This window comes from Pararge aegeria, chromosome 14 (assembly GCF_905163445.1).
Source record: "Pararge aegeria chromosome 14, ilParAegt1.1, whole genome shotgun sequence".
In the NCBI taxonomy this organism is placed as follows: domain Eukaryota; kingdom Metazoa; phylum Arthropoda; class Insecta; order Lepidoptera; family Nymphalidae; genus Pararge; species Pararge aegeria.
The window spans coordinates 7071981-7216159 of NC_053193.1; the positions used below are offsets into that span (position 1 = coordinate 7071981).

A 144179-nucleotide genomic window follows, 5' to 3' on the forward strand; every position below is an offset into this window, starting at 1 on the left:
GAAAATCCATGCCGCTTAGTTTTTAAACTATTAATATCTTAATATATATAAATCTCCTGTCACGATGTTTGTCCGCGATGGACTCCTAAACTACTAAACCGATTTTAAATTAAATTGGCACACCGTTAGCAGTCTGGTCCAACTTAAGAGATAGGATAGCTTAGATCTTTAATTATAGTCGCAATTTTATTTTTAAAAGCAAAATCAAACGCAGACGAAGTCGCGGGCAACAGCTAGTATAATATATAGGTATGTATTTAAATACATATATTATGAAAAATACAACTTATTATAATAAAACTTATAAATAACTTACTCAATATATTTATATCTACCTAAGTGAATTTTATGCTGTATTTTATACAGATAAAATAAATCAAAATTAAATTCGATATAAAGAGACAACAAGGGGACAGTGGGATACCGTGGGCGTCCATGATGCGGCATTCTTATGCTAATCCGCACGAGATCCACATTCGAACGGGGTGGGCCAAATTGTTATTTATATTGTCACCTCCTCTTTTTGTTCGAATTTACCAAAACTCCGAAGCTAAATTACTATCTGACTTCGTTCCAATATTTCATAATCTTGATTTTATCACGACACTAGCTGTGAGAACCAAGCACCGGTATAAGGATATATACAATAATTGCTATAGACTGGCGCCGTGCAATAATTGTTGACATTATTATTCCACATGACTATAATCTGGTGAAAGCTGTAAAGGAAAAAGTATCTAAATACTTTGAACTTGCTCACGAGATTACCGCCATGTGGAATGTTGAGTCGACCGTTATTGTTCCGTTCGTCGTTTCAGTCAATGGTCTTCTCGCGAAAAGCTTTAACCAACATCTTAAGAAGCTTTCGCATGGTTGTTGGATCAACGGTCAAATATAGAAGGCAACGGCGCAACGGCGCGTATTGTGAGGAGGTTCCTCACTCTGGAGTCTGGATCCCTGACCGCCGGTTGCTTGGGCATTCAAAAGCCCCGCAAGCGGAGGGTGGATGTTTTATTATAAATTTTTAATATTGTTTTTTTTCCAAGCATTGTTAAGACTAAAAAAAAATTAAAATCAATACATGATAGATATATTATCTATACTATCTCTACGTTATCTACGTAGTATAATACAAAATCGCTTTCCGCGTCTGTCTATTAATCCGTTAATTCCTCCTTAACCACGCAAAGTATATTGTTGCGGGTTTGATAGGTGTATAATATAAAAAAGTCTTAAAGTTTTTTGTATGTAATATTTAATAATATTTTTTTAAATTAGCCAAAGGACTGAATGAACAATCTCGTCAGTCTCAAATATTGTTTACAAAGATTATTTAAAAAATACGTTCCTATGTTATGTTCGAGTATTTTCTGACTAAATCATTTCTGGACAGAAAACAATGTAAAGTTTTATTTTATATATTATAATAGTGCTTAACTCAGGTATTACAACATCTGATGCAAGCCCCTTTCCTAAACTGCCAACTAAGGTCTTAGCTCTAATAGCTCTGTATCCTATACAAAGGAAGCCTGCGCTGATCAGTGGACCATTAATAAGGCAAATATGACAGTGTTGACAGTCTTGTGTAGGTACGAATTTGCATCAGTATCTTTAAAATCTAAATTAGGATCTTCAAGGTCTTGATGAGATACCTAAACCATATACCTACCTACGTAGCGTATAGCACGATCCTTTTAAAGTAATAACTTAATTTCAAAGGCGGACGAGTGAATCAATAATTTATGGGACACTTTTGGGCATAATTAAGTGCTTCTTAAGATTCCTTTATGCAAATAACTAAAAACCCGGGTTTAATTAATCGAAGGTAACCCCACGTCTGACATTATGTGACGTATGGGACCTAATCAGACGGTCTAATTATTTTAAAACGGGTCCTAAATTAAATTGGAACCTTTTATCTGATAATCGCGACACCTTTATTTTTATAAGCCTTTAAATTTATTTAGTTTCTTTTATTTAACGCACGGGGTTTATTGGTTTACTTAATTTAAAAAAGAATGTCTTTGCCTAATAAAGTGTTTTTTATGCACTCAGAAGAAATGTCTTCATTTTTTGCAAAGGATTTACAAGCGCAAATATGAAAGTAAATACAAATACACTATGAAAGTTTGTTTGCGAACCAACCTCCTTTTTTTAAGTCGGTTGAAATTAAAACTAATTATTTTTATTTTATCACTTATTTGTTAGCTTAGAAAAAGTCAAAATGTTTTTGCAGTTACAGTTTTAATTATTAGTTTTAAATATAATATCTATCATCATCAGCCTTCAAGCCTCAAATGCTAAACATAGCTCTAAGTTACATATTGTAAATACACATGGTTCTATGACTTTCCAAACCGACCGCTTCAATCTACTTTTTTCAGGTCATTTGTCCTGCAGGGTGGTGTTCGTGCTACGCTGCGCTACCCAGACCTCTAGTCCAGTAGTATAAGATAATTTTGTTTACCCATTATCTCGTGTTATCTCGCAAGATGAGACCAAATAGGAATAGAATATGCTACTTATTTCTTGGACTAATAATTTATTGCTCCTGTTACTTAATTTTTTACGTTAGTATCCGCGTTTCAGTTCCATTCATAAACACTATTCCACCTTCGTCTCTAGGCTTTAGGCCAATTGAATACTCGATCCAGTTTTCGCAATAAAACACCTTAAAATTATTATAAAATTAAAAATGTATACATGTGAAAACTGTGGGATCAGAGTTGTTTCAAACAAAAAATTGTTTTTAATTTATCTAAAACCCAAAGAAAAGTATCAAAAGTCTGACTCACAGACAAAAAGCGATCAAATAAAACAATAAACGACTGTGCTCAGTGTTAATACGCATTTAAGATAATATATTTTACTCTACAAAAATAAATGTCCACCTTATAAATCGTACAAACCTTATCGTATTTCGAAGCGACGGTAAAAACGCCGATAAGAACTCCGATATAAGACTGGACAGGTTTTAGGCATCGCACAGACGAACGACTACTCATCATACAATTCGTCTGACTAAATATTCTGACAAACACTCGAGCAGACTCGAGTGTTGAAGAGTCCTCATATACCTGGAACTTCTGTAAGTTCTTCTTTTTTGATAGTAATTATATTTATGCTTATACTTATATTTGTGTGGTAGAACTTATAGTTTTTGTTAAACGGCTTCAATGTTTTAGCGTGTAACGTTTTATGTGATGTCTTTTTTTTTATTGCCTTGTCTTGCTCATACAGTTCAACAACCATAATTTTCACGCGCTTGACGAATTTTACTTTATAATCTTTAATCTTTGCATTTCTAGTATGAATTTTTAGTCTAAAGTTTTCCCGTTACACTGTCGGATGAAGAAATTTGAAGACGGACCAATATAAAACTAACCCATGTTTTTTTACATACATTGTAAATCTCTGCCAAATATTATCGGCGGTCTGCTGTGAATCTTAAAATAACTTTTTCATATAGGTTCTCTCAGATCCCTTTTTCAAGATTCGCTCGACCTGTTGTCGGGACTCAGCTGTGGACCTGCCTGTGCAAGGGGTAATCGGTGTCGGATATTAATTTAGTTGTCTTGTATTGTTAGGAAGGGTCAGTGTTATAGCGGATATTATGAACTACGTTTTGTATTTATTTTTGAAAACAGCACAATTATATATTATATTTATGTATTTGTGTAATGTTTATTTCTCATTTATATATTTTTACTATGGTTTTTTTCCTTTTGCGTCTTTGGTTGCCTGGAAGAAATCGCTATGTAAGGATAAGGCAACCAAATTGTTCTCTCTTGCTCCATGTGTATATCTCTGTAACTATTTTTTCTTTGGTGTATAATAAAAGTGTAGTCATTCATTCATTCATTCCTACTTGGTTAAAATATTGCCATAAAAGTAATATTCGTTGGGTACAAAAAATTTAAATTGATAAAACGTATTTAGTATTAGTTATAATGGTACTTACCAAATTAACAAATTCTTGAAAGGTAATAGCTGCACTCGTGGAACTTTGAGCTTTATCCAAAAGTATCTGTTGACAAAAAATAATTCTTTTAGATGAAGAATTTTTTAAACTTTAATTGTTATTATGTTTTTTTGGGTTCATATTTAGCAAATTACTTTAAATTTAGACCTAATACCGCTCCTTTTGTTATAAAATTTAATTATGATAAAAATAAAACAGTGGCTCAAAACAGTCGATATTGTAAACGTAGAGTCGAAAAAGTGCGTTGCCGGCGAGAAAAATATTTTTTGACATCATCACACTGAGTATATGAGTGTGTTCCACTGCTGGGCTCTGGCCTTCTCTATCAGAGAAAAGGAAGTGGAACATAATACCCACCATGCTGATGAAATAAGGGTTGGCGGGCTTTATTGATTATTATAACATGTTGGGGATAAAAACCGTAACCGAAGTCTTAGCGTACTCTTCAAAACACACCAGTGCCAAGACACAGGGCTGGACGCGCTGGGCTGGTATTGAATATTTCTTTGACACAAAAACTCAGTAACTAACAGTTATTGGCCCAACCATGGAATCGAACACAAGACCTTGTGATCCGTAGTCGAACACGCCAACCACCACCAACGCGGCAGTTTCTAAAAAGTTGTACAAAAAATATATCGCTTACCTAATATCAAAAATAGCATTGATGGCAAATTATATATTTACCTCACGCTTGTGGGGTGCCACCTGCGCTATAAAATCTGGATGCTGAAGGGTCTGTAGGAAGTCTGGCCACGGAATCTCGCCGAAGCCTTCCGGATCGAACTGCAGATAACGGATGTAAACAATCGTTAATATAATATTCACACCTATTGTATACGATTCGGTCACGTAGCTAACTTTAAGTTTGAAACACAGCATCCGAAATGTCATAATCACCACCCAGACCCATTCTAGTCTAGGAGCTGCTAAATAAACTATATTAAATAACCTCTATTCTTAACTGTACCTACGCTTAGTAAAATAAAATGGTTCGCCCCTGTCAAAACAAACGCACTGCAGGATAGAACAGGATGAACTAAGTCAAGGAGAGAACACGAGTAAAGAACTCCCAAGGTTCTTTACTTGTGTTCATATCATCTCATAAGTTCCAAACATACTTATCAAACTAACAAAATGGCTAATAAAGAAAGCAATTATACAATTGTATACTACTAAGTTTACTAACACCATTTAAAACTGATGTAAGAAATATAAGCATAAAAAGAGTTTTTTATTTAATTCTCATCGCTTTTTTGTAATATGTAGTATCACTTCTGGGCAGGTAAATAGCATAACTTTATGCCTTGAAATAGCCAACAGGCTTACGTTTAACGACTATCATGCTAGCATGAAAGCAGTGATGAAGAAGTTGGGCGCACTTGCTAGAACCTATTCACTCTTGCCTTAGTCACTTCAGTCTCGTCGGGTTGGTCGACGTCATCAGCGTCATTCGAGTGCATTAATTTCCTAGACCATTCGCTTTAACTTTATAGGGAAAAGGTTGCATTTCTAGTAAAGATACTAACGGAAGGCTTCGAGTCCTTTATTTGACCCGTGTGCAATTTCATCAGCGACTTCCTGCCTAATTAATCTTTTGATTTTGACTGTCTATGAAACCTCTAATCGTTTAATGCCTCGGACATGTGACCGAATAAATAGGAACACTTGTTATAATCTCTATGCTTACCTCTAAGAAGCTTTACGTGGTCATTATTGATTCCATTATATTATTTAACAGAGATGATCTCACCGTCTCTCATCCTATGTCTTATGTGTAGTATAATTGTAATAACTTTGCCCATTTCCAAAAATTTGAGGACAAAAAACGAAAAGCGCCCCTATCTACGCGGCAGTAAGTATTATCTCAATGTTCCCTACGTGACGAAACAACGTTTGATCCAAGGCGCTACCGCCACTTTTTATCTGTTTATAAACTTTTTGTACCCCGCTTCTGTACATTTTAATCAGTCGAAAACAAAAAATATTCTATGAAATTTGTTTCGACATCGTAAACGACACTTTTATGAAATATGCGGTGCTTCAACTCTCATGTTTATGCTGAAAGTGTCGTCGAGCTTGGAACGACCCGGTTTTTTTTGTTGACGGAATATTCACAAATTGCATGTTTAAAACATTGACATTCTGAGAGCCTGATTTTATTCTACAAACGCCAATTATTTTAATTACTTTTACCAGTAGGGATACTTAGGGGTAGTGTGAGTTATCAAATAAACATTTCACATTTTGTCATTTTCATCTTAATCATCATCGTTTCAACTTCGGGATGTCCATCAGTTGTGATGACTGCTGAAACTTTGTTAGGAATCCAGGCTACCACACGGCTGCTACTCATTTGATGACATCTGTCAATCTTGTGGGAGGTCTACGCTTTCGGATATGAGTTCGCTAATACAACAATTTCGGACCCTAGTCCCAAAGTAGGTACCGAGCTGTGTGCCAAGTCCAGCGCTTCCTAGCTAAACTAAGTCAGAAGATCTGTTTTTTTTCACATTTTCTTTAATTTAATTACACTCTCCCTCCCGCAGAGTGAATCTTAGCTTTCTAAAGAGACCTAAATTAACGACGATGTTCCTGAGCTATGAAGAAAGGTTCAAACTGATACGCGGAATACAATTATTTAAACCAATTCCCTCAAAGAGGAAGATACTATTGATACTCGTAGCAAAAAAAATTACAAGATGTAACCTAAGAAGCATCTTTCTTAGGTTACATCTTGTAATTTATGTCGTATTAAATCCCGCTCGAGGTGTTGCTTTAGTTTCGTTTAGATAAGCGACCATTCATGCCATTTTGAATAAGTACTTTCATACTTTATTGACACAGTTCCGCGTGGTATTCGTCTAAGTTTGAATAGAGCTTAATAAAAGCAGTAATTTTTATATGTACGTCCAATATTTACGACTTTTTATAAAAGCAGATGAACGTAATGCTGCTGTTCATTAATATAATATCTCATAGATATCAAAGAGACTAGATGTTAGCTAATAATTTGCTAATATGAGACCTTAAAATCTTAAACTATAATATTATCTAGACTTTATAATTGTGTTAAAGCAACATAATTTATAAAAATAATAATCTATTCCATTTCAGCCGTTAGGTGAAACTTCTGAGCATATGCCTCCATCTGATCGGAGTTATTTATTTTCTTGCGGGAATAGCCTAGATTTCCGGAAATAAGCTATCACCGCAATAAAAAAAGTAAGTGAGTTTTTTTTTTAACCAACGAGTTTACCTACCTACCTGTGAGTCATGGTATAATTTCATTGTCTATAAAACGTCAGATTATTATGCAATAAATATCGATGTTTTCATATTATTAGGCAATTGTGAATAAATTATATCGTAGTTCATATTTAGCCTATGATTCCATGTTTATTTTAGGAGAGTGACAGGTTATGGAAAGAATTAAATGAATGAATCTTTCATTTCATATGATGAGTAACATAGCCAAGTACTTAAATACCTGAATATATATAGTAGTTTTAAAGATTAGTCAAAGGAACTAACATAGGTTTTAGTTAATATGGTTATTAACAAACGTATGGATTTTATTAAAGGTTATTTTTATTATTATTATTATATTACAGTGTGTTGAAAAAAGTTCGTGAATTTAATTTAAAATGTTCGCTGTGAAAACTTTAATGAACTTACCCGATCGAATAGAAGGCGCCATTTCTGAAAGAAAAAATTCTAAAATCAGTATTTTTTTAATTCACTACAAGTTAGCCCTTGACTGCAATTTCATCTGCTGGTAACTAACGATGATAAGTCCAACCCCAAATCGGTTTCTACGCGACTTCGTACCGGAACGCTAAATAGCTCAGCGGCACGTCTTTGACGGTGGTGGTAACTAGCCATGGCAGAAGCCTCCCACCAGACCAGACCAGAGAAAATTCAGAAATCATATTTTAACTTAAAATTATTAAGTTTCACGCAACTTATCGCCCTTATTTGTAATGATTATTTATCTGTCGCCCACTTAGTTTAATGTAAAACAGGAATCTTTAAAAATTTGTAATCTTCGATTAAATATTTTTTATGCCACCTTCCTCCTCTACGACACAAGCATGGGTTTGTGAAGCTCTTCCGAGTTCTGTGTTTTCTGCTCCCAAAACCTGGGTATCTTTAAAGCAACGGTGAACAAAAAGGGCTAGAAGACGCCTGTCTAGAAGCCAACGCGCGTCCCATCTATGGCCATTAATATCCTAGGAAAACATAGGGTTCCCACTCGATTTGTAGAATACCGTAAAAGTGCGGACCAAGAACGTGGGCCAACAGCTAGTTTAGGTATAATAAGAAAAAGGAAAATGAATTAAATGTTCTGCTTACGTCGTGCATCAACTCTCGCCGAATTTCCGCCTCGTCCAGCTCTGAACCGAGATCTGTATGATCTGTATCGTAAAGGGGTTCCGCTGCCCTCGAGAGCGATCCCAGCGAATCCCTCGCCGAAGCAAGTGATCCCGTGACCGTCGGAAGCACTCCGGCCTCGATCCCGGACTCCATAGAGGTGTTAGCCGACAGGACAGTGACGGACGGCACGCGGAGATCTCCGCCGCCGCCACTGCCCACCCAAACCGACATCTAGCTGGCAACACTGGCACACACATATACACGGCACTTCGGTGTACTTCAAAAACTAATTTATCGATATCGAAATTGACATTATTTGGTACACTCACTCGTACTTAAATACCCATAATAAGTATATTGAAAATTTAATGAAAACTTTTAAAAATTAGTCAAAGATCGAATTTTGGACAGATTTGGACCGAAAATGTATTGAATGGGACAGTTTTTTTTTTGGACTTTTGATTTATCTTCGATGAATTAAAGACGGCTATTACTATAGACGAAAACTTATGATAAGGCACGTTGTTCTATTAAGCTCTATTCGGCAATTGTTGCGCCTGAAACAAAAATATACCTACATGAACACTTTTATTTTTGTTTTTTTTCCACTACAAGTTAGCCCTTGACTGCAATCTCACCTGATGGTAAGTGATGATGCAGCCTTAAAGATGTTAGAGGGCTAACCTGTTAAGGAGTATGGTACCCTTAATTCTACGCAACATCGCTCCGGAACACTAAATCGCTTAGCGGCACCTTTGTCGGTAGGATGGTAACTAGCCACGTCCAAAGCCTCCCACCAGACCAGTCCAGAGAAAATTCAGAACTTATAAATTCCCAAATTGCCCCTTCCGGGAATCCGTACCTCCTACTTAAATTCTCAGCGCTCACCGTTGCGCCAGAGAGGTGTCAAAAAAGTTAGACAGACAAATAGAATTAGGAGTAGCTTAAACCTAAGACCATGAGTATATATAAAAAGTTAAATTAAAGTTCAATTTTTTTATTTTAATTTTTTTATTTATTTATTAATTTATTACATAAAGTTTCCAAAAAAATAAAAAATACTTATAGCTAGCATCAGAAAACCACCCAGGTTTGTAATATATGTTAACAGAGAATTAAGTCTAGGTACGTTAACTACAGAACATTACTGCCAGTTTACCATGTTGTGTATAAAAATGATCATAAGTTACTTAAAAAGAAGGACTTCAGTTTTTTCTTAATATTACGAGGATTAATATTGTCTCGTATATCAGTGGGTAATTCATTAATAAGGCGAGGGTAATCATCAAAACGCACGCCGATGGTCTCCTGGATTACAAATCATAGAACAATGCGGTTATTTTTCCATTTTAGCAGTCGAAGTGACAAAGGAAGGCATTTAGAGACTTATTTATTTCCTGACACACCAAGCGTAAATACTGATTGATACATTATTGATACTTGCAGCCCAGCGAACCACAAAACGTTTAGTAAAAATTTTAAGAAAATTAACAACGCGACCTCTACACTCTAGCAGATACCTACATTGTGTGTTGTTCTTTTGTACTAATCTACATAAGTCGGTTCATAAGAAAACTTATCTGATTGGAAACTCAGATTTTTGCTCCGTTCGCTTATTTCAAATAGTTCCTATTATAATTGCGTTAAAATGGCTTGATTTCTTTATATACTTTCGTTTTAAAGTTATTTTAAATTATAAAGTATGTTTTTAAATATTTAAACATGCCACAAATGTACATATAAAACCTTCTTTAAGTATGCTCAGACTTTATTTCGTGTAAAAATAAGATAGATTCATATCAGACATAAATTTGTCTCTTTTTAACAGTTTGTTAACTCTGAGCAAGTAAAATCACATAATAGATCTCAGCTTAAAAAATACAGCTTTCTTTGGCAATAGTAACTTACCTGTTTCGATATTTATTTAACTTGGTACCTAAAGCCGTTTCAAGAAAAAAAACCTTATATAGCGCTCTCTCATTAGCACATGAAAAAAAATCACCCATTCCATTATTAAATGCAACATAAATGAAATAAAAATTGATCATAATATACCAAATACCTACTGCTTATTATTTAATAAGTAGTTATGTAGTGATTTTTTTATGCGCTTGACTACACAACAGGAAATCAGCCAATCCCTTACTAGCAAATTTATCGTTTAGGGGAAGATAGGAGGAAAGCACATTGGCCCTAAGGGCTGGAGCCCTCTTGACGTTACCATGGCAACGTGTCGTTTCATTCATCGAGCAACAGCACCCCTTGTTAAAACACGTGCAAAAGATAGCTCACGATCTACTCATCAAACTACTGCAAACTACAAAGTTTCCTCACTTCATTAATTGCCGAGCATAATTAAGTACCAAGAGGTGAGACAAAATTCATATTATAAGGCACCTACGTGAAATATGTAAGTATCTACTGGGGTAAACTATATTTAATAAATTGAAAAATAAAAAAGTTATAATTTTTTTATATAAAATTATAGATTTCTCCTTATATTTATTAAGTAATATGTCAGTATAGAGTTAAAACTACAGCTACTCCCTTTTGAAATGTATAAGTCCTAATTAACTTACTCGCTGAGAACGTTTCCGGTCTAGGTAATTCAAATTAGGCAAGTTAACCTCTACAAATTGAGTTTCTTATCTGTATCGTATAAAACTCGATGAAAGCGAAGGGAATATGTAGATACCGGTGGCAATAGAACTTAAAATTCTCAAATGTTGATAAAAATAAATATTATGAAAGATAACGCAAAGATTATATTTGTTTACATTTCAAAACACAACTATAACCTATTATTAAGGGAAATTGTAATAAATTTACCACTTACCGTTAACTACTCCTTCAATCACTATCATAAGGGTAAATTCACACTGTACTGCATTTCCAAAAAATTATAAAACGACATTTCGTGTCAAGACCTCATTAAGCTTAGGGTTGCGGCGAGCATTAAAGAATACGTCAAAACACGTCGTGTTGCATTGAAAGTGAGAATGGCGTCCAGATTCTGGCGCATGCGTGGCACAATTCCCCTAAGGGCCTCGTGAGTGCATTGAAATAATTAATGAGGTAGGATCCTTGCATACTGTTACCACACACGTACGTAACGCAGTTATTACGGTTCCATGAATATCTCTCTGTTAATGCCATGCTTCTCCGTAACAGCTCCTACAAAAAAATTAGAGCAATGCCACCAAACATTGAAATAAAGTTAATTTTAAAATAAGATTAGGAATTTAAATTAAGTGTATATGAGGTGATTTATAATAATAATTATATCATTTATAATTTATTTGAACACGTAGTCGAGTCATGGACATTTTCAATAATTAATACTATTTACATGCACAATATAATGTAGATGATTGTTCTACCTTCAATTTACATAAGCTTGCTTAACGTAAAAAAGCTTTAGGTATAGGTTCATACCTAATTTTAGGTTTATACCACCGTAATCCTAAACTAACCTTGGTCATTAATCAAGCCAAGATGTTTGAAGGACTGAAAAATGTACAAAATTGGTTTATAAAGTTCAGTTATCGATCAAGTTTACAATCTTGAGACAGAATAAAAGATTGTAATCTAACGATAATTATATTTTTACGGTGTCATTTTTACTTAGATATTGGCATTAAGCATAAACTGTGAGAAGGTACACTTGTAGTTCTACTTAACGAGTATTTAGGGCTGAAATCTATCAAGCAATGTTGAAATAAAAGAAAAGAAAAATAAAGACTTGCCGTTTAGTAAGAACTCGTTGCTTTCTTATTTAAAAAAAAGGTTTGAATGTTGATGTTTGGAGTGACAATCTGTGAATGTCACTGTCAAATTACATAAATATTTTCTTTTTTCGGGGATACCTCGACAACTTTCAAATTAAAGTGTGCAGGGCAAGGAAATTCATGTTTAAAGTGGCGTTAATTCATTTATTTTGCATCTGATTATTATGCCTACAGGCCGCGCTGTACTTTTGTTGCGACGTCTTTCGACGGGTGACAGTAGATTGAAAAATATAAATATTAATCAAAACACGGCTAAAGATTCTGCATTTTCCATCCCAGTCTGCGTACATCGAGATTTAGGAGGCAGTAAACGGTAAGTCTGGGTATTTAAAGTAGGTATTACTAGAAATGTAAAGTAATATCGTTTACTGGGTTATGCAAACTTAGTACATTAAATTCATGAAAGTGACAAAGATATTAATAGAGTATTAAATCGATACTTTGGACATTGTGACCTTGTTGTGATTAATTATACACATTTTCATATAGCAAGTAAACAATCTTAGTATGTAAGTATAGGTTTTTACTAGGGATATTCCGTTAGCCAACGTTGGCTTATCATATTTTGGCAAAACAAGATTGAAATTCATCAAAGTTTTGCTTAACTGGACTCTATCAAATATAACTAAGTTGACAACTCATCATTATTAAGTAACATACATGAAAAAATCCTAGATTTTTACATATTTAACTATAAGGGGCTATTAATAAATTACAACACTAAAATTTCTTAATTTTTGGACTAAGCCCAGGTCTGGGATTGAAGAGAGATATTTATATATACACTGTATTTGTACAGGACAGGAAAAGATGAAACTGAAAAAGTATGATACAAAAGGTGGCTATATCGCTTAGTTATCTCTATAATGTACATGTAAAAGATAAACTTTATTGCTTACAAATTCATTAAAAATAACATATTCGTATGATTGATAATGTCATATCTTATGCAATTTAAATAGGTTCAGAATATTTTAGCATAACTACTTCAATCATACTGGCTGACCTGCCTTGTTGTGTAACCTGCATATTAACTGGCAACATAGTCATTTTGGGAAGTTCATTTTGTAGGTTGTAATCTTCATTACTTTTTAATGTATGGTCTTTTACTTTTGTTTCCCATGATATAGAAAGCCTGTTTGATTTATCTAGAAAAAAAAATAGATCCGACCTAGATGATCAAGCACCCACATCCTCTACTCAATTTTATAGTGCTTTTGATAGATATCTTTAAAATATCCAGGTGCTGAAATATGAGTAATGTAATGAAAACTAAAATAAAACATCAAATGGCTTTATTTCATGGCTTGTTTGAAAATTAGTAAACCAGTAGGTAATATCAAAGACCTTTAGTCATCTGGTTTTGCAAGGGCTTTGAACATGCTCTCATATATTATTTATGACTGAAAAATTATAAAAATGACAGAAGATAGAGTACCTAATATTTTGGCTATGGTAGAAATAGGGTTTTATTACTTTTAATACATTATGTCACAAAACTTTTGACTTAACCTCTCTCTTTTCATGCTATGTGATACTTTCATTTTTGTTGGGCTATTCTAGGGCCTAATAAATATCAATTTGTGTTCTAGATTTTCTTCATATGATCTCAGTCCACCACCGCTTCTTACGAGAAGTTTCAGTGACAATATAATAAAGATGGCTACAGGCAACACGGAAACAAATCAAGTAGTTAAACCCAAACACACTAATAGATTGGCAAAAGAAAAGTCACCTTATTTACTACAACATGCCCATAATCCTGTAGACTGGTATCCATGGTGCCAAGAAGCAATTGACAAGGCTAAAAAAGAAAATAAGTTAATATTTTTATCAGTTGGATATTCAACATGCCATTGGTGCCACGTCATGGAAAAAGAGTCTTTTGAGAATGAAGATGTGGCTAAAATCATGAATGAACACTATGTTAACATAAAACTTGACAGAGAAGAGCGTCCTGACCTAGACCGAGTTTATATGCTTTTCGTCATGGCAACCACAGGCGGAGGCGGCTGGCCAATGTCTGTCTTCCTCACACCTGAGTTGCGCCCCGTTACTGGTGGGACATACTTCCCACCTGAAGATAAATGGGGGCGTCCCGGTTTTAAAAGCATCTTGCTTACTTTAGCAAGAAAGTGGCGGGAAAATCGTGCCCAGTTTATAGAAGCTAGTGGCAATATTCTGGACGCCTTACAAAACATATCAAGAATACAAGATGCCACAGCAACTTCGGTACCAGGAGAAGCAGCCTGGACAAAGTGCGTACGTCATTACGTGGCAACATTTGAACCACAGTTTGGCGGTTTCGGGAAAGCGCCAAAATTTCCACAGGCTTCTATATTCAACTTTCTCTTCCACTTCTATGCACGGGACAAACATGATCCCGAAGGGAAAAAGTGTTTAGACATGTGCCTGCATACTCTAACCAAAATTGCGAAAGGTGGTATTCACGATCACGTGTCCAGTGGATTCGCTCGTTATTCAGTTGACAACGATTGGCACGTACCGCATTTCGAGAAAATGCTTTACGACCAAGCTCAGTTGATAGTTGCGTACACCGATGCCTATCTTGCAACGAAAGACGTATTTTTCGCTGATGTCGTAAGGGACATAGTTAAATACATAAACAGAGACCTGAGACACGAATTGGGGGGCTATTATAGTGCTGAGGATGCAGATTCTTATCCATTTCACGGTGCTGCTCACAAAAAAGAAGGGGCATTCTGCATTTGGGAGTATAATGAACTAAAATCGCTTTTGGGGGATAAAAAGCTTGGGTCGCTTTCCTCCTTCGAAATATTTTGCGATTATTTCAACGTCGCAGTTAGTGGCAATATCGCACCTGAAAGTGATCCTCACGGCGAACTGACTGATCAGAACGTTCTTATTATCTATGGGAGTAAAGAAGAAACCATGTCCAAGTTTGGTATTACCCTTGAGCAATTCAACCAAGTTATTGATGAATGTATTGATGTTTTATACGAGGCGCGATCGAAAAGGCCTCGTCCACATTTGGATAGCAAAATGCTATGTTCTTGGAATGGTCTTGCAATAGCTGGTTTAGCACAAGCTGGTCAGGGTTTAGGCGAAAAGAGTTTTGTAGAAGATGCTATCAAAACAGCTAAGTTTGTTAAAGATTACTTATTTGATCCCAATACGAAAACGCTCCTTCATTCTTGCTACAGAGATAAAGACGGAAATATTGCTCAAACGTAAGTATGAATGAATAAATACACATTTCTTTTGTATACCACAGAAAGTAAAAAAAAAGGACACTATATGCAATTTGGCAGCCGTATCCTTTATAGCGATCTGTTAGTGGCTACCAATAGCGTAAGAGACAGAGCTAGCGAAAATAGGAAGTTTTTGCATAGATACACATTCAAATAAATTTTGTCTAGTGGGAGGCTTCTTCCGTGGCTAGTTACCAACACTACCGACACTGACGTGCCGCTAAGCGATTTAGCGTTCCGGTACGATATAGTGTTGAAAGCGATTAGGGCTATGGGTTTAATATAACTGCCAGTCTCCCTGACAGGTTTACTCGCTTCCACCTAAGACTGCATCATCACTTATCACCAGATGATATTGATGGGCTAAAGTTAGAGCGAGATAGCAATATTAGAATGAACATATTTTATTAAGATACGCTTGCGCGATGTTCCTTATTAAAATCATAAAAGCCCCTAGGGACTCTAGTAGGTACAACATTGTTCTTACCCGCTAAGCCAATATAATGTATTGTCATACTTGACCCTTTAATACAAGGCTATGTAATAAGGCATTGTCGAGCGATTAGATGGTAGGTCGTATAGTGAACATGTCTTTTAAAAAGTTCAAAGTTTGTATTAAAAGTCCTATTATAGTATAAAGGACTACGTAATCGATAAAAAAGCTTAGGTGGGAATTGCTCTAACCAGGTTGCTCTTCTAATAATTTTAAATGACAGTGTAAGATGGTGGTAACAAAAAAAAACACCCGGCTTAGTTTGTTGTGGGCTTCTTAGGCCAGGACGCGTTTGGAACCCTCGTAGCTTTAGTTTTAAGTTTACGAATATGGTTATCGCCATCACCGTGTAATTATGTATGTTAATAAAGATATTTTTGACTTTGTCTTCGACTTTGATTGGTGTGAAAATACTTTTGTTTCAGTAACCAACCAATTGAAGGATTTCTAGATGACTATGCATTCTTGATAAAAGGTTTACTGGACTTATACGAAGCTTCACTTGATCTCACCTGGCTGAACTGGGCTCGGGAATTGCAAATGATACAAAATGAACTCTTCTGGGATGCAGACAAAGGAGGATATTATACCTGTTCTACTGACGACCGATCTGTTATTTTGAGGTTGAAAGAAGGTAAATACTGCTGTTTTTGGCCAAACTCTTTCTGTTCCATTCAATCTATGCTCTACTTGCCAAAGATTATTTGATAACGATTGCCGATTGATGAAGTGGGCGATGACCCTGCCGTCCGAGTCTAAAAGATAAGAGTCTAAGGCCGATTGGATTCAAATGGAAAATGTGTTATAAACATGAATGTTTTCAGTGGCTGGGTGTTTATTTATCTTTATATATATATTTCTTGTGAATTTCACTGAATTCCTCCTTGATGGCTGGACCGATTTGAATTAATTTTTTGGTATACGTTTGGGTGGCACCCTGGATGGTTTAGATTCACAAATTAGCCCGAAAGATGGCGCTGGTTTCCGCTAGTATATTATAAGTATTTACGTATATAGTGCTATATTTTTAATGTAGTGGCAAGGTCTTGAAATAAGATTTTAAATAACAGAATGTTAATCTTAATCGGCTCTGGTTGTTTTGTGATGGGTGCAAGGTTAAGCCAACAAACGATCTTTTAAAATCGTACAATCTTAGAGATAATACAAAGGTCCTCTCCCTTTTACTAGGAGAGAAAACAAAGCTGTCAATCCCAGTACTTACTTCTAATACATCTGAACCCCAACTTTATTATCTGCGTTCTTCACGTTAACTAGGCCTATGTCGATGATGTTGAATCGTAGAGGTGTTTCTCAATTAGCATCCTCTTTACCTTTAAAGATCAAGATGGTGCGGAGCCATCAGGCAACAGTGTATCATGCCACAATTTACAACGATTAGCGACATACGCCGACAAGAGCGCGGTGCCCGAAGGTGGGGACCAGGAGAGGGAAATGGCGAAGAAAATACTGATGGTCTTCGCCAAGAGACTGATGGACAACCCTACTGCGTTACCGGAAATGATGTCCGCGCTTATGTTCTACAATGATACTCCTACACAGGTAAGGATATCCATCTTACCAGCAAACTGCCAGGTGCTCCTGTATCTACGAATTTCCCCTGACCTACAAAGCTTTCAATTTACACGTCTTTCCGGAGACTTCCGGAGAACTGCGGATGTCCTTTGCCAAAAGACACTGGGTTACGAGAAATTATGTCCACCTTTAATTATATATTCGATTATACACAGGTTGATATTTCTTAGTTTTGGATTAAGTATTTCTTCTAGCTTAGAGATTCTGTAATTTACACACTCATAAAAAATTAAAATCAGCAAGCGGAATTTTCTCTTTAGCACCTGTTGAACTCTCAATATATATTTTTTCAAATCACGCAAGTGACAACTCTAAGATGTCAGCTATCATCATGTAAGATGTCATGCAACAGTTCCTAAGATCGGGTTTGCTATGATTATGCAATCTGCAAAGGCTCTTTTTAAATCCCCCGGGAACTTTATCCTTTCCTATTAAGGATCAAAAAAGAACATCATATCTCTAATATGCAAGCTATAATATCATCGAGATCGGTGAAGTGGTTGAGCCGAACATAGGTAACAAACAAACGGACATGGACATACAATTAGAATATATACTAATTGCCGGTCCAAAAAAGAAATAGATAATCAATGGTTCAGTTAATTTCAAGCTCTTTGTAAAAAATTGCGGTTGAACGGCGGACAGCGACGAATGTAAACTTTCGCTAAAATAAGTTACTTTTCTCTGTAGGACTTATGTAGGTAATTTCCATAAGTCATCCAGCAGGGCTAGCACGGGCGGGAGATAAAAATTATATCCCCCGATTATATCCCCTGACAAGGGATATAATTAACGCGTCCACCTGCTTAAGCACGGGAACATTAAATGGTTTATTGTACAAAAAAACGGTTTATTATACATATATTATTTGGATATTATTTCTAGTGCTCTGAGAGTTTATAAAGCTGTGGGAGAATATACCATTATTTTTGATATATTATTTCATAATATATCAAAAATTATGGTATATATTATTTCATAATATGTCATGGATTTCCGATATGTTCCGATATATTTATGCATCTATCCAATATTTTTTCATCGTTTCTCCGGGGAGAAAATTGTCTTCTGCCGATGCTAGCCATGTAGCTTTGCTATTTCTTACAGGTGTTGATCGCAGGTGGCTGCACGGACCCTCGCACATTAGAACTAGTGCGAGTCGTCCGCTCGCGTCTATTACCCGGTCGGGTACTGGCAGTGGCCGACCCAGCGGCAGATTCACCAGTTGGTATGTCTGACATACGTGAGTTCACTCTAGTTGATACCATAGTGTGCTTAGTGTGTTTTACTTAAACATTTTTAACTAGTTGTTCATTTGTTCTTGGCTTGCATCACAATAGCTGATCTGTAGACGTACGTACAAGATTTGGTCATTCATTCTTGATTTGATCACGTAGCAATACTCCAAGCGTAGCTCTCTCCATTGCCCTTGATGGACCGAATCTGAAAATAAAACGGACTGCAAAATATTCCAGATCGCCAGCACTTCCATCTTTATAAGTTAGATCGACAATGTTCGTTAAATCATTTGAGAAATCAACGCACCAATGCCCTCTTTAATTTTAGATTTTCATATAAGAACAAGAGAATCATACAGAATCATTAATTCATCATTCGCAACTTAATATAAAAGACTTGGGTTCATCGGTTGACGTGAGCACAAGCGAATAGAGTAGCATGACTCACCTATGGCACTCGGGCATGGGTCTAAGTGACCTGTGAGTTGGGACCGTCTTTACTCGATGGAGATCCCACAACACGACAAGATACGAGTCGCAGAGATTCAGAGGCGCAAGAAGAAAATGTAAAATCCCAACCATACACCAGCAGTAGATCCCGGTCATGTATTACGGGCTAAATTATTGAAACCGGCTGATATTTTTACCGCTACTGCAGCCACGTTTCAAAAACAAAAAAACCAGATTATGCACTAATCTAGAAATATATAGAACTAAGCTAGAAATTGTAACATTGAGAAACGTAATGGTGTAAACCCCTGGCATCACTGGCAAAACTGGCGTGCATCATCATCAATAGCCTATAACAGTCCACTGCTTGTCTAAAGGCATGATCAGAGCTGCAAAAAAGAATTTTAAAACTTATCCTTCACAATAACCATAGTGAATATTCCGAAGCTGAACTTTTTAAACAGTGTAAAGTTTAGCCTGTGCAGGTACAGTTTAAACATAACATTTTAAAAGAAAACTTTTTCAATAACATATACTGGAACAAAGTACAACGTCCAACGTACGCACTCTGTAGATAACGTACCTAGAATGAATTCTCGGTTAGCATATATTAACAAACCTGGGTGGTTTTCTTCCGATATGCCGTTACCACAATGCACAAGTTGTATGCTTATCTTAAAAATACAAGTTACTTTTATAAGTAACATCGAAAAAGTCTATCGGCCTAATATAAAAACGACTTGATAATATTTCTGCTACGATAGGCGCCTAAGTTTACCCAAAATACGTAATTATTCCAGTACTAAGCCGCATTCGTGGCACTGGAGACGTTCCCACGGCGTACGTGTGTCGTCGGTACGCGTGCTCACTACCCGTCACCGACGTCAAAGAGCTCGAGTCGCTGCTCGACGAACCCACGCCGTCTGCGCCACAGAATAATTAGTATAAAAAAAGTTACACAGAATAATTAGAATAAGGTAAGTGTATTTTGTATCTATGGGACATGACGTCATCGGACAAGATTCTCGTTTTGATCCATAGCGTTTCACTCGAACTCACGTTTCATGGTCATCATAGTGAAAAACGGAATTACCCAAATTATTCAATTAGAACAATTTTTGAAGTCATCACTTTGAAAATAAATTGTTAAAAAGCCTTGATATTATATTATTTTTTATCGGGGAAATGAAAATAGCATAATGTTCTATGAAATAGAAAATGCCTAATTTTGTCCGAAGACGTCATGTGCTACGGAAAAAAATATGAAACTACTAAAAGTAACTCCGGCTATAGTTCTGTTTATTTGAAATGTTATATTAGTGTCTTAAACCGCTCAACAACATAATGATATTAACGTGTCAATATAACTTTTTAAATATTAGCTCGTAAACGAAAAAAAATTATTACTATTATTTGTACACACTTATTTTGTTAATTAATGCCATACTAATACTCTATATTAGCTATTCTGTTTATATATAATAACGTGTTCTGAAATGTAAAAGAAAATGTCATAACTAAAAGAGGACAGGAGTTAGTGGTATGATCCAAATGAAGTATATTTTATGTTTTACTAAGAGTGTTTACTTATAACCACTTCTGAAATATAAAAGTAAATGTTAGCACTTAAAAGTGGAATAGAGTTAGTGGTTCTATCTAAATGTGACATATATATATATATATATATATATATATATATATCAAAGTAAATGTTAAAAGTGGAATAGAGTCAGTTTTCTAGCGTAAGAATCTCATGTCTTATTTTTATGTATACACTTCATTTGCTTATTAATTTCGTAATAATGCTATAACTCTATTATAAATCAAACAGATTGAGTGTTATTAACAGTTTTGAAATACCGAATATAATGTTATCACTGAAAATGGTAGTTATTTGTCCTATCTAAATGTGACCTATTATATGTATACACTTCTTATGAAATATCAAAGTAAATGTTAAAATTGGAATAGAGTCAGTTGTCTAGTCTAAGAATTTGATGTTGACTTTTCTATGTACACACTTTTGCTCATTAATTTCGTAGTAATGCTATATCTCTATTATAAATCTAACAGCTTGAGTGTTATAAACAGTTTCTGAAATATTGAATAAAATTTTATCACTAAAAGTGGAATAGAGATAGTTGTCTGATGTAAATGTGATAGTCGTTACGCGTAACTCGAATAGGAACTATACTCAAAATTATCTGAGCCGATATAAAAGGCCAAATGTTTGGAAGCAAAATTATTTAATTAAAATATACATTTATTTACACATTATTTTGTTCTATGGTACATTGTATTGTTGTACATTAGGTAATTAATAAGTATTTAGTTAAGTAGTTTTCGTTGCTGGAATGGATATTTATTCTAGTTGTGATCAATAAATTATTATTAAAAAAGATTTTTTTTTTAATTTCATTAAATCATTAACAAAGCCATAACCATATTTTCTTACCTGTATTATAATCTCTCAAAACTTTTTTGTTACGCTTTAGATAAAATATTGTTCAACAATATTAAAAAATAATTAAAAAATGCATACAAAAATATAAATTCTATAATAGGTTTTTATATATTTAGCCACACTTTTTTGACGTTTTTGTCTTTTTTTAAAACATACTTTATAATATAACGTAATGAAAGGACATGCCATATTACAAAAAGCAATGTGTAGGAATAAAGGACCGGTACATGTATATAAACATACCTACATGAATTAGCATTTTACAAGAGACGTGATCCATAGGGATCTCAGCGTCCCTGGGTCGCCATAAAATGTTAGGTATTCGGCTGTTTAGAAAATTCTCACATACTGAGTGCCTATTGAGAGATATTCTATCTATTCGATCGCGTGAAATTTAACTAAAGACGGAAAGAAAGAGCGCCATCTAGTGACAACACTGTTTCCCAGAATTATAACTAGATGGCGCTTTTGCGATTAAACAATAGAAATTGCATCACGCGATCGAATATAATGAAAAATCTCACACTCTGAATTAATTACTTAATAGTAAATTAGAGTTGTTCCACACGAACGTTAGTATTAGTGTCCTATTATTGTCACGTGTAAGAATAAAATGATTAACTATACATTAAATTACGGTTTGCCTCGAAAATATTCTAGTAAATCTACCTACCATTTCAAACTTTATACGGACGCAATCTCAATCTAAGGTGCGGCCTTCGTGCCATTGCCACGTGATCAGCAATTTCTTTGGCCACACTGTTTTTCCAAGGAAGCAATATATACATTTTATTTTTTATAAATTACGATTAAATGATAAATCATGCATGTCAGCGGCACATCTCATTTATCACCATACTAAAGTTAGTGTACTAAGTTTAGTGCCTTTTAAAATATTTAAAAATAATTATATTAGTCTGAAAAGGGAAGTAGCAAATAAAAGGAGGATACCATTTTAAATTATTATTGTTATATATTTCTATAGAATTCATAGACATTTATGTGACATGTATTACATTGAGATAAAATACATTATACAAGAACTATAGGAATTATGACGGTAAAATGTAGAATGCATTTAATATCTATAATGCATATTATATCATAGATTACACATTGAAAAAACTATGTGAATACATGGTCAAATGGCTTATTTCTCATATTTTTCTAGGAAATTTTATTTATTTCCTTTAGCATGTCAATCAAACAGTGCCAAAAGAAATTTATCTCGTTTGTTGAAAGAAATCCAATCTAAAAAATATACCAGTTGTTTTTACTCGTACCAAATACTTAGTCGAAATTAATAAAGGGCCCGCTTTTTCCATATACCTACCTAGTCCTAGTGCGAATATTTTCTAAATATTCTAATTCATATTTTAACATATTTTCCCAATACATAATTTGATTTTAAATACATTTGCTCGCAAAGAGGCTCTTATTTCACCAAGTATCGAACGAACTATTTGCTATGCAATTAAAATATTACCGTAGTTTATGTCTTACACACAAAAGTTATGCGGTATTATTGTGGTAAATTATTTGAAACATTGCCTTTAGTTTGTTTTTTTGCATTTTAACACTATTTTCAATAAATTTTTTTCATACTTTTAACATGCATAATGTGTTTTTTTTGCATTTATTCATTTTTAACACTGACGTCTATTAGTAGCACACTGCACCGGAGTGACTGTACCTTTTATGAAATTTCAGCGCCATAATGACGTCCATTAGAGACAAAAACTACGTGATAGCAATGCGTCCAGTTGAAATAATAGAGATCAATGATCAAAAGTATTTTAATTTAAGAACGCATCTATTCCAAATGTTGGCGACAACAACAATAATGCCAACATAGCGAGTCAAACTCAGTTTGAGTCAGTTCCAAAGTCACTGATCTATTTTTATCACTGAAAAGGCTGTTGTCTATATGTTTAATCTTCAATTGATTGCTGCCATTTTGGCTATGTAAGTTGAGAAGCATTGAATTTAGAACATACAGAATCCTCATTCTGCTATGCATTCTGTATGCTGTGCATTGTGTCAAAAAACCCGCGGAATTTTTCCATTTTATGGTGAACGCTTAGAACATTCGAGGTAAAATAATTACTGGCAACTGCTAAATGGTATGAAGCGACTAACCGTTTGTTCGAGAAACCAATCTTAAGTGGAGCGGTTTTTGATGCTTCAATATTAGTCGTGTACACGGTTTCTGTATGTTTTTAATTCTGTGTAGGAAAGCAACAATGAGAGTGTGTTTGAGATACTAAAATTGCATTCATTCATATTAAGAAACTCAACTACGACTTGAAATTAACACGCAATAAATTAGTACTATACATATAGATATATTTACCTTTTATTGATTATAAATTAACAAAAGATTATTATTTAACGATTTTTAAAGTAAATATGTAATATATATATCTATTACTAATTATGACGTAATATACATAAATATATACGTATATAATATAGGCTTGGAAATGAATGACTAAAATATTAATAAATGCAAAACAAAGAGGTGTCTTGAAACTAGCAAATTGTCCTAACGTTTAAAAAAGCAGTCTTAGAGTCTTGACATTAATTACAGTTGAACGTTATATTTTAAACACAAATATAATAAAAGTAGATACCTACGCAAAAAAGTAAAAAGGGTTCTTAACCATTTTTAAATCTATGTGAATGGATAAATAACTTTATTTGTAAATGTACACCACATCAATGCGCAAATTCATGTATTCTTACTAGAGACGATTTTTTTTTTACTTTACAGTTTACACATTAGCACATAAAATCTTTTTGTCATTACCCTATACAAGAAAATGATGCTTTATCCTTAATGCTTGCAGACATTACTTTAAAATACCTTTATATAATTTAATATTATTTATATCGTATTTTCTTACAATAGACATATTTTAAGCTATCTGAATGGTTTAATAAATTTAAAAAAATTCAGTATTTACTACCAGTGTGTTAAGTCGGAATATGTTAGACTAGTATCGCACAAAAATTTTGTCACATATTCGCTTCACGCCATTATGAAGCGTCAGGTTTACACTCCGCGTCAACAAATTTCTTCAGTTTTTTTCGCGGATGAGTCATAACTCCGGACCAGGTTGAATCTAGTTTAGCGTACAAAGACAATAACACACGCGAGTACAGCTGTATAATTTCTGAATTATATAAATAGACAATTAAATTATTTTTATATATTATATAAAAATAATTTAATTGTCTACAAATAGTATACAAATAGGTAGTAGGTACTTGAAAATTAATGTATTTAGAATCATGCTGGTGGTATTTTAAAGACTAAAAGTAGTCAAATATTAAAACTTAATAATATATAACAAATAAATTAAAATATTAACTTAGAACTGTAACCGAACTTATTAAAAACTTATAACAAAACTTATAAAAAAAGTAAAGTTAAAAGATTATCATATCAATAATAATATTATTAACAATATCCATCCAATATTGTTAATAAGGGTATTCCCTTATTTACATTATCTGTCAATAATATGTGTTTTATACATATTCTAAAGTTTCATAATTATGTTATAAGTTTGCTGTCAATTTTAATGTATTTCGTTAGATTTATTAGCGGCTACTTAATTGGTGTATGTGTTATTTTCTTTGTACTAATTTTAAGTATTAAGTATACTGTTTGGGCCTTAATAAATAAAATAAAATAAAACTTATAACAATTTGCTAGACAGTCAAGAGGGCCTAAATAAAAAAAATTAAAAGGATGCAAGTCAAACATAACTTATTTTCTTGAAAGAAAATCTTGTTAGTTGGTAAGACAACAGAACAAGGGGTGGCATACAGCATCTCTTCGATTTCTGTCTGCCTTCTTATACAAATATAGCATTTAAGTTTGTAAGTGACATTGAGGGTATGTTCACACTAGCCGAAAGGTGCCGCGCGTCAGTTCTGCGTACAATACGCACGCGTGACAGTATAGAGTTCATACAAAATTAGCCCAGTTGGTACGAGATTTTAGTTTTTGATGTGAAACGACTATTAGTGCGCTTGGTTGTAAAATCATGAAAAGAAACTTTTGAATGCGGTCTTACACCGTCATCCCATAGGTCTGTGACACTGCATATTTGCTTATTTTGTAATTATATTCTGAGTTATACCTATCAATTAATAAAATAATAAAAATATACTAGTACCTTTAAAACATATTTTCATTTTATGTTTATTTTTATTAATACAATTTTTTTTTTCAGATTCCCTTGTGACATACTAACAATCAATTTAATAAATCATAAAAGTCCCTCTGAGCGAACTCTTTTCATGTGACACTCGGTGGCTTATCTGAATACACCCTAATAACACCATACATCACATTAAGAGTTCAATATTCAAAATATAACTTGAAAAACTAGACCATTAAACAATAAAACTTATAACAATTTCTATACATATTATCATCAAGCGGGACTACATGTTTAGGTTCTATGAGGAATTAAGTCGTAAAAACTAACTACATTTAAATACGTTTCATAAATATTAAATATCACATTAAGCTAAAGTGAGTTCAGTCGGGTTTACAATCTACCTTAAATCAATAAAAGATATATACACGTTAACGAAAAAAAAATTACGTCTTCAAACTTAAAAAAAGTCATATTTTATCATGGCGGGTTGGCTGGGAGGATCGATGAAAATCTGTTTATATATATTTAAGAAAAAAACCGTTATTAGTTATTTGAATAAAACAGTAGCGGGTTTCAAAATAATACCCCTACCTTACGATTGAATTTTAGATTACAGGCAAGATTATTTTACATTAAGATTATTTTTTTATTTTTTTAAGCATTTTTTTTTGTTCCTGAAATATTTTGTAACGTTCTCGGAACGTCAAATAATCCAACTTTGAGACTTATAATACGATTATATTTATCGAAGTTTACATAGACCATTGAAATTCTTTAATTCATTTAACTGCAAAATCATTTGCTTATACTATAGAGACACATCGAATGATATTCTACAATCCATCAATGGTATATCTGTTATGCAAGAAAAGTAAGTAACTTTAATTTTAAGTGGGCGATTTTTGTAGATTTAAATACTTTTCAACAATTTTTTCACTGTTCCTTCTCAGTTATAGTTTTACAAACGCTTTCGTTTGAAAACTTATTTACTCTTTGGGGTCAACACTGACTGAGCGAGCATGCCTTCCCATACATAATAAATACTAGAAATAAAAACATTTTTAAACAGAAACATTTTAAACATTTATTTGAAAAAGCCCATCTTTTACACAATAAATAGACGTTAGCACGTCTATTTATTGTGTAGACGTGATAAAAAGTAAAAAAATTAGAAAATTGTAATAATCTTATTCAATTAAAATACACTCAAATCCTTGGAAATTACTTTTTTAATTGAAGATCAGAAGTCAGACGGTGATATTATTAAATCAAAACGTGATTCATTAAGGATAAATATTAAGAAAAATAAGAGTATATATGAGTTTGTTACACATTTTATTATTATTATTTTATTAAAGGCACGCATATTTAGCTTTAAGGTTAATTAGTACCTGTAAATTTAAGTTGGTTTGCAATTTCGATACAGTTACGCCAACGGCACCAAAACTATAACTTTGGAGCTGGCGTGCAGTTCTAATGAAAGTCTGTCTAGACGTGAAAACGTGGTCAAGCATGCTAACGTATGATGCCTCTCGGTCTGCGCTGACTCTCATTAGTCTAATGTGACTAGAACTCATTCAAGTCGAGTCTGGTCTAATAGGACGAGACAGTTAAAACTGCCACCGTCAACTCACAAATTATCTCTTAATCTATAATTAACTAAACCTATAGGAATACTTTTAACACGGAAAAATAAAATTACACATTAACTATAAATGAAGATTAAACCAAGTGAAGATCATCCAAAAGATCATAAATAGTAATTTCCATTGTAAAAAGGATTTTTTGTTCTGTGAAAACAAACTGTGTAGAAAGACAAAGCACAATGTATTTCCTCTGTTGATTCAGTTTAAGTTTTTTACAAGGCAAAATTGAAGTTTATCAATACATTAAAAACACTAAATACGGTATTTGATTTCTGCTCAATAAAGCGTTTGTTATAAAATTAATTTTGTTACTAGGAATAGTATCATTGCACACATAATTTGCTGGTTTAAATTTGGATATAATCTGACGCAAATTACACTGGATGATAACTCAACACAATCTGACAAAATATTTAAGTTGAAATAATATGATTAATTTATAATTCAATTAACATATATAATCATCAATCATAAAGAAGATATCCGAACGTCCGAGAGCTGCTATTTACCACAGACTTGTATGGTAACATATCAGTGAAACATGAATTCTTCAGTGAATGGGAACACATAGGTATATTAGTTAATATTAAATCATGATTTAACAGGCGGCAACTCAAAACGGAAACTACTTTCGTAGTATATTATTTTACCTAATGCCAATTCTTTTAAACACGAATCTCTAAATGGTACTAAATTGACAGATCTAAAACTAGTGTTATCCTTCTCTACAGGGAACATTGTGAAAAGAACAGCGCTATTTTGGGAATTGTCAATTTCATTTAGAGATGTATTTACAAAAAGAATTGGCACTTTCATCACCAGTTTTTTTACAGGTGAATAGGTAATCAGACAAAAGATTAATGTCAGAAATAATATTTAAACAATAATTCACAAACACGTTCAAACGCACACTCACACACACACACATTAAATTACAATTAGTAAGGGTTGTCAATTTTAGGTGATTTATAAGAATACTAAAATAAATATTTATTTATTAATTAATCAATATATTTCCTTCAAATTATAATCATTTCTGTTATGGTTTAATTTGCTCAGATAAATTATTCGATGATTATATAGGTTGTTGTCTCACGAACTTCCTTTCCAACTGGCCTTGTATGTCTTAGAAGTCCTATAAAAAAAATCGCGACGTTGCTTGCGATTTAGATATCATTTATGGCATTGTATGTTCGTAGCGGCAAAAACCTCGTACGCAAACTATAAGCTTTGCACGCACGCGCACGCGTACGCCATTTATGTAGAGTAGCGAGCAGTTTTGTTCGAACGAAATCAAAGGTACAGTAGCTTGCAACCGTTGGATCAAATTATATTATGACGCTACTAAACGTTATCGGATACGGCTCGGATAAATCCACACTTGAACTTAAAACTAAGAAATTCTTGAATGCAACAAACACGATCGATCCAAGATTCCAACCATTCATTCTGCTTCATTCTTCTAACTCTACGCCCTAATATCACTCCACGAAATATTCCATTTGATACTAAAATTAGTACAGGATCTTGCACTAAAACGAATAATTAATAACTATTCTAAAAAGAGAAATAGATTTCGTAACGCGCCACATTGAATGATAGAATACTCACGATGAGTACAATAATGAAGACCAAATAAAATTATATTTTCATTTTGATTCATCTCTTTAAGGGACATCACACTCGTATTCCAGAACGGTCTTGTGGTAGAAGAGCAAATACCTGAAAAATAATGTTATTATAAGTTTTTGTAAATTAAACACACAGCTTAACAAAATATAATGTATTTATTAATTATTATATTCTTTGATTAATATATTTCGATGTGCGTCAATCGACAATCAACACGGAGAAAAATATCTTCATTTAAAATTCATAAAGGTAATTTTCACTAAGTTTATAGTTTTTCGGGTAACCGGTATAAAGAGCAAATTGATCAGATTGAACTTTGGCTGGTATGACTCTTTTTATTTATTTGCGTCTCTGCTTTATAAAAATGTTAACCTACTTTAAACTTCTTTATTTATGAAATAAGCACCACATATATTATAACCATAGCGCCAAAAAGTATTTAAAATATATAATTTATACCTGAACACTGTTTCATTTGTTTTAATTATTTTATTTTCGATTCCATATTATTGTTAATTTGGTTACTATTTTTCTTTGGAAATTATTGAGTTCTAACAGTCGGATGGATAGAATTTTACCCGAAACTCTGAGAACTCGCTTAGCCCTGTAAAATATGTAGTGACGATGGAGAAGTCAACTTACCCCTCACTGTCCAAAACCTCCCTCAGCGAAGCACGTGTGATCATGTGATCATCGCATTTGAACCAGCTTCCTTTCATCTGACGCACGTAGGCGGTGTAGTGACCAGCATCCAAAGACCCCAGATGGTTGACAACCGCAAACAACGAGTAACGATTATCCTCAAACAATCCTTCGGGATCGTTATTATTATCCGCCGCATCTACGGCTCTGCGATGAGTGGACATGAATGGAGTCATGTCCAATTCCGCTGGGAACGATACGAAAGCGGATATCTTCCTGTCGATTTGCGAAGAATGCTCGAAGCGTTTGAGATGGAAACTCGCGACAATGGGCAAAGTTTCGAGAGTCAACTGCTTGGTTGATTCCCTGTAGGCTCTGCAATTGGAGCACTTGATTTTGGCTGCGGAGCCCAAATGCTCAGCCCGTGTGAATCTTTCCAAACAGGCTTGCAAAGACCCTGGGCCGGCAACGTCGAGGCTTATGTCCCAGAATGGATCAATGGTAGTGGAGACACCTGAACAAGAGGTGCATACGACGTCACTTTGCAGTCCTCCGGTGAAAATTTGGTCTATAATGCAGTTGCATCGGTCCTTCTCCTTCTTTTCAGTTTCTTCAACGCCGTTCATGCAATGCCTGTAAAGAGAAGTTAAGAATCATTTGAGTGAACCCTGTAAAGCCGTCTTAAATATTAACTTTGTTGTTGTAGATTATAAAAGAAATGCTGAAAGGCTTAAAATTATGTAAATGCAAAGAAAACGTCAAAAAAAACATGAGATTCCACTCTTTTAAATTACAGCACAAAGATTCAATAAGAATCAACCTTTCAAAATTGAGTAGCCGTTTGCATGTAGAAATTTTTAAAGTAGGACCATTTTTGAATTGGAAGTCGCAAATAAGTAACAAAATTACTAAGCGCTTTTTTGGTGCAGGAAAACAACGCAAGAAATTTATTCTGTTTGGCCGAGCAATGAGACATGAAGTCTACTCCTACACAGAACTTTATACTGAGAAGCCGCACCTCATAGTACAGAATTAATAGAGTACCAGTTCACGCAGATATATGTCACAAGTGCACAAAACTATGTAACACCACAAGCCGCAAAGCAAGAACGCAAAGCTTTTTTGTCCATCATTGGAATATTATAGCACAGCATATGTTTTTGTTGCGCACTATAGTACTGAGTTGGCAGTGCATATCCGTTCACGCAGATAAGTCTCAGTGACAGGAAATAATGTATCGCTTAAACCTTAAATTATTTCGGTTTTCATTTACACGTTGTATTTCGTCACGAGTGCTGAAATCTGTTTCAGCATCATAATGAGCTGCAAAGCGCGAAACTTAAAGATATATTTATTTTTTCTTGCCCATTGGAAAAACTAATGCCCGTTTTTTTTTAATTGAAAATTGATCATAAAATTGTATACGCAATAAAACTATGCAATACGCTTTGAAAAATTCACTTTTGCGCTACTATGTTTTTAAACTCTGCGGCATTGCAAAGCAAGTAATTTTTATAATATACATATAACATAATTGACGGACCAAAAAGATTCAAGCACTCCTGATGGTTTTTTTTAATTATTTGCAATGTACCTGCCTGTGTCCATGTAACCTGAGGTGTTAAGCCTCATGTGCCGGCAACCACGCCCTTCAGACCTCAGGCAGGGTGATTACGTATTTTGCAACCACTGCTGTCAAACGTCACTTTTCCATACAATAAATAAACCAAAGTGACGTTTAACAGCAGTGATTGCAAGATTTACGCCTGTCGCAAGCCTGTCACGAGATACGTAATACCCCTGCGTAATAACACAGCATTTAAAAAATGCTGCTTTACAGAAGAAATTTGCATACTTCTCCAAACGAGCTTTGTCACAAAAAGATCTAATACTATTACAAGTTTTTAATTGATAATTACATACCGATGCAGTACATCCAAAGTGGCAATGAAGAATTCATGGGCGTCCTGTTGTTCGTATCCGGCGAGGTGACGCGCGTGAGTCCAGATCAGATGAAGCAGCCGGTGCAATGTTAGAGGCGTCTTAGCGCCCGAGTAGAACTCCTGAAGGCAAAATGAATATTTGCTCAAATTATATCATTCGAACCGTTTCAAATATAGCAAGTTCCTAATTGGTTATTGTTTTTAATATAGAAAGGGGAACCGGGGAACGGTTCGGTAAATTTACTAAATATGTATCATATTTTATTGAATATTAATTTGAATATATAAAAATATGGTAGAGACACACATACACCCAAACACGCACACACTAACCCACACACATATACGCACACACGCATGCTCGCACACATATACACACACACACTTATACACATAATAAATTGTATTTTGATAATGTAAACTTCCAAATATGTATTCTCTCTGTTTTTTTTTCTCTAATCTCGATGCACATATGGGAAGACACTGACCCCCAAGACACGGGATATCCTAGTTTAGGGGTCCAGGGTAATTTTAGAAAAAACATTGTACTTTTAAGCAATTAAAAACTGTTGTTATTATAACGGGCAGCAATCACCAACCCATTTGCCCAGCGTGGTGATGAGCAAATCCTCCGATCGGGGGAGGCCCTTAGTCCAGCAGTGGACTGTTAAAGTCTATGGATGGTCTGCGACGAGATGGACCACGTTTGCCAGAAAGATGGCTATTCACTCTTGATTTGAAGTAACCCAAATTATATTCTCTTTTATTATATACCTACTTTTTGTCCCTTTGTAAGGACGTGAAGAAAGGACAATATTTGATATTTAAATACGAATGTTCCCGTAAACTACCCTTAGGAATTTGATGGTTATAAAGGACGAAATGTAGCATATGCTATTCAAAAATCAAGTCGATTGGTGGCTTACTTAGGGCGTGAAGGAAGGACAAACAAACACACTCACACATTCATAATATTAGTATGGATGTATGTACCAGAACTGTGGACACAAACACTTATACATGGGGCAAACAAAGGAAAGCTTTACTTTATATGAGATCTCTTCCAGCCGACCTAAGATGCAGGTAAGGTAACTCTTCCCGATACCTATAATATTATAAGTATCGGGGAAAATGAAAGCTGGAAGGCGTTCCCGGATCATTGTGGAGACTTCAACTACGTAACGCTTTATTCGGATTCCCTGTTAATAAGCACTGAAATGAGACTACAAGCAAATGGCAGCGAGTAAAGGTGGCATCAATAGGGTTACGTAGTGGATATCTTATCGACATGTAGAGAGTTATTTTCTTGATGGAAGATCATTGTGGTCCTGGTATCGCAATGATCTATGAATCTTACAATTAAATAACATAAATGTCCTTCCGGGTATATTATGGCTATTTCCTATGCTGCAACTCTCTAATGCACTTTTATTATCACAATTAAGTGATAACAATCGGATTACCATCTTACGTGCTTTCCTAGTCAAGGGAGGGAATGTGCAAAGCAAATTTCCTAACCGGCTGATACTGAAATGTTTGGCTACCTCACAGGCGACAGCTTTTCGGACGAGCCGAGAATCGATCCCATAACTTCGTAGTCCCAAGTCGAACATGCCTACCCTGAAAAGCCTCTACCATAAATAATATTTTTTTTTTTCAATTCGAGGTTTTTATAATACATGGGAATAAGATCACCAATCCGCACTGGGCCAGCGTGGTGAACCACGGCCTAAGCCCATTGTGGGAGGAGACTCGTGACCTGTAGAGGGCCGGTAATGGGATGGTATGATGAAGCGAATTAATTTTTACAGTGGTCGAATGAACATTATGTAATATAGCACGAATGTATTCAGAAATTTAAATTCTTTCAAATCAGTGGTGGTAAAGCATAAAAGATCTCTTAAATTAAAGTCTTTTAAGAGTGCATTTTATTACTTAAAGCTGCTTTTTTAATTATAAATATTCAGTTATAATTAAATACGTAGCTTAACCGATTCAATGCGGATGGCTCCGCAGAGGCGCCATGTGTATCTTTTGTGTATGGCGGGTGGCGCCCGAGAGGAGCCAAAATGTTTTCCTGTAAAACTCCGCTAAAAAAGCTTTATTCAGAGGCTAGCCCTAAATGAAAGTTTCCTTATTTGTCACGTAGATTACGATACTAGTATTAGTTTCAAGATATAGCGTGAAAAAAGACATTTCAGATGTTGTAAACCTTTTCAATAGAAACAATAATTATGAAAGGTAACTTTTGTGCATGGCGGGTGGCACCCCAGAGGAGCCAATATTTGAAACCAAAAAACTGACTAATTTAAATTTATCAATAGTACATATTTCAGTGTTCTAAAAATATTAGTGTCTTTATTTATCACGTAGATCCTTTCCAGAGAAATCGCTTTAAGGTGTAGCGTGATTTCACACTCTTCGGGGATGGTAAACCATTTTAAGCGTTATTTAAATGTTATTTAATATTAAGGGTTACAAACGAATAGCACTAATCATGACAGTTAAATATTTAAAAAATATCTGTTTTCACTTTTTTTGCTTTGTGGATATGCTCTTTTGCAAGTTTATGGTAATAACTAGGTAGTTTCTCGAAGTATGTCCAAATTTAACCGGACTAGTAATTGCATTCCTTAGGTATCAAGACAATGTACTTAGTTTATTTTTGGTGAGAAACAACAACAAAAACGATTCTCAGAAAAGCACTATCTTTTGTTGTTATGCTATGCAGTCATATCAAAGATGTTTTAAAGATTTTTAAGCTTTTTATTGCCCTACTGCTTATTGTTAATATGCCGTGCCGACCGACCCTTTTTATTGATGGGCTAGGGAAAGATGTTATTTAACTAAAAACAAAAGAAGTCGGTGCCATAAATCACTTAACAAGGTTTCTCACGCGCAAATTACTTAACTATCGATGATGTTTTTTCGTTTACTTCTGTTTTGCTATTTATGGTGATCAGACGTAAGCACGTTGTGACCGTTTAATGCTCGCTTCTGAAGTCTCTTAGTTTGCCTTTTAACAACTGTGGACTGTGTATCTGGACTTCGAGATTTTGCTTCAGTGACTACCCCGGCTAGTAATTTGGACTCTGTTTTGATTCTTGACTTTACAAGGTGAGTTTTTTTAACAATGTTCTTTTTTTCTTTTCTAGTCTTTTCAATCATTGAAATTTAACATGAGCTTTTTGAAATTTAACATGAGGGACAGAGTGATTCCATGTTAGAGGAAAACCTAGATAGGGCATGTAGCACAGGTCTCGTGCTACAACTTTTGTAGGAACACTCATATGCCAAAATAAATCAGTCTTGAGTTATTGAACATTTTATGGTTTTTGGAAAAAATCCCATTTCGTGACCAGTGTTCAGAACTAAAAAAAATACAAAATTTTCTAAATTGTTCGTTTATTATTCTGTCTTTAACTACACAATGTTAAGTAAGAGGTAAAACACTTAAAATTCTACGTTAAGCGGAAAGATAGGTACCCTATGTAAGGTGTTCTCTTGAAACAAATGAACAGACAAACACCCCCAGACTCATACATAGACACACAAACACCACATACACACACATAAGCGCTTAAATACATAACATTCGACGAAACAGATAAACACTTACACTCATACACACTCACATGTACAAACACTGTGTGAGTGTGTATGTGTGTGTGCTTGTGTATGACAGTGAATGTGAGAATGTATATCTGTGTGAGAGAGTGTGTGTGTGTTTGTGTGTGTGTTCGTCTGTGTTACAACACCTTTATAACGTATAAAATAAAGTGTGTTGACTGCTAGATAACTTATTCTACTATTTTTTTCAGTTGCTAACCAAAATGGCTACTCCTCCATCCCCTGAACCTGGCCCGTCAAATTGGGATCTCATATCTATGGAGTTATCCGGAATGATGTCTCCCAGCCATATAAACTTATCAGACATGCCATGCATTGATGCTATTATAAGTGATGCAGAATTGTATGGGATTTTGGCACAGGATGTGGATAACTTTCTGGAAGATTTGGTAAATGAAAACACAGAAGATGAAGAAGCCGTTTGTGCTGAAGATCAGTTAGAACAGGACGTTGAAAATACAACTGAGGAAGCCCCTACTACCGATTGGTTCAATGGAAACCCCTCGAATATGGCCGAGATTCCTTTTACGGGCACACCTGGTTTATTACCGCCTCATAACATGAGTGGAAAAACACCGATAGATTTTTTCTTTTTATTTTTCAATAGTCGTATCATTGATTTAATTTTAAACTGTACAAACAAGTGCGGCAATGAATTGAAGATTGCAGCACGCACCGCACAAGCTCGTTTTACAAAATGGAAGGAGATAAGTCTTGAGGAGTTCACGGTATTTATTGGCATAATTTTATTTATGGGTACCGTGAAAGTTAATAGAATGGCCGAATATTGGTCTCGACATTATTTAATGCGCCTAAGCCCACATTCATTTATGGCTAGGGACAGGTTTTATTTAATATTAAGAGCATTAAATGTCCAAGATGAAATGAGGCCGGAAAGTATTTTTAAAGTAAAGTCGTTAATAGATATGTTCAACGAAACAATGTCCACAACTTATTACCCATCCAATAATGTTGCAATAGATGAATCCTTGATTTTGTGGAAAGGACGTCTTTCTTTCCGCCAGTATTTAAAAGGGAAAGTCCATCGTTATGGAATTAAATTATATATGTTAGCTGACATGAATGGCCTAGTAATAAAAATTCATTTATATGCTGGTTCTGGGGATCAATTGGTAGGTGGAAAAAATCATGTAAAAAAAGTAGTAATGTTGTTAATAGAAAAATATTTAAATAAAGGCCATTCACTTTATATTGATAATTATTATAGCAGCGTTGGTTTAGCAGAGGAGCTTTTAGATAAAAACACGTACGTAACAGGTACACTACGAGCAAAGCGCGCTGGTAATCCCACTTTAATTAATATAAAATTAAACACCGGTGAATCTTGTATTGTTCACAATTCCAAAAAAATTGTTGTTACCAAATGGCAGGATAAACGCGAAGTGCTGCTTTTGAGCTCGCAGCATAAAAGCATTTACAAAGGGACTAATAGTCGCCGAATACGCACTATAAAGTATAAGCCTGATGTACTAATTCAGTACAATAAATACATGAGAGCAATTGATAGGCACGACCAGCTTTTAAGTTATTATTCCTGCAAACACAAAACCTTACGTTGGTATAAAAAAGTTATAATCCATTTAATCCAAATATGTTTGGTGAATAGCTTTCTTTTATATCGAGAAATAAGCAAATCGAATATAGAATTATATGATTTTAGAAAAAGTGTATTAGAAAATTTATTAAAGCCACCAACCGTGCCACAACGATCCCTTGTTGAAAGAAAAATACATTTACCTAGTACTTTTACTAAGAGTGGTGGAAGGACAATGAGAAAGCGATGCAGAGTATGCTATAGCAAAACTAAAAAAAGAAACTTGGTTATGTATGGTTGTTCTGATTGCCCAGAATTCCCAGGGTTATGTCTCACCCCATGCTTCCGAGAATATCATAAATATTAACAAATGTATTAGAAATTTTTAATATTTATGATATTTTTAGCTTGCAGGTATTTCATGATTTCAATTAATACACACACTATATGTTATAATTTGTTTAATTGAAGATTTTTAAATACTTATAACAAACAATTCTCATTAGTAATTACTAAATCAGTCTTTTTAATGATTATAGTAAAAATCTACCTTATAAATAAGTACAATTATGTAATATTATTGCACAATGTTAATAAATAAACCTTAATATTATGTAAAACCGATGCTTTTCATTTAACTCGCCTCTCTCTCTTCATCTAAAACTCTTTTCATTTAAAACTTATGGTTTATTAATAAAATTATTTTTTTAGCGTTTCTATAATTTTTTGCATTATAATATATCTCTCATTAATACTAAAACGTAGTAACTCGTTAGATACGAATTTCCCAAAATATTTACAGGCGTGAATATCCACGACGGTTGTACTCGTAAATTGTTCTTTATCTTCTACCATTATATTTTCAGTAAACGTTGAAATATCTTTGGTGGATATTTCTGTGTACGTTGCACAATCTTTCGTAGGTTTTTTTGTACCTTCCGCCGCAGAATTTATTTCATCTTCATTTTCTTGACCAGGTTCCCAGTCATCATAAGTCTGGGAATTTTGTTCTAAATAAGCCTGTTCGACAAACTCGTAGTCAGTGTCACATTGCGTTTCCAGTTGTGATTCTGGGATATATTTTCTTTTTTTTGGTAATTCTAGAACAAAAAAGAATATATGTTTATATCAAGCAAAAAAAAAACTTGCTGTGAGCATTACGACGAATTTTTCTGTAACTACTTTTTGTTTAAAATAAAAAGTGCGTAAACTGAATTGTAAATCTTTTAAATTTATGTAAATAAATGTAATTAAATAAAAAATCTATCATGAATTTAAATTTTGTCGACAGACTAGAAAAGAAATAAGTATAGTTTTATAAATTCAATGAAAACTACAAAAAGGTTTACAACACCTTACATAAATGAGTCACTTACCTTCCATTTCCATTAATACACGTAGATAATCACTTTTTTATACACTAAACGAACAATAAAACCGCTTACGTTCGATTTTGGTTGGCGACTAAACTTACAGCAAGTGGAAACAACAAAAAAAGCGATACATTACAATACATGGCGGAAGGCGCCTTAGGGGAGCCATCAAAGTGCCTGGCGTTGGGCGCCCCAGAGGAGCCACGAAACATTTGTTCGTAGCCAGGCATGAAAGTTTGTCAAATAGTCCACCGCATTGAATCGGTTAAGCAGTAAAGAAAAAATCATTTTGAAAAACTTACGACGTAACATTCATATCACAAATCAAACTGCATTCATCTAAGCTTCATAAGTAACTCTATTCATACAATATAAGGGAGAGATCGATCAAAATGCGCAGCATCCCCGGCTAGATAGGTAGGTAGTTAGTTAAATTTGTAGCTAACGTCAGTCTGGATTCAATAACACGCTGTAAAATCAATAAGGCCGCTGCACAAAGGTTGTATATCACTGCAACTTCGGTACACACTTCAAGGCTTGTAATGCCCGGGCAAAATCAATAATTCATGTCGGTGCTGCGAGCTATTTTTAGCGCACCTACCTGGAAGAGCTTAGAAACTTCGCACACGAGGCATTTTCCTGAACCCTGAGTTTTGCACTTATGCCTCTCGCCGAGGAAATAGTCCCTTAACAGGGGCGTGTGGATTAATGTCTGTAACAAATTAAACACAATATATTAAACATACTTTTTTGACTAATCTACTAGGGGCAAGGGAGTTTTATTTAAATCATACCTAATCGGTTTCTACGCGGCACGTCATCAAACTAGAACGCTAAATTGCTTGACGATACGTCGTTGTCGGTAGGGTGGTAACTGGGCTTTGCCTAAACCAGAAAAGACCGGAGAAAGTTATGACATTTTATTTTGAATTCCTAAATTACCTGTACAGGCAAAACAAATTGGACTTCCTTCTTATAACACCTCAATAATTCACTACTGAGATAGAAAGTTAGTCAAATGTAAGAGATCGTAAGTTTTAAAACTCTACGCAGAAACTCTAGGTAAGTACTTTACTTTCTTACGTACGTTTTTTTGGTAAGTACTCTAATGTCTCCCAGCACAGGCAAACTCTCCATATTGGGGAAGGAATAAAAGTTTAGGAGTAAAGTAAGTAAAGGTGGTCACCACTTCTAACTTATTTACTCCGTGCTGAACACTTAACAGAAACCAAAAAGCAGGGCTATCCGTATTCGAAAATGTTTAGTCTTACTCGGCAAGGCGTATTTTAATGAATTTATAACAAAGAGATCGTCCTGAATTTACGTTAATTACGTTTCTTTATATAAAGGAACGAATTTCTTTACATAAAGAAAGAAAAGTATTGATTTTTTTGCCGAAAAATCTTCACCTTTTCGATAATTCGTTTTTATTTGAATGGAGAGCCTTTAGTTTCCTGCGTAGTTACACAGCTACATATTATTTAATATCTGCGCTCCGCGGTCTTACCAGCGGTGAATTAGGTTGATGTGTTTTGTTAGGACATAAAGTGAAGGACAATATTTTGTGTAAAAATACGAATTTTCCTGTAAAACGACCTCGGATGTTCATGTTGTGACATCTTTGAAGTTTTTCCAGCACCAAAAGTAGCGTATGTAATTATGTGCGTAGCCCTCCGTCCTTTTAACGAACTCTATAGGCCAAAAATTAACTCGATTGGTTGCTTTTAGGCTAGGTTAAGGTAAGGACAAAAAAAACAAACCCACTTTCGCATTTGCAATATTACTATTACTAGTTAATGTTTGTTACTAACTCTCAATTAATATTATAAATCGAAACAGCGCTTCAGCCATTTTTTTTAGTTTTTTTTGTGTGCCTATTTCTTGAGTAAAGCCTTCATCGCCTAATATATTGTAATTTAAGCAGTAGATGGTAGTAGTTTAAGATCACAACATATTTAATACATACGTCGAGGCTACTTTACTATTCAACGTGGCTTGGAAGCAAGCAGCTACGTCTCACACAACATAGAACAATGATTTTATTTATTTAGAATACTTTATTGCAAAAACTTAGAAACAATACACGAAACACACAAGAAAACAAAAAAATAAGTAAAATTATAAACAATTTAAAAAAAAAAATAGTAAAAAAGTTAAATACAGTTGTGTGCAAAGGCGGCCTTATTGCAAAAGCGGCCTTATTGCAAAAGCAATCTCTTACAGACAACCCTTCGTGAAAGTAATAATAGATTGTTAAATTTTAAAAATATGTTGGAAGAGAGCAACTTCTGAGTTTCGTGCCGGCTACTTCTCGGCAGAATCTGCCATCTGAACCAGTAGTAGAGCCACTACAAACCGAAATACGGCTCGTAGTGCTTATAATATTAGTCATTTGTTTCAAGGAAATCAATTCTGAAATTTTTGTTTAAGAGGAAAGGGTTTTCCATCCATCATTTTTTATCGTAAAATCAAAGTAGACATGTCGCAATCATTTCTTTTTCTTAAAAAGTTAAATACTTTTAAAAAGATGGCCCTCTAATAAATTACTAATAATACTTACACACTTTTTTTACTTAGGACTCAGATTAAAAAAATATACCTAATAATAAAGAAAGAGAAACCTAGATGTAATCTTTCTTAAAATTTTCACGCCAATAATCATTGAATCAGCTATGTTTTGGATTACCTTTTTTGGATGTAATCGGTTTGAGCCAGGCTCAGCGCAATTTCAATAGTTTTTTCGACGTAGTCATCAAATTTGACCTAGCTACACCATCGTCTTTAATAACTTTCCTCGTGAGGAGACGCAGGGCATGACAAGTGTAAAATATGTCAAGTCAATAATCCCAAAGAGTAGGAAAACAAGGTAAACTCCAGCGGTAGGTAGGTCACTTATAAATAGATCTTCCCTATTGTTTAGTATTCAATCAATATATTTAAAGGTGAGAGTTCATAGCGAACTTTGTTTTATTGCGCAGCTAAATCATTCACAATAACGTGTAGAAAACTGAAAACCACATAATATACCACATAAATTAAGCGATCAAGATAGCACTTGCTTCAAAGGTTAAGGAAAACATCGTGAAGAAACCAGCATGCCTTCGTGTTCTCAAAGGCGTGTGGAGTCCACTAATACGCACAGGGCGTTTTGTACAAGCGTTTTGGACTACGGCGTAAATTTCTCATTGTGGCAGGTGACCTGTAGTGGGCTTTTAATGCGTTGATATGACGATGATGATATACCTACCGGCTTACCTACTTTGGGAATAATTGAAAGCCGCCGTCAGTTAAGAGCGCTGATTTTGAACCTAGGGTGGGCATTATGTTTCACGACTTCCGGGTTCGATTCCCGGCAGTGGTCATTTGGTATTTTCTGAATTTTCTCTAAGCGATTGTGCAGTCATACGTTTCTCGTCGTCTTCTAGCAAAGGGTTTAACGGCTTACTCACGTTAAGAAGTCTCAAACTTGAAAAAATCAAGGTAGGCAGTGCTTTAATGCATGTATCAAGTGAATGACACTGGCCGTTTCCGATATATCTGATTGACCTACAGTGAACGATAATAAAAAATTACCCGCTTGTCTTTGCCTAAAATATCGATTCCATAGTTCATACAATATAAATTCTTTGATCAGAGCCCTAACCGAGTAATGGTGGCATCTGGTAACTCACACATACCTAATATATTATATCGATTTGGTAGCTCCGTTACCTGTAGCTACATTTGTTTTCATATCACATTATTTAGCACATTCTCCTTATTTTAATACAGTTTTTCGGAATAAATACTTGCGTAAATTATTCCTCGTTAACAATAACAAGGCCTGCCTGCCTAAGTACCTACTTGCCTAAGTTCTGTCAAAATCGTGCCATTCAAGATATACTGGCGGACAAACAGGACAAAAATAGAAATTATTATACGTGGGTTTATTTCTCAATCAAATTAACAAATTAAGTATAGGTTCATCAGTGATCCGAATTGGTAGAGTATATTTACCTAAACTTCCGAGGAACAGAGACACAAGGATGAGACTTCCTTATGACTACATTTTAATGGGACATTACGGGACATCGCCTAACCTATGCGGGGAGAGTTAATTTTCAAAATGTTATTAATACAGTAAAATAATCGAACTAGTTTATTGTTACCAAAATTAAGTAAACACGGAATATAAACATTCCCAATGAAAATACATTTCAATGGGACATTACGGGACATCTCCTAACCTATGCGAGGATAGTTAATTTTCAAAATGTTATTAATACAGTAAAATAATCGAAGTAGTTTATTGTTTACCAAAATTAAGTAAACGCGGAATATAAACGTTCCTAATGAAAAAAGTGGCAGAGGAGAAAAACTAGTTAAAATCCTAGAATAAAGACCCTGGTGTTCAAATTATTTTTTAACCAACACATCTTTGCCTATATCTTACTCAGACGATTCAAGATGATTATAAGATTTTTCTTATAATAAAAAATTAATAAAAAATAATATAACTGTAGTATGTGGAAACAAATAACAATACACACAGAATTAAAAATTTATTACACATGTTATAAAAAGATATTTAACTAAAGGAAATCAAAATTCTGAGAAAAAAAACACTTACCTGAACAATGCAGTTCATGAAGCAAGTGGAGCCTAGATTCTGAAGTCCTCTCAAGCCAATGGTGGTGTGAGGGCTTATGAGGCGACGTTTCCTCAAGCGTTTCAGAGCCATCACTTCATTCCCGTTGGGTAACCATGGTGTATATGGTACACTGATCCCTAATGACCTAAATTGAATATTACATTTGGAATCAAAGCACATCATCTAAATGAAGTATAGAAATGGTAGTAGAGGTGGCCAAGACACACAAAGGGTTGTAGTACTGAAGGAAGTAAGTAAGCACACACAAATGGTAATTTATTTGCATTTCAATAGTATATTTTCGAAATCTCCATCTTGAAATTACCTCTTACCTAATCACCAGATTTGTTATCTTTTTGTAATTCATATAGCATTGAAAAACCATAGCGTTGACAAAGTTACAATGTAAATGAGTGAATTAACATAACATTACAGATGTTACTTACTTTGCTTCAAGCACCCGATTAGATCGGGAAATATCAGTCAGTTCTCTGTCATAGATGTAATCTTGGCATTGTGCACAAAACACATTACCGTAGCTCAAGTCAACATACAAGAAATGTTTTTTGTTCTTTGAGTGCTCTTGAATATGTCCACCGTAGCATGCAAAGTAAATGCAATGCAGACAAGAATGCAGTCTTGGACCCGGCTGCCCGCAGGAAAAGCAGAGGCATGATGTTGCCTAAAAATATCATACATTTAGTATCATCCTAACTAATAATATAAATGTGAAAGTGATTTTCATATATTTACTACATAACCAATAATCTTAAATTTTGCATACACATTGTCAGAGGTACAGAAAAGGCCAAGAGTACCTTTCAGCCAGAAATATAGTATTCCAAAACAATGGAAAAATAGAATTTTTAAAAGGACATCCAATATATACATAAATAAAATAAATAAATAAATAAATAAATATACTACGACAATACACACATCGCCATCTAGCCCCAAAGTAAGCGTAGCTTGTGTTATGGGTACTAAGATAGCTGTTGAATATTTTTATGAATATAATACATAAATACTTATTATATACATATAAACACCCAGACACTGAAAAACATTCATACTCATCACACAAACATTTTCCAGTTGTGGGAATCGAACCCACGGCCTTGGACTCAGAAAGCAGTGTCGCTGCAAACTCCGCCAATCGGCCGTCAATGACCACAAGTGAAGCCACAGACAAAAGCTATTCTAGTACTTTATATAAAAATACAGCTTATTAAATTATTCGTACATTCTGAGCTCAGCAAAAGCATAAGCAGGATGTGGCCTAAAAATATTATATTGCTATTTATTGTTGATGTATGAATTAACTATTATGAAGTATTGGTAAATCATGTACAAATACTTAAAAATGAGCAATATGAGGGCTGAAAATATGATATTTGTGTAATCAGTTCTAAATTAACAGTTATTGGTTGGATAAACACAGATCCTCAACCAAACTAAAGCATTGGTGTTATGTGGCCTAAATATGAGCATTTATTTTTACAAGTTGATTTGTTAATAAACAAATCCTTAAACTAAAGCATAGGCATAATGTGACCTAAAACATTAGATGTTTCCATTTGAATCTTGATTTTAGTGGTTCTTATTTGGTTATCCACAAATCCTCAAGTAAACATGCATAATGTATTCTATAAATATGATATTTCTATATATTTTCATAATTGCCATCAATTGTGAAAATATATAGAAATATATAGATGATAAATTGGTTATACTTAAATGCACAATGAAATCGACTGCTCTAAAAGTAATATTGCAAACTTTGCAGGGAATAGTGTAATATAGGCTACTTATAGGTATGGATACTTTAAACCTTTCAGATTAGTTTACAACCAAAGTAGCAATAGTAGGTGAATTGAAAATGAATAAAAATAAAGGTAAGGATACCAGATTAATTAAATTTATATTGATTGTTAACTGAATAGTTTAAAAAAAACTACATAGCCATAATATTATTAGACTTACAACAATAAAACTGTGCAAACATTATGTCATTAAACTGAATATACAAACAAAATCAGCTGTTGAAAGGTCAAAGATAACTGTACTTAATCAGCTGATTACTCACACTCACAACTGACAAAATATTGAACCTATAAAACAACCACTCACGCGACGATGAATGATAGGTACTATAATATAAACAGCTGTAGAACAACGGAGAAAAGAGATTGATGCGCACATAGTATCGTATTTAAAGTTAACTTATCTGCACAGTAGTTCACTTACCTTGTATCTCCTTGCTTCATACGAAGTCGAAGCGACGAAAAATGCATGGACTATTTTGTAAGGACTCGATCCTTTCGCAGCCTTAAAATTACTCAAATGTAAGCATCCTGTGTCATTCATTATTTCGACTGAGAACAGGCGCAACGGCTATGTAAACTTCGTCTTTTTAAGCCAATCTTAAATGAAAAACATTATTTTACAACACAAAGTGACTTGAACTACAAATAACAATAGCGTCCGATTCATTTAATTAACACTTAAACACCAGAAAAGGAGCAAACAAACGATTTTATATGTACCGTTTTTTCACCCTAAGATACACACCCACGACAACACACAATTAAAAATGCTACAAAAGAATCAATTACAACGACGATGGACATTCTCACCTCGTCTTAATACACAAACCGCTGCAACCCAGCTGCGACCACTACGACGCAACTATACGGTGCGACTTCCGACGAATAATGATAGAATTGACACTTGATTTGACAGAATTTAGATGACTGCCTTCACGATCCCGATTTCTCGCTAGGCTATGTTTGTCGATTTTGCGGGTATATTCTGTATCGTTTATATTAAACTTTGCCACCGCAAACTAAACTATGTATCAACTCCCATTTTGATGATAAAGTCCGTTCAGCGTAACTTGATGCCTTAACTTATTGGTAGTGCTGGAGCTTAAATATATTAACTTGCAGCATTGAAAAAATAATATGATCGGGTGGTAGCTAAACTATTTATATCTAATAGTAAATATGGAGGCAAACAATAAGAGGCAGCTTAGTGGTTACAGCTTCGACTTCTCTTTCGGGGTGACCGATTTTGATTAGCGGCACCCACCTCTAATCTAATCTTTTAGAGTTAGGTGTGTTTTGACGTGACAACATCTTATAATTCGATGGAGCCGGCTGCACGCACGAAAAAACATGACGTATGCGGCGTTACCTTGCTCTGAGGAGTTCCATTCAAGGCTTGAAGTGCAAGCGAGAGCGCGGAACGAGCGACAAAAAGGCACAGCCGGCCTCCGCGTTCGACATTTGTCTCTCTCCTACTTGAGTGAGCGATGCGTCCGCGTGGACAGCTTTTATACAATAATACATTTACATGTTTTCGGCAAGGATGAAGTGCAATGAAAAGTGAATGTGGTGTCAATTGTTTATAGCAACGATAATATCTATCAACCAAATAAAATTAAAATTTTCTTTCGAAAAATGCAACCATTCCATCAGTATTTTCTTACGACGTTGTCACGTTCAACTATAGTCAGTAAGCCGACTTTACAGACAACCAATTTTTTAATTTATTCAATTAACCCTTGCTGTAATGGTGAAGGAAAACATCATGCGGAAGAATGCACGCCTTAGAGTTCTCAATAATGTTCTCAAAGGCGTGTGAAGTTCACACTCAGCCAAAGTGTTGGACTATGGCCCAAGACCCTCCTCACTCTGAGATGACACCCGTGCTCTGTAATAGGCTGGTAATGGATCAAAATGATGATGATAAGGCAGCTTAAAGAAATTTACTGGAAATGGTTCTCGTAATCTTTTGACCGGTTACTCTATAAGACTAACTATGAATGTAAACTCTTTCTACCTTTTTCGGTACTAAAACAATCAGATAAAAATAAATTAATAATGTAATTTGTATTGCAAAAATACGTTGAATTACAAACAAAATGGCAAATATTACTCACGCGTCAAGTTAGGTTGAAGCTAATTAGGTCTTCCAATAAATAAAAAGAAGAAGACTAACAATAATTCGTTTTTGTATCCTAATTGACATAACTAAATTTTAAAGCTGTTAAGCAGCCAGTTGTATTTATATAAACTAGTTATGCCAATACTCAAATTATGCCCAATATATGATTGGGCCTCTATAGTATACTCTAGATAGTATATTAGAGGTAAGTGTGCCCAAATGAATCCAAAACATGGAAAAAGAAATTTTCTTAGGCATTGACGTAAAATATTTAGTGTGCCTCTCTCAAGTGAATGTTGTCTATTAAGCAGAAAATCGTTTAAACTTGAAAAAGTTACAAGTAAAAAAAACATAGATCCTCAAATCTAGATTCCCGTTTATCTTTATTTACATAATAGGTAATCAAATGTATTATTAATAAATTATTTAATTTCACAAAACTACAAAATAAAGTAACATTTTTGAGTATAACTTGAATTGATTATTTTTCAAGCCACGTTCAGGTTGTGACTAGGGCTCTGTTATGGCGTTACAAGGAAGTAAAAGGCCACAATAATGACTGACTTTTGAAATTCTGATAGAAAACAAGACGTAGTTTTACGTACTATGCTAAGAAGATACAAACACAGTTAGGGTTTTAAACTTATCATAAACTGAACACAACAGTAATTCACGACCCTGTGTGCTTTGGAAATAAAACCAAAGAGTTAAGAGTAAAAAAAAAAAAAAATTAAAAGTTCGTGTTTGACTTTTGAGTTTGGTAAATAAATATGGCCGCTAGTCAATTTTAACGATGTAAACTTTTGTTTATGTAGTGTTTATTAAATTTAAGAAATGATAAGTGAATTTGAAAATTTGTCTCTTGGAGGAAACAATGCGGCGAGTAATCATGCAGATCCTTTTACACATACGGGTAATATATGTGTTGCTTGTGTTAGGCATTGAAGGCATTGTTGACCTCAATGAATCTATTGCTAAAGGATTGTTTGGGCCTTCGTATCACGGTACTGTTTCTTGCAGAGTTGACACCTGAGCAGCAAAAGACCCTTATTGATATACGACGCAGGAAAACAGAGCTACTTCTAGAAATACAGGTTAGTACAACGTAAACACTTATTATGTAGGTTTTCTAGTACTTGTGAGCACAAGGAAATGTATCAAGCAGTTATCTTATTAGAGGTGTGTCATTGCTAAACTATGCTTACGTTATCTTCCTTTTGATGTGTTATAAATTAGCAATACGAGTTATTAAATTCTATATGTTGTATGGTCTGGTTGGGTTACTGTTTAAGTTCACTATCCAATTCATACCTCGTTAAATAAAATTTTATTTTCATGGCAATTCAAAATTTGGATTTAATAGATCTGTGAATTTTCTGATGAGCTTTATTTGGTCATGTTTAAGCTTATATTATTATATAGCCCTGATATATTACAGAAATGTGAATTTCAAAAGTTGTAGGCATATAATTTATCCATAATAATATTATAAATTCAAGTGTCTTTGTTTTTAAACCAATCTGATTTTGAAATTAAACCAATCTTGATAAAATTAAGTATTAAAATATTTTGCATCCTGGACTGAAACAAATGTGGACAAATTCACAGTCAACAGCTAGTGCTAAGTAAATAGTATGAAGAACTAAATATTTCTTTTCATGAAATGTTTTAATAGAATGATTGACAGTAAAAACTAGACTTAAAATCTGTTAAATTAGTTTTGAAAAGAGATTTATGTGGAACCATTGTGTCAAAATAGTGCTAAATTTACAGTTTTATATATGATGGTTAAAAATGAGCCGGTGATGATACATTAAAAATGCTTGCAAAAAAAAAATTACAGTATCTTTATCTTATTTATGTCAAATCTATATATCTGAATTTGAGTCTTCCTTTTTATTAAATATTAAATTAAAGTGTTCTCATTAAGCAGCATTAATTCTTAATAACTAAACTAAACATGGTTTGGGTTGTTTTTATTATTTTAGTATTATTAGTATTTTCTTTTCTGAGCAAGGGTATATAAAACCCCAAATACAGGTTATTATTAGCCAAGTAGGTTTTAGCTAAGTTCAATTTTAAGATCATGTTGCAGAAGTATAGTAGCTGTATTTTGAAAGTTAACTGATGAAGTTTTCTCACAGTTGTCTACAACATATTCATTTTGCAAAGCATGCATGCGTCTTCCGGTTCTTCCCTGCTATATCACCCCCCATTGAACCTGTGTTTGTCGAATAACTCTGTATCTAGTGTGTGGTGGCCAATCCAGAAACTCCCAGGTCTACTACCCATCCTCCCTACAACATATGTTGCCTGCCCAGCTCCATTTTAGGGCTGATGCCCTTTGATCAATCACTTACATGGACAAAATTATGTATCATGCCTGAACTAGGCCTTTTTCAATTTTTTAATTTAATTTAACATTAATTTTAAAAAGAGCATAGCAGAGCTTTGGGCTCCCTTTCCCGGGGTACTTAGTTGAATCCCTGGCATTCACCTCTGACTTTTCAGAGTTTTTTGCTCTATCACTTTAGCAGACATTCAAGAACATCCAAAAATTTCGAATCGAATGAGGCCTTGCTCATATTTTAATCAAACTGATCAAGTTTTAACACTTGTTGCTCTAGTCTACAACAAAGAATCTAAAACAAATGAAAGTCATGATTCGGCTTACTCTCAGACACAAAAACAGACATTGTCGCAGAAAAATATACTACGACAATACACATATCGCTATCTAGCCCCAAAGTAAGCGTAGCTTTTGTTATGGGTACTGATGATCATCAGTGCAGCCCACAGATGCGGCGAATTATATAGTTGTTATGTGGGACGCGTACTCGGACGAATGACCTGGCGTAGGGCTGTGGCTCAACAGATCGCAGCACGACGCTGCTTTACCGAGCACAACACCCGGCCAGGAAAATAAGTCTTTTACATACTTCCGAGTCCCGACATCGAACTGAGGTAAAATCGAAACTTCGACGCCGTGGTGCACGTGTTAAGACCGCTTGCACCGATCGCTGCGTTCCGAATGGGCTTTGAAGTTGCACCTCACGAGTGAAGCGCGACTAGTAAAGACACATTGTTGAGTCTCCTGACTCTCGGGCATCCACAGTCAATGTCCGAAACTGCGGTTACCCGTACTGAACAGTATTACTATCGCAACAACAAGCCATCTGTTTCATTTCATAAATTTTTCATCTGTAGGGTAAAACTAACCTGTCTCACGAAGGTCTAAACCCAGCTCACGTTCCCTTTTGGATGGATGAACAATCCAACGCTTAGCAAATTTTGCTTCGCAATGATAGGAAGAGCCGACATCGATGGATCAAAAAAATTATTATCTTATTGGTAGAACATACCCTGTGCAACTCATATGCACTGTGATATTACATAGGAATGTTTATGCTATGTAAATGTTCAATTTATTCAAATAACATTATTTTCACCTGATAAATCACTGCCCTTATAAGGTCAGGCATAATTGCTATAGTTCAAATGCGTTTACTGCTTACACAAGTTAGTGACTCACTTGCAAGTGCAATGCTTTTGTTTAAAGCTGCTCACACATACCAGCAGGATTTCCAGTGGTGATAATTTTAATCACGTCATCACCGTGATGAATGCGGAGCGTATTGTAAACTCATCCGATGTTTCAGTTTTCATCCTGTTTCTTTTTGTAATCGCGTTCGCAATTAATGTGCGATTAGCGTATCAGTGACTACTGACTACTAATTGATAGGGGAAAACCTTATTTAAAAAAAAAAGCGGCTTCCAATTCTTGATTTCATACTAAGATTTCCTCTAACAGACTGTTAAACAAGCTGTTTCTCAATAACCTATAATTGGGTAATTTGATGGCAGACATCGTTTGGAAATCTGCATGCCTGAGAGTTCTCCATAACGTTCTCAAAAAGCGTGTGAACTTGTTTGGTAGAAAAATCCGCACTTGGCCTGCGTGGTGGATTAGAGCCTTACCATTCTGGAGGGCCTTACCCGTTCCCTGTAGTGCGCCAGTATTAGTATGATAACGATAATAAATGATTTCTTTCCGGTGTTAAACTATTTTAGGAAATGAATAATTTGTGGATAAATACCAAATAGTTATATTGTATGAATTGACTGCAAATTTAAGTTACTATTTGAATTTCAAAAAGTATCGCACCCTAATACTAACTTATCATCAATACATATCGCTTTCATCAACGCTTTTTCGGTTTGGCGAGATTTAAAGAAATGTATTTATTTATTAGCTTTTCCCGGGATACAAACAGTACCTTTACACATGAGAGTAATGTCGTTTTTTTTACAAGGAAAAAAATAAAAAGAAATACACAAAAATCTCACAATGTCTGAAATTATTATAATTAGTACCTAGTTACCCTAATTTTTAGAGACAGAATGAATTTAAAAATTGTCGTAGTACTAAAAAAGTTCCTTATCTAGGAACGTTTTAATTATAAGTCTAACAGTAACATAGTATCACATGTTTAAGTACTATAAATGATTAAATTAATATTATATTCTACTAAATATGGAAAATTGGAAACTAAGCAAACCAAACCAATTAGAAAACAACATCCGCAAAGCTATTTGCTTAGTAAATACTTAATGAGTTGAATAAATGAATACTAAGGCAAATATAATAATTATTACAACAAAGTAGGCAAAGTAGATAAACTTATTGCAGAAAAAACTAAAATAAACAATACAAGTAAACTAAAAGAGAAAACAGTGCAATCTGCAAAAGCTGGAACTTAAATTTGAAGAGCGCAGTAAACCTAAGTTATTATTACATATAGTCAATAACCTGGCGCGCCCTTGAAAAGACCGAAAAGTCCTTTAATGGATTGTCGTAAATCAGCAGATCCTTTGGGCCCTTCCATTCAAAAGATTGCGGAGCACACTGACGTAAGCCGTCAATGCTGTTAGCTACTACGATAGAAAGAGAGGTATGCGGTTAAGGCCTGTGCCAGTAACTGTCGGAGTGCGGTGCGGGCACGTTGTGTCCGCAGTTACCGTTAGGGTCGATCGGCAAAACTCGCGGTTTTTAAACACAACAAAAATAATAACCAAGACGTGAAGTGTTTAATGTAAGGTTTTATAATTAATTAAGTATTGTGTATTTTGTGATCAGAATAAAGTTCATCAAGTGATAAGGCTGATAAGTGGAAATTGCTATGACTATCTCGTCATTGCCTTTAGTTCAATTTGTTCCAAGATTTAAGCTTAATTTAGGTGGAGCTATCGGTTTGAGTATTAAACTTTTGCGACATTTCAATTCTTATTCATATTTTCTGTCATTGCATGACTCACTTCGAATGTACGCGTTCTTGAGTTAACTGAAAATGTTTACTTCATTGGAATTGAAACAAATTTATTACGTAGCTTTCGAACTGGTTAACCTTCATGCATTGCCGTACTCATGTACACTTTCAGCGTAACAAACATAGTTTGAGTTAGGAATAGGTTCTTTGGCTACAAAGTTTTTTTACTTTTGGTGAAGCCAAGCCTTTTGGCTTATTGTTCCAAGTATTTACTACGCGTAATCTTTCGTTTATTCCTTTAAGTCAATTGAAATGATTATAGTCTCAAAATAATAGTTGCTTTCGATGCATTGTCAACGTCAACTGAAGTTTCTTAATGTATGTAAATACATAATGACCTCATTATACGAGTAGTTAATTGCTTGTAAAACGTATAGTTCTGTTATTTTCCTGAATTTTGATACGTCTAATAATTATGACGTAGATTCTGTCTTTAATTTATCTTGTTTTAATTTAACAAACAATTTATTCAATGCGATAAGCTATCAAAGTTTCGACATTTGTGTATTGTTTTAATTTAAGACTCTAATGTTGTAATGTGTGCGACATTATCGGTTTGCTAATAGTACCTACGTACTGCTAATGAACCACTATGATTCATTAGCAGTATTCATATCGTTTGTAAAATTATGTTAGCATTATGACAGTGCCCTTATCTACAGTCTACACTACAATGATATGGTCGATAAGGATATTAGAATTTTAGATGTTTCCTATTTCATAGACATCTTACGCCTTCTGTGATTATTCATATTTTGATCAGCTAGCATCGATTTCAAATCTGAACCAATAATAAATTTTCGTCACTTTCTCCTTAAGTGCCTAATTATTCAATTGGTTCAGGTGCTTGCCTTTTCAAACTGTATATTACTATTGTTCTTGTATTTTACCGTTTTTATTGGCTTATTCTGAAATATGGCATTCCCCTAACTGGACAATGGTCGCAATTCATCGGTGTTATCTATCACATATCCTCTCTGACTTCCGGTGCGTTGCTCACAGTTATGATAACAAGTGCCAATGTACAAACGCTTTAGCACTGCAAAACAAATTATTAAAAAAATAATAATTACGTATTTCCTTTAGGCATTGTTTGATTAAATTGATTGACCAATTCATTTTGCTTTAACTTGTTAAAAATACAATTCATGTAAATATTCCAGAGCGCTATTTGAGTTTTATTGATGTAAATAAATAATGCAATTCGTATAAAAATATTATTAGGCAGCGACAATCTACATTCAGAGTAAAGAGGAAGAGGTGATTGTCGCAAACGTAAACGTGTAGACAGATAAGCGGCTACGTATAGTTGTCGCGGTGCCAAACGTTGGCGCTCGCGGCTCTTCACTTTCAGTCGAGTGCGTTCCTTAGTGGGAAGTGTATGGCGCGCGATGTGCTTGCATGTTCGGCTGCTCTGCGGTGCGCTCTGGTGGCCGGTGCTGATGCGCTGCGCACGCGCCGCGCGCACCTATGACGACGATTACGACCAGGTGTGTCATCTGTCACCGATCGCTTTTTCTGCACTGTGAAATCGTATAGCTTCACCTATATTTTGGCAAATATTTGACGTAGGCGTTGACGTATGTATGTAATCACTAATCAGTTTAATCGATACGCAGTCATCCACTTTTCACTTATTTTGCATTGTTTATACCAATTTATTTAATATTAGTGGCTTACAGGAGCGCGTGTTTTGAGCTTGATCAAAATAGTTTTGAGGGTAAGGCCCACGTTGTGTGAATTTGTGATGTGCGTGGTGCGTTAGCGCGTCCCGAGTTATGTTTATCAAGGCCGTACCTGTGGCCAGCGAAGAGGAGCGCCGTGGTTCAGTGTCTAATTGGTTTTCGTCTTTGAGACGCGGCGGTCGGCGTAAGCGCGAAGAGACCGCCGCCGTTCCGGCCGGTTACGGTTCATTGGGCAGGCGGAAGGATGGCGGCCAGTCGCGCGGCAAGACGAGATCGGCCTGGGATCTCACCACCGTCACGAGACTGGTCTGTATAATCAATAATTTCACTATCTACCAGTGAAAGGCATTTAGAATGCATAATCCCCTGGAGACCACAGTTTTTGGCAGTTATCCAATTGCGCTGTATCGATCTCGCTTTTTGAGTCTGCGTGTGAAATCTACACAGGATTCAACGACAGTGACAACTTTTAACGATACCTTTATTATAGCGTCACTTCACAAATTAGTTTTGATTGAAGATTATTGGAAGTCCACGGCCATTATTGTTGTTCGTTTTTACGAATACAACATGCGGGCCGCGTGAAATTTATAGGACTCTCAAAAAAGCTCTCGGAGGGCTTGCCTTAATTAACATTAACAATTATAAATAATTGACATTGTTACATTTGAGTTATTTTGATACCAAAACATTAGAGTTTGACAGTTTTAGGTTATGTTTTTGTTGCGTTATCAATTTGTCGATGGAAGATATTTTTATATTACACATTACAATACAGGCTATCAATATGATAACGTCAATAGGATCTGATAGATAGATGTTTTGTATCGAATATTTTTAGTGAGATGACAATTAAGTTATCTATTTATAGACAAGTTCTTTGCATCAATTATTATTTACATTAACGAATAATAATTGGGCCTGCTTTATTTAGAAATATGGCTAAAAGTTTATTTTCCCTTTCAAGGTCAAACGCTGGGTTTTACGTTGAACTTGAGTGCGTCAGGGCTTATTTATACAGCATAGGTGAGATCAGAATGCCTTGTGTTTGTATGCAAATCACGGTCATTGTCGTTCCAACTTTGTTTTATTGTAGGATTGGGTGTATATAGGAATGTCGTTAGAACAAAGACGTATTATAAAACATCGCCAACTCTCAGAGACAGTAACATTATTATAATCTACTAATAACTTTGCCCTGGCTTCGGTCGCGTTCCGTTACAGTGCTCCTAGTGCACTCATGCAATTCACGAATAAACAAACTTACCTTCGTCATTATCATCATCATCATCATTGACAACCCAATACCTAATTAGTGGTATGCCTTGGGCTTCTCTTCCGGCAGGGACTGAGTTCGATCCCCGGCGAGCAACTCTAACTTTTCGGTGTTATGTGCGCTTTTAGCAATTAAATATGACTTGCTTTGTGAACAGTGAAGGAAAACATCGTGAGGAAACCTGCATGCCTTAGAGTTCAATGATCTCTCTGAAAAGCGTGTGAGTCTACCAAACCGTACTCGGCCAGCGTATTGGACTGCGGCCTAAACTCTTCTCATTTTGAGAAGAGATAAGTGCCCTGTAATAGTTGGATAATTATATATTATTCTTAAATAGGAATTATAATTAATCTGTTTATTAACACCATAATATCAATATATCTATTCAATTTTATCCATATTAAACATAAAGATTTAAAAATAAAACTTTGCATTTGATCGTGGAATCGTGCATTTTTCAGGTATAAATTTACTATGTGTTACTTACTTAGTAAGCAACCTTTGCCACTCTCCCTATTTCTACCTATACAAAATACAAAATCATTTGCTATGTTACTGCATGAAAGCAGAACAAAACCAACAAATAACTTTGTTATATTAGTAGAGATAGTCTGTATATAATATTATGTTTACTCGAAGAATGTTAGCTCGTCCCGAATTATGTGCGCATGGTGGAACATTAAACAATAAACGTCGCGCCACGGTATCCATATATTCTAACAATACGAGGGAGATATGTATTTCTAAAATGAGTTTTAATTTCTCAATGGTAAATGTCAAAACTCATTGCACCAGTGTCGTGTGATGGGGATAGAATATCAAACCCTCGTGTGAATGGCAATTGAGTTTAAGGAAGCTGAAACAGAACAGTTATGATATTTTTAATATTATTATTCCTTACGGTTTATAATTTTTGGTTTCGCATACCTTTAACAATATTCTTATCACGTGACTGTTAGACAGTAGCGTTTTGTATAAAGGTATCTTAAGACGCCGCATTATGACAAAGTCAGTGTTTTTAACAAAATAGTATTTATCTATAGCTGTTCCCCGCGTTGCCGTAACGTTATTTTATAGTAGCCACGCGGCATCTTATTCATAAACCTCTCCCTTACTTCCTGGGATATAAATGTTTCATTATCTGAACTGAACTAGGCGACAAAATAACATTCTTTAAATAGCAGGGTTTATCTACTAATTATCTTGATAATAAACTGTAATTTTTTTGTAAAGACCTCTATTTTATGCCTATCAATTACGATCAAATTACTAAACCATTATCAAATCACAAACGTATAAAAAATGTTAACGAACGATTCGAAAGAGATTTTTGAATAAAGACATCAGAGTCCGATACTTTCGAAATATCTGAATTATTGATTGAGGAATTTTAGATGAAATCCCTGATTTTATCATAACCCTGCGACATATTACTCATGCAGGTCTTCGGCAAAAACGAGTTTGTCACATTATTTTAACGAGTCACGTATTCAGTCGCTCGGCATACAGACTTTACAAAAGAACGTTATGGTGCTGCGACATTGCAGTTATAAAATGTTATAAAATACTAATGAACAATTTTGTCACAAATTGTAACAAACGTTACCAAGCGTATTCACGTTATGTTACGTTATATAACATTTGGTAATGTTATTACCAAATGTTCAATAGCATGAAATCAAAAACAAAGAACGATCTTTTTACTACCAACCCAATGAACAAAATATGTTTTGCATGGAGACTTTCGGGAAATATTGTCCAAACTGATAGTTATAAATCTTATGCAATGTTTTCATCCGTGCGGACGCGCTTTAAACATATTACCTAACAATGGTAAACAAATCAAACATTATGTTATTTGTGTTCGTTAATGTTCAGTAAGGTTTTAAAACATTCTATAAATGCTGTGTAACAGACCATTAGAGATCTACATGCATATATTTTTTTCACTTTTCCATTTAGCGATGGCGCTTGCATACCATGGAAAGTATCCGCATTGGCTGCGGACACAGTATCGTGACTCACACGTGATATATTTTTACGATCTAACGTTACTCGTTAATGGTTTGAATGTAATGGCTTTATTGATTTACTAACGATGTACAATTACAAACTTCGCAATTTTAAGCGAATACGTAATTAAGAAGCGGTGGTAGGGTAGTGGGTAAGACTTCGGCATTCCTTTCGGAAGGACCGGTTCGATCCCCGGCGCGCTCCTTTTTTAATTTAAGCATCTAAATATTACTAGCATTAACGGTGAATGAAAACATCGTGAAGAAACCTGCGTGTCTCAGACTTCATCTTAACGTTTTCTATGGTGTATGAAGTCTAGAAATCCGCACTTAGCGAGCGTTGTGGGCTATAACGGCCTAAAACCCTTCTCATTCTTAGCGAAGACCCGTGGCCCTGTAAGGGGCCGAAATGTGTTGATGAGACCTCAATGGGTTGATGAGACCTCAATGGGTTGATGCTTACAGACCTCTCTTCTTTAAAAAGGGAGGCTTGTGGCTAGCAGTAGGTTAAAAATGATAACGGTAATGATGAAGAGCTAATTAATACCTGCTCATTAATATAGTTTGTGACTGCCTCGTCAGTCTAATGGTTAACATTATCGACTTCGGATCGCGGGTTCTTAGGTTCTTTCTGTTTAAAAATGGTTAGGGTACTGGTCCTATTTGACCCCACCAATGTCATCTGGAGGAGCGTGATGGGTTCCAGCTCCAAACCTTCGTACAGAAAAGAGGCCTTTGCCCGGCAGTGTAACGGTAATAGGCTGAGGATGATGAGGAATAGAAATTATATATGTACAAACATTTTGTTTTTTATGATACAAACGTGCTGTTTACTTGTGTGATCTTTGTCCAAACTTGTCCTAGGTAGGCACCAGTGGCGTGCAGTAAGGGTATGCGCAGGGTATGTAGAAAATCTCCAGATCGAGTTATGAATAATTAGGGGTTGGCTTTTTATAACTCTTAGCAATGCCTATCATCCAGTTTTTATAACTCGTACTGGAGATTTTCTTCATTTTATGTCATCTGCATACCCTGTGCATACCCTCTGTGCACGCCACTGGTAGGCACATACCCAATTAAAAGTTTGAACATTGCGGCTGTGGTGCGTAACTTCCTCTTCTAGATAATAGTTAAAACTCGAAAGGGGCCCTTAGTTATTATTAATTAGTGAATTTCAAGTAGTTTTGTGACTTATATTATCACTTCTGGGGATCAAAAACCAAGATAATAGTCACAGGATATAGGTATGCCTTATACGGTGCTCGTAAACATATTTCTGTTATAATTCTATGGCATTTTATGTGACCTCATTTGGGGAGTGGCAGTTTAAATATATATATTATGGGTTTAACTGCTACTAATTACCGAGGTATAACAAAATAGTATGAATAAACGAAGAACATAAACTAAAATTCGAATTTGAAATAATTATCTTAGTTATGGTTGGAAGTACAGCAATTATATCTTGTAAACACCCATTTAAAAAAGGCGTAAAACTATTATGATTGAATGCGCCAATTTGCGATTCAGTTACTAGTTGGTGCTAGTGTACTATCTACCAACCAGTTTGAGTTTAAAAATTAATTTTATTGAAGTGGGTAAAAGGGTAATTTATTATCATCACGAGCGTAAAACCCGTTGACACGGATTAAAGGGTGCCAACGGGGCCCTATTTCTAATCATCCGTCTGTCTGTCCATCCGTCGATCAGCGAGCTGTATTTCATGAACAGTCGTAGGTAGATAGCTGCCGAAATAGTAATTTTCAATTCGTCTTCAAGAATTCGATTGCCAGTATAACAACAATAAATATTAAAAATTAAAAATAAATCTCATAAAAGTGGGATACATAAGTGTTTTGCATGTAGATTTTCCTATTGCACTCCGGTTCGGACCTCTTCGTCTACAAACTACTTCGTCTAACTCATACTTAGCCGGTTTTTTTAAAGCTAGATAGCCGGTTTATCGAGGATTGATAGTAGGTATTGGGTTTATATTAAATTCATTCGAATATAAAGCAGGTGAAACCGCACGGCAAAGGCATAGCTAGTGAATGCATAAAACGTCCTGGTACACTGAATATCGATTTGTCGTTAATGAAAAACCTCTTTCATATAAACAAGTCGTTCATGCATGGCCTATAGCTATACGTCATTTCCCTTTGTAGCAGTTTGCTTTGAATTTGCTTCAAAAATTCAAACGTGGTCTACTTTCTGGTAGCGACCGATATATAGAATGGGTGTAGTGACAAAAGTAGGGTTGTCAAACTTCAACTCTTGCAAGACATGATTTGGTATTGTATCCTGTGTAGATAACAGGCTGTCATCTATTTAGTGGTATGGTGTGTCTCATAGTGCAGAAAACGATGAGTGACTAACAAGTGTATCAGTGCACGCACTGTATTGTTCAGAATATCCTGTTATTAAAGTACATAATATGCACATTTACTATCTACTCGCTGCATTGTCTAGGATAATGCACCACATATTGTAATAAAGCGAAAATAACTACGTATTCACAGTTTGCAATGCTACTAATTGCTATTTCTGCTTAGTGCAACCACTTAGTGATTTAGATCTTTACATCTACATTTTTACCTTAAGATATAATATTATGTGCTATTGGGGATTTCATTAAGCACCATCCATGCATTTAATCGAGGAAGGTAATATACATAAATTTAATTTGTATTGCTAATGTTTGGGTATCCGCAACGGATAGATATTCAAAGAAAATTAACTCTTTCAACATTAAAGTTAAGTTAGTTTTTCTCAATATTTTAAGGAAAATTTTCTTGCACCGCCATTAAAATTTTAAAATGTCGGTAGCCCTAGACAAAATGGACTATTTTCATTTGGAAATGAGATGCAAAACTTCCTGTTCAAACAGCCTTTTTTATGCACGGAAAAAACGAATCTCTCTTTTGAATGAGTTCACAAGGATCTGTTTAAATTAATACGGTGCAGCGTTTGTTAGTTTCGGGTTATAATTTTGGAACATTTTGTTTTATTTTTAGCGTGTAAGGTAGTTTAGTCGTCAAAGCCGAGTGTGACATTTTAAGGTAATTTCGTTGTCTTATTAAGTACACCAAAACGAAAGAAAAAATTGTATAAGATTGATTTAGGGTTCGATATCGAAATGATAAATAAAATAAATAAATAAATATACTACGACAATACACACATCGCCACCTAGCCCCAAAGTAAGCGTAGCTTGTGTTATGGGTACTAAGATGACTGATGAATATTTTTATGAATTATATATACATAAATACTTAGAAAATACATATAAACACCCAGACACTGAAAAACACTTAATGCTCATCACACAAACGTTTTCCAGTTGTGGGAATCGAACCCACGGCCTTTGACTCAGAAAGCAGGGTCGCTGCCCACTGCGCCAGTCGGCCGTCAAAATGGAACGTCTATCATTTAAGATTATTTCACTAACCACTAAGGCTGGCGACATGAAATTTTAAATATAATATATGTTATAAGTAATAATTTATTAATGACAAGTTTGCTTGGAAGCATCCGGCTCAGCTTTCATCTCACAAGATAGTAATGTTAAAATGTAAATAGTGGATGTTGGAAAAGAGCAACTGCCGAGTTTCTTGCCGGCTTCTTCTCGGTAGTATCTGCCTTTCAAACCGGTGGTAGAGTCACTAAACACAGACAGATTTACCGTTTCAAAATTGCTTATATTAGGCCTTCTTGAAATAAATGAATTTTGAATTTTTTTTTAATAGTGACTCAATCGAATGATGAAACAACGAAAATTATTAATATTTTAAGAGGTGGAATGGTCAAACGGTCTTAAGATTTCAATTCTTCTGTAGATGGATTGAAACTGCAGAAGGTGTGACAAAAAATATCTCCGAGGTTTAATTATCGAAAACTCCAAAATAACTTAAAATAATTAAAGTATACTGGAAAAAATAAAACCAAGTTTCTAACTAGCATACTTAGCTATAGACGTTTACGAATAAAGGTAGTTTTCCTTTTATGAAAGTGATTTTTTGTTTATTACGTTAAGTTATTGTTTTACTTTATAATACTAGTTCATTTGGAGTACGGAACCCTCGGTGCAAGAGTATAACTACTATTTGGCCGGAATTTTTAATTCTACGTGCTTCTGATATTTTAGGCCAGCATGTCAGATTAGAATTGGTTTCAAAATAAATTGGAATTTTATAAATATCGACTCAGCGTTTTACGTTTGGCTTGATCTGCTTTCCTCTACGATTTTTTCACGTGTAGAGTATTTTCAGCGGTTCGTGTCATGTCATTAGGTTGCAATACATAATACCACTATCGTTGTTTTGTTTTTACCCAACTAAGAGAGGGTAGTGTACAGCAGTATATATTTGTTCTATTCAGTATATGTACGGTTCTAATATATATACCTACCTGAAAGGTCAGGGTTCATATTCGTCATCTGTCCCTTTTTTTTGTACCATTTGTACGTAAAGTTCACGTAAAAATTTAAACTGTCAAACCTAAAGCGTCAGTAATGGAATATTAGCATATTTGGCGGCCTTGCTGTTGGAACAAGCAAAAGAATTACGGTATCCGCATTGCGATTGGCAAGGGAAAAATTCTAGGCTATTGATAGAAAGTGTACTTACGAACGATGCCAAAGTTTCAGTTACGTAGACCGTTCGACCTTACGTGTAGTTCATTCACTTGGCGCAAAAGGCACATTTGTTAAACTATCTGATACTAATCTGATCAATTACTTAGGGCAAGGCCACACTAATGCGTCCAGTCAGCTTGTGGTGGCGCGTTCCCTTCCTTCTTGTGACCAATCACCATACGCAATTCGGTGAGTTGTGACTGGTTGTAAGGCACGCCACAGCGGACGTCTTGATTTGGCCATAACTTAATGCTGGCGCTTCACGTTTGCCTACATTATGGCGAAAGTTGTGGCAAAGATATCAGCTAAAAGTTCGTGATAGCGTCCGTACGGTAGAAGGTCGGTTCAGGCCAATGTGCGAAATAATTTTCGGCTTTGTAGATCTCTATAAAGCGAAAAGTTTCTTCATTGGTCATTGTTAATGATATTTTGTTGACACTAGTAACTACGCGTGAATATATTTAAATCACTTACGTGCAATCTTATTGGGAGCGTGTAACAAACAAAAAGTGCGTCCAGCGTGTGGACGCGGCATTCACTCAGCTCTGCCACAACCCTTTGATCTTTATTAAATAACCGATACAAAATGGATCTGGCGCCAACTAGTGTTCCAGTATTCCAATACATACAACATAAGCATAATTACCCGCTCTACATGACAGCCATATTCATACAGGCCTTACCATTCGCCACAATGTTGGCCAACGTGAAAAAACTGCATTAGTCAAATATTTTGATACTTTTACAATATAGGTCGATGTTTTCAGGTTGATTTTTTCGTCAAATCGATTAGTTACCGTTGATTTTAACATCGAATACTAACAAAGTTTTTAACTGTTTAGTTTGTGTACAAGGTTGACGTGTGTTATCACCGTTGTGCAAAGGCTAGGCTACCTTTGTTATTTATTTAGGTCTTGTCCTAATTGGAGTTTATGCTAATTTGTAGACGTGACTCTTGTATTAACGCGTGACTGTTTAGCTAAGCTTATAATATTTCAGGTAGGTACGCATTTTATTGGTATGCCGCTTTGCCATTATCCTGTTTTTCATTCCCTGACGCAAATAAGGGTTTTATGAGTTTGACTCACATACACATCGTAATAGTGTTTAATTCTAATGGTTTTGGTATGGCGAATAATATCTTATCAGTAATAAGATATTATTCGTCATTTAGAATTATCAGCTGTTTTCAACTGGGGAAAGAATCATAGTTACTACTTCCACCTGACTTCAAATTTAATACACTAATACATTAAATTTTTAATGATAATCAGCATTAGGAATCCATTTGATTGATTTCATATTTAATAACAATCAATAAAGGTAACGTATATTCCGTAGGTAGCGATTGTTATTTATTTTTATTATTATTATTATTTTAAATTTTTACAAAAACCGGTTACAAATGGCTGACTCAATATTAAAGCATTTTCTACCAGCCAACCTTTAGACATGCGAGAAATTATTAGTTTTATTGAAATGACAATGAATACCTTAACTTAATGCTGCAAGCACCCACCGTACTCCTTGAGCAGAGGGGTCCTGATTCTTTTTTAAAAGCGTTAAATAGCCTGTTATTTTTTTGGCTTTTTTAAATTTAACGTGATTGAAACTGCAAGGAGTTTAAATAATACCGACTTTTAAAGTATTGTTAATGAATAAACAATTAATACAAAAGTTGTGCGCAAGCGATTTACCAGTTGTGGAGTTACGTTCCTTACTTTGTACCTTCGTTTCCGAAAATCTATTCCATATAAATCCAAAGTTATACGAAGACATTGACGATACGTACCCGTTATTTAGGTCTTACTGGGAACCTTATTTTTAAGGCAGTTACAAAGTTGCGCTGTTGTTTAACATAATGAAGTAATTTCCCTAGTGAATTAAGTGATTCTGAAAATACAATTTCAATTAACGTTAAACCTACGATTTTCATAATTTGTGAATGCCAACAGCATCCAATAAGCTCGCAAGTTTTCGCTTTTTAATTTACCTTTGCTGCTTTTTAAACTGTGAGAATTTTGCATGCATTTCCAAATAGAAAAACACAGAGAGCAACCAACAAAAAATGCCTAAAGCTGTTCTTCAAGTATTTTTTGTTTATTTTTATTTTGAAATTATGGGATTTTATAATTGGTAAGTTGTTGAATTTTAAATGATGAGAACTTGGAGTAGTTCCATTCATTTTTTTTTCTTTTTCATTGTCCAGGGATAGCGGAATAGCAAACTGCTTTATTACTGCGTTTCCTTTGTATAGATTAAACGGGTAGGTAAGCCACGCGCTCGGAAGCTAATAATAAACAATTTGTAAGATAATTTTGTTTGTAGCGGTATTTATCATAAACTTTTGCGTTTGTATGCTTAGGACTTTTGCCAATAATATTTAAGAAACTTTGCCAAGTCTTCTTATGGAGTGCGTCTGGGCTTACGGCCAAGGTTCATTTGCCCGTATATTGAGTTAATGTTTCTTTTTTTGGTTCCATAACATAACTCTCAGTTTCTAACAAAGTGGAAAACCATTTATTTATTTTCATGACCAATAATTCGGTGTCGCGAAAAGTTTAGCCTTCTTTATTCATAGTTTTGAGTGTTCGGGATCCGAAACTATGACTAAGCTTCCGCAGTCCGTTTGCCCGACTGTCTGTCTCGTAATAGGTAGGGAGTTGAAATGTGTTACCGTTTAAAAAAAAAAATTATATCATTTTGCCCTTGTTTCATAGGCACGGAATGGGTACCTCGGTACGGAATCTTGGCCGGTTTTTTCTTTACCTTTTTTCTTTCTTAACTAGTATTTATTCCTTATTTACGCACTTCTGCCAAAAATACGTTGAGCCATTGAATGCAAGGTTTACTGTTCAGTTTTTAAATATGTTATCGTTTTATTTATTATCATAACAAAAACAAATGCTTACAAAATATCCTAATGTTACCTTAAAGTTTCAAAAAAATTACATGGTACAAAATAAACCATTATTTTATGTACCATGTAATTTTCTCTAGCAGCTATTTTTTCTGCAGCGGCATTATGTATTTAAAGCACATTTATTATTACCCGAACTTGATATTAAAATCTATGCTTTCTGATTGTCCCCTTTAGAAGTGCAATGTTCAAATTATGATCTACCAAAATTCCGCGGTCTATTTAGGTTCCAACTGTAGAAGCCTTAGTAATTTGTTGTGACGGGAAGGGGGGACTTTTTGCCAGTAGACTTTTTACTCCGCACACATAACAATTTGATACCCATTATTTCCGCGGATTTTCCTTCGTTTGTGCCGACCCTAATTGGTATAAAGGCAAGGAAGTACAGTACGCACCCGATCGTGTACGTTTATCCAAGGGGAGGTGCTTTGACCTTGTCGGGGAAAGGGGGTTTGCGAACGTAGCGCACGGTCAGCGACTCGCCAAACGGGTTATATTACATTGCTTTTTAATGACCCGTACCTTAGAGGCTTTATACAATTTGTTTATTTTATTAATAGCACCATCACCATTATTATTATACCGATATACTATCTATACGAATATATGCGAGCTTAGCTAAGAGTAAAGGCACTTTTAGTTTTTGTAGCTAAGACAGTGAAATGCTGCAGTGAATAGGTATACAAAGTTTTAGGATTAAGTTGTTTATAGGATTTGGAAAGGGGTATGTTCGCCACTTTAATTTAGGCAGATATATTTAAAAAAAAAAAAGTTTTTTTGGCACATACCTTTAATACTCTACCGTTCGAAAAATAAATACCGGTTCGTAGGAATTCAAGTCGTATTTCAAACATTTCGTTTGACATTTTTAAGTGAGCAATTTAGCAAATGCCACAGCGTATTTCAAATGGGTGACCAGGCAGCGTGAAGTGGACCTTTGCGATTCTCCCAAACTACATTATAGGCACTTTAAAAGCTTAAGACGTAATTTGCTTCAAGCGATCCAACACGGGGCGTTTGTTTGGGGACCATTATCGTTTCCTTTTTTGCATGACGACATTTGCGAATCAGAAACTGTTCAGAGACCTGGTAAATAACCATAATTTTCGTTACACAAGCGTCGTTAGTAGTAGCAGATTCTAACCGTATGTCATTTTGTTAGTATCGAATTGGTTTATTTTTAGAAATGAGTTCTATTTAACAGAAAACACTCTGGTATCTGTATAGTAAAATACCCAACCGTGACACGAGTGTTCTCGCATATGCTTAATGTCAGTAGACATGTTTTTACCACGCCATGTTTTTGTTGCTTATTTGTACAAACAATCTTTTGCAGTGTAGAGGCTTCTTATTTTGTTGGGGCCGTAGTCTACCAAATTGCTTTACTGTGGGTCTTCGTGTTTCCCCGAACTATAGTTATAATTAATTGCTCTCCTTGAAACAAATCTTAGTTTGCGAAATTGCGTCATATTTGAACGCATATACCTAATAGAAAATTTAGAACCTCCTACTGCCAGTAACGATTACTCGTAAGTACGTATTCTTTGAGGTTCAACCCTTGGCAATAATAACTAGGTTAGATTTCGTTAGATAACATAGTCTTTGTTATCTAACGAAAAAAGACTATATTTAGGGTTTTTATCATGGTTTTCTTGAGAAAAGAAGGCTATCTCATGTTTTCGTGGACTACCAAATAGATAAAAATCATTTGTTGTTAGAGCAAACGCACGCCCAAGGATAGTGTTCCTATAAGTGCTTAAGTTATTTAACACTATACCTACAAGTTTTATAACTATGCAAGAGTCACGATTTAAAATTCCTGGCGAACAGATCGTGACTTCTGAGGATTGCAATATGTATATATATTTTTTTTTAATACAGTTGTTTTTCGATATGTCTAATGAATAAGACTGGGGCATTTGCTCGAAATTTAAATTGTTAAGATATTTTAACGTTTGTTCAGATGGCTATGGAATTCGTTTTTGTAATTATTACCATGTTGATACACAATTGGGGTTATTTAAAGGTGATGGTGATAGTTTCGTCTTTTAAACAAGTAAGATCTAAAAACATGCTCATGTTTTTAGTAAGGTGAACGCTCAGACAACTTCGATACCGTATTATAAACCGGATTAAATGTGACGGCATTCAGCATAAAACATTTTGGTTACCCGATTTATTATATCAAATATAATAAATATATTGTAAAATAAATGTTGACCAAATCATGATTTCATCTGAATGTTGACGACGTCTGAATCCATTACCTAAATTACTAGAACAGTTCGAAGAACCTTTATGTGAGACATACCTTGTTTAAAAAGCGATTAGTCAGAGAAACGGCCGTAAATATTGAGTGACAGTAAATCAAATTAATTACTTAAATAATAAATAAAACAAACGGGGTGAGCTAAAAAAAAGGTAAATCAAAAACTCAAAAAGAAGAGTTGGAGTTAATATTATAGCTTGCTCCGCTTGCAGTCGTTCAGTTACATTTAGAAGAAAAATGTTTGCTTCACAGATGCTTACAATATCTCGGCAATAAAAGAGAATATAGTCACTTCCGTTCGCCGCCATTGAACTTACCAAATATTTGACCGCGATTAAGTCGTGAGAGCAAAACTGCCCTCAGTAGCGCCAGCAATGAACATATTATGCCTGACTCAAATGGGTCATCGCGCCACGTTTTATTATTTATATTAATCAATAGTATCTGGGAAGACGGACCGACATTCCAAACAAATGACATCAAGTTCATCAAGGCGCCGGTTATAATGGTTTTTTTTTCGAAATATTAACTGTTATATTACTGCGTGTGAACTGCGTCAGTATATGAACAAAATGGCCCAAACTCATTGGTGTTTAGCGTTAAGAGAGCACCAGGCGGGCGTACGAGATCACCATTCATTGCCGACTCAACCAGTGTAGATTAACCAAATACAGCGAGCGATCCTACGTGACAAATTATTCGTGATCTGTAGTAGTTCATAAGGACATTGTATGATCCCAATGCCCGCTTTCACTAACGACGGACAAGGCAATGCCTAAGTAACTTCGTAGTAAAGTAAGATTCCTCGGCATACATTTATCTTTCATCGTTCGATTTTTTACTAAGCATCTCATATAACCTACAATGTCTATGGTTCTTGCGACAAGGTGTTTTGACAACATAAGGATTATTTTATGGGTTATGAGGAAAAATTGAATTTATATTTTTTTCACCTGTCAAGTGTCAGTCTTCGAATAACGCTTGTACACTTTACGATCTGCCGATCCGGTTTCCTAACTTGAGACGGATATTTCTCTGGAAATTACCTAAATCACTAGGCATCCGATTAAGGCGGTTCCTAGGTTTAGTGAAAAACGGCATTAGAATGCTAAGAGAGGGCGCTGATTTACGTGTGAGACGAATTAGTGTAAAATATTTATTCGCAGGATCATGTCTATTAATAATTACATTTTCTTTATCCTTTTTCTTTGGAAAAAGGCATATCACCGTACAACCGTACATCATATATATTAAATCATACCTATGATGAAGAGCATTTATTAAGTAAAATCCACTTCTAGCAATTCTAATACTAAATCTCAAGATGACTATGTACAAGCTGGGTTTAATATAGATAATAATAATTCACGGTCATGGCCGTAAATACGTAGTCGATGGTTACAGCACTTAAATATGTTTTACCACATGCTCCATATGGCTGGTCGCTGTAAGCACTTGAAATTATACAAATATCCCGATAAAATAAAAGGGTTTCTGGCTTATTAAATTAAAGTAGAATGTTAATATAATTTTAAAATTATCATGGATTTTAGAAACTCCTGCTAATGTCATCGTAAAAGGCTTTCGAGGTTCTTTAGTAGAATCCTGCGTATTATGATTGTCTTCTATAAAGGTTAAAAAATTAACATTGAGATGGATGAAGCTTTACGATGATACTTTATAGCGTTCATGACCTTTATCTTTACGAAAGTGAAAGCATATGAAGTTTATTCATCGCTTCTGAAGTAGTTGTGTAGTGCAACTATATCAAACTTAGTGTTTGACCGCACATTTTGAACAATTATTAAAAGTTTACATAATATTTTGAGAAAAAAAATGTTATTGCAGCAACTAACGTTTATCTTTATATACGAGGAAGTTCACATCCTGATAAAGCTCATTATTAGTATGCCGCAAATGTTCGAAACTACACAATATTTCCTGGTACAGATTCATGCAAGTATAGTTTTTATTTCTCTAATTATTTTATTAAATTATTTGGTACGTGCTCTGTTTATGTACTTTATAGTTCTACTAGCTATTCCCCGCGGTTTCACGCGCTTACTAAGAAACATAACGAAATATTTTATTAAAGTTGAAGAATCGCGTGCTCATAGACATAAACTTGGCTCTCACTCAGTGACGATCTTATTATCTTTTTAAATTTTCATAGTATCTTATGCATTTAAATTGCTGCTACATAAAATAAGGTTTCTTCATAACAATATAACTTCATAACATTATTTAAGAATGAATTATTATTATTAATGATTTATTTTTAACAGTAAGACTATGTGAATGTAGGTTTCTAAAATCCCTGCAGTAGTAGTAGTTACTGAGTACAAATACACAAAAAATCCTATCATTTCTGTTTATAATACATATTGGTATAGATTATGCACGATGCTTTTCACTGTCCAATTCTACACTTAGTGCCTTCAAAGGTTTTATTTAATTCAACTACATATTAAAAAATATATAGTTTAGACACAGCTCCATGCCAGTTTATATTAGATATCGTGTAACTTAAAGCTTGTTTAATTTCCACCTGTCCCTTGGCATTCAGAACTGTTTCTACTTTTCTATGTTTCTTTTAATCACTATTATTTACACCTGTCGGTAATTTTCAAAACCTTTTAATTGGCTTATAAAAGCTGTTCTCTATCCAACTCGCCGGTCGTATGTTTGATAACCTTGGCAAGTAATATTTGTTTATGTAGATAAAACTAATATTTAAATAAAAAATTTATTAAAGTATAGACCCCAGGAAGTAGGTGACTAATGATTATTATTTAAATTCTACGTACCCATTAGACGATATTCTAGGTATTCTCATATTGCGTTCCACTATTAAACCTCGAATGGAATATGGAAATATTATGTTTGTATTCATCGAAAGCACGTTAGTATATAATATTAGCATCGGATTACATTACCGGCTGAAAGTCAATGGCGTTGTTTGAATTTGTGGGGGCGATGGCCGAGTCCTCCGCATGTGTACCACGCGCCACCGCTCCCATACCAACTGTCTCATTAGCTCCCTTCGCAAATATTTTTACTCTTATTGCGTCTGCTTAGCCCTCGCCGGGACTTTTATGCACGTAACAATTGTGTTCCGTTCACTTTTATTGACTGTAAACTAACCAATACTTTTTTTGCTCGTACTTACAGTGTTAACTACAGCTGGGCGGTTATACCAACATTTATTAGAACGTATCGTAAAATTTTATTTCCTATTTAATATTAACGTTTTTAGCCCCAAACTTGAAAAAGTATGGTGTTTTAAGACCTACCACAGTACTTAGTGCCTGTACCTGTATTGGTGGGTCAAAAAAAAATGCGGTGTTTGAACGCTATATGTTTCTCACTGATAATAGATAAATATACCTGTTCATTGTAGTAGCTATTCGAGGACGATAACCAATTTTCTCTGTGTTGACACTTTCCCTTGGCTAATCGGCTACATAACTCTGCAATAAAGTAACCTTGTCCTGATGCTGTAGTCAACCAAGAGTACGGATGCGTGCCGCAGCACCTTGATTCATTATTATATTTTTAGAATTAACAGGGGGTTATTACATCGTGAGCTGTACTAATTTTTCATTTTAATATTTTTAGGGTTTCTCATAACTTAAAGAGAAAAAAAGGAATAGTTACAGATTCACTTCTTTGTCCGTTCCGTCTGTCAATACTCTTTTTTTTCCGGCAAGCGTAGAGGCATCCTGCCGAAATTAATATTAATAACTCAGGTCCTGAATCCCTTGACACTATAAAAAAAAAAACTATCTGTAAAAATGGCCAACGCAATCAAAAAATACGGTTGTCTATGCCACATGTATAACAGCCGCAAGGAAATCGAAACCTGTAGTATAGCTAATTTCCTTGTACCAACAATTATGGTTGGCAAGAAGCAATATTTACAGATTTGATATTTTTATGCTTCATATCTTCCCACTACTGTATTACGATATTTATTTTAGTTAAATTGTTTGTATAACCAATGATCAATTTTATAATACAGCACTGGGTCCATAAATAACTCTTAACGAGTTCCCCTATGACCTAATTCTTGCTTCGACGCCGGTATTCATTAAGTTGTTTTTTGTAGGAGAAATTTTTAATTACTGCCTTTCTAATTAAGTACGTCTGAATCTTCAATCTTAGGCATGAACTTGGACTCATTTTATCAAGATACGTGGTAATAGTTGAATTTGGTATAGATTATGCACGATGCTTTTCACTGTCCAATTCTACACTTAGTGCCTTCAAAGGTTTTATTTAATTCAACTACATATTAAAAAATATATAGTTTAGACACAGCTCCATGCCAGTTTATATTAGATATCGTGTAACTTAAAGCTTGTTTAATTTCCACCTGTCCCTTGGCATTCAGAACTGTTTCTACTTTTCTATGTTTCTTTTAATCACTATTATTTACACCTGTCGGTAATTTTCAAAACCTTTTAATTGGCTTATAAAAGCTGTTCTCTATCCAACTCGCCGGTCGTATGTTTGATAACCTTGGCAAGTAATATTTGTTTATGTAGATAAAACTAATATTTAAATAAAAAATTTATTAAAGTATAGACCCCAGGAAGTAGGTGACTAATGATTATTATTTAAATTCTACGTACCCATTAGACGATATTCTAGGTATTCTCATATTGCGTTCCACTATTAAACCTCGAATGGAATATGGAAATATTATGTTTGTATTCATCGAAAGCACGTTAGTATATAATATTAGCATCGGATTACATTACCGGCTGAAAGTCAATGGCGTTGTTTGAATTTGTGGGGGCGATGGCCGAGTCCTCCGCATGTGTACCACGCGCCACCGCTCCCATACCAACTGTCTCATTAGCTCCCTTCGCAAATATTTTTACTCTTATTGCGTCTGCTTAGCCCTCGCCGGGACTTTTATGCACGTAACAATTGTGTTCCGTTCACTTTTATTGACTGTAAACTAACCAATACTTTTTTGCTCGTACTTACAGTGTTAACTACAGCTGGGCGGTTATACCAACATTTATTAGAACGTATCGTAAAATTTTATTTCCTATTTAATATTAACGTTTTTAGCCCCAAACTTGAAAAAGTATGGTGTTTTAAGACCTACCACAGTACTTAGTGCCTGTACCTGTATTGGTGGGTCAAAAAAAAATGCGGTGTTTGAACGCTATATGTTTCTCACTGATAATAGATAAATATACCTGTTCATTGTAGTAGCTATTCGAGGACGATAACCAATTTTCTCTGTGTTGACACTTTCCCTTGGCTAATCGGCTACATAACTCTGCAATAAAGTAACCTTGTCCTGATGCTGTAGTCAACCAAGAGTACGGATGCGTGCCGCAGCACCTTGATTCATTATTATATTTTTAGAATTAACAGGGGGTTATTACATCGTGAGCTGTACTAATTTTTCATTTTAATATTTTTAGGGTTTCTCATAACTTAAAGAGAAAAAAAGGAATAGTTACAGATTCACTTCTTTGTCCGTTCCGTCTGTCAATACTCTTTTTTTTTCCGGCAAGCGTAGAGGCATCCTGCCGAAATTAATATTAATAACTCAGGTCCTGAATCCCTTGACACTATAAAAAAAAAAACTATCTGTAAAAATGGCCAACGCAATCAAAAAATACGGTTGTCTATGCCACATGTATAACAGCCGCAAGGAAATCGAAACCTGTAGTATAGCTAATTTCCTTGTACCAACAATTATGGTTGGCAAGAAGCAATATTTACAGATTTGATATTTTTATGCTTCATATCTTCCCACTACTGTATTACGATATTTATTTTAGTTAAATTGTTTGTATAACCAATGATCAATTTTATAATACAGCACTGGGTCCATAAATAACTCTTAACGAGTTCCCCTATGACCTAATTCTTGCTTCGACGCCGGTATTCATTAAGTTGTTTTTTGTAGGAGAAATTTTTAATTACTGCCTTTCTAATTAAGTACGTCTGAATCTTCAATCTTAGGCATGAACTTGGACTCATTTTATCAAGATACGTGGTAATAGTTGAATTTGGGTTGATGAAAATATATCGGTTTTTAGAGCAATGTAAATAAGTATCATCGACACAAATTATAACTTAGACTGATAACTGAATTAATGTGGAACGCTGAACATAGAGATGTGAAAATATACGAGGGTATACCTTGGCTATTTTCAAATTAAAATAATAATCTTATACAATAAGTCCGCTAGCCTGCATTGGAGCAGTGTTGTGGGTCTGAACTGTTAAACCCTCTCCTTCCTATAAAAAGCTGTAGGGCGTCTATCCTAAAAACTGATTAAAAAACATAATTACATTTTCTTCCGTTCACAGCTAGTTTTATGATACATTCATTATAAGGTCATTGTGATCTGATCTTCTGATCCCTTAAGATGTACATACAACATTACTGCAATCGGTCTATTTGCTTCATTATTATCAAACATTAAGTGTGGCCAGTTACGTTTTGGCCGATAGCCAGTCAAACGATATGTGCTTATTTACACTTAGTGCCTGTGTGAAGAGAAAATTTTCACACAGACAATCTTAACCCTGGTCGCTGAGTGACCGCGGACCGGAAATATGAACCCATTGTTAATCTTTTTGCCTTGTAACGTGTTGAGTTAGCTGTCATTATAAATGCACATTTCTTTAATTTACATGCACTAATTCTAAGAACGACTCAGTGCCCACATTGTACTGCGTGCATATATTTGCATGAGCATTTATTTTTAATCTTTTAAAGAGTGGCTTAACCTTAACAAGCGGTTCGTGCTTCGCAAACGTACTATAATAAAACAGAAAATATTATATGGTGTGCCGCAACGCGACAGCTATAAATGTAGACATTCAATAATGGGAACATCGTTTTTATACGTGAATTCCATTTCGTTTCGCGGTATTGTATATGGCGCTGTAAAGTAGCGTTATGTGTAACTTGCAATAACATGTATGTGACAATATTGCATAGCATGAGAATGAGGGGGTCAAGAATGCGGTGATAGACCACGATCGCGTGATACAACTGTCTATAAAATGATTAGAGAACTAGCCTTTTTTACGAACTCAGAATACTCAGAGCTAGTTTCTTAAAAGTGACTCCATCACGCAGAATATCAATATATACCTATATCCAATATCGCCACAAAACCAATGCTTATTCTATCAGTGGTTGCTCATCTCAGTAATTTTGGCTTCTTTATAACAAGTATAAGCGGTGATAGCCCAGTGGTTATGGATTCAGCTTCTCTTTCGGAGGGACTGAGATCGGCCCTCGGCACGCACCTCCTACATTTTCTGAGTCACGTGTGTTTTATTTTAAGCAAATTGAATATCACTTGCGTTGCACACGTGGAAAGAAAATATCGTGAAGAAACCTGCATGCCTGAGAGTTCTCTATAACACACTCAATAGGCATATGAGGCAAATCCGCATTTGGCCAGCGTGGTGGATTACGGCCTTACACTGCAGCCGGTAATGGGTCGATACTGATGAATAACAAATGCATTATTTGGAATATGGTAGATTCGAGAAAAGAGCTTCTGCTTTCACTCAACTCGAAGTTCAAAAAAATATTTTATTTATTACTTAAGTTAATTCTGATGTCCTTTAAACAGAAACCCGTAAGAATTTCCATTGCTTAATTCTTTATTATGAGAGCAATAAAACACTAATACAGTTTCGATTGCATTTATTAGTATCAGGAAGTCTGTTATAAATAATATTTGTTCAACATTGGTTTGTATAACAATGCCCTGAGAGATAAAGAGAGCGCAAAAATGCGACGACAGAGACCGAACGCCGATATAGAACGGCAGTCTTTCAACACTTGAGAGCTAGAAAGAGAGACAGCGAACTTGTGACTTATACTGTTACAGAAAAGAGGATACCTGACTACAATGACAAAAGGTTTCTTTAGGAAATAGGTTTTCGTCTACAATGAAGATGGTCGGAATAGCAAGTTAATGTTAAACAATACTTTCACATGAGGTAAAGGAAAGTTTACCTACAATATATTAGAAGTTACTTTAAGTACTCAAAGCGTATTCAATTTGTGATCCGTTGTATATTTGGAACTACAGAACACTCGAATCACATGCGTGCTTTTACATCTACAATTGAGATTTAATAAACAGAAATAATGCAAATAGCAATGCTGTAGTTAAACAACTTGACACCGCTGTGCCAATTGTCACGAGAGGTTCGTTATCTGTGTTTGTGATATCACTCACTGTCCATAAATAAACATTTTGTTTCCACAAACAAAATGTTTCAATTGAATATAATTAATGTTCATAACAATCTTTTTTTTAATTTTATTATCGTGTGCTTGTCTGTTTTCTAAGAAAGTTTTAACATTTCCCAATTCCTTACAGTTATATATATACAGTTCTGGGGGCATACTCTATGTGTGATGCAGAAATAACAAGTGTACCTATAGGTTTTGCTTATTTGTGTGAATGATTACAATAAACGCAATTAAGATATTCATGAGGCAATTCAAATTAGCTGTTTAACGAATGATACCACGCTGAGCTTTCAAGTGTAATCACTTGAAAGCTCAGCGTGGTATCATAATTTCTAACATATTCGCACTTCTGATCTTATCACGCTTCTACACATTATTTGATCCATACCTTTAGACCTTGGTAATAAGATGTATATGCACGTGTTGGGGTTGAATTAATAAATACAATTTTACTGTAAATAACAGAAAAATAAAATAAACAAAATTGGGTAAAAGTTAACAATTCGTTATTGAATGAATTGAAAGCATGCTTTCTTCATTTCTAGGTCACTTTGCTGTGAAGGTTATGTTCAAGGAAAAAATAGGTTATACCTATATTTCTATAGAAGGTATGTTTCTTCATAACCTTAAAAAAAATTGTGGTTATTTTTTACGGAACACCCAGAATACAGAACACACATATATCTTCATATCTCAGTACTGTATTTCGTTTACTTCATTATGAACTTCGTTATCAGTTTCAGTAGAAATGTTTTGAAATATTGCGATGGTTCTACTTAATGAAGTGTGCAAATTTAGATAAGTATTTATATTGTCTCATAGTTTTATTTGCAATGCAAACTAACGATTGTGAATATTTCTTGTTAAACTCTTTATAATTATCTACCACTAAAGGGCACGGTCTCCTCAGAATTAAGAGGGTTTACGCTACCCAAACATTATTATTACAACATAGATTATTACCTGTAAAGAATTAGCGACGATAGAACAAAGTTGTTTTCTCGTCCATCAACTTTTTACAGCCTTTGAAATCATTTTCTTATTTTGAACAGGTAGTAAACACGACCGGGGCAAAAACAGCATAGAATACTTAGTTGCTGCGTGTTTATCCCAAGTACTTTTAAGTATGTGCTTGATGTTATACTTATTTGTAGGAAAATAAATGTCTGAAGCGTTCAAATATAGAAACGAATATACTCGATACAAATTAGGTCTGTTATTGCTAATATTCAAGAAGTAGTTTTCTGCTAACGTTAGTGTGTTTGAATGAGTCGTTTTTCTTGGAATTATACGCGAAGGTCATATTATTGTTTGTCATACGACTCGTGCATCTGTAAGAAAATTCTTTGATGATTACTTCATCTAGAATTAATATCAATAGACCTGCATGTACAAAATTGAAAGCATTCTTTTAATTATATTTACACGTAATTATTTTAGAATACATATAGCAGTTTCCTAAACGCCTGACTGCCACCGTGTTGATTTACGTAATAAATATTTTGTTTAAGTATTTTATTATTTATTAATATTAAAATGTTATAAAACCCACTTAATCCTACAAAAGGTTACAAATATAGTAGAATACACTGTTAATGAGAAAATATTCCGTACTCACATAAGAATGATCATGTTATGCAGATAACATGATCATTCATGAGCATAGAGCAAATAAGAAAAAAAGTAAGAGGAAAATAGACCCAGTATAATGGACGGGATATGGCAGACGGACAGATGATGATGATGACATTTAAATGTCAATGTCTTTGTAATCGTACTTAGATTTAACAACTGCAGTTCTTTTTTATTAGGTGGAAAGAAGTTCAGAGCAAGAATATCCGAAGGTATCCTGTTCGAGCCTAGATAAAGTTTGTGTTAGTTATCATCGGTAGAATATTGAGAAACGAACTTGTTACTATTAAAGTTCTTGACTAAAGCAATAAAGTAGACGTCGAAACCATATTACGCCTCAGAATATTATCGTGGGGCAAATTCACGTTATTTGTTATGTTTTGATTACAACAAACTCATTTTCAGCTAAAAATATAATTAATTATGGCATTTATGTTCTTTTGTTTAATTTCCTCAAAAAAAAAACTTATTAAAACTAAAGTTTCCTTTTAATACTAGTTGGTTAAATTTATTTTGTTTTACTTTCTTTATTATTAAATTCTTTATTTTTAAAACTATTCATTATTAAACTTACTTTCAAATAAAGTGTGAATGCAGAGGTCTCTGATAACATTTCTTTGTTAATACAAGTAGCCGTTCTAACGTGGCTTAGAGTAACAAACAGTTCGAGTGAAAAATATTTTTATCTGTAAATCCTCTTTGTTCAAATTTTGCATGTACGAGTATACTGCTAGAGGTATTGCTCCTCTACAACACAATTCTCTCATTCCTGTACATTAACTTTTTCAAGTTGCTATCACACTTACGACGTTAGTAGGTAGTATAAGATAATTGATCATCTGTGACTACAGTCTCTTCGTATAGTTTGGATATAATAGGGGTGGTCTCGTAGCTACCGGTATATCGTAATCCAGACACTAGCCTCTCTCTCTCACCCTAATGTTCAGTTTGTGTTGTAACAGACTTGTTCAATGTATAAGCAGGTAAAAAAGGTTGAATTGAATTTAGCGAAATTGTATGGTTTCTTATTGGATGTAGAACCCTTATAACACCACCAACTTTTACAGTCTTTTCAGCATCAATTGTATTTAGTTTTAAATCATATACTTACTGATAATTAATTTAATCGAACTTGTACATATGCATACGCAAAGAACTGTATAATTTTTAAATACAGTATAGTTTTATTGAATTTTGCTGGTTTTCTTTCAAATAACTACAACTGTATAATATTATTTCTAAATATTTTATAACTGTTCTATTGCGTAAATTTATCAATGTTTATAGTAGTATTTGGTGTTTATTTTTGGTCCTCATTTTTAGCCCCTGGGTCAACTAACTTATTTGATGCAATATTTATAGATTAGATTCTTAGAGCCGTGTCAAAGTTAGCATATTCTCTTAGTGGATTGCAGTTACTTTGTCTGTTATTTCAGAGGCTTTAAGATCGAGCTAACTTTTGTGCTTATCGCCTTTCACTGTGCAACTTGCATAATAATGATTTAGCATGTTCTTGGCCTCAATATAAGACGTGCATAATATTTTTGCTTGAAAGATTATGATTAACAAAGAAAAGAGAATAATAAAATGCACGAAATGTATTGATATCACATTATAGAATAAGTAATTGAAGCGTCACGTTTCGTAGAATATAATTTTATTTAACTATAAAAGAGATGATATTTACATTTGCTTTCTAAATACTCTCGCTATCTTCTTCTGCAGACCACAACATACATTTTGGGAGTCTCGAATTTGTCGTGAAATATCAAAGTTCATCTAGAAATAATCGGCCAAAATAAGAATTGGCAGTTAGGCAGAATACCGTTTGAGCAATAGCAAATATCAGTAGGACAAACGTAAGCACGTCTCCAACTAAAATACGCACCGGTTAAATTTTAAATGATAACGATTATCCTAAATTATATTCAAAATTCTAAAATCGCCAGTTTTCATAAATGGATATATTGTAACTGTCAATAATAGTATGAATGTAAAAGTGTGTCTGTTTGTTTCTTTTATTTGTTAGTTTGTTTACTTTTGTTATCAATTCAATTTTAAATAGCTATACAGTTCAAGACACTATGTATCAAGGTATCATGGTATTTTGGATAATGTTCGTTTCAGTAAAATTATTAAAATAACCGAAAAAAACGCCAACTTAGTCGCGGGCAACAGTTAGTTTATGATATACGTAGTAAAAGCAAGTATAATTATGGGTCAAATTAATTTTCAATTTAATTAAAAATCTTGACAGATTCATTACAAAAAATCATATTATCTATTTCATTTACATTGGTTTTGTAACAATTTACGTTCATTATTTTTGCCAGAAGTTACAGAAAAGTTACCCAGTGACAATATCACTATGCTTTACGTAATATTCTGTTTTATCTCTCTTAGTAAAAGATGTTCAATCTGTTTTATAAGACTGAAGCCTTTGTCAAGTTTTTGTTACATTTTTTGCCGCCTAAGATGCAGACCACTTGTCGCAGGTAGACGTACTCGGACGTCCTTGCAAAAAAAGGAGTGGTAAAGTGCCCAGAATTTTGTGTATTACGATTTTTGAAAGTTTTACTTTTAATTCCATCTATGTAAGGTTTCATTCATACAAAAAAATATTATGTACTAATAGTTCTTGGTTGGGTTTAAAAATATAAAAGATAACTTTAGAATAATATTAACGTCTCTTTTGTTCTTCTTTGGACGATAGGCACGGTCACAGTCATATTGGTTTTCTTTAATGTCTAGTATATTATTGATTGAAGCTTACATTGTTAACGGGACGGGATGACAATAAAACTACGTAACGTGCCAGTTTGTAATTCAGATGTAAAAATAATATTATATTTTCTTTACGATGTTAAAAGGAAAAAAATAATATTGTTTCCAGGACGGTGTATTTAAAATATGCAGACATACATCCGTCTTGCTGCAGTGGCTTACAACCGGCGTTATGTTTGTATACGTGAAAACATCTCGTTACTAATCGACTACAGGTGACGCACGTAAATTACCAAGTAGATGCACCTACATTTGCTTTAAACGAGATCCATAAAGTGCAAGAAATTTCAGCTTTACTTTTAAAAGAGCTTACCTTCTAAGACATATAAGGGCTATTTTTGCATAAGTTAGTTAGGATAATGCCATTACTATTACAGTTATTTACCTATCAATTCTAGGTTATTGCGCTTCCATCTCAGATTTATTGTTACTTACCAAATAGTAACCATGCAGTCAAACTCTAAATTCTCATAAAAAAAGCATAAAAACCTGGGAACGGAGAGCTGAAGTATTTTATAATCTACTGTTACGTTTTCAAAGTCACGTGCATCTGTTAGTTGTGTCATGGAAGAATAGTTCTTATAGCCTGCACATTTGAAATTTAACCCAAGAAAGTTACTAAATATAGGTAACTTCTTTTTGAAGTCAGTAGTCAGTAACATGATTATAGTTTTCAATACATATGCTGTTGCGCGACTTCGTCCGCGTTAGTTTTGTGGTTTTAAAAATCTTTAGGGACGCTAAATCATAAAAGCAAACGTGCGTCTATAAAATAATAGTTTGTGGTGTTTAGCAAAATAGATTACGAAGTAACGGATATACAAAAAAACAAATTTCATCAGACTCGGTCAAGCAGAGACGAAACAGTCTCTGAACACTATGACACGAGAATTTAACAATATATTAGATACTTTAGCGATATGTCGTTCGAGAAATACCATAAGTTTAAATATTTTCAGAAATATGTAAATTTTCTGGCGTTGATGAAATATACTTGACAGGTGGATGGATTAATCTAACTCAAGAATTGAAATGACCAGCATAAAAAAACCACCGCTTGTGTCAGAAACAGTTCTCGTCTCGGATCGGAAGAATATTCAGTTAAACATATTTTACCAGAATACATAAATGCATCGTAAAGTTCTTGGCTATCATCGATTTTGCAATCACAGCACAACCCTGGTATCCGGTCGCGTGACTATACTAAAAGCAGGGAAAGTGAATTAATAGGGGAAAGTCTTTAAGGATTCGCGAAGTCGAGCACTTTAGGCTGTGTCTGTGTTGTGTGTTTGATTGTGTTTCATCATATCTTTCGAATCATATCTTCATGATGATAAATTCATTGTTTTAGAAATAATAAAAAAGCAAATTAAGCTTTTAATATTGGGTAGTTTTTAAACGATGAAACATGAATGTACATTAAATCATAATGACTGAATATGGCTTACTAAAATACTATGTGACCGAATGTATTGCGGTGGCTTTAAATCTGAAAAACGGCCACTTGAAAATATAAATTTGAGTCAAAATTAAAAAAAAAAATCAAAATTCATTTATTTCAAGTAGGCCTAATATAAGCACTTTTGAAACGTCAAGTATGTCTGTTCGTAGTGACTCTACCAACGGTTCAGAAGGCAGATTCTACCGAGAAGAAGCCGGCAAGAAACTCAGCAGTTGATCTTTTCCAACATCGTTTTACAATTTAACAATCTTTGTTCTATCTTGTGTAAGATGAAAGCGGAGCGGCTTCTTTCCAGGCAACCTTGTCATTAAGAGGTAATACTATATCAATAAAATCTTCATTCTTCTTCATGAATTTTTCTGACCTAACTTTACTATGCATATAAGTTGGAGAACGGGGACAACGAGACCATACTCTTTCGGAGCTCTTTATTTATCGCTACGGATCGGATTATAGCAGGTCACTTGGTATAAAATTCGCCCACTCAGTGTTTTGCTCGCGCGCTCCCACATTTAATAAATCATTTTATATTATTATTATTAATATTATTTAACTAGTTAATTTTGATAAGAATCAATTCCAATCGTAAAAAACGTATCATCTCTTTTCTTAGAAGTATCTACAAGGAGCATAAGTGTTTGACGCCGTTCCTATTGTGCAAAAACATGACCTAAATTAAATAACAACCTCTAATGCTGTTAACCAATAAATTCACAAAACGATCCAATTCGAAGATCAATTCGCAAATAGTCGTTTGCTTGAACGATGTCATTGCACGATTGCTCTTGATATAGATTTATGATCCATTACTTTGAAGCGACGACGGTTTATTTGTTTGGGCAAGATTGTTATAAGGAATATGTTTAGTTTCACTTCAGCGCAATGGTGTTTCGGAGAATTCAGGGATTAGATAAATAATTCAAATAGGGAGATAAATAATCCAAATAGAGAGTAAATATTACGTATAAGGTTTGAACCAATCATCATATTTTAGTTTAGCTTCCATTTTGCTCAGTACCTACAATATGAGTACCTTTAAATGAAGTGTGAATAGGCATCTTCTAGGCAAGCGTGCCCCGTCTTAGGCTGCATCATCGCTTACCAACAGGCGTAATTGCAGTCAAGCGCTCGTCTAAATGTAAAAAAAAAAACGAAATTCAATGGTATTTTATTCGAATTTAAATAAAACGCTTTTACTACTTTCTTTCGTGTTTACTTTCTATACATTTATATACGTGTTAGAAATGCTAAAAGTGTAAGAATATCGTCACTAAGCTAAAAGTAATTTTTATTCAACCAATATTCATGTTTAAGTACCGTATCCTTTTTAAATGCAGTCTGATTGTATGTTTTTGATCTGATTATGCTTCTGTTTTGGGTTGAGTGCACTATAATGGAGCTTGGCAATGTTTGCTGTCTCGTACATTTGGAGACTGTACGCTGGATAAGAGAAATGCATTTCTAGGCTATTAATTAACAGCTTTCAGGTTTATCCTCTACGAGTAATATTTATTTAAACATACGTAGGTACTACAAACCTACAAACATTACAATAATTTAAAATACGTGTTATGTTTTATTTAATAGACATCATTTCATTCATATTCAATAGACTCCATATAGGGAGGGGAAGCCATAAAAATACACTCCAGAGAATTTTTATCAAAATACCCGTAGGCACAATGAGGCTGTGAATCAAATACAGTTTGAATTATTTCTGCAAAACTATTTATTAATTAAATAAGAACTATCAGCAAATTTGCTAAAACTAATCAATTTACTTTAATTATTACCCACTTTATAAAATTACTGTAACATTAGTTTTAGACTTTAAAACTTCAAATGTGAAGATATTAATAACTACAGACCGATTTCTGTTTTACCATCCATTGCGAAAGTATTGGAAAAATTAATAAATTCTAGATTGGTTGGTTACCTTAATAAATTTAAAATTCTCTCTAACTCACAATACGGTTTTAGACACGGAAAATCCACAGAGGATGCCGTATTAGCGTTAACGTCACTAATTTCAGAACAGTTAGACAAAGGAAAAAAATGTTTAACTGTCTTTTTAGACATTAAAAAGGCGTTTGATACCGTCTCCGTACCTCTGCTTATACAAAAACTTGAAAGAATTGGAATTAGAGGCACAGCGCTGCTGTTACTCAAAGATTATCTACACGATAGAACTCAGCGTGTCAAAATTGGAGATTACATTAGTGAGGACTCTAAACTAACATTTGGTGTGCCTCAAGGAAGTGTATTGGGACCAACTTTATTTCTAATATACATTAATGATTTATGCAATTTAAAACTTGACGGAGGCCATGTGTTCTCGTATGCCGATGACACTGCTTTAGTTTTTTCAAGCACATCATGGAACTCTGTTAAATTGATGGCTGAATCAGGCCTATCAAAAATCTCTCTTTGGCTAAAGTCTAATCTTTTAACGCTAAATACTGAAAAATCAAACTATATTTGCTTTACAATCAATTCAAAAACACAACCTCACAATAATTTCCTTGTTAAAATTCATGAATGTAGTAATCTAAATTCTAGTAATTGTAATTGTCCTGTAATTAACAAAGTAACAACAAACAAATATCTAGGTGTAATGTTAGATTGGCGACTCTCATGGCACCCTCATGTCGAATTTGTGAATGGAAGAATAAGGAAGCTTGTCTGGATTTTTAAAACGCTGAGACACGTAACAACAAAAAAATTATTGACTCAGATTTACGTAACATTGGGTCAATCCATTTTGGGATATTGCATTTCAACATGGGGTGCTGCTTCAAAAACAAAGTTTCTAGAAGTTGAAAGAGGTCAAAGGTCTTTACTAAAAGTTATGTTTTTCAAACCATACAGATTTTCAACTGTAGACCTATATAACCATTGTGAGTTACTAACGGTTAGAAAATTATATTTACTTTCATCATTACTAAGAGTACATAAAAATTTACCTTACCGGCAAACTTAAAACGAGGAGAAGAAATATGGTTTTACACTCAATTCCAAGTAGGACTAAATTTGCTTCCCAACAATTTACCAGGAAATCGACTTATCTCTACAACATAATTAACAGTAAGTTAAATATTTATCCATTAGCACTTCATAATTGCAAAAAAGTGCTTACTGAGTGGTTGCATAAATTGAACTATTATGAAACGGAGGATTTGATGCAACAAATGAACGTATGAATTTTGCATCCCATACATTGTCATTAAAAGACACACAAACACACGATTATAACTTATACATCCATTCGTTTACACATACACTCACTTACACACATACGCACACAAACACAAACACACACACACACACACACACACACACACACACACACACACACACACACACACACACACACACACACACTAACGCACCTCAAGTAGACACACATGTTGTAATTATCTTTGGTTTACCTTTATAACTTTGTATTATACTTAATTTTGATTTATATAACTTTGATCTACTTATTTATTTCAATTTGTATATCATGTTATGGAAGAGCGGGGCCGCCTGCCACAAGTGCTAGTAGTAATACTAGTAACTTACTAGGATGACCCCAATTTCAATGTATTATTTTGCTGTACGAAACGAAATAAATATTTTTAATTTTTTAATTTTAATAAAGTATAGCTCTCCTAATGTCCAATGGTATTTAAATTCTTTTTACTGTCGTAACTTGTCATTTGTGAGTGCCAAGTCATTATTAACCGCTAATTTCTTCGGGGCCAGACCACGTTTCGTGAATAACATTGTTAAATGATAATCCGTCTCATCGTTCCGGGCTATTTATAGAGTAATATTCACAGATTTGAGCTAGTCTTCTAAACGTCTACCATAATAAACATTAATGGCTGCGTTGGTTATAAAAAGTAAAATGACTACTGGTAACGGCTAATTATACGAATAGGATCAGGCGTATGGCTGTCATCATCACTCCAATGGATTGAAGTACACTGCTGGACATGGGTCTTTTGTAGGGAGTTCCAAATCCACGGTCCGGGGCCACTTGTTTCAAGCGGATCCCAGTGGCTCGTTTTGATGTCCACCTAGTTTGGGGCCGACTAACGCTGCGTTTACATGTGCGGGGTCGCCATTCAAACACCTGGAACCCCAACGTCCATCGGATCTCCGAGCTATGTGCCCCGCCCATTTCCACTTCAGCTTTGCGACTTTGTCGGTAACTCTGGTTCTTCTACGGATCTCCTCATTCCTGATTTGATCACGTAGAGATACTCCCAAAATTGCTCTCTCCATCGCCCACTGAGTGATTCTAAGCCTTCTTATGAGGCCCATAGTAAGAGATCTCGTTTCGGATCCGTGTGTCTGTAATATATGTAAATTGTAAAATGTTTCGTTGTCTGTTATATCCCTTTGGTCGCCTTGTACACTCCTGTTAAAGTATGAAAATTTAATATGTATAACATGGACATAGATTTAGCCTAATCCTATGTGTCCTAAGTTAAGTTTGGCATGACATATGTGTGAATAGTGTGACAAATAAAAGTAGCAATAACAGAAACGAATCACTACAATAATGGTGGTGGAAAATCCGTTACAAACTCAAACACGTCTAGACGAGACGAGCTTTCTGATTGAACGTCTATCTGTAAATTAATCTCGGCGACCGTATCGATGTACGGGGCACTATCCCATTTCTACACTTGTCAATTTCATTTTATTACTACAATTTCTCCAACGTGCGTATCAGATATGAGATATTGAATAAGGAGTAAGATGTAGCTCTCGATCACGGTCCGTCTCTGGTAGCTTTGCTTAAATGGGGATCCAAGTTTAATGTTCCCTTTCGTTTTCTACCAATGAGATAACGTGTAAATATGTTTTAAGCTTTGAGTGCAAAAATTGTTTATAACTTATTTACTTTTGATGTAATTGTATCACGGTCGTATACATCCATACATTCACTTTTTCGGTGAAAGGATCGAATTACCGATTACACATTGATAAATCTAAAGATATATTATGTTAGCAAATTATACTTTAAAAATATTGTCAGTGAAGCAGTCGCTTACTGCCATTGTTGTGAAGTAGTTTTCTTTTACTATTGTTGAAGCTTTGTTTTAGAATTATGAACCTTATGTAAAGAGGAAAAATTTGTTTTGCTTGTTTGTACTCAATAGGTTCCAAAAGTACTGTGTTCTAAAGTTATATTAGATCTCCGGTAGACACAAAATTGGGTTACATTAGTATCGCAGTATTAATTCGAGTTCTAATTAATAGTTTTATCATGAAGGGTATTTAGTAAAAGCAGTAAAATACTTTATTCCAATCAGATATTTAATGTAGAAGTTATCGCGAGTTTAAAAAAAAATATGGACAACGTACCTCAACAAAACGTAATATAAAATTTCTTTTAAAATATATAATTTATAATTAGATTTATTAAAATATATAATTAGAACGGAAGGTGAAATCTTGCTGTTTTAAAATGTTTTACAGTTACTGTTTAATAAATTGGTTTCATTATCTTTCTTGTGCGGAAATGTAAATAACACTTAAATCTAAATATCTCCACACGATCCCAAACTTGAATAATATTATGTAGTTCTGTGGCTTCTACATCAAGTATTGAGATTTCTAAGCGACATATTCAAGTTTGTGTAGGAATCCATTTATACGGGCACCTGCTCGCAGCAAAAACTCGTCTAGACTGGCATAATAAACATATTGCACTCCGTAGGCACAGTACTATTACGCACCTGATGCTCAGCATCTGGCAATTGAAGGTACGGCGCCTACTTTGGTACCGTACAATGGCGTTAATTATACTTAATACGAGATATTCAGATTTAATTCTATAGAAAAAAGTGAACAATGTGTATGTTTTAATTCGTTTCCACGAAACGTTATTCGAGTGTTTAATTTTCCGGGTTCCAAGGAATGTCTGGTTCGAATTTAACTGGAATTAAATATGCGTCTAACAGTAATTAGAGATTTGACACATTTAATAGAAATATACGATATGCCTTTACTGAGATATTCATTTTATTGACTGTGATGCAAAAAACGTATAGGGTTTTATAAGCATGCAAAGTTGTTTCAAAGAAAACAATGAGCATAAATGCAAAGACGTGATTGGCATAGCCATTGATATTATTTCGTTCTCATTTGCAACTGCTACACATCAAAGCCGCAGACAAGCTGCCTCAGCCCAATGTATTCATACTGGGGACTTACTGATATGCCGCCGATAAAATTTTCGAACTTTTAACAAGATGTGACGCCCACAGGAAAACGGCCGGTCGGCGGCTTTGGCGTTTAGACTCAGGACTAATATAATAAAAACAAGGTGGAAAGGCCTTTATATTCTTGAGAACTAGAAAGTAATGAAAGAAATTCATTTAAGTTATTCGTTGAGAAATAGTGACAGCCTTTATATGTGCACATAACCTTTTTAACTCCAGTCAAGATTTCCCTGTTGATGACTTAAGCCATGTGTAATGTATAAAGTAAATAGGTGTAATACGGAAAGGACTAAGAATATTAAAAGTAAACCAGAAGCCAATGTTTTGATAGATGTAAAGTTGTTGTTTACCTATGGCTAAATTTTAATAACAAGAAATTAGAAATTATTATTCGCTGAAACTTTTTACATTATGATGTTACATAATTTGGTAGTATAATGACCGTATCAGGTATTTTAATATTGTAATTTTGAATAATATCCAAAAATTTTACTATTTTGTAGAAGCATCTGTGATATTATTTGTTATATTGCTAGTTACAATATGGAAATGCATTTCAAAGTGTCCCAATTCATGATTTAAAGGTAGCATACATACAGGTGTGTTTTTGTTGGTACAATTAAATAATTCCTTTCCCACACTTTTATTTTCATTTGTTTGTCATTACTATCTAGTCTAGACAAGGAAGACCGGCGGTATCATGTCCCTTGGGGAATGGGTTGCCGACCGCAAATTATGTTAGACGTCGCTAGACCGTAACGTACGGTGCATTGTGTGTCTACTATCTCATCATCATATTAATGTATATTTTGACATACCTATCATTACATACATATTCAATATGTGATACCAAAACTTTTGTTGAATTTCAATAGATAGAACTAGTTGGTGCCCGCGTGTTTAAAATTTTGATGATACTTATTTTATTTTCTGACCCTTGAGCTATCACTATCCAAAAAGATTTCCACTCACTGCACTCTGTTGAAAACCAAACAAATCTTTCCCACGGGAAACAATTCATTTTGCAAAAACTTCATTTGCTAAATAAAAATTCATTTTTCTAAACTAATGAAATTTCAGTTTTAAAAGCTTTTCACTAAGTACCTAGTGGACGAAATTTTCCTCTATGTTACTGAGTAAAGATCTGGTAACAATCATAATACCGCATTGCGTATTGAGTAGTGTTTTGATTTAGTTCGTCAACAATCGTTCTTATTTGCCTGTGCTCTACTTTCAAATATGCTACGAGATCAATGCATATAATTGCCTTCGATTTACATGATTGGTTGTTTGTTATATCTCAGTTTTATTTGGTTAATTGTGGATGACGATAATTATATAATATTACGCTCTGCCTGCCTCACTCTTAATCAAAGGAAACGTACAATTAAATTGAACGAAGTAATTTAGAAGCTCCCAGGGTGATGAAAAATGAGCATTAAAACGTGGTGCGCACTTGACTCAGCTTAAGTGAAATGCACTAGAGAATTCTTGGTATACGTATGGGTGTATCGAAATTCTTGGTATACGTAGGTATGTTCTATAGTAGAATTTGCCATTACCATTTTATAGGAAACCATAGAAAAAACTAGTAGAGCAATTCCGGCAGGATTACTAAAGGATTATCCAAAAATATTCTCATGCCGCGGTTTCTTTCAAGGTTGTTGAATGTTCATGGCGAAAGTGATGAATTGAGTATTGACGACGCTTAGTGAGACACAGCTATAAAACAGCTATAAAGCAGCTTTTCACTAAATATAATAGTTAGGATTATGAGTCATCTGGATCGATTCCCGGGTTGGGCCGACAATTGAAAAATTGTCCACTCCGGGACTCGATAAAAACAAAATGCCGTCGACTCCGGGGATTATCACATAATATGATAATGGTCGTTCAAGCATACCAATATTAAAGCAGCGTGAAGTGACATAAGCTCTTATTTCCTCGCACCTATGGTAAAGGAGGTCTGTGCCCAGCAGTGGGACTCGAAAGATAACGATAATAACGAAACAATGGGAATCTTAACGTGGAACGAAATTTTTTATTGGAATAATGCTTTTTATACATGACTATTACTAATGCTTTTTATTTCCGTGAATATAGTACGAGACGAGTGCCTAAAGAATGCCGGATCTTAAAATTTCAACCATGCCTAGATGTCTAACTTTTGAGTATACATTATGCATCCTCTTTTGCTAGTAAATGCAAAAAGGTCTATCCTTTTGTGGTCTATCATGAAACGGGGTTGGCATGGCACGATTTTGAAAGAAAGAATAATTCGTTCACGCTGGTACGTTTTTCTCTGGCAACGCTCGCTATTATTTTCAGTAACTTACTTCTTTGTGGCGTTACTGAATGTAGATTTCCTTTGTATATCTTCCATTGTGGTTGACGTTCGGATGAAAAGCAGATTGTCCTCCTCAAAAAGTACGTATTTTTTTTTTTTATGAAACCCGTACATTTTCCAACAGATTCCTATCAATCCCAAATCCCATTTATGATGAATTGTAGTTTTAGAGAGAAGAACCAGCAAAGATTAAGGAAACTTAAAATTACAAGATTTATGGGCTTGTTTTTAAATCGTTGTCGTACAACAACATCCGTAAATATTCGCAGCTTGTTTTTTTTGCTTTTAAGCTTAGTTAAAAGTGGTTAAAATAGATTTTCGATTTTAGAAAAAAATCGGCTGGCTGATTTGTAATATTTTTAATCAATTGGTCTTTGATTAAAACGTATGCAGACTGAGAGAATAGAAAAGAAAATGAAAAAAACAGCTAGTACGGACAAAGTGGAAACGAGAAATGAGAAAAATACAACACAAGAGGTTGCGATAAACAAAAGCAAAAAAAAAAAAACAACATGGTAGGGCAGACTGCTAATACGAATACCCGCATGTTTCATCACAAAATGTATAAGAGATGTAACATTATGTACAAAACTTGACGTTATAATAAGACTATCACCGGTCATTATACATTTCGCGTATAATTAATAAATTTTACACAATCCTTATTTCATATTGAGGAGCTTGCGATATGAGCGCTGTATTTTTAATTATCCAGACAATTAGACATTGTCAGTAACAATGTTATTACTGAATTCTAGGTTAATGTATATCGCTGTTTCTTTTACGGATCTGAAATATTTGCCATTTTTGTTGTTTATTTAAAAATGTTTTGTCATAAGTTTATGTTACATAAAGTTTCCATTTTTATAGGTTATAAATTTTAAATGCAATTTTTTAATTTTATTAGTTAAAATTAGTAATGCTACTGAAAAATTTACCCAATTAAATTTTTAAGTGGGTAGAGTTAAGTAAAAATGACGTTGTCATGTTGATGTGTATTTGTCGGATGCCGTTAATGTTTCTGAGCATAAAAACCGCTAAGATTTAATTTTACTCTACACGCGTGGCGTTGCGTGGAGAGGAGAGACATGTTGCAAATATTACATAAGATGAACGTTTTAAATCCTTGCGAGTTGCAATAAAATGTTTCATTAATCTATTATATTAGTTACTGTTCTTGGTAAATATTATTGCGTAATACTTTAAAGCTTTATCAGTAGCGGTTTCTCGGGCAAGTGAATAAACAAAGTTTACCTTAATACTATTAATGGGTATTTTCAATGTAGATGACATTGATGGCTGAGCTCACGTGAATTTTCGTCGGAGATTGCCGGACTTGTTAGTTGACTGTTTCGTGCTGCGCCGCGCGAGCGCGCTCTTGACTGAGAAGCCCAAAATGAGTTCAGAACTACGAGTAGGGCAATCTCCGACAAAAATTCAGCTGTCAATAACATTAATGTTATTTACTCACCATAGTTAAAATTCTAAAATTTTGCGTGAGATAAGCCGTCTATTGAGAAAGGTATGAGCTAAATTAAATGGCGGGAAGTTGCGGGGCGTAGTTCATGTTTAAACGAAGAAAAGAAACTTTGTCTTAAGTCTTCAGGACTTAAAACAAGGTTCAAATTGACGCACAATGGTCATGTGATGTAGATGTAAATGCAAATTTCAAATGCTTATGTACCGTTTAGTCATAACAAAGCTTCGGTTACGTTAATGTCATGTATCGAGAGTTACATTCACTGCCATTCCACGACATTGCAGTCTATTTGTGGTTTACCTTGTTGCGGTATCAATCGGCTACGTTGGTGCGGCGTCACTGTGGTAATTGATAATTTCTTATCACTCGGAATCGGTGACGCTGCGCTTCCAATTGCATTGCATTGGAAAATCCTTCTCGTTTTTACGAAAGTACTCTACCACGTCTCGTTTGACGTTTTCTGGATCAGAAGAATTTTGTAAAGCAGGCTCTTTCTTCTATATTTATGCTGTTTAACTTAGTTTGTTATTTTCGTGAGCTGCGCGTCAGGGGTGCATTGCAATTTGCATTGAAAAGAAATCCCTTATTTTGTGTGGACGAAAATTACTTTGATATTTATTTGTGTAAATGTTTCTATGTTCTGTATTGCTTACAATCTGGTTTTGAGCTGGAATTTGATTGTTACCTTTCTGTATCCTGTAAATGTATGCTTAACGATAACATATTCTTTGACATCTTGGGTTATATATCAAAACGAGAGTCACGTCGACTAAAAACTTCAGTAATCAATTTAGTTCTTACACTCTTAGTTTACTTTTTGTTATAACATACACCTTTTGCAGATTATTGTTAAGTGATAGTGGAAACTACTATCGTTAACTTAAAAACTCTGTAGGGAATTTTTCCACAACTTATTTTAAACTCTGTTTTCTTTTTTTTCTAGCAACTCAAAGATGAGCTCGGCGAGGTGGTGGCCGAGTTGGAGGCACTCGACGGGCAGGAGGAATGCAAGCAGAACAGTAAAGCCAAACAGATGAGCATAGGCAGAAAGAAATTTAATATGGATCCTAAGAAAGGTAATTAACTTAATGAATTTTATTTTATAACCTAACGTGTGTGTGAGTGACTTTTATTTTATATACCTGACGATCCATAACCAAAAACTTGAAAATAAAAATATTTGATGAACTTATTTTTACCCGACTACCCGGTTAAAATGTAGGTATCTACCAACCCTTCAATATTTCACAGTACACAGTGGCACCAACCGCGGGCGCACACCCAGTCCGAATTTGGTCTGCAACAAGACTGACGTCTAAAATTTGTCAGTTATCCCTCCCCGTGTGTACACGAATAAATGTATAAATGTATATCGTTATTTAGTTACTTCATTTTACTTATTTATTTGCTGTGAATACGTGTTGTGACAAAAACGTTACACTCAATTAAATTCGCGGCCAATTAGAGGTATTAATATATAGCTCTAGCATTGCTGTTTAAATCCAATAGGAACCGTGAATTATGCGGTTTAAAAAGTGGTATATGCCACTCTTCGGTCCGTAAAATATCTCTAAGTAAATTGTTCTTCGTACTTGATTAAAATTAAAAGTTTGTTTGTTGTTACACACTCTTGCATTAAGTAATTACGTTAGCATGGACTAGTAATATTGAAATAAATAATTTGCTGTTATTTTTATTCAATGGTTGAGATAAAATCGCTCATTGTTATTCGATTATCGTGGAAAATATTTTCCATTGTGGGCGAAGGCAAGATGACGTTTTCAACCTATAAAATGATCACACGGCTATAATGTGTAACAGAAGCTTTACTGCAATGGCGTTTACATCATGCAGGTGTGCCATTCCCACGATGGATCGGCTTATTTAGGGCTGGCAGAGCAGCGAAATAGTATTTATAAAAGTTTTAAACTTCAGTACCTATACTTTCGCGGACGTCGAGATTATTATAATTTGTAATGAAAAGTTTAGAACAACAGCTTTCACACGGTTGTAAATTATTTCTAGCCTGTATTTTTCAGTTTTTTGTTTACATTTTACCTTGGCCAACGAATTAGTTTGGCCATCCAAAGGGGCAATGCTGCCAGCATCTTAGGAACTGTGCCTCGCTGAGGTGGTTTCGAGGACGTTTTAGATTTTATTTAGTTTTAAATAGTTTATTTTAGGTTATATTTGTTAAATTAAATTAGAATTGTTAAATAAATGAACTCGTTAATGTTTACATTTAAATTGAAATTATGTTTGTTTGCTAAAATTTATTTGTTAACAATTTCTGGCTCTCGCTCATAAATCGATCATGCCACAAAACAGAAATAGATTTTATCCCGGACAAAATATACTTATATCCCACAGGATTAAAAAAAATTACTTACACTTAGATGAAGTTGTGCTTATGTCCGCTAAGCAGCATTGTTGCAATGTTAAATTCCCGTCTGAAAGGCATGGTTGCCGTTTTAATTACAAGCACATGAGGTTTATACCCGCAGGTTGATGGACACAGGTTGATACTTGTAGGACATGTTTTTTGCATATCCTGCAAAGTTGCACTGTTTGTAGGCGATGGTTTTCCACTTACCATCAGGTGGTCATCAACTTGGTTGGTATGTATACTGTTACTATAACAAAATAACTATACATAATGCTTAATTTTTTTTTATGGACTTGAATATTTCATTCTGTATTACAGAAAGTTATTTCAAAAAAGTTAGTAAAAAGACAAAACGATTTCAAAATATCAAGGTTACTTAACTATTTTCAAGTTGCACGTGAGAAGTATTACACGACAACGTTACGTAAATATTTTCTATGAAAGATTCTGTTATGTGAATTTGGCAACCCTATATGTATGGGATAGTCTGCACTCTGCATTGTTGACATAAGCGGTCAATCGACCTGTGCCAACATTTTTACACCTGCAATATGCTCTTTGTTCGGTCATTCAGTGTCTGATGTCATGACTTTGGAAAAATGATTGTCTCTAAAATGGAAAGCAGAGTAGAATATACTTCTATATAAAGATAATGAAAAGGGTTTCGCCATTGCGTAATCGTGTTTTATTAGGACAAGTGAATTGTTCTTTGTTTTTGCAATACATATCTTTTGTGTGAAGATATGATATGCTTTAAAGCATTGGGTGCCTAAATTACTTACAATCTGCAATGAGAATTGCAATAACCATTTCACCTTAAACTTTAAAATCTTTTCTCTTTTATTTTATAATATTTAATATCTGTTCTTAGCCTTGTGGTTAAGACATCAGCCGTGAGGCTTCTAAAGGGTAGTTAGTTATAACTACTCTTTAGAAGTTATGTGCGTTTTATGCAATTAAATAAGACTTGCTGTAATGGTGACCGAATCATCGTGAGGAAACCTGCATGCCCGAGAGTTCTCCATAATATTCTCATAGGCGTCAATCCGTACTTGGCCAGCGTGGTTGGTGGACTTCGGCCTAAAACCATCTCATTTGGAGAAGAGACCCGTTCAGTACAGGGCCTGAAATAGGTTGATGGTGATTAATATCTATAAACATACGCAAATTTCGAGTTACCTGGTATTCTCAGTTGTTGGTATCTATTCTTATGAAATATTACTTAAATAAAATAAATAAATAAATATACTACGACAATACACACATCGCCACCTAGCCCCAAAGTAAGCGTAGCTTGTGTTATGGGTACTAAGATGACTGATGAATATTTTTCTGAATTATATATACATAAATACTTAGAAAATACATATAAACACCCAGTAACTGAAAAACACTTAATGCTCATCACACAAACATTTTCCAGTTGTGGGAATCGAACCCACGGCCTTGGACTCAGAAAGCAGGGTCGCTGCCCACTGCGCCAGTCGGCCGTCGAACTTATCATATGTATTACTTTTATAAGTCATAGTAGGTACTTCGCACCTTCAATTTATCTTTGGATATAACACGTTATATTTTTATTGTTAATAAGGATATATGATGACCTGTGCCTCATAGAAGATCTCAAACATAGATTTTCCGTTGCTTCAAATGATGGTGTGATACCGCCAAGCATCTTTGACACTATTAGTTTCTCTTTGAAGCACACTTGACACAACTTCCTCACCCTCCTCCTATTATCAAGCATCACTTAGTATAGACAAGTATAGGCAACGAGCGCAGACAACTTAAGGGCGAACGCACATTAAAGGGACGGTGCGTGTTTTTTTTTATCAATGGCTAATTATGTTGTACACAAATCTCTACAGTAAACAAGTTAATTTCGAGGCCCCCCTGCAAAATAAGCTAAAGTTTTCTTATGCTTATTTTAGCTTTGCGTTCTAACTAAAGATAACTAAAGGCATCTATATATAATATAGGGATAAGGTATATAAGGGTTTTAACAGTGGATAAAATGGTTTATTAATAGCTGAATTCCTCAAAGGAGGATGTATCGATTTCTCCGTTGTATAATTCTTTTTTCATTCAGCAGTGGAAGTTTTCTGATAGGGTAACGGTGAGCTCAGCTTCAACAATATTAGAAAAAGTTTTTTTGAACTCACTATCTGAGCAAATTTATTAATTTGTCATGTATTAAATGAATAGAAATCTTTTAAATTTTAATAATACTATATAATAATAGATATTCTTTTGCTTTTACTAATTAAATTTATTATGGGTTATAATAAATTTAATTAGTAAAAGCAAAAGAATATCTTGATAGACACAATTCAGTTAATCTTCTTTTATTACTTTTACTTATTTTCTATTTATTAACTTTGTATTTCTTACATAATCAAAGATTATCTTGACTTGGTGGCACAGTTATGAGTTTTGTTACCAATTTTGCTTAGCCGAGCAAATTCATTGCTCCGTTTGGAGCTGAAAAGATGTAAAAGGTTCAACAACTTTATCATTTGCGGCTTACGCAAGGTATAAATGCTTTGTGAATGCATCTCTTGGGATTTCACTTTAACTCGGAGGTTTGCAAAATGCACCGTTCTTGTACCACTCGAGCCGTACTGTGCTTTGAATGAGCCATTTGCAATGTAGTTGAGGGCATCAATGGTATTAAGGTCCAATTAAAGTCTACGATATGTACAGATCTTTTTCCTAAGTGACGGAGGTCGGTAGTGACTGTGCCTATAGTATCGATAGTGTTCAATGGAGACAGTTTTGGCAGTCTAAAAGGACATCTTGTATGTGTGACGTCCGCCGTTTTAACTTTTTCAAGATATTACTGTTGCTGACCAAGTATATTGAACAGAATAAAACCCCCAAAATATATTGAGGTTCTTCCCGAAAATGACTGGACTACTTTGGACCATTTTTCTCTTTCTATTAATATTTGATCAGTGTTTCAAAACCTGTCACAAGGTTGGCATGCGCAATTTCATTTAATTCACGCTCTAAGGATTCAAAGAGGTGTCGCAGGGGTAATATTTAAAAGCGGTACAAATCAGGAAGGATGTGACAATTCCGAGTTACGTCAATGACGATTTAGTTTCAAGTCATATTAGAAATATGTATAATTGAGTTTTTTCTCAGTCATTTTTATAATTGACTGTGTGTTCTCAGAAAGAAACATGGGAATGTTGATATTTATAAGACGGCGTTAGCTACCTACTTATTATTCCTATGATATCGGTATTTTCACTCCAACCAATACTGTGATATAGCTTAGTAAATAAAACATTGTAAACAACAAAGCTAATAAAACACATTCGTACAGTGTTGCTGTATTGCTACTGGATCATTTATCATCATCATTATTGCCGTTCAAGGTTAATAAAATCTCTGCAAGTATGCGGAGGATTCGCAACCCGAGTTGTTTCAATTTGTGAGGGAGAAACGTTTACTACATATACAGAATTATTAGATGTATATCTGCTGCCACTTTAATAAGCTGCCGTTTACAATGTGTTTTATGCTAATAACTAGTTCCCTGAACAGAATTAGTGAACATGGTCGATGTCGAAGATTGTACAAATACATTGTATCCTCAGGTCGAATGCATTTAAATTCTAATTATAAACACATTAATAAAGTTGCATCGATGGTCCCAGCAAAATGTAAAGCTGGTTAGAACCAGTGTGCTACTAGCGCTTTTAGGATATTTCCTATCTCGGGTAATAAAGTTTTTTAATTTAATTATTGAAAGTTTGATATCACAAATACCCCGACGGCAGTGGCATTTTATAAAACAGCATCATTTTTATTTTTTTTTCTGGATTTTCCGAAACTTTTTCGTGTAAACTAAAGGCTATCAATATCATATTGACCATCGTTCTTATCCACAGAATAAAGTTAATAAGTAGATATATATTTAAGACATTAGAAACGCTCCTCGTAGTAAATATCTTTTTTATCCATCCATCATCCTTTGTAATTTGTCATTGTCATCTTCAATTATGCATGCTTTAAGATTGTAAACATTACACTATCGCGTAATGGGTAGAAGCATTACTTTTTAGTGTCATAACGTCTGAGATTAATAACCTTTTACTGTTGTGCAAAGGTTACAAAACTAGTAAAATTATGGTTGCTCACTCCATTCGAATGTGTTTTATAATAAATAAATTATTTACCGACATTTACAAATTACACTCTGATAAAATTGATTGTAACTTTAAGCATGACACTATTACCTGTACTTGCAAACATTACTTTACTATGTCGCAGTGCGTTCGAATTAACATTCTAGGAATACTTACTCCGTTATATTTTAACAATTACCTAAAATACTTGTTGGATTGTACGAAAAAATCTCAGTGACTTCAAATGTAGTTTCTTTTAGCAAACCGCTAATTCGATTTGTATTTGGGATACATATTTATGTATATATTTTATGATTTGCATTGTTACTTAAGACATGGAATGATGAAAATGATAATTCGATAGATAATTTGATGTTTTCGGTACCGATCATTATCGTTAGAAATAACTGTTTATAATAATGAAGTTGTTTTCTATGGTGAAATTATTAAGTTATGCAATATGTTGCATCATAATAGTGTCTGACATATTATAGTGTGTTCTTTATATTTCTATACTTAGTAGTATCATTAATTGTATTTCATACAAAGAGCGTAATATCATTATTCGTTTTTAAACCACCAGTCATTTAGGTCTTTATTGGATATAGATACAGTAAACAGTTATACTCAATACGAATTTGCGTAGGTAAAACGATCCATGACCAATTTTATATATTAACCATCCATGAACAAGTTGCACACCCCACATATAATAATAACTACAACCTTTACAATCAATCTTTGCGGATGTACCAATTCAAATCAAAACTTAATATATACTTTTGAAACGTTGTCACTTTTTACATTGTAGTGATAACTATACTCATACTGGAAACTTTCGTCACAGTAGATATATAAGCTTAAGCAGTATCGAAACTCGACCCGTTTGATAAAATAATTATCTACATTCCACAGGAGTGTTAGGATTGTCATTGTAATTTATGTAAAAAAAAAAAAAGTTTTTTGTGTCTCAGCTAGAGCAATGCAGGTTAGATCTTTTCTTGGGTTCCGTACCCAAAGAATGTCAACGGGACCGTATTACTAAGACACTAGTCCTTCTGTCGATCCGCCCCTCTGTCAGCGGCCTGTATCTAATTAACCGTATCAGTGTGTACAAGTCTATGTAGGCCATATAGCAATAGGCTTTTATTAGAAAATAACAAACACTTCTGACACACTTGAAAATTCACAAAATTCGGATCATTCGGAATCTTTTGACAAACAGACAGACACACTCCAGGAATTTTAATAGAAGTGTTAACATGTATAAAAAAAACCCAAATTCTTTGTAAACAAACTAAATAATTTCAATCTTCACAAAAAAAATTGTAAATGCGTGAATCTGTGTGTGTGCTATTTAGCACGTTTGTTCGTAGTTTCCCTACTGCTTTAATATATATACTGTGATCTCGTTGTATTCGTGCTCTGCGAGTATTGGTTTTATAAAACAGGTACATATACAAATTATAATTCAATAATAATAATACTGGGCAATTTTGCGAGCCTAGTACAGACTGGGGACCAAAAAGAAATAGTATAATTAACACTTGATTTAGCGGAATGATTCAAATTTCAAGGAACTTATATTTCAGTTTTCATATAAAATTGCTTAACAATTTTATTGAGTTTTTGTTGCAAAAATAATTCTTGACTTCATATTTTGACCTTGAATGTTAATACATCTGACGCTATGGTTGTCACCGCGTACTTTTAAAGAAAACTTTTTATACTTACTTTACTTCAAGCATTAATTAGAAGAGAAAGTCGTGGCACAAAGGTGTTTCCTAAATACCTAGCATGGGTATTTACTGAAAATCATATAAGAGTGTATATATTATTAAATTATTATAGTATAATTTGTCGTCCTAGTTGGGACATACAGGTAAAACGGCACTGCGCCATCTTATTATCCTTAACATACATTTACATATAAAACAGATATGGGTTAGCTCATAAATAGGACGGCCCACGCTTTCCATCCCCTGTTGAGAATCTGAGTGGGACGTGCTTGTGGCGTCAGAGGCGAGTGAAATTTATTAGTCTCGTGACGTCAGCGAGATAAAGATGATGTTTTAATCAAACAAACTAATCTATTTCAATCCTGCGGATAAATATGATAAAAAATGTCTACCAAATGAAAGTTCTTTAAGACATTATAAAACTTATTTTAACGTCCTTTACGTTATAATGAATGAAATAAGAATCGTCAAAGATATTAAAATGATAAAATTCTTAGCCAAAGCAGTAGGTCTCCTGATATAATCGTTTTATTAATTACTATTCTATTTACTGTTTATTAAACCCAACAGAATTGCAGCAGCTTGGTGGATCTTAGCTCTCTCTCTCTCTCAGTCCTGTGCAGTGCAGCAGTTAGAAGTGATTTTTAACATAAGTTTACAGACGTGTATCGTCGAATTTTCACTAAGTTATTTCGGTGAACCATTTTTATCCTTTTATTAGGTAAGACCTTGAGGGGTACCCCATATAAGTTGGTAAAATTCTAATGAAAAACCGCGATTACACGACTACGACTAATTTCTCGACTTGCGTTCAATATTAAAGCATACAATCAGTAGATGATAATTTTCAGCAATCAGAATTGGATTTTGTATTTCTTGAAAGCTATTATTGCACATACAATTGTTTCATATAGGTCTTACTTGGTTAATCAACAAAGTTTTTTAAACTGTAACGTTCGATGAAATATTATATCGATATTGTAAATAACCTACTTCCTTTGTTGTCGAAACAAGTAGAGCAACTATAAAAGCAACCGCAAAATTTTCGACGTGCCTTTCTCAAGTGGAATTTGTCCTCCATGAAATTCCTCTAAATAGTAGGCAATAATCTTACTTCTTTGGTAATGCACACCAATTGTTATCGCAGCAATTGCTATACTCGAACATATTCTTGTGACATTAAGCTTTTAAATATATTTATTTTATTTATTTTATTTAATAATATACATATCAAACACTTTTTAGGACCTACTTGCGTCTGCCCTCAGAAGTGTTGCTGTTTATAGTCGATGGTTTTTCGTGAATCGCGCGCCATGTGACTGAGCTTTTTTAACAGGTCCATATGTATAAAAGCCAAAGGGCATCGTTGACAAAATGAAATTTAAATTACTAATGTTATTAATTATCCTTGTTTCAGGCATTGAATACCTTTATGAAAATGGGTTATTACAAAGGACGGCCGAGGACGTGGCCCAGTTTTTACACAAGGGTGAAGGGTTAAGTAAAACGGCGATAGGGGATTACCTCGGCGAGCGGTCGGAGTTCAACGAGGCGGTACTCCGGGCCTTTGTGGAACTGCACGACTTCACTGATTTGATACTTGTGCAGGCATTAAGGTGAGGATAGCTCTCGTACTACGATGTCACTGTGTCAGCTTTTAAGCCGTATTTTCCCTATTTTTATTCGCTTGCTTGAACAAATCCACTCTTCTATATATTAATTATGCGAATGTGTGTCTCGTTGCTTGTTGTTAATTTATGCTACCATGTTCGCATGCATGTTTGATACAAAGATTACTTCCACCGTGTAAACGGACATCATCATTATAATTATCAATCCTTTATCAGCCCACCACCACGCTGGCCAAATGCGTATTGGTGGACTTTGCTTGATTTATGAAAACATTATGCAGACCCCTCAGATAGGCTGGTTTCCTAACGATGTTTTTCTTCACCGTTAGAGAACTTACTCTATTGAACTGCTTAAAACCCACGTAACTAGGAAAAGTTAGAGGAGATAAATATTTTCATTATTTTCTTATCATCATTATTTCATTAGGAACTTACTTTGAATTGTATTTTAAGACTTTAAAGACAATTATCTAAGCTTTAAATTGAATAGAGAGATATTTGGTTTAATAATTACTGATTATACAAGAGTTAAATGCGAGCCATGTAACTTAGGAAGTTGGGCATAAAGCTATATAACCTTATTTCCTAGCCTACCTTATGAAGGGTAATATGTTTAGGAACAGTTCCGAGCTAGCAAATGTTAGTATAACGTGATAGGTCAAAACGTAAGCGATGAAAAGACGTGAAAGACGTAATGAATTTTTGAATGACAGAACCTTCAGCACAGCCTTCACAACTTTTGCACTGATTGAAGCTACCTAAAGAAAACACGTCTCTACAGAAAATTCAACTGGCATTAATTACTATAAACGTAAACTTAAGGTTACCTTAAGATTCTCATTTTTAATTGATATCAAAAAAATTTAAGAAGGTTTAGAATAAGCTTTTTACCATATACCGATATGATCGCGGTTTCTTAACTAATTTGAGTGATCATTGTATCATTCATTAGTAGCTCCAGGTTATACACATTTAAAACTGAATATTTTCAATACTTAATGCAAGTTGTTTATTGATAGTTAATTACAACCTGTCCGTCTTACTTGTATTTGTACTTTTAAAATACCTATACGAAAGATATATATATATATTGATGCGATTGTAGTTAATTAAAACATAATCGATGTTAATATAAATGTGTAATTGGTATTATATTTTGAGTTTTTATGTAGTTTTGATGTAATTCATCTTTGTTTTCAATCGACTGCTGCGATGTATTTTGAATAAACTTTTTTGCAATTGCAGGCAATTCCTATGGAGTTTTCGATTGCCTGGCGAAGCACAAAAGATCGACCGCATGATGGAGAGCTTTGCTCAACGCTACTGCCAACTGAACCCCGACATATTTACGAACGCGGACACGTGCTACGTGCTCAGTTTCGCGATAATAATGCTCAACACATCGCTTCATAACCCCAGTGTGAAGGACAAGCCCACGCCTGAGCAGTTCGTCGCGATGAACCGCGGCATCAACAACGGCGGCGATCTACCTCAAGAATTGCTCTTGGTGAGTTATTTTCTTTTTAAAAGGCAAGAAATATATTTACTCTTGTTATACATAAAAATGGGTGAAAGTATGTAAAACTTTTTGCATGGATTGCAAGTTATTAGTTGTTGTGAAGTACCATCCCATAAGGCATAAGTGTGAAGACCGTCATTTAATTTAAATGGGTCCAATAACATACTCCCACGCTTTTGAATAAAAAAATAATCATCGAAAACAGCTTTGACTTCAAGAGAAGGGAAAGAAATTATAGCTTACTTAATAGTGCTATTAATGGTAAAAAATTATATACACTTTGCTGATCTGTTTGAAATAGTACGATTGATTTCTTAATCACTTCCAAAGATGTCCATCCGATCTATACTATAGCAAATGGAATAAAACTAGTAAGTGAACTTATTAAAAAACATGTTTAAGTACTTAGATAGCATGATCGCATGCCCCTAAACACAAAAATTTCAGCATAAAAATATACAGCGAAAACTTTCAATTCAACAATGTATCCACTTTTGTGTAAACTTGGGCAACTTGCCGGCATTAGAGCGGCTCTCGTGTTGTTATCCCTAGCCAACTCCTGAATTCGTGCTGTTATTTTTTATTTTTTAAATGTCAACGTCAGTGACTCGCAGTCAATCACAGAACATACAAAAACTGCAAGTGCAACACAACTAAAACAAATAAATCACGACCTCCGTGTAAATGACAAATCCATCCATTGGTACATCCGTTATATCGCGATGAATCACAATAATGGTGAAATATTCCTCGTTTTGTTATACTAAATGAACTCCCGGCTTTGTTATAACTTTACAAAAATGATATAGTTAGTGACTCGCAGTTAATCAAACAGAATAAAAAACGGAAGTGTAACTCTACAACCATAATAATTATAATTCGATATCTACGCCTGAATGACAAATTCATTTTGTAGTATATTTAATAACACTTACTACTTATTGGTAATTTACGTTGGTTTAGTGGTTAGCATGGTCAGCTAAGGATCACAAAGTCCAGGGTTTTATAATTCGATTGTCAGTTCGAACCAAACATTTTTATTTATATATATGAATTTTAATTCTGTGCATCAATTAAGTTGAGGATGATGACATCATCGACTAACATCGAGCTTAGAATAGTTTCACAACTCGGATTGATGGGGACGAGTAGATTAGGAATGTGGGTTTTCAATAAACGCATAATCGGTGTTAATCGCTATACCCTTAACAGGTTAGCCTGCTACCATCTGACAGCTACCTGCTACCATAGACTGCACATAGTTTAATATCACGGGAGATTACAGTCGCTGCTAGGTTTAAGCTTAGTTTCTCAAACTCAATATTAAGAATAGGTTGACTGATTAATTTAAATATCGAATTTTAAATGCAGGCCGTAAACTGCTAGGTTTTATCTACTCTTTATGGAAACTTATAAAATCGGATTGTATTTACAATCGCAATGATAATTCTTAACGCGTAATTTATAATAAGGCTACGCACTCGAGGTTTCATCAATTAATCTGAATCTATACAAACACAAAGGTTACCAGTTGCACAGATTACATACCTATTATTTTGTATTAGGTCAAGTGTTGATACTTTGTTGACTTTGAAGTCTAATTTGAATCTACCAAAGATTACGGCATTAACAAAAACTTTCCGAAGAATCCAACCGTGTTCTAAATTTCCCATTTAAATTCAATAATTTTCAATTCTTTCAAAAATAATCTAAATGCTTGTTATCTTGAATTTAAAACGCTCAAGCGAATAAACATTTTATTAAATTAATGTGATAAGGTAACGATTCGTTTATACTATTACCTCGATTGTACCGTTGTATCACTTATAGCAACTAAGAACATTCCTGTTCGAAGAGGCTTAAGAATATTTTAAGTAAATTTACTTAGTAGCCTTAACGCTGCGCAATGCAGTTAAATACAGTTACTTTCCTTATTGAAACTAAAGTTTTTTTTTGCTACAGGTTTCAGATAGAGATGCATACTATGTAGTAATTTAGACGTACGTAAAAAACAAGGATTTATAATTCAGACGGCGTTTTTAATTATATCTGTTCATGCTTACCACGTCCAATAAAAAATAAAAAGTTTTTATCCAAATGAGCGCGAATTAAACTAAAATTCCCTAAATTAAATAAATGGTAATATAGTTGCACGTTTTTGAGTACCGGTTTGTTTAAGGTTTGAAAACTAACGTGTGTGTACTCGCTGAAGTTTGGTTTCCTCTTGGAACTTTCGGTCTCTGTTTTCTAAAACAACGTAGGTGTGCCATATGGCGGATGTGGTGAAGCTTCCATTTCTACCACTTGCCATAATTATCAATTAGGTATTAATATTATTATTAGAACCTATGTTTAAACTATTTATTAAATATTATTAATTTTGAGTCACTAAATGCTTTGACCCCACCTTGTTTGTTTGATAAGCTAAATAACCCTAATGACGCATTTCGATACACCCATACACTGATAGTCTGTGTCAATATAACGACCTCCTTATCACGCCACCATAGTATACATTTTCCCGCAATCTCACTCGTATATTACTTTATACAATCGATATCTTTTTAATGATAAGGGCTTGACCACGATCTCAAATGATGGCGGATGATAATGCAGTTTCATAGATAAGATTTAACGCCATGCCCATACTGCAGTGCGCGAATTATTAAGGCGTGATTACTTTGTCCTAATTTTGCTTTTTACCAAAATCAAATGAATATACTCGCATAATTGATATGAAGTTTGATCAAAAGCGGTGCAAAAAAAATACGTTGCATTTAACTCTTACTTACTTATAGTTTAACTTATAGGTGATCTTAAAAAAAAAAACTAACAGGTTACACTTAATGGTATGCAGAATACTCCATGGGCTTAGTACTTCATTAATTGAAGCAAAACTGCCAGCAAGTTTCTTTACCTGAGATAGCACAAAGACTAACTAACTACTTTGTCGTGTATAAGCTTTTGTAACTTGATTCATTCTTGAGAGTATTTAACTCCTGCTATTGCATAAGTTAGATCATTATTTAAACTTATGTAGGTTAAAGAACATTAATTAAGTCTAGGCTACGGTACAATAATTATCTATTTATTAATAACAGATGAAGAACTAGAGCCTAGAACTTTTTTATCATATTAAAATATTTGGAGCATTTGCTGCCTTTCTTTACCTCTCTCGATTTCGGCTTTGCAGAACTTGATTTCTAACCAAAAGTAATGTCACGACAAACAGACAGACAGACATGTTGTTTAGTTAGCGACATTAAGACCTAAACATAAATAGTTATTTTGTATGCGATCTATTTATTTAACTTGTACAACCTTTGTCACAGATAAGCCAGCACCTTTATGAGAAACAACAGTGGGCAACTTTAGGACTCTTAATTCTTTTCTTAAATTAAAATAATAATATTTCTGAAGCATGGACGCACTACTTTCTGTATTATTATTTTATATGTACATAGACTGCACCGATAGCGATGTACAATTTGACAAGTTAGTCGTCGCACGGTATTCGACACAAGTGGTAGATAACAATTGTTATAACTTCGTTTTATAAAGTATTGTTGTTTTAGTTGTTTTCCAATAGGAGAAATTGCGGTTCATTGTGTTTGATTCTGCTTGGTGTAGGTTATTATTTTGTTTTTGAGTTTGTTGCCGAATGGAAAAGTGCGTTGTGCAAATCTCTCTTTAGATTTCTTTATTGAATTGGTTTCGTTTTTGTACCATGTGGATTAAGAGATCTAATAAATCGTTTTGTAATATATTCTTTGTCCTTGGTAAGATGATAACTTTCTTCTTAAACTTCGGTTTCTGAGTCCTACTGGAAGGCATATTTATTTGCATGTTAATTAAATATTTGTGCGCAAAACATTGTTTGATCCAGGTTTGTATTTGAAATATACAGTTGATACCTAAAAGCATGGAGATGTTATTTCCCTTAACGGGGCGTCCATAAATTACGTGAGGTGTTTAAGGGGGGGAGGGGGTCGAGTCAAATCTCATCTAATCTTACGTTGGAGAGAGGAGGGGTCTCGGCAAATATCACGAAATTTTTTTTCTGATTGAAACAAAAAAAAATTATACTATTTTGGTCCATTTAATCCAGATTGTACATGCTTAAGATTTTATCTTAAGCGTAATCGTAATACGATTAAGATCATTTATGAATTCGTTCGAAAGAAATTAAACTCTCAGCAATATTGATTACTAGTCTTGAATAGTCGTAAATAAAAGCATGAAGCAAATTTGTTTTTTTCTTATTACAATGACAATCCAACGCGTTTACGTTAGAAACTCACATTTTGAAAAATCTCACGTGAGATTGGGGGATGGGGGAGGGGGTTGAATGAAATCTCACGACATCTCACCAGAGGGGGAGGGAGGGGCAGAAAATTAAAAAAAACACCTCACGTAATTTATGGACGCCCCCTAAGGTATATACCCGCATAGTAGCATAGTATATCTTTCTCCTTCACTCATATTATATTACAGCAAGAGTTACTTCATTATGCAACGCAACGTTTTATTGTGATTGTTGTCAGGATCAGTCAGGTTAAATAACCGTTTTTGAGGTACTAGGGACTGTTATAACATCTCACTACCTACCTATTTTTTTCAACATCAAAACCCAAGGTTTTGTCTACTCTCATATATTTCTCATTCTATGCTGATTTAAAGTATTTCTTCTTTACAGTCTTTATACGAGTCGATAAAGACGGAGCCGTTCAAAATCCCAGAGGACGACGGTAATGATCTCATGCATACCTTCTTTAACCCGGATAAAGAGGGTTGGCTTTGGAAACAGGGGGGCAGGTGAGTGATTGAGTTTTACCCAGCTACTTAAGTTTACGATTTTAGCAGTATATAATGGGAAGAATTTCCAAAATACTTATCCAAAATAAATCGTCGCAAAATATCATGGGCCATGGAACCAAATATGAAAACAATAGTTTATTTACTTTCTTAAAAAAATCAAGAAACAGAATGGAGACTTCTGTTTGAAATTCTTTTTACAATGATCTTAGACGTTATGATTATGCATTTTTCAAACAAATTTTATGAATTTTGCAAATTACATTAAATATCACAGTCATTGTGTGAACAGTTTGCAACAGTTTGCTAACAAATCTCACATACAATAATTTTGCAAGTCATTCACCGTTGATCCTAGAGCGGGCAGTTACCTTGGCCAACGAATTAGTTTGACCATCCAAAGGGGTAATGCTGCCAGCATCTTAGGAACTGTGCCTCGCTGCGGTGCTTTCGAGGACGTTTTAGATTTTATTTAGTTGTAAATAGTTTGTTTTAGGTTATATTTATAAAACAATTATTTTAAAGAATAAGTCATTCACTGAATTTTATTTTTTTAAACTATGCTTGTTTTGTTTGTGTTTTATTATCATCATTTACTATCATTGTTTTGGTTAATACTAAAATATATTGTCTATCTCATATATAACAGTTGATCTATGCTTGAATTAAAGTTTTTTTAATCTACTATAAATTTGTGTTGCTACGTTGTTCATTCATGTAGGATAATTTTGTAATATACTTGTATGTTGTGGGACTATGCTCTAAATCTTCTCTCCAATGTCGGAGCACTTACTTAGCAATGGGGCGTTAATAGGCTGATGATGAATTATGATTATGATGAATGCTACTGATATATTTTTTCTTTCTTTTCAGATACAAATCATGGAAGAGAAGATGGTTCATACTTAACGACAACTGCCTTTATTACTTCGAGTACACGACAGACAAGGAGCCTCGGGGCATCATTCCATTAGAAAATATTTCTGTTAGTATATATGCAAAGTAACATATTCATATATGCACATATATGGCACTTCTGATGATTAATTACATGTAAAATATGTACATTATAGTGTGATGGTGGTGATAATTACGCTCGTAAACTGAAAACTAAAGCTACAGGGGTTCCACACGCGGGTGAAGCTATATTTTTTTTAACCCATGGCGTACCGTACTTTGGAAGAAAGTTTTGGAAGATAATACACTTACTAGATGTAATTAGATTATTCATGGATAAATATAGCAGTCACAAAATAAATTAATATAACATTGAACATTATGCAAGATATTATTGTAGTATAGTGTATTGTATACAAATTTAGTATACTATAGTATATATTTCTTAGTATGTTTTTCGAAATCCCTTTGTTAATGGTATTATTCCTCGACCAACAAATCTCTTATTACAATAATCATAATTAAATAATTAAGAAACAATAAGTTCGTAAAATACTAGCACTGCCCTTATTAAACTTAAACAGGCTGTTGTCACTTTTTCCCCAATTGATTGATGTCGTTTTGGTGCTGTGATACGATTACCATGAAACTAAAATAAGAAGTACATCCACCAAAATCGATATTATTAGTTCCAGAGATACTCGTATACCACATGTGGCGCTTCACATGGGAACATAATTTAAGCGATCTTTCGTGCTAGGACTTTATTAATGTAGGACTTATAATGTAGGATTACTACCAATACAATATACGTTACAATGTACCCCCCAGATATTCGTGCGATATGCACTTACTTCAAAAAAGTATAGAGGTGTTTAATACTAAGCAGGTGTACAATATACAGTTATCTAAACTTTTTATCACTTTTTAGTCTGTTACATTTAATAAAAACAGTTACATTAAAAGTTTTTCTTCATTAATATTTATTTTTATTCATCATCATCATCATCTTTGTCAATCCTTTACCGGTCCACTACAGGGCATGGGTCTACTCCCCGAATGAGAAGGGTTTAGGCCTTAGTCCACCTACATTTAGTTAGCAGATATTTTTATTATCTTTTAATATTTTTAAAAATCTACTGTAAAACGAAATGAGAAGATTGTTAACATAATAAGACAGATAAGAAAAATGAACTATGTAAATATAATATAATATTGTAATATAACTCCAGGTACGCGCAGCGAGTGATCGACAGCGGCCGCACTGCCTCGAGTTATATGCGAGCGGAGGTGCTGATCTCATCAAGGCGTGCAAGACTGACTCTGAAGGGAAAGTCGTAGAGGGCAAGCACACTGTATACAGGTAAATTTAACTTTTGCAGTTCACCTTAGTTTTTAGGAAATACAATCATTAGACCTTGGCATCGCGCGGTACATCAAATTATATACAACGTGTAACAGAATTACTAAATAATAATGAAGGATGTATAAGTATATTGCATAATGTACACCCTGTAAAAATATTAAATCAAAAGAAGCATAATTATTTTTATACATACAAATGAATTAAATATTCAAGTGCTTACTTCTGACAACCCTATTGAAGATAAATGACCGACACAAGCATTGTACCTAAGCTACGCGACGCGTACCATTTTGCATGTTATGTTAGGGCTGTATCTGATTTCTTTCAGTAAAATCTTATTGCAGAGATTTACTCAAAAACTAGGTCTTCGGTTTCACAGATAACTCTCAGAGGTAGTTTATTATGTACCTTTAAAGCCTTATTAAAGTTTTATTTCGGTTTTCATTTACACGTTCTATATTATTTTTATAGTTAAAATTGACGCACCAAGCAGATAGATTAACACTTCGCAGGGTATACAATCAACGTCCTTCAAAGTGCCACCCCTACTGAATTGGGAGATGTACCGTGAAGGCTTGGTGGCAGAATAAGCATGGCAGTAGTACCACCCGGACGAGCTGTCTTAAAAAGCTCTACTACTTCTAACCAATAGTGCCCCGTGGTTTTACGCGCTGTTTAATTTTATCTGTTTAGTGTAGGCTGGGTCAATACAGGCAATACTAATTTTACTATTTTAATTCTTTCAGAATGTCTGCATCGACGGCGGAGGAACGCGACGAATGGATCGAATGTCTTCGGCGTTCTATCAGTCACAACCCGTTCTACGACATGTTGGCGCAGCGCAAAAAGAAAGCACAGCACAACCACAGCTCCGCGCACTAGATAGAAGCCATATCACGGGTACACTCTACAAACAAATCTATACTCTACTTTTTTAACCTGTCTTATAGTGTAATTTTTTTTATAAATTAGTTTTTTAGTGTAAAGTATAACATTTGCGCCTCCCTTTCAAGGGAATTGACCTCGATTCCCGCTATATCTATATCTTGATAACCTCTAACTTTTCGGAGCTATGTGCACTTTAAGAAATGAAATATGACTTGCTTTAACGGTGAAGGAAAACATCGTAAGGTAACTTGCATGGTAATTTCCGCTCTAACGGCCTTCCAATTCTGAGTGGAGACCTGTGTATATGTGTGTAGTGCGCCGGTAATTTTAAAATAGAAAAAAAAATAGAAATGTGTTTTAATGACACAAAGATATGTACATGAAGGTTTCTTTTATTTCTTTTTTTAAATATACTTTGCACTAAAACCATTATAGGACAGGTAAGAAAAACTTTACTATGCGAATCTATGTACATAAGGTACAGCACAGTACACCTTACATATTCACCTATCTGCAGTTCGCACGATCTTATTTGGCTGGGTTTAAGTTGGTTTACCAATATGCCACCATATACAAACCTCAGATTACAATATAATTCCAATACGGTGTCTCACTCCTGACTTCAGTCCGGCCAACTTGGATCGCGGTTGCTGAATAATACAGATACATGAAAACTCGCCCGCAATTGTAGTCGTTTTTGAGTATCGAAATAAGAAAGAATGCGATGAAAGGACGGATCCTACACATCCTTTATTTACTTTAGCGACTCTATTTAGACGATGTCGACATTTACAACGAGATCATACGAGCCAAACTACTTTTGTTGTTTATACCGTAGTACTGTATAAATACTTAGACGTCAAAGCAAAATAGACCTTATGGTCATAAATTTAAACTCTTCCGATTCTCATTTTACAAAGCTAATTGATTCCGCTAAAAGTGCTGACTGTAACAGAATGAAAGGAAAGAAAAACAATGTGAATTAGATACATTTTGCTCTTACGTTTAAGTGTTCTCATACGTGAAAACCTGAAAACGACTACAACATGCCAATTTCTTACTAAGGTTTCGGCTAACGGGATCAGCCATTTAAACATGGAATATATAAAGGGCAATAGTCCTTACATCTATGGAGGAGGAGAATGATTATTATTATTTATTAGAAATACACACTGGTATAATCAATTTGTGATATTAAGTTGATCGCATATTACCAGACGTGCGAATTGAAATTTTAATCAGCCACGTGCAATTATATTATGCTGTAATGTGCGATCAGCTTTAATTGATTTTATAAGCACTATACGATTAAATTACTAACAGATGTAAGTTTAAAGACAGACGGAAATTCGCGGCAATAAAGTGTGTACTCCATTTCGAGCTTTCACTTCACGAATATCAAATCTATTTGTTACTTGTTTATACTTGTCTCGAAATGTAATACTTTTCAAAAAGTTTTAGTTTTGTTATATGTAAAAAAAACATTAATTTTTTTTTCGATTAAATATTATAACATTTTAAGACAGCTTAGAAGAAACGGTCTATAGAGTTACGTGGGCCTATACGTCTCCGGTTTAGTAATGTCGGGGGCTCTTTATTTCACACAATTCTCGATGTTAAATGCACTAAAAGAAGCGTTTTATACAATCACAATTTTACACGCTTTTCTTTTTAAGAGCATGCAACTATGTAAGAACCTAAAATACGCTGTAGGTAACTGGACCAGCCACAGTAGCGATGAATGTGTATTTTCTATTAGAATAAGTTGTTTTAAATTGACTAAAGGTGCGAATATGAAATTTACCGTCTATCTTTTTTCATATATCTGTGCTACTGTGACTTCTTTAATAACGAAACATTAAAATCATACAGCCTAAAATATCAAACTAGGTGAATAAGTGTAAAATTAAGTTTAAGCTTTAAGATTCAAAACACCAATATTGTTGAATCGTAATATTAAAAAAAAAACGTGCGATCATACGAAGGATAAAAGCCTTGGTTTTTCTATAATCTGAAACAGCAAAGAAATAGACAAAACGGACAAACTACAGTAATGTTGTTATTATTATATCGGTAAAGAGTGTATGGTTGTTTATACCTTAAAGAAAATAATTAAGATATATGTAAATATTATGTTATGGGTATCGGAGTATCGCGCGTTATACACATATAAATCATTAGTAGGGTGATGTATTTCTTCATAAGCAATAGAACCAATGGGTATAATAGTTATTGGGGATTCACTACAAAAACTATATATTGGTATAGGTTTTGCGTGATTTTTAATCATGGTCATAATGTATCGGGAACATAACAGTAATTTCATTAACTCTCCACCCGGTACCCCCGTAGTACAAGATTTTTTCGCTCGCAAACGAGAAATCGTTTTCGAGTATTGAATTATTAGAAAGCCAGAGTAAAATGAAATTAACGCACATGGTTTTAAAGGTTCACAATTCTACAGATGGTGTCACTTGCAGAAAGTTTGTAAAATAAAAATTAGCAGTATAGAATTTGCGACTTTAAAACGAGTGACATTAAGTTCATTTTATTTTGACGGTATAGTATAATGGTACACGAAAGCGCCTTCACATTAAGGAACGTGAACTAAGGACGTGGAATGACAGGTTTTACGTATTGGGTAAGGATTTAAGGACCTTTACAGACATCGAAATATTCAAGGTGCAGACGTCCATTTGTGTAGCTTATCGTTTAATTGTTACAGATCAAATCCGATTCTAAATAAAAATAAAGATAAAATAAAGATTCTTCACTTCATTTCACTTCAACCACATGTACATAGTAAATAATTCAATGAATTCGCTTCTGTACAACAAGATGTAACAATCATAAACAGAAATTGACAGCAACTCACTCACTCACTATAATCTCGACTATAAAACCACCGTTATTACTTAGAATCATTATTTATATTGTGTAAAAACAACGGATGAAATAAAAACTTCAATTAGTAAAACAATAATGCATCGGATTTAATTTGTTACAATGTGACGTTACTTGAATAAAATTGTGATATTTACAACCACGATACTCAATAGTGATTGAATATTAGTAGCAATACAATACGTTAATTAATCAAGAACTTATCGTCGATGGTCGTTGTTAAAATTGTTGTCCATGTAAATAACGAAGTAAGACTGAATTGTGTGTAACATTCGTCCGATTATCGATTATTTCGTAAAAATACTTGTTTTAAAGATAAAAAGATGCACCGAACCTTGTTAGGTTCGGTTAAATAAATAATAATATACATTTACATCATACATTTCGTCGTTATGTTTTTCGGTTCAATAGATTCAAGATGTTTTCTTAGACGTTTAAATCAATTTGTTATGACAAAATATATACTATGGGTTTTTTTTTTTTTTTTTTAATATTTCGGTTACAGTTTTAGTGTAAGTTACTCAATCCCCTGCTTTTGATATTAGATAATTAAAATGCATTTTTATTTCACTTTATGAAATCATCGATAATAAACGACATGATTTACCGCCCTAGTTTGAAATGATTTGCACTTTGTTATTAAAAAAAATTATATGATTTTTTGGTAAATTTATAGGTAGGATTTTACAAATTTATTGATTGCTTCTTGTTGCTTTGACAATAATTTGTTACGATGGTTTACCGGACGGTCTAACCATAGGAATATATTATCAATTATACAATATATTATCCATTTAGTCGGAATTTGTATTCATTGAAAGTATTATGTAATGTAAAATATTTAGTATATTTAGTAAAAAGTAGATTTATTATTTTGTATTATAGAAAATTAATCAGATGTAAATATGGCTTGAGGTTAGATAGTTTTATTAATTATATTTAGATGAATATTATGATAAGGTACGTTATTTATGTTTGGTGTTTACCTATTGCAATTTTTCCTATATTTATAACACAAGGGGCCGTTTCATGATAATATTATGATTTATAATCTATATAACATATATTATATAGGGTCACTTTACCGAAGCTAAATTTTAAAGTTTTAAAAATAGAGATACATAAACTTGACAAATTTATTCTAGCATCATAATATATACCCAAAACATAATGCGATTAACAATATTTTTAAGATCTAAGTTGGATCTACGTTAGTTTACTATGGGTTATTTCGCGATGTTTTATAATGCTTCAATAAACAGGCTATACAACACAAAAATTAAAACGGTTTCTGTTATTAGCGCGTTAAAGCGTTATTTCTAGATTGAATTGCATAGTGAACACGAATAAGAAAATCAAAACACGACTTTTTAAATTACATCTGTCGATTCAAACTTTGGCTATCCTAACAAATTAGCCCTGCACACAGAGATAAGTTCAATTAAACATTGTTATGTATGTATATTTGTTTTGGTAGCGCAATATATGCGTGGGTTTACAAAGCTTGCACAAAAGTGGGTTTTACAGAAACCATATATTTTCTATGTTAATTGTAATTGTTGAATGCGAATTGTATGTAGTCATTTTAAACAAAGCCAAACAACGCGACGCACGTCCGCGGTTGCGTTCAAAATTACTACCAATCACAAGACGCGTGGGTTTTGACCATGCGTTTTGTGATTGGTTGCGATTAGTAAAAATGTCTTAAAAGCTGATTTCGTCTTAAAAGCTGCGCAAAAGTCAAAAATCACGTAGGTCTTTTGTGTCGCTTCTAAAATATAATATAAGTTATTGCAACAACGTCGAATGAATTGGGGTTTTGACGTAGCTTCAGTGTAAGTTGTAAACGAACGTCACATCAACGTTTACTAAGTCTGCCATTTTATAAGAAGGACCAAATGTCATCATTTTTATAACTCCATACAAATTTGACAGATTTACCATACGTCAAAGTTCAGTTCGTAAACTCTTCATAAAACTGGTCCTCTGTCACTTATAATCGTAACATACTCTCACCAAAAATCTAAACTCAACATTGACATTGTATAAAGAGTTGTGAAAATTTTTAGTAATCGATTTTCGCTGCAGCTATTATTTTCACGTCACAAATTGTGGTTCAGTTTTTTACGATTATAATTAGGAGATAGGGCCCATTGCGGTGTGGCATAACGCAGTCTTTTTTTTAATGAATGTGTGTAAATAGTAACATATTATAGTATAAAGAAGAAGCAAATATTTTAAGATACGTAGGTAAAGGTGACTTTTTGTAACGCGATTCATAAAAAATACATGCGACTACGAATGTTACCTATAATATCTATTGTGTTTCCTCCGAAAGAAGTACCTTTTGATATATTTAATAGTTATGCAGCTGTACCGAAACATTTTTTCGAATAAGCATAAAACTACTTGCTTTATAATAGATTTGTTTAATAAATTATTTATCTCATGAAACATCGTAGGATCTTTTACAATCAGTCAAATCAAATATCAAAAGATAATATTGTTAGCTTAATAAACTCGTCAGAATAATCGATTTTAACACACGGCAAGTATTATTGGTAATCCTAAAGACGCTTTTCGATTCATGATGGTACTATACTGTTGAAACTGCCATAAGATACTTCGTTCGTGAGAAATACTATAGGCATGCTTGACTGATTCTACGATCGAATCCTGTATCAATTCCTTTATTAACAGTAAATCCGGATATTTAATATTCGTTCGTACTTCCTGCAATCCCAGTACAACTGTTTATGCATGGGGGGTCAAAAAGTTTATTACATTATTTTCTCAAGCATTAATAATTACGTGTCACAGTGCGTTCGACCTCACAGCATAAAGATTGTGCGTTTCAAACGATATGATTAATAAGCTGACACGATATGTATCGTCATTAGCATCTCTTACTGGGAACAAACGGGCTACAACTGGAAAATGTTTGTGTGATGAACATGATTGTTTTTCAGTGTCTGGGTATTTATCTGTACCCATAACACAAGCTACGCTTACTTTGGGGCTAGATGGTGATGTGTGTGTTGTGGTAGTATATTTATTATTTATTACATAGGTTACAATAGTCAAACGTAACTTACTCGATCGTCGAATCTCAATCTTGTCTATGCGTAGGTAAAAAAAGTTAACGCGCCACGAAAGCTGAAGCTAGACTATAATGAATGCATGAATGAATGCACACCACAAAAAGAACATAAAATAAGAAAAGTATAACAAAGCAACGTTAATTTTCAACTTTCGTGGCGTGTGCCACATATGTAGGGAAAGGTGCCTAACGATCTGTAATTAGTTAAGTTTAGCGTTTAAAGGGGAAGCTGTGTACATTCGCGTCGGGAGTTTAATTTATCTCAATTGTAATGATTTATATGACAACGGTTATGTGCATAATAAGGATGTTGTAAATAATTTTGTATGAAAGAAAAATACATTATTATCATTATTTACTCCCATGTGTTTTATTTGAGTCATCCATTTTTTTAGGGGTCCCGTAGTCCTTTATGGAAGCTACTGACATAAGCCCTGTGTTGTTAGCTTCATGTCCGAAAGTAAAAGAAATGTGTAAAAGCATATAATTACAAACAGGCAACCGCCTTGCCGTTCTTATAACGCTTTTAAAGTTAGTATTATAGCGTTATGCTTTGGTTACTTTTTTTTTGTCGTGGTGGAACCTCTGTCCTTTTCAGCAGGACAGAGGTTATGTGGGACTCGTGTACCCGAACTAAAAATGCCATGTCCCATGTCATATGCTTTGTGTTACCCATTAAATGAAAAAAAAACAAAATATCCACAAGTCGCCATGATTATGGTAACTATAAACAAATAAGGTTTATGTTCCTAAAAAAGTTTAGTTATTATTTATTCGTAGCAGACTCAAATTACCTCTATCCTAGACAGGATCGATAACATCGGACTTTTGCCTCTTGTTTGTGATGGTCTTTTAAGTTCCTATAAAATACCAAGATGCCTAAATGAAACATTGTTTTTTGTTCAGCTACAACTTATATTTATAAACAATAAATCTCAATAATATTACTGTAGGTATAAGGTATGTATAACACCATAGTGCTAATTTTCCATCATCGAGCGTTCGTGTCCTCGGTGTTTTCCATATAATCACCAACAGTAGGTACATTTAAACTAAACATTGTTCTTTGTTTACATTTTTACTACGTGCCTGCCATATTAACCCAATGCGCCAATGCCCGATTCATACATTTTAACAAACAACTCGTTCGACCGTGACGTTCAAGTTGGCTTCCTTTTCCGACGTGGGTGAAACGTCGTTGCGTAAAGAATTGCTTAATTTGCTTCAGGGAAAATATTTTTTAGATCTACTTTACCGAGTCCGATGTGCCGTTAGGCTAAGGTAGAGGACGTATTCTCTGTGAGGAAACGAGAAGGTGTGGTATTGAACGGAAGTCCAATGCGCATTAGTCATCTCCTTTATTTTTATTAATTTTGACAATCATTCCATTTACGTTCAAAGCTGTTCATAAAAAGAGTTTTTTAGCTTGTCCGTCTTTCACACAACAGCTTTCTCTTTTATAAATAGGTATCAGGTGTATTAGTAGGGATATCTACATTATAACTACATTACGGCGCATACGTACTCTTAAATATATCTGCTATAATAAGTATAACCGCAGTTAGAAATCTTTTAAAAGAATGGAAATGTTTTTGAATATGTATGTACAATAAACTACAGAACGCTTTGTTGTTTGATATAACTATCGTCTAAGAAAAAATCATATCACGTCCCCTTAACTTGCTAACCATTGGATCAAAGAACGACGGCCGAGTGGCGCAGTGGGCAGGGACCCTGCTTTCTGAGTCCAAGGCCGTGGGTTCGATTCCCACAACTGGAAAATGTTTGTGTGATGAACATGAATGTTTTTCAATGTCTGGGTGTTTATCTGTATATTATAAGTATTTATGTGTATTATATTCATAAAAAATATTCATCAGCTATCTCAGTACCCATAACACAAGCTACGCTTACTTTGGGGCTAGATGGCGATGTGTGTATTATATATATAAAAAAAATAAAAAAGAAGACTGTAACTCAACAAACGAACTTTCTGCTTGAAGCTTGCCATTAATTATGATCGGTTGCAATAAGTAATTAGGGTATTCTTGAAGATTTATTTAAGAAAAAACTATCAAAAATACAGATGGATCAATAAGTCATGAAGTAAACAAAGATTAGTAGATACACAGTATTCATAACTAGTGTTGCCCAAATGCAAGAACAAGACGAGACTTAGCCAGTCTTGGTCTTGGTCTTGCGCCAATACACCTGGTCTTGGTCTTGGTCTTGGTCTTGCGCTCCCAGTCTTGGTCTTGGTCTTGGTCTTGCAGCAAGAGTCTTGCAAGTCTTGCAATTACCTATTAGTCTATTACTATTTATTAAAGTTTACTTTAAATCTTAGAAAAACGTATTAGAATTGGAACATTGTGAGCTTGAATTAACATAGCCATAGTAAAGATCAAGCAGATTAATAAATAACTGAAGATTTGATAAGAAATTCGAAAAATCAACTGACCTATATGTCGTTTTCCATGGAAGTAACTGTTTCTTAATAAACATTTATGATTTATAAGCTTACATTTGCTAAAACAACTTGTAAAAACTTAAGAAATATAATGACTAAATGTACAATAATAGTACCTAAGTAATTAGTTTAAAACCATATAAGTAATCAATATTATAATTACTTACTAGAATGAATTATTATGACATCTACTACCTATCCTCACCATTTTATCCTAATCATAATACTACTTGCGTGATCAGTATAATGTATTCATTTTCATTCTAAGCACTCTGAAACTTATTTATTCTTTGGAACACCTGTAGGTACTCTTAAAATTCGAAATTATTTTGCATGAATAGTGTCAAATGTTATGATTTCGGCGCGGCGGCAACGATTGTTTTAGATTTCAAAAGAAGCCGCCGGCGCGTGTATCATAACCATGTACTTCCGAAAAGCGGCAAATTTCTTTGAGAAGTAAGTACAAAACCTTTGATGCCGCATTATCAAAGTGCCGATGGTTAAAACATAACTATGCATGCACTCAGTTTGATTTTAATAGATATTTTTTTATTCGCTATGTTTATGGTATTAGTCGTAATGCGCATAGGTCCAGTTTTTCATATTCTTTGATATAGTTTTTTGCGTCTCATAGAATTCCTAAGCGTACCTACCTACCTATACACCGAACTGTTACACCTAACTACTCCGTGAAATAGCGCTAAGTCCTAGCTGCAAGACGCAAGAGTCTTGCAGGCTATGTCTTGTTCTTGCTCAAGTCTTGCACGGTCAGTCTTGGTCTTGGTCTTGCTAAAAATACGCGGTCTTGTTCTTGGTCTTGGTCTTGCAAAAACGCAAGAACAAGACCAAGACTGCAAGACCAAGACTGAATTTGGGCAACACTATAATCATAACATTATAATATTACATTTTATTTGAATAAAATAACGCAGGAATTCTATTTTGCATTGTAATAAATGGTAATTCTTTTATTAATTGAAAATATCAATAATCCATAATGTTAATATAATAGTTGACTAGCTGAGTCAACTATTATATTATGCAGAATAGAGGCAAATAACAGAGGAAAATGCCACTGTAGATAATGAGGAGCGGAATTAGATAAGTGGGGTGGGTATAGCTAATCATAAAAACGCGCGAACATACACACACACATACAAAAGCGCAAAGAGTGCGCTGTGCGGGGATCTATAGGTATATAGGTATGGAAAAATCTGATCACAACGACATCGGATGGTTGTCTAAGACTATTGGTAGTTATAGTATATAGTATGTTTAATATATCCAGTAATTATATTTTAGTGAGTTTAGAGAGTGTAGCGTGGGAATCTACTTCAAATCGATTTGCTTCCTTCCTCAACTTTTGCCTTTAAATCGCCTATAAATCTGAGTCAATATAGAAATAAGTTACCAGTATCAAGTGTAGTCAAGCTCTTAAAATGATAAATATTTCTTATATTACAGGTAGCGCTACTAGATGCAGACGTAATAACCTAATGACATTTCAATCATTTATTTTATGTTTAAACTTTACTTAGGTATATTAATATAACTATCCCTATCCAATTACGATGCAAGACATGCGCGTGTGGAATGAAGCCAAGAATGCTTCCTGCATTTCCGCTTTGAACAAGTCTGTACGTCAGCCTGGCTACTGATTTTATGCGTAAAAAAATTGGCCCTGCAACCAGATAACACTAAAAGCAGAGGAAATAAAAGTAGTACCTAGAGTACGAAAACTCCATGCAAACAGACGTTATAAGGACAAGAAGCCGAACTGCTGGGTACATGAATCCGTAGCTTTGACTCTACACTCTGCTCTAATGCTGGTTAGAGCCAAGATTGCTGTCTGAACGGTAAACTAGAATCCTAAATCCATTTAATATTCACAGAAGATGGTCACGGTGATAAATAAAAAAAGTAACCAAGAGCTAAACAAGTTTATCTACTGTTGAAGTTCAATAAACCTGGTTAGTGCATTAAAAAGTAAAAGGCCATTAGCGATATCGAGGCTCTGACCGCGGATCAATGCTCTATTGACATTGATATCGTTTTGCAATGCGGCTGTTTTCTAGTTATTATTTTTTATAAAGAATGCGCAACAATTTTTTCTTTGGCTCCTCACTAGCCTGAAGCGTCAACGATAAGCAATATTGTAACTTTGAACTGGCTATAGAGCTCTTATATAGTTTAAACGTGCCATTACCATAAAACACTTATTATACAGATTCCGCACGTGGGGGTCCCAAGATTCTTGAATGGCGACCTCGCACCGGTAAACGCAGCGTTGGTAGACGCCCGATGAGGTGGACCGATGACATCAAACGAGTCGCTGGAAGTCGCTGAAACCAAGCCGCACAAGACCGTGGTATTTAGGACCAGCAGTGGACGCCCATTGATAGGTACTTCCTTTTAGTGGAATGTGTTTTCGAATCAGTTGCAGACTCACTAGAAAGTACAAAAGACTAAGAAAAAATGTTCGAAGTATTAAGTAATAGTTTTGACATTTCGGAAGAACCTGTAGGTTGGTAGGCAAATAGCATAATAACTGGTCTTTCTTTCAAAAAACAAAACAATTTAAAATATGGCTATGTTTTTTGAAAGATAGACCAGTGCTTAACTGCAATCACACTTGGGTCATCAGCACCAGGATCTTCAGTTCACTGAGCAAATTTGAAAAACTCTCGAACCTCCTATTGTAAGAAGAGATATTAAATAAAAAAAAACTTTATTTCGATGTCCTAAAGTTCTATTTTAAATACGATCAAAATTGGCTGTCCTAATTGTCTGTTTACGGAACGTAATCCCGACGCACGGATGCCAAATCCGGATCTAGAGTCTATCATCTAACGATTTGCAATACGACAACAACCTCAACCATCGATACTTCAACAAAATTTAGGTGGGTAAGTTTACATTATCATTTTCCGATTTCAAATGATGTAAATAAATAATTACTTAGAATCTACCTACAAGTAATTATATTATTCTACCCTGTTAGGTTTCCGTTCCAATTAGATAATTAAAATCAATAAGTAATTTAATTTGACGCAATGGAAAATCGACAAAAAATATAACTTGTTACTTAGTTCATGCCTCATAATGTCATGATTCTTCAATTCATTTTCCTAATTCCAGCTTTAGGTAACTTTTGTGATTTTATAGACTTAATGCCTACTGAGGGATTTGATCTGACGAGACCACATCATCGTCGGTCCTGATTATCTAAGGCGTAGGTGTGACGCTTATAAAGCGTCAAATGACGCACGAGTGTTTCTGGAACAAACAGTCTGGAGCAAAAGTTGCAATACGCTCTTTAGAACTCAGCCTTAGCTCTTGATCCCTCTATCCCATGACAGAGGAGGCCTGACTGCCATCTCATTAGACGGTTCCTAGGGCGTCGCAAGCGATGTGACGACAAAGGGCGCGTACAAAGGGATCAAACTTCTTTTCTCTCACGGCCCTTACCACAGACAAAGTTTTCATCTTTTAAATAATTTATCTTAAAATACCATATTTACTTATAATTTCAGTGAAGTTGCTCTGAGATTCTAGACATTAGTGTAATAATTGAATTTCCAAGAATATTACATTATTGTCCTCTTGGTATAGTATATTAACGTAGCTAAACCTGCTTGTGAAGCCTTGCATGTCAATTGAAAAACTTAATGACGAAGCGGACATGCATACCAGAATAGAAATAACTAGAAATAATCGTCTTTACGTAATAGAAATAAACTTTTGCATAGTCACATTCGAACCTACCTGTTTGATTTTTTTCCTATTTGTTCATTCGTCGGTGTTTGACACGGTATTGTCCCAAAAACGCTTAACCGTTTTACGAAGCACCATTGCTGGTAGATTGGTACTAGTCATGGCTGAATATTCCTATTATATAAACTTTAAATTTTTAAGATGTAGCAGATGTTAGTTTGTATGTACACGTAGTTAAGGACAGATAATAATAATAAAAAAATATACTACGACAATACACACATCGCCATCTAGTCCCAAAGTAAGCGTAGCTTGTGTTATACGATAGCTGTTAAATATTTTTATGAATATAATACACATAAATACTTATAATATACAGATAAACACACAGACACTGAAAAACAATCATGCTCATCACACAAACATTTTCCAGTTGTGGGAATCGAACCTACGGCCTAGGACTTAGAAAGTAGGGTCGCTGCCAACTGCGCCAGTCGGCCGTCGATGAAAAGGGGTTAATTTATTTCTCGAAAGTTTTTGAACAAGAGCATTTCCTTGTGATGGTTTCTACGTTCATATGCCAAATACTGATCACATAAACAAACTATATCGACCTGAAGTTAGCTATACAGGAGATTCGCACATTTACCACGTAGATACAAGCGAATCTTTTAGATCCTTGGGGGGGGGGGGATGCTCTGTTCATAGATGATTGTTTTCCACTAACTATCAGGTGCGCCATCTGTTTAGTCTATCAATTACCGCTATAATAAAAAAAAACATTACATTAAATCTTTCTTTGTCATAGATGTTTGTCTAAGTTACCTAGGATTTTTTTATACACTTTAACAGAATAAACTTGAAATTATATTAATAGTGATCCATGGCGTTGTTTTTCTGTCCTGTCATAGTTTCGTCAATACACAATGGCTTCGTAACATCTGTGTCAATAACATACAAAGTTAATTTGCATCTCAAAAACCGTATGAGTCATCATACCGATCATGAACCTCACATTACTTTAAAAATAATCGTAACTAATATTAAAATTTTGTGCATCTTGAGTTTGACTGAAACCATCGTTGAAAAACTTAATAGACTGAATTCCAGTTATTCAATATAAATAAATAAATCAATATACTACGACAATACACACATCGCTATAGAGTCCCAAAGTAAGAGTAGCTTGTGTTATGGGTTGTGTATGTGTGATGACTGATGATGAATATTTATAAATAACTAGCAGACCCAGCCTCGCATTGCTGTGGTTTTCTTGTGTTTCGTTAAATTATGAGGTAGTTAATAAACAAATAATTCACAAATAAATTACATTTCTAAATGGAGATATAAACTATCCTATCCCTTAAGTAGGAACAAAACACACATTAAAAAAGAAAAAGTTAATATCGATTAAACAGTACAGTTAAATGCACCACCTACCTCTCTTCTTGAGCTGTTTTTAACGCCTTTGGTTGCCTGGAAGAGATCGCTATGAAGCGATAAGGCCGCCAAATTGTATACCTTTTGTTAAATTTTTACTTTTAATTTGTTATGTTTATGTGGTGTACAATAAAAGTGTATTCATTCATTCATTCATTCATTCATTCATCGATTCTGTAGTTTCAAAGCTCATCCCGGACAAACATCGTGACACTGGAATGATACATAATAGATACACATAAATACTTATGATATACAGATAAACACTCAGACACTGAAACATTCACTTACAACACACAAAAATTTTTTAGTTATGGGAATCAAACCCACAGTCTTGGTCTCAGAAAGCAGGGTCGCTGCCCACGACGCCCATCGGCCGTCGAATATAGGTTCAAGTAGACCCTTAAATCTCATGATATGCATGCCTGAGAGTTCTCTATAATATTCTCAAAGGTGCGTGAAGTCCACAAACCGCATTTGGTCAGCGTGGAGCACGACAGCCTTAACCCTTCTCATTCTGGGAGTAGACTGGCATTCTGTATTAGCCCGCTATAACGAGTTGTTAATGATATTGATGAATATCATTAACAAACATATAAGAAGAGTTTTTGTTCCTTTTTTCTAATAAGCAGCACTGGAAAGATTAGGAAATACCCTTTGGGCTGCCTTTTTTCTCTAACACCTTTTATACGAAAAGGTAAATTACCTATTCATATAAAAAGTAGATATATATTTTTAGAGTAAATAAATAGGTAGTCTCGGCAAGCGTGATCTTATTTTAGGTTGCATCATCAATTACCACCATGTCATGCGCGACGGCACCTTTCAACGGTCTTAAAAAAATAAGAACTTGTATAATTTTACGGCTATTTTTTATATAAGTAATATGTAGGAAAGTACGTTGGCGTTCGTAGACTCGTTAGAAATCAATTCCCACGCATGCTGTCGTTCAGAGAAATATGCAAGTATAAAAAGTTCATTAATAGTTATACTATTTCATATTTGTGTATTACACTACTTACCTACACTATGAACCCAATTCAATGTTAACTATCAGTTATCTAAGATTAAAATAGCGTGATTCAATGACCAAAACCGACCAAGCGTGGCCCGGTCCCATTTACCAGCTCTTTGTCAAGAACTACGTAATACTTCGCAATATTGTGATTATATCTGATGCTATGCATGTCGGGTATAACCTCAGCTATTACATATTTCTAAAATAATCGCCATGAAAATTCGTTCGCGCTCCGCTATTTGTAGACTACATTTACATAATATTATGACATTTCGTAACTGGTATGTATGTTGGGAATAAACCAAGGTTTATTTTCACTTCTTGGTGTAGGTCATCAAAGAAAGAGCTACCTAAATAAAAAGTTGTGAATTGACGGTTATAAAACGTGTTAGCATATTTAGTATTATTCCTAAGTATTTAAGGAATTCTGCTGCAGACTTGCAATAATTATTATAATTGCCCTAGTTCATAAATTTTAACCTTCAAACATTAAAACAAAAACAAAATGATGAAGCTTTATTTTACTAGTTTTCCTGCGAAAACGTTCCCATGGACTACAAAATAATACTTTGAAATTTTATTATGTAGCTGTATTATATATTACACAGATTTATGTTTCGGTTTGGATTTAAAGTTTAAGCTGAAATGATGTTAAAAACACTATAAAATAAAACCCCGCACAAAAACTTTACGTTGGCCCGTAACAAAATGGATAGGCAGAAAAAAAATTTACAAATATTCTAGTTACTATTGTTTGTATACAATGTTTATTTTGCACTATGAAAATCGCCTAAACCAAAACAAGCAGAAGACTGTTTTGAAATGTCGATCCCAATCGGTTTAAAACATTTCAGCTCATCAGTTGCAGTTTTTTAATACTTATTATAATAGTATAGATTATATCAACTACTATTAAAACATGCAAAGTACCTATTGTAAATCAACGTATTAGTTAAAAGACTAAAGTTGTTTCAACACCAAAGTTGTATAAATTTTTCCACTTTTTCATTTTAGTTCCGGAATTACGTACTACGTTTTCCTCAGCCTGAATGCTGTTCATCCCATGAGTAATTATTACGTTTTTAAAGCTATACTACTTTACCAATTGCAAATTGAAGTTTATGTTTCTCATTTCACTGTAAATCGCTGTTTTCTGATATTGTTGCAACTGTAAACCATCATTACGAAATCGTCTGTAATTTTAAATAGATATTTTTCCCAACACCAATCTGTAATCGATAATAGGAATTGGCAATAATAAAATGAAGATAAAAAATATTGATTGATTTCGAAGGTTTATTTTTTAAACTGTAATCATTTTGAATGAATTGAATAATGTACGTACATATTATAAAATAATAATTCTGCGTTCGGCTTTTGCACGTTCTGTAAAAGTACTTTTTCTCCATTATATTTTTTTTTCGTGCTTGACCTACCGCACGTTCACAGTCTACACAAACGATATACCTATCCGTAAACAAAGAGTTTGCAGATTCTTATAGCGTTATTTTTAAAACAATAATAAAGATGTAAACGATCGCATATAAGAACAAACTAATTCCCATTCATCAATGGCGAGCTTTCGCGCTCGCCCCACTCCCCCGGTGACGCCGTAGCAACCCCTTAGGTGGTTATCGGCAAGTGTCCTTCCGAAAAAAGCAAAGCCATTCATTTATATTTGCCGCACATTGAACAGCATTACACATTGCTCCCTGGTGTCCTATAACATGAAAATATATAACGGTTTGCTCTGCTTTGTAATTGAAAAAAGTAGCTAACTAGTTCTTGCTACCTGCCTGTGGTTAGCCACGGGACAAATCGTGGAGAATGTCCCGTGGCCACCACGTAAGGGTAGGAATGTAACTACTGATTTTATTTTCGTAGCCAATCGTAGCAAAAGCTACGCTCGCCGACTTTAATAAGGGAGAAGGGAATCACGCAGTTATATAATATTCTTTTGAATATTATTTAATATAGGACTTAACCGTGGCTGCGCTCGTGTATTCCTATTTATGTTTTTAATACGTAAGTTGCTGCGTGATATAAGGACAAATAAAAATTACAATTTCAATAATAATAGTAGGTATTTTGAGATCAATGTAAAGTTTGTATCATTCGGTCATCTGAGATACCTTCTCACCATATCTCATCAAAATTCATTTAGCTATTGTAAACTAGCATAATAAAAGTAATAATGGGAAGTTATAATTAAATTTAGTTATTTTTAGTCCAATGTAAGTCTTTGACTACAATAGTTGAAGTTGGAGTTAGTGTCTGGTAGGGTGGTAACTGGCTACGGCCGAAGCCTCCCAGACTTATGAAGAATTCAGAAATGATATATCAAATAATCAGATAATGATTATGAAAATTCTGTCGAGCTCAGCTATTTGTGATCGCGAATAGGTACTATTACTATATTTAATACTAGCGTACCCAGCCCGCTTCGCCGGGCTAGATTTTGCTTTATTTTATTTAAACAATAAACTTACATCATTAAATTTTTAATTTAAGTCTCATAATACAATAAATCATTTATTTCTCTCCGTATTCATTCTCTTCTATTCTCTTCTCGAGCGGGTGATGATCATTATCTACACCCATGTACACCCAACAATAGAAAATCATCATAGTAAATCAAAGCTGTATTTGACAGTTTCACAGTTCAAAAATAGGAGTGCTCCGATCGTCACCAAACTTTACAGGATTACTCGTCAGGTCAATCTGGAGATTCCCTGAAAGTTTCATTGAAATCGGTCCAGCCGTTTCGGAGCCTACACGGAACATACACACACACTTTCTCTTTTATATATATAGATAGAAGATTATTACTTATAAATTATCTCTTTGCAAAAACATTAACGAACTCGTTGTTTTTATTGCTGCTTGAAAGAAGGACAAGTTGGGTTATTTTTGTCCGAAAAACAAACATCTTTTCTCATTTATAGTATTAGTTATGATAAGAATTTCTAGAAAAGGTTGCTAATCAAACAAGCTGACGGCGAAGAAAATATGAAAACTTCAAATGGTAGGTACCCAGGTATAAATGTTTTAAGTCGATCTTTAAAGTCACGCAACGTTTGTGCTACGTGTATAATTGATGGGACTGGAAAACATGTATCCGGCGTTATGAGAACAAATTCCACAGTTAGTTTAACCGTAGGAATGCTTTTTGGTTAAACCTGTGATAAACTGTCTTGTTAACCGATCTTAAAAAAAGACTTTCAATTCGAACATGTTTTTATGGAAAGCTATATCATATCTATTTGAATTTCGATGATTCTTTTTACTTTTGGGAGGATATTTAATCAACATTCTCTGGTGCGTTATAATGTATGAACAGAGATATTCTTTATAATGGCATGGCTTTATTATTTTGTAATATTTTTAAATTATTCTTTAACTGTGTATATACACATAATAAGATATCATCATCATCATCCACTGCGGGAAAAGAGCCTCGTCTCATAGGAAACAAACGAACCCAACACGCTGCTCCAATGCAGGTTAGTGGACCGATGGCTTGTAGTGATGTCCGAGGCATGGCGGTTAACACCGCTGGGCAATTCTGGCAATTTCTGGGCAGTTCAATTCCGGGCTGATACAGATTTTTTTTAACAGAAAAATAACAACACCATGTAGTTTCTGACCCGGGATTCTAACCCAAGACCTCGTGATCCGTAGTTCAATATTCTAACCACGAAACCAACGAAGCACTTAATTAGATAGTTAAGAGTAGGTGTAAAGAGTATAATTTATATCATTTATATATGATAAGGAACTGATGAATATCTATACGAGGATTGTTTCAAAGGACATCAGTTAATCGTCAGCAGTCGGTATGTTTCAGTAAGCATTATTTAACATTATGAAAAATGCAAAAATGTAACATAACTAAAATTCTCGCCAAACTGGTTACCTAACCTAACATCTAACATGCACCTAAAGCTAATTAATTTGAAATGATTGAAGCTCTATTTCTAGGATATAGAGGTATATTTATCAATTGTACTTCCTTAAGCTATCATTCAAGTAGATCCAACATCGAATTATTTGTAAACCCCAAATGTATCTACGTTACTTAGATTGACACACAGTGCACTAAACTACTACAATTAAGGCTAAAATGTCTTCATGAAATATATGGATGATAGATATTCTGTAGAGAATAGCCAGTAGCCCTTAGCCCTTGCATAGCCCTAGTGCCTTGTGGCACTTGTTTACTCTTGTAGCTACTTTATATTATGTGGTAGATCAAAATTATTTTTCTTAAATAAAAAAAGAAACTTCCTGAAAAGGCTCTTCATAAATCCAGCTTGTACCCTTTGTTTGTAATGGTTTGTATCTCACTGCTGTCGACATATTCAAACCAGAGTTCAAAATAATTCGTAATACCTTTTTGGCAAGAGGTATTCTCATAAAAATAGTCAATAAAATTACGGGATTGTGTTAATGAGCTTAGGCCCTTGAAAATTAACCTCAAAACATTTTTTGACACTAAATAATTTTAAAATAAATACAATTTCCGTCGTTATCTACACTAGGCCAACCTGTACCGTAGACCGGACATTTCTAGTTTTTTACGTTTAAAAACGTGGAATTCAATTATTATTTTCGATCCACAGATCCGTCGAAATGTTTTAGTACAAAACGGCGGGTAGTTTATATCATTTCCGGGGTAAAAACACAATCTTTCTGGTGCCGTGGTGAGCGCCTAGGTCTTATAAGTGGAGCCCCGGTTCCGGCAGTGACAATTTGGGAAATTATAATTTCTGAATTTTGTCTGATCTGCTACCCCATTAACTAACACGCAGCTGGTCTGGAGGGAGAATTCGGCCATGGCTAGTTATAACTAAACAAACTTGTAGGGGAAAAATGAACTTGCGGCCTGGCCTAGTTTGATCGAGCCTTGATGTGGCATTTTTGTTATCTTCATAAGGTCCTTTACCTTTTTGCTACGTCAGCATTGTATGTATTATACAACACAGTAAAGATTTTATTTCATGATATGCAAAGCAGTTGCGTGTTCCAAGGACTTTAGCTTAAAAAGTATATTTTAGTAGAAATGACCGTTATATACCAACTCCTTTAGGTACTTTTGCGGTTGCCTTATACAAATGTTAAAGTAGAATTAAATAAGCTTGCTAATTATTACAATGAATCATAACTTCATGTTATTATCAAATTAAGCATTAGGTAACTGCTTAAGTGCCTACTTGGCATCGTTTCGAAGTGGTATAATTATTTGTTTATTCCGAATTTTTCGATTTTTCCCATATAACCAAACCTATTGGTTCTGGGTTTTTCGATACGACTTTATATAGTTAAATTTTTTTTTTTTTTTTTTTTTGATGATTTCTGCTTCATGGCAATCTGTTTTCCAACAATAAGCCACTTCTTTGTTTGATTTCTCAGTTTATGTTTTCCTCAAGAGCCACACTTGTGTGAAAATTCTTTTCACACGACTCTCTTGTTGTCAAGTGGTAAATCTTTTATGTAGGCTCGGTATGTCACTTCTTTTTAGCCGGGTATACTGAAGAGCATCTTCTCCACTTAGAGCGTGTGCCAGTTTGTTTACATGGACGGTCAGCTTCTCTTGATACTTCAGGCTGTGTTGGGTTATTTCCTGCCGAACTGTTTTTAGGCCGAAGTCGAAGTATATGTATCTATTACTTATACAATGAGGGATGCCAAACATTGTTCTCAGAGCTTTGGTCTGGAATCTTTCCAGGATATCTATATTGCTATTGCTGGCAGTTCCCCACAACTGTATTCCGTAAGTCCAGATAGGTTTTATGGTAGTTTTATACACTAGCATCTTGCTGTTGGGATTTAGTTGTGATTGGCGTCCCAATAACCAGTTCAGTGACCGCAATTTTCCATCTAGTTGTTTCCGCTTTCTCCAAATATGTTTTTGCCATGTAAGTTTTCTGTCTAGGTGCATGCCCAAGTATTTTGCGTTATTATCTTGAGGGATAACTTTGCAGTTTAGCTTTACTGGTGGACATGTTTCTCGCCTCATTGGCTTTTATTCTCCAACGCTTCAGCCACGTCTCAACTTCTGTTAGGTGGTTTTGCAACTGTGATGAAGCCGTTTCTGGGTTGCTATGAGCCGACAGTAATGCCGTATCGTCAGCGTAAGTTGCAGTCGTGGTGTAGTCAGTTGTTGGGATATCTGCTGTAAAAATTTGGTATAGTACAGGGCCCAAGATACTGCCTTGAGGGACACCTGATTGTATTTCGTGTACTTCTGAGAGATCGTCGCTGTACTTCACTTGGTAGCATCTTTTATCTAAGTAAGATTTAAGTATTCGGAATAGACAATGCGGGAGATGCTTTTTTATCTTGAACAGGAGGCCGTCATGCCATACCTTATCAAACGCTTGGCTGATATCCAAAAAGACTGCCGAGCAATATAATTTATTTTCAAGGCATCTGCTAATGGTGTCAATTATACGGTGTACCTGTTCAATTGTCCCGTGTTTTTCCCGAAATCCAAATTGATGGTTCGGTAATACTGCACTTAGATGTTCTTTCATCCTGTTAAGCAATATCCTTTCAAACAGTTTGCCAATAACTGGTAGCAGGCTGATAGGTCTATATGAAGTAGCTTTGTGTGGGGGTTTACCGGGTTTCGGTACCATGACTACATGTGCAATTTTCCATTGCCCAGGGAAATGTTCTAGACTTAAGCTGGCATTTCATGATTTCTTTTGGGCTGGTACTTTTTAGTGGAAGGCACATTTGGTTCGCAGATTCAATGTATTTCTTGATTTCCATAGTTTGTTCGGGATTGTTTTCAGGGAATGGTTGGAAAACTGTTTTCAAATGTTCTGCAAAGATTGTTGCCTTTTCTTTATTTGATCTTGCCCATCCTCCTTTTCCATCATTTATAGGAGATATGTGGATTTTCGGGCGCTTTAGATTCTTGGTAGCCTTCCACAACGAGTAGTTTGTGTCTCTCGTTGGATCTAGGTTCGAAAGATAGTGTTGAATATTATCATTTTCTCGGGTGCTGATAAAGCCTTTGAGTTCGTTTGAGAACCTATTGAATGCAGTCCTATCACTGGGATATCCAGTAGTATGCCAGGTTTTTCTCAAACGAAGGCGCTCTTGTATTTTCTCTTTAATATCCTTTGGATTTGAGTTATGTTTCATAGATTTTCCTTTACCTGTCTTTTTGGAGTTGCAGAATTGGCAGCAATGTGAATAGTCATATTAAGTTGTTCCAGTTGTCTTTCGAGTTCTTCTATTGTATCAATCTTGGTCTTTAGTTCTATCTCTGTCGTGATTATATTTTTATAGATTGTCCAGTCTGTAGTGTTCAAGTTGTATATTCTAATATTCTAATATATAGTTAATAGACGAAAAACTTGATGCCCAGATCCTCATTACATCAGGGTACATCCTACGATCCTAACACTACGACTTTTAAACAAGAGAGTTGGAGTGGATTTGGAAATATACACAATGAAGTTTTCATAAAGTACCTTATTTTTGTATCCTCTTTGCTATTTTAAATTTGTATTTGCTGTTTTTTTCCAGAACATGAAATCACCAAACCAAATAAAATCTCGGGAGTAAAACAAGTTATAATAGACAAAAACATTGTGGAAACGGGCTATTTGTTATATTGTACACTCTACCATACTGAACAAGCTCATAAAATTAGGCAACCAGCCATCAGCTTACATGGCGCGAAGTCTCACGGTCTACATTGCTGTGACAATAAAATTATGTATGTTGTATTTATAGCCTCGAAGCCTTGCAGTTTTAACCCTTGTTAGCATTCGAGGTTACATGCTTTAACACCTTATTGTTCGTTTTTATTTTTATTATATAAAGCTATATAAAGTTTCGGTTTCTTTTATGTAAAGTTAAAAAAATAATATGCACGACCGTACAAGCGTGACAGACTAGTTATCGTGTTAGATAGTAACTACTGTAACCATTTTACAGTAGTTACTGTGAAATGGTAACATAGTTGTAGAAAATAAATAACATCCCAATATATAAGCCATAATATTAAAAAAATAGGCGAAATATCAGTATCATCATCATATCAACTCATTATCGGCCCACTGCACGGTTCTCCTCACATAATGAGAAGGGGTTAAGGCAGTTGTCTACCGCGCTAACCCAGTGCGGATTAGTGGACTCCGCACACCTTTGAAAACACTATGAAGAACTTTCAGGCATGGCAGGTTTCCTCGCGATGTTTTCCTTCACCGTTGTAGCAAGTGATATTTTAGTAACTTAAAAACGTACATAACTTAAAGAAGAAAAGAGTTGCGTGCTGGGATTCGAACTCGGCACCCTGAAAGTGAAGTCGAGCTCCCTCCACTGGGCTATCACCGCTTATACTTGTGACATATCTGTGTTGTACACATTTATGTGGCATCTGCAACAAAATCTCATCCCTTATTTCACTTTTTATTTGTAAACCACAATGAAAAAGATAATATATGAATGGTGTACCTAAATGGCCATGTCATTTCTTTCAATTGATTTAATATAAATCGAATCGTATGTATAAGCTCGCTGTTTCTTTCTGTTTGGAAATACAAAAATCTGGAGACCGAACAGGAGGAACTTCGCAGCCTCTAGCAGGTATGCACTCGCTAGCTGAAAAGCAGCAGCAAAAATTTCATCTCCTGTTTCAATACTCTGACGGATTTCTATAAAACATACCTCTATTTACTTCTATGCTATTCAAAAATCGATACTTCAGATAGGTATTAATAATATAATAAAAGAACCGAAACCATTGGTGTCACTAAATTAAGTAGCTATTTCTGTATATATATATATATATATATATATATATAACGATTAATGTAAGAGCACTAAATTTATTTAAACCTTTAAAAGAACATGGTCACTACAAAGAAACATAACGTTGGGTAAATTAAACTCGTTCATTGGCCCATCGACATAAATTTAAATATAAGTAGGTGTGGATTAAAGTAGGAGCGGTTGAAATTTAAAAACACGAAGAAAATTGATGTAGGTGAGGGGTGTTATTACAGCATCTCCCTTGTAAGCTTGCATTTTATATGAAGAAATTAGAGCACAGAATGCGTGAGACGAATAGCGTGACGTGGCATACCCGGGCGTTGATTTTGTGCTCAAGAATTATTTGAGGTATCACAAGTTATAGTAATATTTACGTTTTATAGCACGCAAAACGTATAATTATCTTAAATGGTTACTGAACCATTTAGGTGTGAGTAGTAGATCTTTTTGAACAGAGCTCGTCCGGGGCAATACCTACTACCACCATGCTTATTTCTGCCGCTAAGAAGCATTGTTACAATGCTGTGTTCTAGTCTGAAGTGTTGGCCGTTGTAATTAAAGGCGTATGCAGCTTAAAACCTACGCCTCAGGTTAATGGACACAGGGCGGCCCGTTGACGCAGGACGTGCAGCATGCCGTATGAAGTGTTGCTCTGTTCACAGGCGATGATTTTCTACTTAAAATCAGTTGGGCCATTTATTTGGTCAACCAATTATTTTGCCGTTGCATTTGGCGATTCTTTTCTTTAATTCTAGGAGCCATAAAATAAATTTGATTTAAGTGCTACTTAAAATCGAATGAAATATCAGTGCGGTAGTAAAACCAAAATACTCAGTAGGTAATGTTTACATATTAATTATTATACAGTATTTTTTATTTTATCCCAAATTTTGAGTACATAAATTTCTATAAAAATAACTTTGACATTTTCTTCCATCAAGACACTGTATCTTATAAAGAGTACAACCAATTAATCAGAAATATGGTCTGGAAATATTATAGGTATCTTTTTTTCGCTGAAAACTAAATAGTATAAAGATTATTAATTGTTCAAGCTTTTTAGAAGCAATCAACTCTATAATAACCACACATATTCTAGAGTGTAAACAAGTAAGAATTTGTAAGTGTCAATGTGTTTTTTATTACTACTATAACTTGTTACTTTCTAAAGACTATAAACAATGCACATTATAAAAATGATACAATGTAATGAAAACAATAAATATCTTAACAAGAGAGCATTGTACAGATTAAAACAGACAAACATACTAGATAAACTGTAAACAAGTATTTATCACGATGCGGGTTCAATACACAAGTAACTTTCTTATATTACGGTTTCCGTAATAAATTCTCAGTGATAAATTCTCTGGTATAGGCACGTTTTTTCACGATTATCTAGCCTTTTAATATGGTCTCCGCTTAGAAGAAAAATTGATTTTATTATAATATTAACGATTACTTAAACGATAAAAAAGCTTGGGTATGAATTGCTTCATAGCTTAATATAAATTTTCTGTGAGATGGTGATGACAAAAAAAAATTACCTGGCTAAGTTTGTTGTGGGCTCTCAGACCAGGGCGCATTTGGAACCCTCGTAGCTTTAGGTTTAAGTTGGCGAACGAAGTTATTACCATCCCCTTACAAAACACAAAACGTTGTTATTAAAACTAAGCCACTATGGCATCAAAAACGTTGCACTCAATTTAATTGCCTCTTATCTAGTGATAGAGTTCAAAGGGTATGCGTAAAAGACATAAAGTCTAAGGGATCATCTGCCTTAATGGGTGTCCCACAAGGCTCAATTTTGGGTCCCTTATTGTTTCTGGTGTATATAAATGATCTGCCACACCATGTCAGGGGCACTTGTGAGATTGTACTGTTCGCAGATGATACATCTCTCATTTTTAAGACTGATAGAAACAAAGATAATTTTGACGACGTAAACCGTGCTTTGTCACATGTGTCAGACTGGTTTACTGTTAATAACTTACTTTTAAATGCAAAAAAAACTAAGTGTTTGGAATTTGTTTTGCCTAACGTAAAAAAAATTGATAAAAACATCATAATAAATGGAGAAACACTTGAAATAGAAAACTCCACTGTTTTTCTAGGAGTGACCTTAGATTGTAAGCTACAGTGGGGTACCCATATAGAAAGCCTAGCGAGTAAACTCAGCTCAGCTGCATATGCAATCAGGAAAATTAGACAGCTTACCGATGTTGAAACAGCTAGGCTTGTTTATTTCGCATACTTTCACAGTATTATGTCCTATGGGATCTTGCTGTGGGGAAAAGCTGCAGATATTGAAAGTATATTTATACTACAGAAAAGAGCCGTACGATCAATATATAAACAAAGTTGTGGTTATTTTAATTCAGTTGCTGGTTATTATCATTTGTTTCTTTTTTCTTTTTTTATTAATATTATAACTTTGTTTTTTATTTTATTTATTTTGTTTCGTGCTGTTCTGTGTACTATGCTTTTTGTGTTTTTTTTTTTTTTTTCTGCTAAGCTGCTGGCGGATTGGAAACGTGCCTAGGTAATAGGTACCTAGTATTTTAACTTACTTTGGTTGCTAATATATATATATTTTTTATATTATATTATATATATTATAATTTATAAATATTTATTATTATCTTTTTATATTTATAAATATTTTAGTTTAATATGTCGTCAAACAGTATAGATAACATTGATAGTGATATTTTTTTGTCTATGTCATCCAGTGATGATAGTTTCCACAGTACATCATTCCTTCCACTTAATGTTTCCCTTGATTCCTATTTCTCAGACTGTCTGAAAACATTTAATGTTATCCATATAAATGCTCAAAGCATTCCGGCTCACTTTCCCGATATGCTTGCGTCTTTTGAGTCCCGTAATTTACACGCTATCCTAGTATCTGAGTCCTGGCTAAAAACTTGTTTACCCTCAACATCTTATTCACTGCCGGGTTTTCGACTTATCCGCAATGACCGCGTTGGTAGGGGAGGTGGTGGAGTAGCGATCTATCTTCGATCTTACATTCCTTTCTCTATAGTTAGTTCGTCTGCACAACCTCCACTACCCGATGCGGCTGAACACTTGCTTGTGGAAGTTCTTCTATCCCACACAAAAATTCTTCTTGGTGTATTTTATTGCCCACCCTCTGTTTCTAATTACTTTCATTCTTTTGAAACGTTATTAGAGAAAGTAGTTCCGTTATACAGCCATTCTATTATTATGGGAGATTTTAACACGTGCCTGCTCAAGGATGACTTTCGCAGCAAGAAATTAATAACTGCAGCGGAATCTTGTAGTTTGTCTATCCTGCCCCTTGCAGCTACACATAACTCTCCTGGTTGTACTCCCTCTCTTCTTGACCTGATAATGGTTTCCTCTACGGATTTCGTCTTCAAGCACGGTCAGTGCCCGGCTGATGCCTTTTCATATCATGATTTGATTTTTCTCTGCTATACAATTCGTCCTCCTAAATCAAAATCTAGAATAATTCTGCAACGTAACTTTGGAGGGATTGACAAGAGTCGCCTTTGTGAGGATGCTAGTCGTCTTGATTGGACTGCTGTCACTGATGTCGACTCTATTGATCAAAAGGTAGAGGTTTTTAACACTCTGATTACGCAGCTGTATGACACGCATGCTCCAGTAAGACCTATAAAGGTAAAACACCTGCCGGCACCATGGTTGTCTGATGATTTAAAAGTGTCAATAAATAGAAAGAACGCCGCTAAATATAAATATAAAGTTAATAACTCTGAGAACAACCGTGTCAAATATTGTAAATTACGAAATCGCTGTAATACACTGTGTAGAGATGCTCAACGACGCCACATTCACAAGTCAGTCGAAAATTGTGATACCACTAAAACATGGAAATTTCTTGAGTCCCTCGGAGTTGGTAGATCATCCAACAAAAATTCTATTAATTTTGATATCGATCTCCTGAATCAGCATTTCTCTACTTCTGATACTATCGATAGTGTCAATAAAGTAAATACACTTAGACTTCTTTCTTCTACCTCAACTCCAGACTTTCCTCCCTTTAACTTCGTGCCTTTCACCGAATGTGATGTTAAGAAGAGCATAACATTAATCGCTTCGAATGCTGTCGGTACTGACTGCGTTAGCCGTAATATGATCATTCCTATTCTTGGTGTTATTTCCCCTATCTTAACCCATATTCTAAATTATTCAACTTTCTGTAGCGAATTTCCTGATGCATGGAAAAATGCTCAGATAATTCCTCTTCCTAAAAAGGCAAATCCCGCTTCTCTTTCTGATTTTCGTCCTATATGTATTTTACCTTTTCTGTCAAAAGTTTTGGAAAAATTAGTCTACCAACAACTAAGCCTATTTTTTAATAAACATTCTCTTCTCAATCCTATGCAATCGGGATTTCGCCCTGGTCATAGTACGGTTACAGCTTTAGTGAAAGTCACCGATGACATTCGTCTGGCGATGGATAGTAAGAAGGTTACAGTCTTGACTTTGCTCGATTTTAGTAACGCTTTCAATACTGTTGACCATGATATCTTGCTTAGTCTACTGCGCTCCTTTAACATATCTCCATCGGTGATAGACTGGTTTCGGAGTTACCTCAATGGTCGTCGACAGCGCATTCGGTCTGAAGAGTCTTTGTCTTCTTGGTGTGATGTTACGGCCGGGGTACCTCAGGGTGGCGTGTTATCTCCATTACTCTTCGCTATATTCATTAATTCGATCACTCAAAATATATCTTCTCTCTACCACATGTATGCAGATGATATACAAATATATCGCCACTCAACCACTGAAAATCTTGATTCTACGGTGTCTGCTATAAATATGGACCTAACTGTTATTTATAATTGGAGCAAGCAATATGGACTGAAGGTTAATCCTGCGAAGTCGAAATCAATCATAATTGGCAGCCCTGGAATGATTTCTAAAGTTGATTGGCGTAACCTTTGCCCTATTCTTTACAACGGTGTAGCTATACCCTTTTGCGCCTCCGTTAAAGACCTTGGCATACATTTGGATCAAGATTTTTCATGGTCCACTCATATTAAAGAGCTAAGTAGGAAAATGGTTGCAACCATGAGCTCACTACGGCGCCTACGTTTTGTTCTCCCGATCCCTACCAAAGTTATGTTGGCACATTCTCTCCTTCTCTCTATTCTAGATTATGCGGACGCAAGCTATTTGAATCTGACTGAGGACCAACTGAACAAACTTGAGCGTCTCCAAAATCTTGCTATTCGGTTCATATTTGGCTTGCGCAAGTATGACCACGTATCTGAATTTCGTCAAAAGCTCAAGTGGCTCCCTATTCGCCGTCGCCGGGATCTGCACGTACTTTCGCTTCTGTACTGTGTGTTATTTAATCCCAAAACACCTCCTTACTTGAAGGATAAGTTTAACTTTGTAGGAGCGGCATCTGACTTAAGATCTTGTCGTATGCTGACTTTGAGCATGCCATTCCACAAGACGAAGTTTTATAAGCTTTCCTTCGCGGTTCAGGCTATCGAATTGTGGAATGCTCTCCCTACGAACATACGACAGGCAAAATCGCTTGATATGTTTAAAAATGCAGTTAAAGCTTATTATCTTGCGCAATAAGACGACTGGTTTTTATTTTTATATCACTATTAATTAATATAGCTTTTCAGAATATATATTAGTTTATTATTTTTAAATTTATTTATAAATATTTTATTTTATGTTTTTATTTGTGTATATTTTGTTTATGTATTCGTATGTAGTTATTGGTATGTAGGTTTATAATAATTTTACACCACCTATTTGTTCTCGCTCTTGTTGTCTCCTAATCTTAAGGTTGCCTGGCAGAGATCGCTTTTTAGCGATAAGGCCGCCTTTTGTATTCTACTCCAGTTTTTTTTTTTTTTTTTTGTTTGTGTTTCTCTCTATTCGTCCTTTATTTTCCTAACTGTGTAGTGGTGTACAAATAAAGAGTTTAAATAAACTTGGATCACGCGAATCGCTTCGTGAAAAATTTAAACAAATAGGTATTCTTACAGTAGCTTCGCAATACATTTATAATAATATAGTCTTTGTGAGGCAAAATATTACTCTTTATAAATCAAAAGCTGAAATTAACAATCGACTTACCAGAAACGGTCATAAATTAGTGATACCTGCATATCGTCTGCGAAAGGTGCAGAACTCCTTTGTGGGGTTGAGTATACGCTTTTACAACATGATTCCTAAGGAAATTCTTGACCTACCAATGCATACATTTAAAAAATGTGTAAAAACGCATCTAGTACAGCGAGGTTACTATACATTTGATGAATTTCTCAATGACAAGGTAGAATGGAAGCAGCCAGCCTCGCTCTCATCTCCCGCAAGATAGCAAAATGATTGTAAATGTTGATGTTGGAAAAGAGCAACTACTGAGTTTCTTGCCGGCTCTTCTCGGTAGAATCTGCTTTCCGAACCGGTGGTAGAGTCACACAAACATGCATACTTGACGTTTCAAAAGTGCTTATAAAGTAGGCCTACTTGAAATAAATGAATTTGAATTTGAATTTGAATTTGAATTATGTAAACATATATGTATGAGCGCTTCGTAAGTGCCTGTGATAGGCCTACATGAATAAAGAAATTTTGAATTTGATAGGATGTGTGAAAACGGACGTATCGTGATTTCAGTACCGAATGTAAAGTATGCAATTTTATGAAGTGTAATTAGTCCTTCGTATTACGGAGTTACGATTGACAATGTTTTTTCCGGTTTAGGAGCGAAACGTGCGTAAAGGGTATATTGCCGAGGATCTGTTTGGAGTGGAGTATAAGGGTTGAATAAATTATAAATTACACCATACAGATTCTCCTGCTGTTCGCGGCGCATAGCAAATTAAGCTTAATTTTCATAATGTTTACGTGATTGAAATTTTCAATGATGGTCGATTATGGCCCCAATTGTATCATTGTCTGGTTCGAGTTGGGATGTGGGTACCAACTTACGGACAAAGGCATGCCGCCAAGTGGTTTAGTGCTCCGGTAGGATGCCGCCTAATAACCAATTAGGAGTAAGAGTTTAATATAACTGTCATACCTGTGTAAGATAATGACTCTGTCTTTCATCATAACTTTGGGATGATGGGATTGGTCATAATTGTCAAGTAATAAGTTGAATAAAAAAAATATAACCGTCTCGTTGGTCCAAAAATACAGATCACGTGGTCCTAGGTTCGATTCCCGGGTCGTAATACTAAATGATATTGAGTTTTTCTGTCGAAAAATTGACAGTAAGTATCAGCTCGGAGCTAGGAGATTGACGCTATCTAATACCGTGTCTCGGTTTTATCAGTAACACGTGATAATAATCACTTAAGCCCGCCAACCCACATACCAGCAGCGTAGTGGGCCAATGCCGTTTTTTGTGAGCGTCTCTTCTGAGACCTGAGACCTGTGCCCAGCAGTGGGACATAAGATGATGATCATGATTCTCATTTCTCGTACACCTTAATCGAGTGCTGAAATATATATAAAAATGGCTGCTATTTAATTGAAGAGTTTGTATGTTTGTACGTAAGTGCATTTGGATTAATCTCTACAACTACTTAGCATTCAATAGCCTATATATTAAAAAAAGTTGTATGTTTTCACTTCACGCTACGATCTGTAGTGAACGAGGCCGTAACCGCAGGGCACATCCAAATAAAATAAATAAATAAATAAGCCATTTAATCCCAAGGAACATATTAAGCATAGAATTACAAAAAAGAAAAAGAAATAAACAAAATAAAGAAAATCTAAATAATAAACATGCATTGTTAGTTGGGTACCCATCTGCGAGTAAAGGCCTCCTCCATCAGAAACTAGTTGTGCCCTCTCATCTTGGAGGGCACAACTAGTTCTAAATAATATATCATCATCATTAATATAACACATTACGGTCCCACAACAGGGCACGGGTCTCCTGCCTTAATGAAAAGTAGTCGTAGTCCACCCAGTGCAGACTCCAAACGCCATTAAGAACATGGAGTACTTTAAGTGTGCGGGTTTCCTCACAATGTTTTCTTCACCCCTGAAACAATTGATATCTTAATTGCTTAATATGCACATAATAAATAAGTTAGAGGTGCGTGCTGGGATTCGAATTCGGCCACCCGAAAGTGAAACCAAAGCCCTTGTCACTAGGCTATCACCGATTCACTTCAAATCATTTCATCAAAGCATCTTCGATGTTACTAAAACTAAAACAATTATCTAAAATTTCAAGAAGTGATTTGAAACATTCCGATATCTAGCACATAATATTTTATATGAGTCGAAGAACGGAATTTTCTCACTTTTTCCTCAGTAAGGTGCTCCTAATCCCGTGTCGCCTTCAATGTCTTTAAGTGTTGGTAAAGACTGTAAAGTACGTACGTAAAATAGTTCACGTCAAGAATACAGCACAAAAATCAAACCTCTTTCACAACGTCAAGTCTATTTTTTCTTAGCTATCTTAAAATGTAATCAATCTTTTCGTTACTTTTTAGTTAGAGTTTACTTAATTTATAATTATTAAGAATATATTTTTTTAACTTAAGCAATTTAAATTTCAAAGTCATAGTCAAATATTTCTTAATTAAAATAAATTGCACTTTTGATGCGTACTTACTATGCGATTAAAGCCCTCGGCGATTACGAAGCTTAGCTATTTGTTTTTATAACTTAAAACTAAAGCTACGAGGGTTCCAATATTACATTATATAACAAGTTAGAAAATGGAACTTCGTTTACAACCTCGCAATGAGCTTATTCACTATTTCTGGACGGGAAATGGGAACTTCGGTGAATCACTCGTGAGTAAATAGGTAAGTATTAGTCACTGTAAGAACTAAGTGCATTACTTATATTTTATTAAATGAGATCAACGCTATTATTATTACAATCTATAAATCTGTCCCGTGTACTATGTAGGTCCATGCGCAAAGGCACTGCCTAACCCAACCAAAATTATAACTTTCTATTGCCGACGACTTTGCCCGCGTTTAGTAGCCTATGTTACTCTTAACTAAATGCCAAAAATAAAGTTGATTAGATTGGTTAGTTCCGGGTTATATCGCTCGCTTAGTGAAAAATGCTTGCTAGTGGAGACCCATAATATATTGACAATTGCAGAAACAACATCAATTCGCTGAGTTGGACACTTCGACATAATATTATTGTTAGAAGTAAGTCCATCAACCGAAGTACGTTAACTGATGGACAAAAAAAAGTAACGCATAGAGCGATCGCTTATGCCCGTTTTCCCTAACGACGGACCAGGCAATGCCTAAGTAGATAACGGCTAGTCAAAGAAGATTCCTAGGCATACATTTACTTTTCATCAATCGATTTTCACTAGGCAGCTCATATAACTGACTTGTCTATGGTTCTTGCCGCGAGGTGTGGTATTTTGTAGTGGTATTATATTTTCATATGTTGTGTATATATTCATATGTATTGAAGTTCTTCTTTTATGTGTCAATAAAAGAATATATATATATTATATATATCTCTATCTATTATCTAAGTACAAAAACAACAAGGGCTAAAAACACAAAAATTTACAAAAACATTTCAACAACCTCTATCCCTTACTTGCCAGGTGGGTATCCTAAATGGATTAGTTAAGTCACAAAATATTAGTCACAGTTTCTGTAAAGCAAATCCATTGTTATTTTTGCCATGACACCCACCGAATAAATTTCACTAATTTTTTATTATTGATGCCATGCTTTATCAAGTGCATTGTTCAACATGGTTTGTTCATAACAACCGCAATCTACGGCTGCAGAATTAAATATTAATATGTTAACCACTAACTGTGATCCTTTATAAATACATATCCAGCGATGTACATAAAAAAATACTTTCCGGACAATGTTATCAAAACTAAATATAGAAGTCGTAGAACTGGCTGTTGTAAGCGACTTTGTCCTTGTTTAAATGAATGATAGCTCTACCAAAAAAAAGTCGCGTCATTCCGTTTCTCAGTTACTGCGTGAAAAAACAAATAAAATAAAAGAAAACATTAAACACACTCCGTTTAACTGACTAATTAATATACTTTCTCATTAAATTTAATAAATTTAATTTTATGCCAACTATGTAGTTATATACTACATAGTTGGCATAAAATTAAACTACTTGTAGTTTTTCCACTTTGAAGAAATCATAGCAAATGATCACTTTATCGAAAAATTACCCAAGTATTAAATAATAAGTGAAATGTAATAAGTATTGTACAACTATCGCATCTGACCGTACTTATTTTGCTTAGTAGATAAA

General features: G+C 34.5%; 7 protein-coding genes across 14 annotated transcripts; 4 read left to right on the plus strand and 3 right to left on the minus strand.

The window, feature by feature from the left end:
* Positions 1-3916: 3916 nt before the first annotated feature.
* LOC120629455 lies at positions 3917-8590 on the minus strand. The gene is made up of 4 exons (XM_039898396.1): positions 8339-8590; positions 7661-7684; positions 4670-4768; positions 3917-4027 (listed from the first exon to the last, which is right to left on the minus strand). The coding sequence occupies exons 1-4, from the start codon at positions 8588-8590 to the stop codon at positions 3917-3919; spliced, it is 486 nt and encodes a 161-aa protein (XP_039754330.1).
* Positions 8591-12219: 3629 nt separating this feature from the next.
* On the plus strand, positions 12220-21555 carry LOC120629245 (spermatogenesis-associated protein 20). Of its 2 annotated transcripts, none has more exons than XM_039898117.1 (6): positions 12220-12460; positions 13740-15359; positions 16299-16507; positions 17213-17433; positions 18574-18709; positions 19955-21555. In XM_039898117.1, exons 1-6 carry the CDS (start codon positions 12312-12314, stop codon positions 20095-20097), a joined length of 2478 nt encoding a protein of 825 aa, XP_039754051.1. In that variant the 5' UTR covers positions 12220-12311; the 3' UTR covers positions 20098-21555. The 2 variants fall into 2 exon arrangements, with proteins under 2 accessions (XP_039754051.1, XP_039754052.1); XM_039898118.1 differs by having other exon boundaries at positions 18574-18694.
* A 7211-nt stretch (positions 21556-28766) lies between these two features.
* Positions 28767-45549, minus strand: LOC120629168 (ubiquitin carboxyl-terminal hydrolase nonstop). Its single transcript, XM_039897993.1, has 8 exons — positions 45481-45549; positions 45092-45267; positions 43291-43526; positions 42824-42989; positions 38816-38926; positions 31637-31776; positions 29714-30346; positions 28767-29161 (listed from the first exon to the last, which is right to left on the minus strand). Exons 2-8 carry the CDS (start codon positions 45209-45211, stop codon positions 29107-29109), a joined length of 1461 nt encoding a protein of 486 aa, XP_039753927.1. The 5' UTR covers positions 45212-45267; positions 45481-45549; the 3' UTR covers positions 28767-29106.
* Positions 33649-37940, plus strand: LOC120629167 (piggyBac transposable element-derived protein 4-like). Its single transcript, XM_039897992.1, has 2 exons — positions 33649-34773; positions 35478-37940. Exon 2 carries the CDS (start codon positions 35490-35492, stop codon positions 37206-37208), a length of 1719 nt encoding a protein of 572 aa, XP_039753926.1. The 5' UTR covers positions 33649-34773; positions 35478-35489; the 3' UTR covers positions 37209-37940.
* On the minus strand, positions 37288-38477 carry LOC120629169. Its single transcript, XM_039897994.1, has 2 exons — positions 38218-38477; positions 37288-37941 (listed from the first exon to the last, which is right to left on the minus strand). The coding sequence occupies exons 1-2, from the start codon at positions 38228-38230 to the stop codon at positions 37541-37543; spliced, it is 414 nt and encodes a 137-aa protein (XP_039753928.1). The 5' UTR covers positions 38231-38477; the 3' UTR covers positions 37288-37540.
* Positions 45550-47560: 2011 nt separating the features above from the next.
* On the plus strand, positions 47561-116833 carry LOC120629608 (cytohesin-1). Of its 7 annotated transcripts, XM_039898591.1 has the most exons (11): positions 47561-47705; positions 47813-47886; positions 47955-47956; positions 53885-54110; positions 92038-92170; positions 100773-100971; positions 102232-102493; positions 107202-107320; positions 108194-108305; positions 109450-109580; positions 110330-116833. In XM_039898591.1, the coding sequence occupies exons 1-11, from the start codon at positions 47627-47629 to the stop codon at positions 110463-110465; spliced, it is 1473 nt and encodes a 490-aa protein (XP_039754525.1). In that variant the 5' UTR covers positions 47561-47626; the 3' UTR covers positions 110466-116833. The 7 variants fall into 7 exon arrangements, with proteins under 7 accessions (XP_039754525.1, XP_039754522.1, XP_039754521.1 ...); XM_039898588.1 differs by lacking the exons at positions 47955-47956; positions 53885-54110; XM_039898587.1 differs by lacking the exons at positions 47561-47705; positions 47813-47886; positions 47955-47956 and adding an exon at positions 51695-51890 and having other exon boundaries at positions 53802-54110.
* A 19747-nt stretch (positions 116834-136580) lies between these two features.
* LOC120629456 lies at positions 136581-138153 on the plus strand. The gene is made up of 2 exons (XM_039898398.1): positions 136581-138024; positions 138119-138153. The coding sequence occupies exons 1-2, from the start codon at positions 136581-136583 to the stop codon at positions 138151-138153; spliced, it is 1479 nt and encodes a 492-aa protein (XP_039754332.1).
* The last annotated feature ends 6026 nt before the right edge of the window (positions 138154-144179 follow it).

Bases quoted from the DNA above. Each gene is read 5' to 3' on its own strand.
- LOC120629608 (XM_039898591.1), top strand. From the start codon at position 47,627: ATGATAAGTGAATTTGAAAATTTGTCTCTTGGAGGAAACAATGCGGCG. The intron at 47,706-47,812 runs GTAATATATGTG...TGTTTCTTGCAG, and splicing joins AGATCCTTTTACACATACGG to AGTTGACACCTGAGCAGCAA. The intron at 102,494-107,201 runs GTGAGTTATTTT...TCTTCTTTACAG, and splicing joins TACCTCAAGAATTGCTCTTG to TCTTTATACGAGTCGATAAA.
- LOC120629167 (XM_039897992.1), top strand. From the start codon at position 35,490: ATGGCTACTCCTCCATCCCCTGAACCTGGCCCGTCAAATTGGGATCTC.
- LOC120629456 (XM_039898398.1), top strand. From the start codon at position 136,581: ATGTCGTCAAACAGTATAGATAACATTGATAGTGATATTTTTTTGTCT. The intron at 138,025-138,118 runs GTACTGACTGCG...AACTTTCTGTAG, and splicing joins AATCGCTTCGAATGCTGTCG to CGAATTTCCTGATGCATGGA.
- LOC120629168 (XM_039897993.1), bottom strand. From the start codon at position 45,211: ATGAATGACACAGGATGCTTACATTTGAGTAATTTTAAGGCTGCGAAA. The intron at 42,990-43,290 runs GTAAGTAACATC...TATTCAATTTAG, and splicing joins AATCGGGTGCTTGAAGCAAA to GTCATTAGGGATCAGTGTAC. The intron at 31,777-38,815 runs GTAGGTGCGCTA...TTTTGCCTTCAG, and splicing joins AAGTTTCTAAGCTCTTCCAG to GAGTTCTACTCGGGCGCTAA.
- LOC120629245 (XM_039898117.1), top strand. From the start codon at position 12,312: ATGCCTACAGGCCGCGCTGTACTTTTGTTGCGACGTCTTTCGACGGGT. The intron at 15,360-16,298 runs GTAAGTATGAAT...CTTTTGTTTCAG, and splicing joins GACGGAAATATTGCTCAAAC to TAACCAACCAATTGAAGGAT. The intron at 17,434-18,573 runs GTAAGGATATCC...TATTTCTTACAG, and splicing joins ACAATGATACTCCTACACAG to GTGTTGATCGCAGGTGGCTG.
- LOC120629455 (XM_039898396.1), bottom strand. From the start codon at position 8,590: ATGTCGGTTTGGGTGGGCAGTGGCGGCGGCGGAGATCTCCGCGTGCCG. The intron at 4,769-7,660 runs GTAAGTTCATTA...CGTTATCTGCAG, and splicing joins GGCGCCTTCTATTCGATCGG to TTCGATCCGGAAGGCTTCGG. The intron at 4,028-4,669 runs GTAAATATATAA...TTTTGTCAACAG, and splicing joins TGGCACCCCACAAGCGTGAG to ATACTTTTGGATAAAGCTCA.